Source organism: Eumetopias jubatus, unplaced genomic scaffold (genome assembly GCF_037043125.1).
Source record: "Eumetopias jubatus isolate StellerSeaLion01/CBP00866 unplaced genomic scaffold, mEumJub1_p1.0 scaffold_12, whole genome shotgun sequence".
Classification (NCBI taxonomy): domain Eukaryota; kingdom Metazoa; phylum Chordata; class Mammalia; order Carnivora; family Otariidae; genus Eumetopias; species Eumetopias jubatus.
In genome coordinates, this window is record NW_028274818.1 from 103468318 (window position 1) to 103604860 (window position 136543).

At 53.6% G+C, this 136543-nt stretch overlaps 10 protein-coding genes and 1 pseudogene across 22 annotated transcripts; 7 read left to right on the forward strand and 4 right to left on the reverse strand.

The window, feature by feature from the left end:
* Positions 1-16404: 16404 nt before the first annotated feature.
* Positions 16405-23370, forward strand: FIS1 (fission, mitochondrial 1). 3 transcript variants are annotated; one of them, XM_028109948.2, is made up of 5 exons: positions 16405-16795; positions 20500-20632; positions 22051-22127; positions 22619-22724; positions 23065-23370. In XM_028109948.2, exons 1-5 carry the CDS (start codon positions 16706-16708, stop codon positions 23160-23162), a joined length of 504 nt encoding a protein of 167 aa, XP_027965749.1. In that variant the 5' UTR covers positions 16405-16705; the 3' UTR covers positions 23163-23370. The 3 variants fall into 3 exon arrangements, with proteins under 3 accessions (XP_027965749.1, XP_027965748.1, XP_027965747.1); XM_028109947.2 differs by lacking the exon at positions 16405-16795 and adding an exon at positions 19427-19567 and having other exon boundaries at positions 22661-22724; XM_028109946.2 differs by lacking the exon at positions 16405-16795 and adding an exon at positions 19428-19567.
* Positions 23371-23474: 104 nt separating this feature from the next.
* CLDN15 (claudin 15) lies at positions 23475-30236 on the forward strand. Of its 8 annotated transcripts, none has more exons than XM_028109938.2 (7): positions 23873-23935; positions 24799-24910; positions 25309-25631; positions 28355-28519; positions 29451-29532; positions 29619-29735; positions 29820-30236. In XM_028109938.2, exons 1-7 carry the CDS (start codon positions 23929-23931, stop codon positions 29935-29937), a joined length of 924 nt encoding a protein of 307 aa, XP_027965739.1. In that variant the 5' UTR covers positions 23873-23928; the 3' UTR covers positions 29938-30236. The 8 variants fall into 8 exon arrangements, with proteins under 8 accessions (XP_027965742.1, XP_027965745.1, XP_027965739.1 ...); XM_028109940.2 differs by having other exon boundaries at positions 23874-23935; positions 24814-24910; XM_028109945.2 differs by lacking the exon at positions 23873-23935 and adding an exon at positions 24693-24710 and having other exon boundaries at positions 24814-24910.
* A 5136-nt stretch (positions 30237-35372) lies between these two features.
* Positions 35373-40586, reverse strand: ZNHIT1 (zinc finger HIT-type containing 1). Its single transcript, XM_028110136.2, has 5 exons — positions 40541-40586; positions 37109-37279; positions 36046-36125; positions 35739-35908; positions 35373-35657 (listed from the first exon to the last, which is right to left on the reverse strand). Exons 1-5 carry the CDS (start codon positions 40560-40562, stop codon positions 35636-35638), a joined length of 465 nt encoding a protein of 154 aa, XP_027965937.1. The 5' UTR covers positions 40563-40586; the 3' UTR covers positions 35373-35635.
* A 621-nt stretch (positions 40587-41207) lies between these two features.
* PLOD3 (procollagen-lysine,2-oxoglutarate 5-dioxygenase 3) lies at positions 41208-48594 on the forward strand. Its single transcript, XM_028110134.1, has 19 exons — positions 41208-41686; positions 42057-42148; positions 42278-42414; positions 42525-42688; positions 42836-42948; positions 43078-43141; positions 43502-43599; positions 43845-43946; positions 44153-44278; positions 44469-44590; positions 44926-45030; positions 45144-45269; positions 45549-45690; positions 45774-45887; positions 46094-46162; positions 46626-46730; positions 47264-47410; positions 47655-47780; positions 48147-48594. The coding sequence occupies exons 1-19, from the start codon at positions 41572-41574 to the stop codon at positions 48300-48302; spliced, it is 2223 nt and encodes a 740-aa protein (XP_027965935.1). The 5' UTR covers positions 41208-41571; the 3' UTR covers positions 48303-48594.
* Positions 48595-52519: 3925 nt separating this feature from the next.
* Positions 52520-56110, forward strand: MOGAT3 (monoacylglycerol O-acyltransferase 3). Its single transcript, XM_028109782.2, has 8 exons — positions 52520-52544; positions 52795-52872; positions 53109-53216; positions 53303-53373; positions 53653-53857; positions 54163-54337; positions 55658-55860; positions 55956-56110. The coding sequence occupies exons 2-8, from the start codon at positions 52800-52802 to the stop codon at positions 56108-56110; spliced, it is 990 nt and encodes a 329-aa protein (XP_027965583.1). The 5' UTR covers positions 52520-52544; positions 52795-52799.
* A 13233-nt stretch (positions 56111-69343) lies between these two features.
* On the forward strand, positions 69344-71822 carry NAT16 (N-acetyltransferase 16 (putative)). The gene is given in 5 exon segments (XM_028110009.1): positions 69344-69445; positions 69527-69599; positions 69602-69738; positions 70502-70690; positions 71259-71822. Coding segments are annotated over 5 exon segments (1065 nt in total).
* Positions 71823-73356: 1534 nt separating this feature from the next.
* On the forward strand, positions 73357-78686 carry LOC148162872 (uncharacterized; annotated as a pseudogene).
* VGF (VGF nerve growth factor inducible) lies at positions 78504-81570 on the forward strand. The gene is made up of 2 exons (XM_028110105.2): positions 78504-78682; positions 79190-81570. The coding sequence occupies exon 2, from the start codon at positions 79210-79212 to the stop codon at positions 81061-81063; it is 1854 nt and encodes a 617-aa protein (XP_027965906.1). The 5' UTR covers positions 78504-78682; positions 79190-79209; the 3' UTR covers positions 81064-81570.
* Positions 81571-82471: 901 nt separating this feature from the next.
* AP1S1 (adaptor related protein complex 1 subunit sigma 1) lies at positions 82472-88471 on the reverse strand. Its single transcript, XM_028110106.2, has 5 exons — positions 88379-88471; positions 86372-86550; positions 85632-85740; positions 84491-84628; positions 82472-83240 (listed from the first exon to the last, which is right to left on the reverse strand). The coding sequence occupies exons 1-5, from the start codon at positions 88379-88381 to the stop codon at positions 83193-83195; spliced, it is 477 nt and encodes a 158-aa protein (XP_027965907.1). The 5' UTR covers positions 88382-88471; the 3' UTR covers positions 82472-83192.
* Positions 88472-98212: 9741 nt separating this feature from the next.
* On the reverse strand, positions 98213-103837 carry SERPINE1 (serpin family E member 1). Its single transcript, XM_028110115.2, has 9 exons — positions 103739-103837; positions 102878-103149; positions 102037-102270; positions 101309-101503; positions 100505-100703; positions 99454-99554; positions 99250-99336; positions 98922-99005; positions 98213-98584 (listed from the first exon to the last, which is right to left on the reverse strand). Exons 2-9 carry the CDS (start codon positions 103146-103148, stop codon positions 98547-98549), a joined length of 1209 nt encoding a protein of 402 aa, XP_027965916.2. The 5' UTR covers position 103149; positions 103739-103837; the 3' UTR covers positions 98213-98546.
* Positions 103838-125653: 21816 nt separating this feature from the next.
* Positions 125654-129193, reverse strand: TRIM56 (tripartite motif containing 56). Of its 4 annotated transcripts, none has more exons than XM_028109961.2 (3): positions 129083-129193; positions 128117-128188; positions 125654-127992 (listed from the first exon to the last, which is right to left on the reverse strand). In XM_028109961.2, exon 3 carries the CDS (start codon positions 127989-127991, stop codon positions 125676-125678), a length of 2316 nt encoding a protein of 771 aa, XP_027965762.2. In that variant the 5' UTR covers position 127992; positions 128117-128188; positions 129083-129193; the 3' UTR covers positions 125654-125675. The 4 variants fall into 4 exon arrangements, with proteins under 4 accessions (XP_027965762.2, XP_027965760.2, XP_027965761.2 ...); XM_028109959.2 differs by having other exon boundaries at positions 128117-128244; XM_028109960.2 differs by having other exon boundaries at positions 128117-128244; positions 129098-129190.
* Positions 129194-136543: the final 7350 nt, after the last annotated feature.

Sequence of the window (136543 nt, forward strand, 5' to 3'; positions counted from 1 at the left end):
CGAGGGAGGCAGCTTCTCAGCTCCCTGCAGCAAAACACTGAAATGGGTTTTCGGAATGGCAAGGGGCCAGCAGAGCACTGTTCAGAGCCTCAGTGATCACAGGAGATGGACAAAGACCTTTGTCTTAGTGCCTCTTGGAGTTAAGCGCCAGTATCTGAAAAACCATCTCTGCATTCCGCACTCGTGGTGAACAGCAGAAGCAGAGAGGCCCGGGATACACAAGGCTTGTGGTGGTGGGGGGGGGGGGGATCAGATCCAGAAAGCTCTGGAATAGCGAAACTGAACCAAGGGAGAAGCGTATCGTGCACTCACCAAGACTTTGTGAAGAACGTCTCCACAGAAGTATAAAAAGAAATGAGTTTTCTCATGCAAAATGACATTTGCATGTTGTATTAGCTTGCTAGGGCTGCTATAACAAAACACCACAAACTGGGTAGCTTCAAAAACAGAGATTTGTTTTCTCTGTTTGCTGGACTCTCTGGAAGTCCAAGATCAAGTTGACAGGGTTGGCTTATGTAGATGGACTACTTCTCCCTGTGTCCCCGAAGGGTCTTCCCTGTGTGTGTGTGTGTGTGTGTGTGTGTGTGTGTGTCCTAATTTCTTCTTCTAAGGGCCCCAATCATATTGGATTATGGGCTACCTTGATGGCCTCATTTTAACTTTATTATCTCGATAAAGACCCCATCTCCAAGGACAGCCATTCTGAGATACTGAAGATGACACACGAAGTGGGACGGGGCCACAGTCCAGTCTCAGACAATTGCCATGGAACAAAAACCTTCCGGGTACAGAAAAAGTTAGCTAAGTTACACGTTTCTTCAGGCTTTTTCTACCCCTTTCATCCCATCTCGGCTGTCAAATCAATAAAATCTCAACGTTTTAAAAATAGCTGAACCATTTTGACATTCAGGAAGGTTCGGTGCCTTCTTGAGCTCTTAGATTTGCCCAGCTTGATATGACCTCATGTTTCAAAGGAAGCTGCCTCTATTCAGCGCTTAGTCACAGCTGGCCTTCTGGAACATCCTTCTTAGCATCTGAAGTGGTGGGAGGGGATGTTTTTTAGCCTGGAACATTTTAAGCAATCCAACTCACGCAAATGTTGTTCTGAACTACGGAGCTACCTGCCTTTTTACCAGAAACAGATGATTTTGCATCAGAATTCCTTTTTTTTTTTTTTAAGATTTTATTTATTTGACAGAGACAGAGCAAGAGAGGGAACACAAGCAGGGGGAGTGGGAGAGGGAGAAGCAGGCTTCCCACTGAGCAGGGAGCCTGACATGGGGCTCGATCCCAGGACCCTGGGATCATGACCTGAGCCGAAGGCAGATGCTTAATGACTGAGCCACCCAGATGCCCCCAGAATTCCTTTTTTAAAATAGTTGCTCTAGGGCGCCTGGGTGGCTCAGATGGTTAAGCGTCTGCCTTCGGCTCAGGTCATGATCCCAGGGTCCTGGGATCGAGTCCCGCATTGGGCTCCCTGCTCCTTGGGAGCCTGCTTCTCCCTCTGCTTCTCTCTCTCTCTCCCCACCTCTGTCGCTCATGGATAAATAAATAAAATCTTTAAAAAAATAAAAATTAAAAAGTTGCTCTACCACGTATTGGAAGAGACAATGGTGCATAGAAAAACTGCCGTGGACTGAGAGCCAGGAGACCTAGGGATTTTGAGAAAGTCACTTCACCTCCCTAATCCTGTTTTTTCACGTGAAACATGAGTGGGTGAATCAGACACCTTCCTGTCCTTTCTGCTATAAAATTCTAGAAGTTCAATATAACACAAACATGCAGCCTTTGTCACACTGGAATCCTCCTAATTCTTGCTTAAAATACAGTTTATTTCATTAAATTTAGACCTTATGCCTAAATAACCCAGTTATTACCCATCTCATATACTCCATAGCAATGCAAAGATGGAGGCCATGGGGGTGAGCAGCCTGAAGGGCTCAACCGCGAACATGGTGTAGTGATATTAGCCAGATTTCTGCCACCGGACCCCCCATCTCATTCAAACAGATTCTTTAGATCGGCCCTCATGTTCTCTCAATGTCTCATGGGGTCCCACCCCATGACTTAGACAGGTCCTTGCTTTCCTGTATTTATGACTTTAAAGATCTGATCAAAACTATGGGCCCCCTTCTTCCCCCAAATGTAAATGCTACACCAAAAAAAGGTGAAGCTCCTTTTATTTTCCCTACAGCCCTGTGGCCTGGTGGCTATTGCTGGTCAAGTTCAAGAGAATAGAAATGTGGGCTCAGTGATTCAAATGTTGAAAACATTTTCAATCCCATAAGGTGCCATGATGTCCTTGCTGTTCAGATAATCCTGGCAAACTATACAGAAAAGGCATTTCAGGGATGCCTGGGTGGCTCAGTCGGTTAAGTGTCCGACTTTTGGTTTTGGCTCATTGAGCACAGAGTCTGCTTGAGATTCTTCCCCTCCTCTCTCCCACCCCCTCTGCCCCTTCCCACACTCACATTCTCTCTCTCTGTCTCTCTCTTTCTCTTTGTCAATAAATAAATAAATAAATAAATAAATAAATAAATAAATAAATAAAATCTTAAAGAAAGAAAGAAAAGGCATTTCAGCAGCAGTGAGTTTGGAAATAGACCAACAAAGCCTTGGGATTGTCATAAAGGGCCCTGTTAATGAGATCCTATGGATGGTGTACCTTCCAGTGTTTCACATGGTGTAAAGTATCTCCACATCAACATCCTGCAAAAATCAGAAGGCCTCATTTGTGGAGGATGTAAAAGTCCAGCAATTTTCACAATTATCTGCTATAAATCAGGATTCTGCAGTAACAGTCTCCTTCAAATCAGATTGGTATACACCAGTTAGGGTTCAGTCAGAACATGGAGCAACACTGAGTTGCATGGAAAATGCTCTAGAGCCTTGAGAACCAAAAAAAAAACAAAAACAAAAAACCAAACCCCCAAAAAACAAAAAAACCAAACCAAAACAACAATAAACAACAACAACAACAACAAGAACCGGTCCCCAGATGCATCAGCACCACTTGGAACTTATTTAGAAATACAGATTCTTGGACCCTACCCCAGACCTATGGAATCAGAAACTTGAGGTATGGTCTAGGACTCTGTTTTAATAAGCTCTCCAGGTGATTCTGATGCATCTCAGATTTGAAGACCACTGTTCTAGAACTCGGGTAAAACCCTGAGGCTCCGTGTCAGCTGAAATCAAGTCTAAATAGTGAAGCTAACAGCAGCATCTGTGTGAAATTGTGATGTAGGGTTCAGGAAAGGGGTCATGACATAAGGAGCCCTTCCCAAGCTAGTCCTATATGACTAGGGTGACCAGATAGCCAGTTTGCCAAGATGTCTCAGTCTACTCTTACTGTTTTCATGCAACGATTGATACCATCCCTGTCTCACCCTCAAACATGTCCCTTTTGGATAATAAATTATATAGCCACCACCATGATGCTTCATTTTAGTAGACATGTGGGAAGGAGAACATCACTGAGAAGACCTGTCTACCCCTTATTAGCAAGCCCAACAACCAAGTCCTTAGGACTTACAATTATTTCTTATTTCTTTCCCATCTGCTGTGTCCTGTTCCCTTCACTTACCTGTGATGGACCCTCTCATGTCCCCTTTGTGCTCCTATTCTGGCTCTAGCTGGGAGATCAGAGCAGATTGTTAACTGGAACTCCTAATGTTGGCAAAGGAAGTGGGAAGATGTGTTTTGTAATGGAAAAATGCAGCTGGGGCCATCCAAGGTCGGTCTTAGCTCTTGAAATTTTTGGAGCAGAAAAGGAAATGACCAGAAGGGTGACCAGGAGTTGGCCAAAGAGGACTCAGAGATGACGCTTCTCAGGAAGTTCCTTTAAGAAGGTAGATAAAATAGGGGTACCTGGGTGGCATCTACCTTTGGGTCAGGTCATGATCTTGGTCCTGGGATCAAGCCCCGCATAGGGCTCCCTGCTCAGCGGGGAGTCCCGCTTCTCCCTCTCCCTCTGCCCCTCCCCCCAACTCATCCCGCCGCCAAATGAATAAATAAAATCTTTTTTAAAAATGTACAAAAAGAAGGTAGATAAAATAATCTGGACTACAAGGACAATTAACCCATTAGTTCTCAAGTAAGTATATCCAAATTAAAATGCTGAGAAAAAGGAAAAGCACTTTCCATGGAGATTTTTAAAGCTTAAAATGTAATGTAAAGCTTAAGGAAGCTCCTATTGTTGCCATAGCCAAGACAGGTATATTTTATTATTGGTTTGTGTTGATGGTTGATTTATATTTATAGGATAAGTCTCACTGCTTTTAAGTAAGATAGTTGACCAGATTAGGAAAATGTTCAGATGGAAAATTTTGGAAGTTTTGTACTTCAGTAGAAAAATAGGCCCCTTCAGGATTAACATAATTAAGTAAATTCATAAACAAAATCTGACTTTCACAACATAAATATTTGATCAATAAGAGACATTTTCTTCTCAGAAATAACACTGGGTAACAATCACCGATAACATGAAGATTTTCAAAAAAATTTAACAGATGTGACTCTACCGTTATCCAGGGTTTCAATTTAATTCAGAACCCAGAGAGAATTACTATGATAACTTCTGCTTCTGGTAAAAGTAGGTTAGGTGATTCAGCCCATCTCTCCTCCTGAGGAGACTAAAAAAAACCAGTCAGAATATAAAAAACATCCACTTGACGGCACCAGAGAGCTAACAAAAGAGTGAAGAATTACCAGCCCCAATTCCAAGAAAGGACAGAGGTTCTGCCTTGGGAGCCTGGTTGGGAGGGCTGCCTTTCTCCTGGGGATGTCCCCCAATTCCAGAGCCATTGTTGGCTGGGATGTCCATCAGCTTTTTATTTTTTTTTAACATTATATCGTAGTGAATTATACATCTGGCAAGGTGCACAGATCATAACTTTACAGCTCAATTAATTTTTTAAATTGAAGTATAATTAACATACAGTGTTATATTAGTTTCAGGCATACAATATAGTGATTCCACAATCCTATACGTTATTCAGTGCTCATCGCAGTAAGAGCAGTCACCATCTGTCACCAAACGTTATTGCCATCTCATTGACCACATTCCCTATGCTATACTCTTCTCCTCCATGATTTATTTATTTTTGTAATTGGAAGTTTGTACTTCTTAATTCCCTTCTATTTCACCCATCCTCCCACCCACCTCCCCTCTGGCAACCACCAGATTGTTCTCTGTATTTAAGTGTCTTTGTTTGTTTGTTTCGTTTCTTAAATTCCACATATGAGTGAAATCATATGTATTTGTCTTTGTCTGACTTGTTTCACTTAACATCATCACCGTCTAGGTCCATCCATGTTGTTGCAAATGGCAAGATCTCATTCTTTCTATGATTAATATTCCATTGTGTATATATAAGACATTTTCCTTATCCATTCATCTACTGATGGACACTTGGGCTGTTTCCATAGCTTGGCTATTATAAATAATGCTGCAATTAACATAGGGATGCATCTATCTTTTTGAATTAGTGTTTTCATTTTCTTTGGGTAAATACTCAGTAGTGGAATTACTGGATCATATAGTATCTCTATCTTTAATTTTTTTAGGAACCTCCATACTGTTTTGCGCAGTGGCTGCCCCACTGTGCGCTCCCACCAACGGTGCATAAGGGTTCCTTTTTCTCCACATCCTCCCCAACACTTGCGTTCCTTATATTTTTTTATTCTAGCCATCTCACAAGTGTCAGGAGATATCTCATGGTTTTGGTTTGCATTTCCCTGATGATGAGGGATGTTGAGTATCTTTTCATATATGTTAGCCATGGGTGTGTCTTCTTTAGAAAAATGTCTATTCAGGTCCTCTGTCCATTTTAATCAGATTGTTTCATTGGTGTTGAGTTGTATGAGTTCTTTATATATTTTGGACATTAATCCTTTATTGGATATATTATTTGCAAATATCTTCTCCCATTCAGCAGGTTACCTTGCCCTTTTGTTGATGATGTCCTTCACTGTGTGAAAGCTTTTTGTTTGGGTGTAGTCTCAATAGTTGATTCTTGCTTTTGTTTCCCTTGCCGGAGGAGACATCTCTAGAAAAATGTTTTCTACAGCCAATGTCAAAGAAATTACTGCCTATGTTTTCTTCTAGGAATTTTATGGCTTCAGGTCTCACATATAGGTCTTAAATCCATTTTGAGTTTATTTTTGTTTATGGTGTAAGAAAGTGATCCAGTTTCATTTTCCTGCATGTAGCTGTCCAGTTTTCCCAGCACCATTTGTTCAAGAGACTGTCTTTTCCCCATTGCATACTCTTGCCTCCTTTGTCAAGGATTAATTGGCCAGATAAGTATGGGTTTATTTTTGGGCTCCCTATTCTATTACATTGACCTACATGTCTATTTTTATGCCACTACTATACTGTTTTTGTTACTGCAGCTTTGAAATCTGGGACTGTGAAACCTCCAGCTTTGTTCTTCTTTCTCAAGATTGTTTTAGCTATTCACGGGCTTTTGTGGTTCCATCCAAATTTCAGTATTATTCTAGTTCTGTGAAAAAATGCTCTTTGTATTTTGATTCAGGTTGCATTAAATCTCTAGGTTGCTTTGGATCATATGGACATTTTAACCATGTTGCTTCTTGGGGCGCCTGGGTGGCTCAGATGGTTAAGTGTCTGCCTTCAACACTTCTCTGAAGAAGACACACAAATGGCTAACAGACACATGAAAAAATGTTCATCATCATTAGCCATCAGGGAAATTCAGATCAAAACCACATTGAGATACCACCTTACACCAGTTAGAATGGCAAAAATGGACAGGGAAAGAAACAACAAATGTTGGAGAGGTTGTAGAGAAAGGGGAACCCTCTTACATGGGTGATGGGAATGCAAGTTGGTACAGGCACTTTAGAAAACAGTGTGGAGGTGCCTCAAAAATTTAAAAATAGGGCGCCTGGGTGGCTCAGTTGGTTGGGCGACTGCCTTCGGCTCGGGCCATGGTCCTGGAGTCCCGGGATCGAGTCTCATGTCGGGCTCCCTGCTCAGCGGGGAGTCTGCTTCTCCCTCTGACCCTCTCCCCTCTCGTGCTCTCTATCTCTCATTCTCTCTCTCTCAAATAAATAAATAAAATCTTTAAAAAAAATTTAAAAATAGAGCTACCCTATGACCCAGCAATTGCACTACTGGGTATTTACCCCAAAGACACAGATGTAGTGAAAAGAAGGGCCATATGCACCTCAATGTTCATAGCAGCAATGTCCACAATAGCCAAACTGTGGAAAGAGCCGAGATGCCCTTTAACAGACAAATGGTTAAAGAACATGTGGTCCATATATACAATGGAATATTACTCAGCCATCAGAAGGGATGAATACCCAACTTTCACATCCACATGGATGGGACTGGAGGAGATTATGCTAAGTGAAGTAAGTCAAGCAGAGAACGTCAATTATCATATGGTTTCACTTATTTGTGGAACATAAGGAATAGCGTGGAGGACATTAGGAGAAGGAAGGGGAAAATGGGGGGGGGAGATCAGAGGGAGAGATGAACCATGAGAGACTGTGGACTCTGAGAAACAAACAGGGTTTTAGAGGGGAGGGGGGATGGGTTAACCTGGTGATGGGTATTAAGGAGGGCACGTACTGCATGGAGCGCTGGGTGTTATACAAAAACAATGGGTCGTGGATCACCACATCAAAAATTAATGATGTATTGTATGGTGACTAACATAACATAATAAAATAAAAAAAAAAAAAGTGTCTGCCTTCAGCTCAGGTCATGATCCCGGGGTCCTGGGATCGAGTCCCTCATTGGGTTCCCTGCTCAGTGGGGAGTCTGCTTCTCCCTCTCCCTCTGCCATTCCCTCCACTTGTGCTCTCTGGCTCTACGTGTCTGTCAAATAAATAAATAAAATCTTTAAAAAGTTTCTTCCAATCCATGAGCATGGAATATCTTTCCGTTTGTTTATTCCTTCTTCAGTTTCTTTCATCCATACTTTATAGTTTTTGGAGTACAGGTCTTTCACCTCCTTGGGTAAGTTTATTTCTAGGTATTTTATTCTTTTTGGTGGGATTGTTTTCTTAATTTGCCTTTCTCCTACTTCATTATTAGCATATGGAAATGCAACAGATTTCTGCATATTAATTTTGTATCCTGTGACTTTACTGAATTCATTTACCACAGCTCAATTGAACATGGGCACCCCCAACAGAGACTAGAACAGCATCCCAGAAGCCCCATCACTGTCCTTTCCAATCTCCACCTGCCCCCACAAAGAAGGACAACTAACAGAATTTCTAAAATAGAGATGCCTTTTGTCTGGTTTTGCATTCTATTTAAGTGCACTTGTGCAACATATAGTTGCTTCGGTACATCCATACAATGGAAAAATCTGCAGCAATGAAAAATGAACAAACTGAAGTTATATATGTCAACATGGACGAATCTCACAAACATGACATTCGGTGAGAGAAGCCAGACACTGAAAAGTAGAGGTTTCAAAGAAAACCAGACAAAAGTAAACTGTAGCATTACAGATGCATGCTTAGATGGGGGGTGGAGAATGGGGGATGTGGCCATAAAAATCAGGATATTGGTCACTATTAGAGAAGTAGGGGGTTAGGGGCACCTGGGGGACTCAGTCGTTAAGCATCTGCCTTCGGCTCAGGTCATGATCCCAGGGTCCTGGGATTGAGCCCCGCATCAGGCTCCCTGCTCCGTGGGAAGCCTGCTTCTCCCTCTCCCACTCGCCCTGCTTGTGTTCCCTTTCTTGCTCTATTTCTGTCTGTCAAATAAATAAATAAAATCTTTTTTAAAAAAAAGAAAGAGAAGTAGGGGGTTATAATTTTGGTAGTGAGTCCAAGTTGGGGAGGGGGGTTTTTGGAAGATTGGCAATGTCCTATTTCTTGACTGGGTGGTGGTTACATAGTGGTTCATTCTATAAAGTCATTGAGCTGTACATTTTTCTGTGTGCACTTTTGCATGCGTATGTTATGCTTCAAAACAAAAAGGTTTTAAAACTGCTTAGCTAAGTGGTATGACTATAATCCATAATAGAGCTTATTTGGTTACCCTGGGAATTCATAACATTGCCTAAAAATGTGAAAACCTGTGATTGGTACCAGCTAGCTCTGTATCTGGGGTCTAGCTGAGAACATTCCAAGTCAGCTGTCAGGCTCAGTGCTAGGCTTTATTTTGTAATTTTCCACTGTGGGGATCAGAAAGAAACTCCACTACCTCCCTACATTATATATGTGTAGCAAATAATAGATACCAACGTGAGTTAGCTTAAGAAAAAAGGAGTATGAACCTTTTCCCAGAATCTACCCAGAAGATTGTAGTTGCTTTCAGGAGGGACTAAAACCAGAATCCAAAAAGACACCAGCCCACGAAGGCACCTCAGGATCTTTCTTGTTAGGTCCTCAGGTTCTCTAGTCCCTGCTTTTCTCTGAAAATCCATTTCATTCTTGTCTCTTTGTAGAGAGATGGTCTCTGTCAGCTTCTCTGTTGCTCTGTTCACAGAGCAGAATAAGGGCTCCCCGCAGTTGCTGAGTTTATATATACTTCAGGCCCAGCCACAGGCAGAGGCTTGTCCCAAGACTAACTATGGTTAAGTCCCAAGACAGAGTGTGGTTGGCTCCTCCTCACCCAAAAACGGTGGGCCATCCAAGTATATGGTGCCATTTTTCAAAGAAAAGACATAATGATGAACTGGGCAGATGGTCCAAAAAAGAGTCTGCTACAGAGATCAGTCATCTCCCAAATGGTGATAGAATTGCACACACCACACACTCAGATGTTTTTTAAAAAGTAATTGTCCTTATATTTCAGAGAGTCGGGGAAAGAAAATGTCTGGCCTCTAAACTAAGGGTTGCTTCTGCCCACCTGCCACGGTCGATTCCGGCCACCCACCCCGATAGGTTTCTTATTTAAATTAAGGAATTACTTAAGATTTTAAAATTAAATCGCTGTCAGAGGAGAAATCCACAAAGAGAGACTGTACTTCTCAGTAAATTAGGGATAATTAGCATGTATAAAACCAATTCACAAGGAGCAGAGGTCAAATTCAACAGACCAACCTGGCCTTAGACCTGTTTTGTTGGGCTTACCATGGTGTTAGCCTAAAATTTGAGTGCCAAACACAGAGGCTGCCCACGTGCCCTCCAGATCCCCATGAGCTGCCCTGCTCCTCCCTTATTAACCGCGACCCGACCCTACGGATGAACAATTGTTAAAAAATAATTAAAGGAGACAATTGAGGTGATACAGACTTCATTTAACGCTTGAAGACGTAAACTGCAAAATGGAGTGGATGACAGAAAGCTTTGATAAGATAAAGAGTAAAGAATGAGGAAGAGAAAGAAAATATTTGATTGGCTGGGGCCATCTAGTCAGCCTGGCTTGGGGTGAGTTGGCGTGGCATTTGGGGATTGGCTGATTGCATCGACTGTGTTCCTGAGCATTTACAGGGACGTAGAAGCTATATAAGTTTCAATGTGCTTCAGGAACAGCATGAGCAGGAAGGGCTCCATCTTGGGCCTAGAAAGTTATCTCAATGCAATCTTTTTTTTTTTTTTTTAAGATTTTATCTATTTATTTGAGAGAGAGAGAGAGAGCATGAGCTGGGGGTGTGGAACAGAAGGAAAGGGAGAAGCAAGCTCTTCATTGATCAGGGAGCCCAAAACAGGGCTCAATCCCAGGATCCTGAGATCATGACCTGACGCTTAACTGATTTAGCCACCCAGGCGCCCCTCGATGCAATCTTATTACCAATAGATTCTAAAAGCATTGGTGTTTGTGACTTCTGATCAATTTACATAATTAAATGGTCAATGATTCGATCTCTCTTAATCTATTAAGTAACTAAATCTACTGAAATGCAACACAGTCTAAGTAATTCTAGGCCAATTAGCTTAAAATCAGTTGCCTAAAGATAATTCACTTAAAGCCAATGGTTTAGTCAATCTATTAATACATCTACTTATAATCAATCATCTAACATCTTATTTTCCCCAGCTTTATGGAGATATAATCGACATATACCATCTTGTAAGCTTAAGGTGTACAACGTGATGATTCAGGACAAGTATATATTGTGAAATGATCACAGTGAGGTTAGTTAATATGTCCATCACCTCACATAATTACCAATTTGTGTGTATATGTGGTGAGAGCACTTAAGCTTTCCTCTTTGAGTAACTTTAAGCATATCACACTGTGTTGTGAACTATAGTCAGCATATTTTACAGTAGATTCCCAGAATTTATTCATCTTATACCCGGAAGTTTGTACCCTTTGACCAACATTTCCCCATGTCCCCTACCTCCAGCCCTGGCAACCACCATTCTGCTGTTTCTATGAATTCAGCTTTTTTAGATCCCACATATAAGTGAAATCATACAACATTTCCTTTGTCTGCTTATTTCACTTAGCATAATGCCCTCAAGTTCCATCCATGTTGTCCCCAGATGGCAGGATTTCCTTCTTTTTAAGGCTGAATAATTAATATTCCATTGTGTGTGTGTATCACATTTTATCTACTCATCCACCGAGGGACGCTTAGGTCATTTCCATGTCGTGGCTGTTGGAAATAATGCTAGAAGCACATGGGACTGCAGATATGTCTTCGAGGTAGTGATTTCATTTCCTTTGGATATATACCCAGAATTGGGATTGCCAGGTAATCTGGTAGTTCTATTTTTAATATTTTGAGGAATTTTCATACTTTTTCCATAGCTGCTGCCCCACGTTACATTCCACCAACAGTGCACAGGGGCTCCCTTTCCTCCACATCTTGGCTGGCACTTGTTATTGCTTGTCTTTTGAATAATAGCCATTTTAATAGGTGCAAGACGAGATCTTGTGATTTCGATTTTCATTTCCCTGATGATTAGCGATGCCGAGCACCTTTTCGTGTACCTATTGGCCATTTGCATGTCTTCTTTAGAAAAATGTCTATTCAGGTCCTTGGCCATTTTTAAATCGAATCACTTGTGTTTTTGCTCTTGAGTTATAAGAGTTCTTTATATATTTTGGAGATTAACCCCTTCTCAGATACATGATTTGCAAATATTTTCTTTCCCATTCCATCAATTGCCTTTTCATTTTGTGGATTGTTTCTTTTGTGGCTCAAAAGCCTTTTGGTTTGATGTTGGCCCACTTGTTTATTTTTGTTTTGTTGCTTGTGCTTTTGGTGTCATATCCAAAAAATCATTGCCAAGGCAATGTCAAGAAGCTTTCTCCCATCATTTGTCTTAAATAAAATGATTCCTCCTCATTTGAGAATGTTTATGTTTTTACATGCATTTTTTTCTCTTTCCCCTAGTTTTGAGTGTTTCATGGGGTTTTCAGCCAATTCATTAAGTGTATTTCCACCTTAAATTTATATTTTAAGGAGGCACTTATTAGACTAAATGTATTTCATATAGGATATATGGAATTAATTATGCTTTTAGGAATCTTTTTTAGTTTTGCCTACATTTGAATAGCCAAGGATTTTTTTTTCTCAGTTCTATGCGTGAAATCTTTAACAAAGTAAAAAAATAAACAAAACAAAGAGGGGCGCCTGGGTGGCTCAGTCGTTAAGCATCTGCCTTTGGCTCAGGTCCTGGGATCAAGCCCCGCATCGGGCTCCCTGACCAGCGGGAAGCCTGCTTCTCCCTCTCCCACTTCCCCTGCTTGTGTTCCCTCTCTCGCTGTGTCTCTCTCTGTCAAATCAATAAAATCTTTAAAAACAAAACAAAACAAACAGCAGCCACCAAAATACAAAGACATCTAAAAACACAGCAAAGCCAAAAAATCATAACAACAACAAAAACAACAAATCATTTACAAACTCTATCGCAAAATAAATATTTTACATTGGACTAAAATTAAAAGGTCAATATGTTACTGTTTGGCTTGATTGTTAGTCAGGAGATCCTTAGGCAGACTGACCTGCTCCTCTCCAAATCTACTCAATTAATGAAAACATTACTTGTTGGGGCAAATTTTTGGTCACTCACAACCTCCCCTTTTCCTTTGCAGCCCAGTACATGCTCCATTATCTCCTCAACTGACATCAACAAAATGGAACTTAAGCAAATCATAGCTAAATTAAGAGCTGTGGTTGTTGAAGCAATGAATTTTAATTACAACAAAAACTGAAAAGCTGGGGCACCAGGGTGGCTCAGTCGGTTAGGCATCTGACTCTTGATTTCATGATCTCAGAGTTGTGAGATCGAGCCCCGTGTCGGGCTCCACACCCAAGATTCTCTTTCTCCCTCTCCCCCTGCTCTTTCCCCTGCTTGTGTGCTCTCGTTCTCTCTCTCAAAAAACCCAAAAACCAAAAAGCAAAAACAACAACAAAAAACCTTCAAAAACTTCCTGTCTATATGGCAGAATCTTTACCCAGTAAACCCATGTTCCTGTAATTCTTCAGCATGACATTCTGGAAAAAGGGGCCCTGACCCTGGTCCAAGCAACTCCGTTCATCGTTGATGATGTATACAGCCACATTCTGAAAGGTCACTGAGTCCTGAAAGAATTCCTAAAGTCAGTAATCCAGTAGCTCAGAGCTGGACCAGGGCAATGTATAAGGTTGGGGTGAAAGATGCTCTGGTTCTTCTTTTTTTTTTTTTAAAGATTTTATTTATTTATTTGACAGAGAGGGAACACAAGCAGGGGGAGTGGGAGAGGGAGAAGCAGGCTTCCCAGCGAGCAGGGAGCCCGATGCAGGGCTCCTTGCAGGGCTCGATCCCAGGACCCTGGGATCATGACCTGAGCTGAAGGCAGACGCTTAACGACTGAGCCACCCAGGCGCCCCGCTCTGGTTCTTCTTTTGGCAGCTTGAATTCAGTGCTGAATGAAATGAATGAAAACTCACTGACCTGGGAAATTCTCTTGCCCCTTTGTGATTTGTCCTTCTTCTTCTCTTTACCAGATTCTAACACCAAAGTGGCAAATGGCAAAGGTGATGTTGTTCCCAGAATAGACAAGCAGGAAAACCACACCTAAATAGTTTAATTTAAGGTTCATCTGTTGTTTGAAAAACAGAAATAAAAACAATCCTCTTTGTCTGTGTCACTGCTCTCCAAAATTCAGTCATTTGCAAGAGGTACCTCAAATAAATGAAATTATTCATCACCCCAAATGAATGATTTTGCAGATAATCACCATCATTGAGAGGTAATATTGTTGGGGTCACTACCATTGAAGCCCTGTCTTTTCCACTTTGGTGGACCAGAAAAATAGTTTAAAGTTATTTTCCATATGCTTACTCCCCCTGCCCCTGCCTATGCCTCATCCTTTAAAAAAATCTCTTCCCATCCTTATTTCACTAGTGAAATTACTCTCTCTAAGCTCACCACAAATAACCAACCTGTGTTGAATCTAGTGGTCTATTTTCGGTCCTTGTCCTATTTAATCTCTTTGCAACTTTTAAAATAATTGCCCACTGGTATCGACTGAAATCTCTCTTGGCTCTCAGGACACCAGCCTTCCTGGACTTCCTTTTAGCAGCTCCTAGGTCCATTTCTCATGCTCCTTGTCTCTTTTTTCTTCTGCCTACTTCTGAAAGGTTTTCTGGTCCCTGGAGTTCTGGCTTCTATTTGTACAATCTCTATCTACATGCTCTTCCTTCTACGTATTTAGAAGAAGTAGAGAATGGTTCACCCCCACCTTTTTTTTTTTTTTAAGATTTTATTTATTTGACAGAGAAAGAGAATACACAAGTAGGCAGAGCAGCAGGCAGAGGGAGAGGGAGAAGCAGGCTCTCCCACTGCACAGGGAGCTGGATGTGGGGCTCGATCCCAGGGCCCAGGGATCACGACCTGAGCCGAAGGCAGACGCTTAATGACTGAGCCACCCAGGCGCCCCAGAGTGGTTCACCCTTACACCGAGCTGGAAACCTGGATGCAGTCATGGAGTCCTCTCGCTCCCTCATTTTCCATATCCATTTTGGCCACCAAGTTCTGTCCATTTTATCAGAGAAAACTTTCCTCCTCCTATTATTTTCCCGTTACTTTCAGGGCCAGTGTCTTAGCCTAAATCTTTGCTGATTCTAGCCTGACCTATCACCATGTCTTTTACACCGGCCTCTCTGCCCCTCGGAACAGCCTCCACGCTACAGTCACAAGATTTGCAGTTATGATACATACAGCAGATCCTGCCCTTCTTTTAAAGGCATTTTCTCTGCCTAAAAAATGAAGTGTAAGCATCACTGCGTGGCTTGCAGGGTCTCTATGATTTATTCTGCAGCCACCTGTCCTCTATCCTCCCACAACACTTTCCCTCCCACCCCTGGCCCTTTCTTGAGACTACCTAGGGTGCTCCCTGTTCCTGGAATGCCTTTTCTCACCTTCACCTGGCATTCCTATTCTTCAAGATTCTGGTTCAAAGGTCAACTCACGTTTCTTCCCTGAAGACTTTTCTAGCACTCACTTCAGGCCAGGGGAGTTACCCCTTCTCGAACTGCCCTTTGGCAATCCATTTGAATGGTAATGACAGCTTAACTTTTCTAGAATGTTTATTAGGTGCGCCAAGTTCTTTACTTTCATCATCTCACATTTCCCTCATTATAAGAGATTCACTAGGAAGGCATTAGTATTTTTATCCTGATTTTTCAGCTGAAGTTTAGCTAGATTAAGGCAAACTGACCATGATCACAAATCTATAGACAGTCCGGGCTGTTTTGACTTTTCCATTATCCACTGGTTCCCAAATTCCAGCGTGCATCAGAATTACCCATTGGGCTTGTAGAAACACGTTCTGCCTGCATCCTCCCCCCACCCCACTCCGCAGACTTTCTGATTCAGCAGGTTTAGGAGTGGGGGTCCAGTAATCTGCACTTCCGAACAATTCCCAGGGGCTGCCTATGCTGCCGGTTCTGGGACTGCACTTTCACACCTTTGCTCCTGAAAGCGTCTTAGAGAACGCACAGCATCAGCATCCTCTGGGAGCTTCTTAGAAATGAAACCTCTCCGGCTTCACCCTAGCCCTACTGAATCAGACTCTGCATTTTTAACGATTCCGGGTGATTCGTGTGCACCTTGTTTGTGTGTACCCATCACCCACTTTTGTACCGAGACAGACTCTAAAGGGGACAACGCGTAATTTTAAATTTTAATTTACAGTGAGCGTCTCTGGGGCAAGAGTGACCAGGGAGCACTTCCGTCACCCTAGAGTTACAGAGGCGGGGAGGAGGGGCGGGGAGATGAAGTTGGAGACTCCCAGGCCTCGGCGCCGCCCGCTCCGCCTCCAAGTCGCGCCCTGACCGCCCGCCGCGCCCCGCCCCGGTTTCCGCTCGGCCCCGCCTCCCCGAGGAGGTGGCTGCCGCGCGACACCCACGCGGCGCTCTCCTCCTCCGCACCGCGCCGGCGGCTCCCCGGGTCCTCCGGACCACCGAGCCCTCTTCCTAGAGCAGCCCGGGAGGAGACCCCCCCCCCCCCGACCCCTCGCTTCCTCCGGTGCCAACGTAACCGGCACCCGGAAGTGCAGGCGTCTCCGCAGTTCTTAGAGTCTTCTGTACAGCTCCCGTCGTTACTCTTTCATTCGCGCCGCAGACGATGCTTGGACTCCTGGCCTTTGGCAGAGAGATGAATGAGACCCAGTCCCTGTCCACGTCAAGGACTGCAGGACTGGGTGATCAACTCGGTAGCGCCGAGGAGCTGGAGGCGCGGGGGCCGGATCGAAGGAGTCTGTCCCGGAGGGGGAACGGCCCCCGGGGCTGGCAGTCGCCTGCCCTGTAGGCGCTCCGGTGTTTGGTGAATGGAGAGCATTCCGGGTGGAAGAGAGGCGGCTGCCAGGAAAACGTCTCGCCGTGCAGGATTGAGGGTGCCTGAAGATGAAGCTGGGAAGGTAAGCAGGGGCGACCCTGAAGGGCTTCGTGGGCGTGAGAAGACGTTTAAACAATGTTCTGCGTAGCCCAGACGGTATTTTTAAGCAGGACACTGGAGCTCCGATTTGCACCTTTAAAATACAACTGGCAGCCAGGCTGGGTTTGGAAGAGGGGGAAAAAATCTGACGTATGTATGAAGTATGGTGACAGAATGGAGACAGGGGTGGCCTGACATTCACTTATTCGTTAGCAGTCTTGTCTCTTCCATTGAGGTAACTTGCATGAGAGAAGGACTGTGTCTGTTTAGTTCATTTCGCTTGCTCAGCACTCCGAAGAGCGCCTGGCACACAGTAGGCCCAGAACTAATGTTTGTTGGGTGGCTGAATGAGTCAGTTTGCGGTGGATAGGACTTCCTGATTGGATAGCAAATGAAAGTGGGAGGTAGAGGTGAGCATCGCCAAAGACTAGAACACGAATAGTGGAACCCTGTTTAGGGGGTGTTTGCTGAGCTCTTCTCCCGGGCTGCCCACCAACAAGGTGCTGTAGGGCAAAAGACCAGAGCAGGCTTGCAACTAACCGTGCAGTCAAGGGAGGGGCCCAGGGCCCAGAATGTGCTAACAAGTGGCAGTTCTAGTTCTCAGTCCCACCAACCAAAAATGTCAGTTTCCTTTCTGCCCATTTACAGAACCAAATTTGAGAAGTGCCTGCTTTTTTGTTTTGTTTTGAATATTACAATCCACATGCAAAGAATCCATATGACTGTGACTTTAAGGTTGTTTGTTATTTCATTATATTCATGTATCATCATTTAATAAAACCATTCCCTGGCGCTTTTGTTGTTTGTTTACCTCCACAGATAATGCAGGAATGAATGTCTTCATGTCTTGCTTCAAATTTTTTTTTTTTGCTTTTGTTGAATACTTCCACAGGAGATTACTAGTCAGATAATATTACGTCTTTTAGCTCTTAACTCATTTTCCCTCACTGCTTTCCAAAAAGTTAATAATAGCAACAACAATATCTCTTTAGGCAACACTTATAAATTATATGAGTATCTACTGGTGGTAGGTCCTGAGCTGGGCTCTAGGGGCATAATATGAGCAATATAGCACAGACCCTGCTCTCACGTAGCTTCCAGTCTCGTATGAGAGGGTGGCATTCATCAAGTTATCACACAAGTGTATAATTACAAACCGACAAATGGCGTGAATTAAAAATACTGGCTGCTAGCTAAGATGGTGAAACCAGTATTACAATTTCAGCAGCACTGGTGGTAGTTTGTGGGGTTTCATTTTTAATTTTCCTCTGTACTACCTTCGTTTTAAATTTTCCTGCTGCACTTGAAACAAATGGTTTCCCAGGATTGCTTTGCCTTCTAGCCTTTAAATTAACCTGAGTCGTTCCTCCCTAGTTCATCCTGCTGCTTATGGGAAGTCCTCTATTGTAAACCAGCAAAAAATTACAAATTTAGGCCTGAATTGTTTCAAGATGAATAGCTAGAATGTACTTAGGAACTTGTCCTATCCGCTCCTCTTTATTCTTTAACAGACTCCCCCTATCAAAGTCATTTCAGCTGTTGGAGCTAAGTAGAGAAGACTATCTCTTGCCTACCTGACTCACAAGGCTATTCTGAGAATTAAAAAAAATCAAAAAGGAGCTTTGCAAACATGAAAGGTTTTTGGATGATAATCCCTGCATTTGCACTGCCCTCTTTACTATTGTTCGCTTTATTTCATGTCTATTCAACAAATATTTATTGGACATTGATCTTGTGCCAGGTGCTAGGGATGCAAAGAGACACAAGATCCAGGTTCTACCCTCATGGAACTTACATTGTAATGTGCACTGGAGCACTGTGGGTCAAGGTGAAGAGAATTTGAAAGTCACTACCTACCCAGTCCCATCACTGCACAGCCCAGGTGCCAGAGGACTGAACATTTACGGTCTCCCATGTTTTGACTGCTCCTCGCTGCCCACGACCCACGGCAGATCTTCCCCCTCAGGCACAGAGGAGGCTTTATCTAAGCATTAAAAGATTGGACCTTCTTTGCAAGTAATGGGGTAACAGCTTTTCTTTAAATTCCCATTTAAAGATTTCCACAGTATCCCCTATTCGTATGTACCCCAGTCTCTGGGTGTATGGTTGAGGTCCTGTTGTCAATCCTCTTGTAAGTCAGCAGAGGCCCTAAAAACCTTGGTACCAGTTATGATTTTGTTACAGGCACCGAAAGGTAATGTAGCCTCCGGTTTCCTAGACTTAGAGGGGGGTGGGGCCAGAGGGGAGGTAGGTTTAGACTGGTCCCCCCCCAATTTTAAGATCATGCCGGGTCCTCCACCACCCTCTTTTCTTCAGTTTTTCAGCCCAAGGGCTAATCACCAAGACATAGGCCCAAACTCTGTTAAGTTAGCCTCGGTGGAGGAAGGCACACGCGGGGCACTCGCGAGGACGAACACGGGACATCAAATTGTACTGTAAAGAGGTCCGCAGGTGGGTGGTGAGAGAGGGACCTTTCGGAGCGTGCGCATTAGAGCCCCAATGTGTGCGCTGGCGGCGCAGGGGGGAAGGGGCGGGGCGCCACGGCGGAGAGGGGCGGGCTCGGCATCAGCTGCGTAAGGTGATTGGCTCTGCTATGGGGAAGGGGCCCGCTTCCGCCGGACGACGGAAGTGGCTCTCCAGCCCTGCCCGTAGGCCATGGAGACGGTGGCACAGTAGCGACCTAGGTGTGAGGATTGCAGGGGCGGCGGCCATGGAGGCCGTACTGAACGAGCTGGTGTCTGTGGAAGACCTGCGGGTGAGGCCTGGCCTCGAGGGAGGGAAAGGGAATATTCGGACGGGCGGGTCCCGAGGAGAGTCCGGTTGGGGCCAGACCCTCTACCCAGCATCAGTTTTGCCTAGGGAAGCGGAACTACGGCTCCCGGCATCCTCTGCAGCGTCCGGCCCCTGCCCAGAGGTTCTACTTTGTCCGGTAGCCTAATGGGAATTGTAGTTTTCTGGGCCGCCACGCCCCAGACCCCGGGCCTGCAGTCTGGCGTGGAAAAACTGACAGGTTCTGGGCGCGTGCAGGAGTTAGGAGGTCAGGGTGCGGACATCTTTTTTTTTTTTTCCTTTTTGTTAATGTTCCTTCAGTGGGGGGGGGGGGGGGGATATAGCAACTACCATAAAGATTCTTTCATATATTACTCACAGAATCCGGAACGGTGCTAAGTGTATTGCAGGCCATATCTCAATCTTTGTAGCTCTGTGGGCTACTGTGCGCACTGTGAGGACTGTTTTTATTCCCAATTTGCAGATAAGAAAAGGTCCAGGCCCGACAGGGTGGGGCTGGTTGGGGGAAGCAGCCACCGAAGAGGGACTGCGTGGGTGGTTGTTGAGCAGTTCTGACAGCGTGTTTACTGTTTAGCCACTCGGGGTCAGCTGCCTCGGGAGCAGTGCCTGGAGCCGCCACGAGGCGGCATCTCCGCTCGGTACCACTAGGGGGAGGGAAGCGGACGGGGGTTACCGTCCAAGGAGACAGCCCGTCGCTAAGGAGCAGAATCCCTGGGTCTGGGTCCCAGGGATGAAGCTAGCGGAACCTGGGGTGCCAGATGCCAAGAGCCGCGAGGGAAACGTGGCAGAGACTGGGGCAGATGAGGTGTAACTGGGAATTGGACACGCAGGTCCTGCTAGAGAATGGCGGGCCCCTTCATTTCTAAATGACTCCTCTCCTCTCCTCTCCTATGGCAGAAGTTTGAAAAGAAGTTTCAGTCTGAGAAGGCAGCAGGCTCCGTGTCTAAGAGCACGCAGTTTGAGTATGCCTGGTGCCTGGTGCGAAGCAAGTACAACGATGACATCCGGAAAGGCATCGCCCTGCTGGAGGGTGAGGTGCTAGGCTACCCCGCTCTCCCCTTCCCAGCTGCCAGCCGGATCTGCCCTCTACTGCCATAGCCTCGTTCACTCCCTCCATCTCAAGTGCTGCGATCCTTTTTCTTTTTTTTTTTTTTCTTTCTTTCTTTTTTTAATAATCTTTTAAGTGCTGGGATCCTTTTTCAACACGGGAGCCTGTAATAGTCACCTCGCAGTTATGTCCCTGTAAAGAGCTGCGACAAAGGGCTGCCCCTTAGCCTGGCTTCTCCCAGGGTGCTTTTGGCTAATTACCACCTCTTCCTTGTTCAGCCAGACAGAGTCAGAGCACGGCAGTCCCCGCAGGACTCTGGCAATCTGGCAGCCTGACCATGAGGAGAGTGACTCGTCTGGGGTCACACAGCTAATGAATTCGTGGCCAAATTAGGACCAGAAGCTCCTGTCCTGTGTGTTCTAGACCCTTGCTCTTTGGCCCCACCATGTTGCTTATTCAGCAGCTGTTGAAAACCTTCCATGCGGATGGTGTGGAAGAAATACAGAAGACAGGCCCCCAAACCTGGGAGCAGATGGCGCTGCTTTGATTGGAATCCTATTTCCTATTGGTTTTGGATGGGTCACCATTTGTCAGAGGCCACAATACCTGACCTTTAAATTTCTCTGCCTCCTGGACCCTTTCTCTTGGTCCAGTAATCATGTGTACGCAAAAGCGTACTAGCGAAGGACGGCCATTGTAAATCTATAAAAATAAGAATCTTTTCTAATGCAAATAACTTCACCCTGCATTTGCCCATTTGGCTCATTCAGATTTTTCGGGTTTCCGCTACAGCTGGGCACAGCCATAGATGGGGTCTCTAAGCATTGCCAGTTCTAGTTGAGGAGACAGAACAGACACTTGGGAAGATTGATAAACACCCATGAAACTACCAAATTCTGCATAGCATACAACCGAGCACATAAGCCTCTGGGAAGTCACTGAATTAAGAAAGAATCAGGTCATGTCACTCGGGATGGCTCACAGAAGATGAGCTTTGAGCTGATTTTTTTTTTTTAAGGGGGAGGGAGGGCACACTCACTTGAACACTAGTCTGGGCAGCAAGTGACCGCAGTGAGAACGCGCAGCAGGTGCTAGAAGCGAGGAGAGCTGTCTTTGGCTTCTCCAGCGCCTTGATTTCCTGTCGGTTCACTTAGATGAGCCGGAGCTGACTGCAGTATGGAGACCAGGGTGTTGATCACCGGGTGTCTGGCAGCCTGGGTCCGTGGTGCCCCGGAGGTCTGACAGGGAAGCCACGAGTGGCCGGAGCTGGAAGGGAAGCACAGGACAGTGACTTTCTCCCAGGATCATACAGGGGTTCAGAGAATGGACGGGGTCTCTGGGACACAAGCACCAGGAAAGAAGAGAAGCGGTTTTCACCCTCTTTCCTCCACCCTCCCCAGAGCTGCTGCCCAAAGGGAGCAAAGAGGAGCAGCGGGATTATGTCTTCTACCTGGCTGTGGGGAACTACCGGCTCAAGGTAAGGCAGCGGTGCCACAGCACCCTCTCGTGTCTCTGCCACGGGACAGCCCTGGGCCTCAGGAAGGCCAAGGCGGGTGGTGTTGGGGACAGAGGTGCAAGGATATAGCAGGCTGAGGGAATGTGAGAGAGATTCCAGCTGCCGAGGGTGTGGGGAGCAAGGTGACCTCAGGTTGGGGTGCAGTCCCAAGCCTTGCGTTGTTATCTCCTCCAGCTTATCACCCCCACACAGATGGGGTGGTTTGTGGACTCTACTCCATTGGGTGGGGCTGGAGTCAGGGAGGAGGAGGGGTGGTGGAGGCAGAGGGAGGATCCCCCAGGGCCAGTGAAGGGAAGGCCCTCTGATGGGCAGGAGGAGGGACAGAATACTGAGGGTGTGTGTGTGTGTGTGTGTGTGTGTGTGTGTGTGCGCGCGTGTGCGTGTGTGTATGGGTGTGTGGGTGTATGGGTGTGTGGGTGTATGGGTGTGTGGGATGTTTTCCCCGAGTGCAGGAATATGAGAAGGCATTAAAGTATGTGCGGGGCCTGCTGCAGACTGAGCCCCAGAACAACCAGGCCAAGGAACTGGAACGACTCATTGACAAGGCCATGAAGAAAGGTGAACACTTCTTCTCTGACCTTCTCCACTCCCCACTCTCCTGGGCCCCAGCCGTCCCCGGGCGCCTCTCGGCTCTTGGTTAAGTCCTCTTCCCGCCCCCCCCCCCAAGCCTGGACTGGGCTCTCTGGTCTCCCTTTAAATGACCCCCTCCCTCCGCACCCAAGCACTTCCTGCTCAGTCCCTCAGAAGCCTTCTTTCTCCAAGCCCTGGAGTCCCTCACCTCATGACTCCAGGGGAAGAGGCACATCTTTTGAGGAGCATCGGGCAGGGAGAAAGAAGGTGGTGGGCAGGGTCCCTGTCGGGGCTGGGCTCTTGACGGTCTCCCTTTTCCCTTTCCCAGATGGACTAGTGGGCATGGCCATTGTTGGAGGCATGGCCCTGGGCGTGGCAGGTCTGGCTGGACTCATCGGACTTGCTGTGTCCAAGTCCAAATCCTGAATGAGACTGCACCTCCGCCTCTGCCCAGGGATACGTGGGAGCCTATGGAGGACACTCGAAGAGGGGGGACCCATCCATCCTTGCTCTTTCTTCTACACCCCATCACTGCCCTCTGGCGTTCAGCCTCCTTTCCCCAGAGACGTGTCCAGTAGCCCCAAACCATGTGCTCCGGGATGAGTGTAAATAAAACTGGGCCTTGGCTTGGGAACTGCTGTGTCCGTGTTGAGGAAGGGGCGGGCTCCATTGGGCCCCAAGGTGGGGGTCACCCGTGGTCCTTTCCTGCTCACCTTCTTACTCCTACCCCCCGTGGCTGGTGTGGGGTTTGCCTTTGTTTGCCAAGCTGCCCAGACCCCACGCCCTTCCTTCCTCCTCCTCCCCCAAAGCTGTGTGCTTGAGCAGTGGTAGGCAGGACGGGGGACGGGACAAGGCCTTTGCGTGGCACAAGAATCCCGGGAGAAAGCAGTGACTGGAGGCGGGAAGGGCAGAGCTGAGGGGACAGAACAGGATTTATGTCTCCTGTCTCCTCTGACCCACACAGCTGCCTCTCAGCACGTGGAGTTTTCCACACCAGGGGGGCCCCCCCACTCAGTTTCCTCTAAAACCTCCACCCTTCCCTCCCGTTGTCTTCCGGCACACACACCACCACCATCACCCCGCCCACCCCGTCCTTAGAGGAGGGGCCGCTGCCCGGGGGCAGGAATGGGCATTTGGCAAGAGTTCTTGAGACGAGTTACAAACCCAGGACATCCCGGTTGTCAGCTCAGAGATGGAAGGTCAGGACGCAGTCCCCACCCAGCCTGCTTTGCCCCACACCCGCCCAGTGCCAGGCTCAGCATGGGCCTGTCTTGCTTCACTGCATACCTCTCGTTCCACAGCCAAGCCAGCCTGGCTTGGGGGGATTGGGGAGGAGGCCCCTGAGGGGAGCGCAAGGGAGCCTGACACGGGGCGGGGGGGGGGGGGTAGTGGGGGGATACACTTGGCTCAGTGATATCCTGTGAGACTGCCTGGGGGCAGCATCCAGCCCCTGTCCCCTGGAGACTGAGCCCCTGCTGCATTTGCAGGAGGAAAACCAGAGCTGGCCTGGCTGTGGCCTAGGGGCAGGAAATGGTACCACCCACACTGGGACAGGTGCTTGCCCTCGGCTTGGGGTGGGGACCTGGAGGTTTCTAATCCATAATTAATAGAGCTGGTGACAGTTCTGATGGCTGATTAGCCACAGGATCACATTCTGGGCGTGTAATTTATCCCCCTCAGTGGCCCTTGGCCGCAAGATCAAGCTTGGTGCTGAGAATCAAAGATTAATGCGACAAGGGGGGAAATTCAAGTTTAGGAAGTTGCAGTTTGGAGGAAAGCAACTGGTGGCCTCACCCCAGCCTGTGGTGTCCAGACCCAGGGTGGTCATCAAGGAGGGAGCAGTTCACACTCGCGGGGAGCTTTTGATCTGGGGTCACGGGTCTTAATACAACCCATGAGGTGAGGAAGCTAGTTCTAGTTCACAGAAACGGAAACAAGCTCATGGGGCTCAAACTTCATGCCTGGATCGCTCTGGTAAATACTGGGTCTGGTTTGAATCCGGGTTGGTTGGACTCCAGAGCAGTGGGTTTCTCCCAAATACCCTGTTCCCTTATTCAACCAGAATTTTCCTTGGAAGATTTGGCCCAAATCCTAGGTCTTCTGCGTCTCTTAAGTTTTGTTCTCACCAACATCCAGGAGAGTGGGTCTGCTCCCCGGACCCTGCCACGCCAAAGGTCTGTCTGTGGGCACTTTCTCGGTTACCTTGTCTCTCCTTGTCGTCGTCTTCCATTCTCTGGCCCCCGATGAAGGCTGAGTCAGAGACGCTTCCCCTTGGCTCCCACTGCCTCCCATGGGGGCCCCTCCTTGGCTGTATCCGTTTGTTCGTCACTCCCATAAGTCCTCTCCGCCCCCCTCCTGGGGCGGGGAGCCCAGAGGCTGGGGGAGGGGGTGGACTTTTGGCCGGTTTCTTTTATTCCCTCCATCTCTTCGTCAACAGCTGCCCGGTGCTCTAGGCTCATTCCTCTGCCCGGACCTTCCGGGAAGCTGAGACCCAGAGAGAGGGCTGACGACAGAAACCGGGAGACAGACGTGAGGTCCACACTGCAGCTGGCCCCCCTTTCTCTCTCCCCAGCCTGCCTTTACGCCCCAACTTAGCCAAAGCCCCTCAAGTCCTTGTGGGGCTCAGCCCCTCCCCTTCTCTGGGGCCCCCAGCGCCCCTCGGGGCCCTGCATCCCACCATGTCAGTGGCCGTGGAGACCTTCGGTTTCTTCATGGCAGCGCTGGGGCTGCTGATGCTGGGGGTGACCCTGCCACATAGCTACTGGCGAGTGTCCACCGTGCACGGGAGCGTCATCACCACCAATACCATCTTCGAGAACCTCTGGTTTAGCTGTGCCACCGACTCCATGGGAGTCTACAACTGCCGGGAGTTCCCGTCCTTGCTGGCCCTCTCTGGTATGGGATGGGGAGAGCTCCAGGGGGCAGAGGGTGGCAGGAGGCCGGAGGAGGGAGAGACCCCCAGGGAGGGTGGGTGCTGCCCGTGGTCGGGCCTTGGGTGCCAGACTGTCAAGGGAGGCCTGGATCAAGCTGGGGGGTGGGGGCAGCGCCCTTTCTGGAACTGCGGTAGAGACCTCATTCCACGTGTCCCCCTGCCCTAATGTGACACCCCTAGTGGTTACAACTGCAGGCACCAGGGTCTGCCTGCTGGGCTCTGTTTACTAGCTCTGTGCCCCAGGCAGGTGATACGTGAGCTTCATTGACCCCATCTGTAGGCTCAGGGTAATAATAGCCCTGGCTCATGGGATGGCTGTGTTGGGATAAAGCACACAGAATGTTAGCGTGGTATGTTAGCATATGTATGCACACAGCCATTTTCAGCATCTTAGCTCTGGCATGGGAGGGCTGGGGTTTGTGGGGTGAGGAGGATGCCCCGTCTTGGGTTCTTGGGGTTGAGACACGTAAGAGCCTCAGGCTCCCGCTGGGGCATCAGTCCCACTGCCATGGCGAGTTCTAAAGGACCCTTTGAAAGGGAGTCTCCCTGAAGCTCTGAGGGTCTGGAAGCAGGTAGGGGATGTATGTGCACGCGTGCGCGCGCGCGCGCGCGTGTGTGTGTGCTCGGCGTTCTCGGGCAGTGTATTTTTTGAAGTTCTTTGCGGGCTGGAACTACAGCTCTTTTGGCCCAGAAAGGTTCTCCCTGGTGGCTGTCGCATCTTCCTGCTTCCTGTTCACCCTATGAGTAGCCCCCCGGGACTTCCCAGGGGAGTGTCCCTTCAGTCGGCCCCATGCCAGAGACCAAGAGGGGAGGATCAGGTGCCCTATTCAGTGTTGCTCCCACGCCCTCCTTGGAGCCATCGTGCTCTTTCCAGTCCCCTACTGCAGGTGCAGGGTAGTGGACAGAACTGAAGCCAACGCTGGGTTTGGAACAGGGCTCCACGAAATCCCCCAGGAATGCCAAAGATTCTCTGAGAAATTAGGGGATCTGGGTGGGTCTCCGTGCCCCCACCATTCCCAGAATCTTCTGAGACAGCGGTAGGGGCTTCATGCTTTCATCCCTCTCCCCAGGACTTACTGTGTGCAAGGCAGGTGCCCCCCCCAACCCGCAAAGCTCCCTATAAAAGCTGAGTACCCTCTGGGCCAGAAGCCCAGAATGCTGGGTGGCCTGAAGAGAGGTTGGAGGCAGCCGACGCAGCAGCCGTGGCCATTCCCACCTCCCCCACCCCAACCACGCCGTGGCTTGAGGAGGGGCCTTTGCTGTGAGCCCGTCCGCCCGAGAAGGGCCCTGCTTGGAACTGCTGACAGGGGGGCAAGAGCATGCTGGCGGGGAAGGGCAGGGGGCCACTGCCCAGTGCTGGGGGTCATCCGGGCCCCAGACGTGGTTTCTAGGCTCTTCAGCTGTTCCCTCTCAGCGCTGTCTCCGTGCAGCCTGTTAGTGGTCTCATCGTACCAAAGCTGGGAAGCAGCCCCAAGGACGGGCCTTAACCTGCCCAGAATCCCACAGGTGGTAGGGGGGCTGGAACCCAGGCTGGCGGGTCCTGAGGGGGGTGGGGTGGGTGGGTCCTGTCACTTAATCCCGCCCAGCCCGTGCTCCCTCGGGGCCCACCAGTAATCTCCCCCTTGTTCTACCACGGCCACCTGGGGACCCAGGGCCAGGCAAGTCCCAGGTAGAGAAGCGTGGATGAATGCGTGCGTGGAGGATATGGGGCAGGGGAGAGGGTGGGAACTCCAGAGGGCGTGGCTGGGAGTGAGAACTTTGTCCCTCCTCCCTACCCGCCAACCCCGGGCCACGCCACACCCTCCTGGCAGAGACCCAGCCTTGCCTTCAGCACCAGAGGCACTGCCCCGCCCAGGGAAAGGGGAGCAAGGTCCTTGGAGTGCTTGACAACCATCACAGAGAAGGGGGGCGGGGGGACCAGGAAGGAAGGGGGCCGTTTCCTTCGGCTTTGAGAAAGGGGAAACTGAGGCACGAAACACACCTGAGCTAGACGGGCTTGGATGGGTCCTGGCCCAGGTGTCCCACTTTCCCCGGCGGAAAAGGCCCTCGCCCAGTGACCTGTAGGCCGCCGCTGCCCCCTACCGGTCGCTTCGGGAGAAAGCTCAGTTCCGGACGACTAGGGCTGTGCCAGGCACCAGGTGGGGCCTAGAGAGAAGCAGACGGCGGGGAAGGGGCTGGAGTGCTCCAGTGCAATTTCTGTAATTCACAACAGAGCGTGGTGGGGACCTAACAGACCAGTGGTTCTCAGCTGGGGGTGATTTTGTCCCTCAGGGATCATTTGATAGTGTCTAGACATGTTGATTGCTCCTCTTGGGACGGATTGCTACTGACATCTAATGAGTAGAGGCCAGCGATGCCGCCGAACATCCCACAATGCACAGGGCGGCCCCCAGAACAGAGCACTAACTAGCCAGTGTCAGTAGTGCCAGGAGCGAGCCTGTCTCGGAGCGCACCGAGGCCGGGTGGGGGACGGGGAGCAGACGCTAAGACTCCTTGGGGCTGAGGTGAGCTCCTGGGAAGGAGACCGTGTGGACCCTTCGGTTGAATAGGGCCTGACGGGGAAGGAGAGGCCTTGAGGGTCTTTATGGGCTGAGACCCGAGCAGGGGCTGGCTGTAAGGGGCTGGCTCGGTCGTGGAGGGGGAAGGGGCCAGCTGAGGGACCCATGGCTGCGCCCCACCTCCCCAGGGTACATCCAGGCCTGCCGGGCGCTCATGATCACCGCCATCTTCCTGGGCTTCCTGGGCCTCTTCCTAGGCATGGTGGGGCTGCGCTGCGTAAACATTGGGAGCATGGACCTCTCCCGGAAGGCCAAGCTGGCGGCCACTGCGGGGGCCCTACACATATTGGCTGGTAATTGCGGGAAGGTGGTGGGTGTGCCCTGCGTTGTGGTCGGGGGTTGAGAGTGGTGGCAGTGGACCCGGGGTTCCCTGTCCTCTCCAGCTCTTCACGACCAGTGTGTGTCTCACCTTCCCCATTGCACTGACACGCGCCCTCCTTGCTCAGCAATTCCTCTCCCCCGGCTCACCCAGCCTCATGCTCACCCAAATCCCTCAGCTACAAATCAGTCCATCAGCAATGTTTCTTGAGCCCGCACTAGGAGCCAGGCATGAGCCAGGTGTGAGAGGGACCCCAAAGGTGAGTGAGCGTCTACCCCCCCCCCGCCCCCGCAGAGCTTACAGCCCGGCCAGGAAGACCAGAGTCAGGGGGACACATGCAAACCCACTGCACACACTAACAACACCAGGCGACAGGCCATCTCTTTTCAGTCTGTGAGGTAGGGTGGGTCTTGCCCTCTTCCCTAGATGTGGAAACAGGCTCAGAAAACTCCGGTGACTTAACTGGAGGAGCCCCCAGAGAGGGGTGAGGCTGGTCCTGTAGTCCAGGGGTCTCCCTGGCCTCAGGCCTTCACTGCACTGAGTGCCAAAGGCATGTCACAGGCTCTGGGGGCTTTGGGAGGCCGAAGAAACGGGCGTTAAGGGCAGGCTGCGCCTGACCGTTGCTGGGGCAGCTGGATTTCCCAGGACGGGTAGGATTTGACTGGGGCAGATTCCGAGTGAGGCAGCTAGGTGATCAAGATGCGGGGCGGGTCGCGATAAAGAACGGGCCAAGGGCAGAACGTGGGAGACTAGACATGAAAGAGGGGCTGCGCTTGGGATCCTAGGAGGCAGAAAAGTCAGGAGCTAGGGAGGGAGTGCAACTTGCTCGTGGACTTGCGCCACCCCCTCCTCCTGCCCCTCTGCCGGGCCTGGGGCTCGAGCGTGACCCTCCTCTCCATCCCCAGGTTTCTGCGGGATGGTGGCCATCTCCTGGTACGCCTTCAACATCACCCAGGAATTTTTCGACCCCGTGTATGCAGGGACCAAGTGAGTGTGGGAGCCCCGCCCTGGGGGGCTGTGGGTGGGACTCGGCCGGCCGAGCTAGCGCTGCCCCGCCCGGTTCCTGTTCCCAGGTACGAGCTGGGCCCCGCCCTCTACCTGGGCTGGAGCGCCTCCCTGCTCGCCATCCTGGGCGGCCTCTGCCTCGGCTCCGGCTGCTGCCGCTCTCCCGACGCGGCCCCGGCTCCCAGGTAAGGGCGGCGTGCGGCGGCGGCGGCGGCGGCGGCGGCGGGTTGGGGGGCTCCCCTCCGCTGACCCAGGTCTCTCTGAACCAGGCTCCCCTACGAGGCCTCCGCGGTGCGGTCCCCCGGCCTCACTGACCACCTGCGCCCCGCGGCCTCGGACGAAGGCGACAGCACCTTTGGCAAGTACGGGAAGAACGCTTACGTGTAGGACGCCAGTGGACCCCCATTCCCCTCCCAGTGCCCCGGGCGGAGAGCGGTCTTCCAACCCCGGGGTGCAGGCCACGCCCCGACTCCGCCCCGTGGTCGGAAGCTACGCCCAGCTCTGACCGCGCCTCCGGCCCCGCCTCCTCCGTCTGGCCGAGAAACCGCCTCCTGAGAACTCACCTCGGACTCCTGGGGCAGGACCTTCTCGGTCTGGGCGCTGGTTGGTTAAGGGGGCGTAGGCGTCCCCGACCGTTTGTATTCTGTATAAATACGTGCATAAATAAATTTGTACTATAAACTGTTCAGGGATGGAGGGTGTCATGAAGTGGCTGGCCAAGAAACGGGTGGCTGGGGTTGGCCCCCAGGGCCATCTCAGTTTTTGGACCCCAGGCTGTCACCCGTCCCTCTCTTTTATCACCTTTGGACTGTCTTCCGAAAAAAAGAGGAGGGGTTGCAAGTGATTTCAAGAGTGTGGCACTCATAATTACTGACAAGAGTCATCAAGGAGTGCGTACGGGAAGACCCACCTCTGGGAAACTGAAAGGGGCAGAGATATCTCCCCGGCCAGCCTGAGCTAACAAGTCTTTCTTGGCGCTCGAACTTTCTCAAGGAGACAGCTGACCGTGAGCAGAGTTCCTTCAGCTGTGCCTAAGAGTGGACATCACAAATTGACAGCCCTTTGAAATTGTGTGTCAAATCAACCAGCTCTCCTGCAGGCAGATTTTTCTGGGGAAAGAGTCAACGACTTCCAGAAAAGTCTCTGAACAGCTCTTCCCAGAGGCTTGCATACCGGTGGTGTGTGTGTGTGCGTGTGTGTGTGCGTGTGCGTGCGCGCGTGTGTGTGTGCATGTGTGTGTGTGCGTGCGTGTGACTCAGTGGTGTCCAACTCAGAGCACTGACTGGGTTGTGGGCTGGCTTGGAACAGGCCCAGTGGGAGACAGGAACGTGAAGCCATAAGAGAGGCCTGGCATCCAATGAAAGGAGAGCGACAAGGGCCCTAACCCGGGAGCCAGCCTCGGCAGCGCTGACCTGCTGACCGGGTTAGTCACTGGGGGTGGCCTGGGGTCTGATCTTAGCCCTTCTCCTTTCCCTTTCATCCTACCCACTCCCCTGCACTGACAGTCCCCCGGGGGTGGAGAGACACCCACATCTGCATTCTAACTGCGCCCTCTCTCCCGAGCCTCAGAAGTACACGCACCCCCTGTGTGTTTTCCCCAGGCTGGCGAATTCGCCAACTTCATCGCTCTCCCCCCAGCCGGTTCCTGTCATTCCTGTGACCAGCACAGTCGACCCCTGAGTCACACAGCTCCACAGTGTCGATCATCTCAGGCTCTCCCTTCACTTCCCCTCCGCCACCTGCCCCAGATCCCGTGGATTCCCCCCCCTCAGTGTTCTTCACGTCCACTTACCTCGCTCCTTTCACTGCCTTCGCCAGGTCAGGCCCTCATTCTCTCCTGCTCAGGATAGGGACCCCCAATCGAGCTTCTCATCCGTCTTCCGAATCCTGTCCACATTCCTCTCGTGGAGCGTCAAGCGTTGTGCTGCCTTAGCAGGTCCCTGGCGCCTCAGGAGAAAAGCCCAGGACCATTAAGGCCTCGATACCCTGCCCTAGCCCACCTTTCTGTGCCTGGTCCCTCCTCTTCCTCCGTACAACTGTGCTCTCCTAGCAAACTGGGGCGGCTCACTGGCCTTAGGAGCACACTGGCACGGGGGCGTCCCGCGGGTCTCCCCAGAAGCTGTTAAGGGGGTTCCTGCTCAAGAAGTTTGCTGAAGTCTTTTCCCCCTCACTCTCTGCTCCCATAAAGTTTATGGATGTCCTGCTGGCCAAGCCAGTTACGTGGCCAAGTGGAGAGTCAACGTGGGAGGGACTGCACGAGAGCATGGGTGCTAGTGTCGCGGTCTACCCATCTACAGTGCCAAGGATTGGCCCATGGGGTTTGCTTTGTTAGCAAACCCATAGTGGGTTTCTCTCTCAAAAATGGGACCCACCCCTTAAGAAGGGTCTTACAACTCTGAGAGGCCATCAGAGTTCCTCAGGGATGCCTGTATGCTGCATGCCCCCCCCCCCCAACTGCTGTGAAGAACAAAATCACAATTACATCTCCTGACACCACCCAGGGCACTTCTGACCCTAACTTCCACTCTGCCCCCCGCCCCACAGCTGCTACCTCCTTTCCCAGAGCCCAGCCTGCCTCTTCTCACCCCTTCCCCGCTCTCAGGAAAGCTAACCCGAGCCAGCCTCCACACTTGAGCATCTAACACGGGCACTAGGTTAAGTTTTGACATCTTCCGTCCCTCCTGCACAGTCATTTGGCTATTAGGACCCATCAACACACTTACCCTTTTAAACAATACTTATTTCCTTCTTTGCTATAAGCTAGTGTGGCACCAAGACACGGCTCCTGCCCTCAGAGAACTCACAAGCTAGGAGCCGAGAGAAATGTAAACGGCAGGTTGCCGTGTTAGGGGCTAGGGCTACTGCGAGGAATGTCCAGTCTTTGGAGGAACAGGCTGTCACAAGGCTCGACAACAAACTGCTGGAGGTCTTAGGCAGTCATGTCAACGGCTACCACTGACTGAGAACTTTCCAAATGCCAGGCACTGGGCTGGGTGCACCGTCCCGTTTAATCCTCCCACTATCAGGGCGGGGGCTGTAAGAAAGAGTGACCTGTAAGTGACCTGTCTGAGCCATGCAGTTCGGAAACAGTAGGGCCAGTAAGACCAGTAAGACCAGTAAGACCAAGATTTGCCCAAGACTGAAGACACACCTGGACTGCTTCGCAGAATCCTGGCCTTTCCAAACTAATTCAGTCAACTAAATTCAACTCTCATTGAGGGCTGTAGGAGTGAGCCCCCAGGCTCTAGAATCAACCTCTTCTGCCCCCCCGTGCGCCCAGGAGGCTGTGCTGCTCCCTCACTGGACACCGGGGCCACCCTCTACACACTCTTGGCACCCTGTTGATTTCCCAGAGACCTGGGTGTCTCCCAGGGTAGAGACCAATCTCCCCAGCACCTAGGAAGCTGGCGAAAACTGTTCAAGGCTTTCCTTGTTTTAAGTGGGGGTCCAGAGACCCTTCCTAGAGAATGTCAACGGAGGACTCATGGAGCCCCCTGGTGTCAGAGCAACGAGGAGCCCGTGGGTCTGGCTCTGTCCTATCAAGGTCAGCTGGCAAGCCTGAATGTGTCACCGAGGAGGCAAATCTTACACCAGGCAGAATCTACGTGATTCTTTTTATAACAGCAAAGTATGGAACAAAGCCAGCGGATTTAGGAAATAAACCAAAGAGATCGTGCTCAGTGCAAATCGGACAGGAAGTCCAATGCAGGTGATCACAGCGAAGTGCTGATGGCGTTTCTCAGCCAAGACATAGTCTTTTATTCCCCTTCCTTCTTTCCTTTTTTTTTTTTTGGTTTTTGTTTGTTTGTTTGTTTGTTTTCTTGCTTGCATGTACTTCTTGATGGAGAGGAAAACTGAAAGTTTAGGACCTTGGAAAAGTTTCCCTTCATGGGAGAGATAATAAATTTAGGCCAGAAGTCAGAAGCCAGCAAACTGGACTCCTGGTGTCCCAGTTACTACTGCTGCGTAACAAGCATCCCAAGACTCAGTGGCATAAACCATTTGATTATACACATGGATGCTGTAGGTCAGGCATCTGGGGTGTAGCAGAGATGGCTTATGTCTGCTCTGTGATGTTGAGGACACGGCCAGGAAGCCTCAGAACAGCTGAGCTGAGGGTGATTTGATGCCTGGCGGCCGGAATCATCTGGAGGGGTCTTCACTCCCATGAGGGAAGCCTGGGCTGGGGTGGCATGAAGGCTTGACTCAGCTGGATCTGACAGCGGGGGCACCTGCCTGTGGCTTCCCCGTGCAGTCTGGGTGCCTCGTAGCACAGCAGCTTCAGGATGGCTGGATTTCTCATATGGTGATGGAGGGATCCAGAAGAACAATTTTCCTAGTTGACAAGGCAGAAGCTTCCCTGCCTTTTACTACCCATCCTTGAATGTCACATGGTCTCAATTCTGCCACCCTGTATTGGTTGAAGCAGTCATAATTCTGCCCCAATCCCAGGAGAAGGGGACAAAGACCCTACCTTTTGATGAAAGGACAGTCAGAAAATGTACAGCTGTCTTTTAAAACCACCAATTTGGGACGGTCCCCAAACTGTGTCCTCACCATCAGACTTGGAGCTGTCCCCAACACCACTGACCCAACCTCAAGTCTCCAGAGAAAGGGCAAGGAAGACACTGGGAACGTTTGGGCCAGCTGTTGTAAAGCCCCAAAAGGGGAGAGAAGAGCCTGTGCAGGTGCCTAACATGGAATTTGCTGGATCCCATTTTAATATCTTATTGAGGTCATTTGTTCAACAAGTACAACAAATACGTCCTAAGCATCTGCTTTGCTATGTTCGAGCGGGGTACAGGGCCTTAAGACAGCAACTCCAAGGAGCTTTATGAGCTCATAGTTTGCAGTCCACTTAGAGGAGGCACGGGTGTAAGAAACTTTAATACCACATAAGAATTACAGCATCCGGAGCCCCCTGGGTGGTTCAGTCGGTTAAGTGTCCGACTTCCACTAAGTCATGATCTCAGGGTCCTGAGATCGAGCCCTATGTCGGGCTCTAAGCTCAGCAGGGAGTCTGCTTCTCCCTCTGCCCCTTCCCATGCTCATTCTCTCTCTCTCAAATAAATAAATAAATAAATAAATAAATAAATAAATAAATAAATAAAAGAATTACAGCATCCAGGGCCACCAAGAACAGAGGCCTCGATATCGTCAATTCCCCCATGCTTCCCAGAATGGGTTTTCTCTGATACTAATAATTTCACATGCTGCAGTCCCTGGTAACAACAGCCTCCTTGGGACAACTGCTCCTCAGACCGGCGGCACCAAGGACAAGGGTCGCTCTCTCCATTGGGTTAAAGACCAGAGGACGGGGCGCCTGGGTGGCTCAGTTGGTTAAGCGACTGCCTTCGGCTCAGGTCATGATCCTGGAGTCCCGGGATCGAGTCCCGCATCGGGCTCCCTGCTCTGCGAGGAGCCTGCTTCTCCCTCTGACCCTCCCCCGTCTCATGTGCTCTCTCTTTCTCATTCTCACTCTCTCAAATAAATAAATAAATCTTAAAAAAAAAAAAAAAAAAAAAGACCAGAGGACGAAGCCAGGGCTGGCTCCTTCCACAGTATCATTCTGCCCCCGTCCCCAAAGCTCACTCTACTTGCCTGTCACCCAGTCCTGGCAGCACTCAAGTGATACTCAGAAGAACTAGAGAAACAAAAAGCAAAAGCAAACGCACTCAATAAATCACCAAAAAATGACAACAAGCGGCAGCCAACAAATGCAGAGACGGGCATTGCAGGAGAATGGGATAAAATCTTCCACGGTCAGACAGGCAGACCGTGGGAGGGGTGACTGACAAGTAGAAGGAAAAGCCGCAGAGCAGTGAGTAGGACAGGAGACCTGTGACCAAACAGGTTCTTCCTGGCATGAAACCTTTTATTACATCAGCACGCTGAGGGCCCAGCCCACTTCCCTGCACACAGTCCCTGGGAGTAAGACTGCTCTTCCCTGGCAGGCTGGACACAGCTCTGCTGAACTAGCGAACGGCTCCTCTCTAGGTCCAGAAGAGCACCTCTCCCTTTGGCCAAGCCCTCTCCGAGGCTGGGGTGGTGCACGGAAGGCCCTCTCCTCCGGGGATGCCCAGGCTCACACAGTCCACTTCAAGCACCTGCAGGCAGAGGAAGCCCAGGATGAGGAGAGGATCTGGGGCCCTGGGGGCAGGGGAGAGGAGGGGCTGTTCCGAGCTCACCTGGTCTCCTGGTGGGTCCCCAGACAGCGCACGGTGCAGTATCGGGCACCGCAGCTGACACACGTATAGGGGGAGGGGAAGCCGCAGACGGCACAGAAGGGGCGCTGGGGCCGAGACGGGGGTCCTGCACAGGCTGTCAGGTAGTTGGGGCCCTCGGCCACACTCAGGTTCTGCCGAGACAAGGGGAAGGGTCCACAACTCCTTGCCCACCCATGTAGCAAACACCCACCCAGGACCAGACCTCTATGGGCTCATTTCTTCCCTGCAGGGCCCTCCCAGCCCCTGGGCCAGCCCCTCCCCCACTCACCTGCTCCTCCAGCAAGGCCTGAAAGTTCTTTCGGAAGCGAAGTTTAAAATGATCGCCTCGAGTTTTCTTCTTTTTCTTTCCTACAGAGGAAGGGCAATTAGAGTTTACCCCTTGAACGACGAGGGGGTTAGGGGTGCCAACCTCCTCCACACAGTTAGAAATCTGTAATTTTCAGCTGCCCCAAAACAACTCCAAATAGTCTACTGTTGGCCAGAAGCCTTACTGATAACAATAAATAATAAACAATAAACACAAATTGTATATGTTATATGTATTATACACTGTATTCTTACAACGAAGCTGGAGAAAACAAAATATTAAGAAAATCATAAGGTTAGGGGCGCCTGGGTGGCTCGGTAGTTAGGCGTCTGCCTTCGGCTCAGGTCATGGTCCCAGGGTCCTGGGATCGAGCCCCGCGTCGGGCTCCCTGCTCCGCGGGGAGCCTGCTTCTCCCTCTCCCACTCCCCCTGCTTGTGTTCCCTCTCTCGCTGTCAGATAAAATCTTTAAAAAAAAAGAAAAAGAAAATCATAAGGGAGAGAAAAGACATTTACAGGACAGGACTATAAAAAAGCCCACGTACAAGCGGACCTGCAGAGTTCAAACCCGTGCCGTTCAAAGGTCAACTGCAGTTACCTGGCACGTGCCAAGAAAAGCCCCCTCTTTTTCTGCACCCTCATTCCCGACACCCATGAGTCCGCTTCCTGCCCACGTGCTCCCCTGGGTTCCGAGTCGGCCTCTCCTTCCCATGTGTGTCCCTCCCCTCGCTTCTCCAACCAGCACCTACACACATCTCACGCTCCCCTAAGGCTTTGTGTCAGAGCTGGGAGGGCTCTGGGAGCTCAGCTCCTCCATGTTCTGTATTCTCCATCTGCTAGAGGAAGCAGAGGCAGAGAGGGGAGAGCGGCTGGCTCACCGCCGCAGGAGCCAGTCCCGGGCAGAGCAGAAGAGCTCCCCTGTCACCTACCCACCCCCCAGCCCGATGTCCTTCTACAGTCCTGAGCCAGGCAGACCCTCCCACTTCCTCCCACCCTTCCTCCTCCTCCACCCGCCTCACCGCCTCACCGGTGTCCGCATCATCATCAAACTGAGGCAGCCTTTTGCCGAGCTGGGGGAGTCCTGCATGGGGGTCGTCCTGGAAGTTGTCGTTCTCCAAGGCCTCGAGCTGCCTGTTGATGCGGCGCTGTCGGGCCGCCCGGTCTAGCACCCGCCGCTGTCCAGGGTCCTGGGAGCGAACTGGATGGGGCAGAGCCAGAATCATGGGGGCACAGGAGGAGAGAAGCTAGGGTGGCCTCAGCCTTTCCTCCCACTCCCCAGACCCAACCAACGAAACGCCTCCTGGAGACCTCTCACTGCTGGCAGAAATCACACAACCATGCAGACGGGGGCCACGATACACTCTGGGGCCCCCCGCCTCCACTGGGACTTTAATGCATCCTGCCTTCATCCTCAGCAACCCCATTTCCTGCCACAAAGGACACGGGCCACATGTAGAGAAGCTCATCTTTCAGCCCACCCTCACATATAAATGTATGGGCACCCACCTTCCCTCTGTTCCAAGTGGATGCACCCCCCACACACCAAGTCCCACTGCTAAACCCGACCCTTCACCTCCAACTCGAGTCCTTCCCTCCCTCCTGCATCTTCAACCCCTCTTCCCCCACAGGTATTTTCCTCTCACTGGAAAAACCTGCCAAACTCTCACATGTCAACCCAACATCACACAGTGACTCATCTTTGAGAGAATGATCCATGGGATGTTTCATTTCTTCATCTCCCATCCACTCCTCAACCCCCAGCAAACTGACTCCCATTCAGTGGAAACAATTCACATTCAGGACCCCGGTGACCTCATAGGGCCAAATCCAGTGTGTGTTTCTACAATCCTCCTTTTAAGACACCTTGAGACTGTACCGATTATCTCCCTTGGGCGGAAAGAATGCCCTCATTTGCTTCCTTGACATGACTTCAGGTTTTCCTTATGGTTATAGACACTCAATGAATATGCGTTTTTTTAAAAGATCATATTTATTTATTTGACAGAGAGAGAGACACAACGAGAGAGGGAATGCAAGCACGGGCAGTGGGCAGGGAGAGTGGGAGAGGAGAAGCAGGCTTCCCGTGGAGCAGGGAGCCGGATGCAGGGCTTGATCCCAGAACGCTGGGATCATGACCTGAGCTGAAGGCAGACACTTAACAACTGAGCCACCCAGGCGCCCCTGAATATGCGTTTTAATAAAGAGATATTTTGTGCAGAATTAACAGACCCAGTGAACTGGAATGGTAATAAGAGAGAGGTTTAAAACGGTGAAGTCAGCAGGTGATTTCCTGCAGCTGACTGAACAGCCAACAGCTGTGGGGCTCAGGAGAAAGTTGAGAATTGACAGCACCACTTTTGGTGTCATTCACTTTTGGGTGAGAGTTAGAGCCCCAAGTTTGGGGTTGAAATCCCAGGAAGAGTAAAAAGATTGAGAAAGAGATGGGGACAGCCCTCTTCTTAGCAGGGAGAGAGTAGGCCACATGAGAGGCTTAGAAGAGTAGCCAGAGATGGCCCCACTGACGCTGTAGCTCAAAATTTAAAATCTTCCCATCCAAGTCTGCTTCTCCTCCGTACACTCTTTAAGTAAATGGAACCATCTACACAGACATCCTAAGCAAGAAACCCAGGAGTTATTTTAAACCTCCCTCTTTAGCTCTCTTTATCAGGGTCTGATAGTTCTACACAAAATATCTCTTTATTCAGTCAACAAATATTTACTGAGTGCCTCTAATCCTAATAATAGCATCTACACTAAGCTCTTTGTGTAAGAGCTTTAACCCTTTATCAACCTTATGAGAGAAGTATCATTATCATCCCCAGCTTAATGAAGTTCAAAGGTTAAGAAGCATGTCCAAAGCTCACATAGCTAGTAAGTGGTGGGTCAGAATTCTGATCCAGAACTGCCCAGCTCTGGATCCCTGCATATTGCCTCCCCTCCAAGTGCCCGGCGGTGCGCTAGGCCCTGGGAATACATGAGCTTACAGTCAGGTGGGGAATACAAATGATCAAATAACCATGCAGAGTACCGCATAGTATATGCTCGCACAAGGAAGTACAAAGTGCTATAGAGCACAGGCCAGAAACACCTAACTTGGCCTTGGTGTAGTCAGAAGATTTTCCAGAGGAAAGTCTAGGTTGAGATCTGACTGAGGAATAGAAGTTAGCTTGGTTGGGGGAGAGGGAAGAGTGTGTCAGGCCTTTGTACCAGCATGACAGAAAGCTTGGATGGGAGACCATGGTGCCTTCAATAAATTATAAAAAGCTCAGTAGGGCTGCTATATAAAGTATGCCGGGGGGGTGGGGGAAGACTGTGGATATAAAGTCAGGCAGACCATTAAAAGTCTTACCTTTAAGTATCTAAAGGAATTTGGATTTGAGGATTTACAGTGAGAAAAACGGAGATCCAGCAAAGGGTGGTTTTAAGAAAGGACTGACATGATTGGATTGATTAAAGTCAATCTGGCTGAGTGTTCCACCCACATCTCTTCTTACCGGGACTAAACTACTCCAACCTTCCCTAACTGGCCTTCCAGCCTCTACACCTGTGCTGTACAATAAGGTTGCCACTGCTCCAACGTGGTCATTCAAATTCGACGTAGATTAAGTAAGATTAAATAAGATGTAAAATTCAGTTCCTCGGTGGCACTAGCCACATTTCACGTGCTCAAAAGCCACATGTGGCTAAAGCCTGCCATGCTAAACAGTGCTGATTAAGACCGTTCCTACCATTCTAGAAAGTTCCACCGTACAGTGCTGCTCCGTACTGAAGCCAGAACTGCCTTTCTAAAAGATGTATCTGTCTCGGCTGTGCCCCTGCCTTAAAAGAGCCGTTGGTGGTTCTCCACAGAACTGACACTCTCCAGCGGTGTACAGAATGCTTTTCAAGTGCACCCCTCCCCAGCCCTCCAGACTCTCTTACTGTTCCTCCACAAGCCCCGAACTGTGAACGTGGCTTCCTAAGCGACTTGCTTTTTCTCGCTTTCCTGCCTTTGCACGCGCGGTTCACGCTGCCGGGAATGAGCCTCGGCGCACCTGCACTGAGCGAAACCGTGACTCGACTTTCAAGACCCAATCAGAGCATTTTTTTCTCCCTCCAAGCCTTCCCTGTCCCCTCGGTCCCAGAAGCCAAGTTAGGTGCCACTCCTCCCCGCGCCCAGGAGCTATGCACCCCTCTGCCGTCGCACGTATCACTCTGAAATGCAACGGCAGGTCTGCGTGTCTGTCCCCCTCCCAGAGAGCCAGCTTCTGGATGATGGGGACCTTTTTCCTCTCTCCATCCCCAGCGCAGGCATGGAGCGGGCATCAATACAAAATGAATGGATGGTCTGAGGGGCTACCCCGACGCCAGGACCCCAGGGCGGGGGAAGGGATTTAAGACTAATAACTGGGTGAGAGCCTCCTAGGCCAGGGTCGGGTCTGGGAGGAGGTAGGGGGCCAACCTCCGGGGGCTCACATACCCGAAGTTTTCTTCTCCACCATTTCCACAACACAGCTGACGGAAGAGCCTACTGCGCACGCGCGCTAAGCCACCCGCTGCGGAAGGGGGGGGTGACACCACTTCCGGCAGCGCGCGCGCAGAGTAATCCCAATGGAATTCCTATGCGTCCGCATTTTACGTGGTGTTGCCCAGGAGACGAGAAAGCTTTCCGCCATGTTTTATAGGGGCAAAACCACTTCCGGCCTGAGTGTAGTTGTGTATTTTGTGGGACCCCCGAAATGGATCACTTTAAAGAGGTGGTGCCAGTGGTCTTTTGAGAAATGTCATTTTCCTTTAGTGCTTCTGAAGATGCCATCATCACAAAGGCAACCCCTGGAGTTTCTCCCGGGGGACGTAGAGATGATGGGCTGGACTACCAAAGTGGGCAGGCTTGAGTGGGCAATCCGAGAGGCCCCCGGAGACCCTCTGCCGAAACCTCAACCCCCAGCGCCCCTGGGGCCGCAGACTCCTCGACCTTCTCTCTCCTTGCCGCCCGCTCCTCCACTCGTCCCCGCTCCGCGCGCCCCCACCGCCGCGCTCTCCCAGCCTTCCGTCCCGCAGCTCCCGGCAGGGCTGTGGCAAAGACCCGCCTCCGCATCCCGCCCGACCCGCAGGGGGTCACTTCCCCTCTCCGGGTTTCAGTTTCCTCATGTGTCAGGAGGCGCTGCGCCGGGCTGGCCCTCACCAAAGTCCTCGGCTCCGGATCGCTGGCCCGAGCCCCCGCCCCTCCCCCGCTTCCCGGCCGGGCGCCCCCTCCGCTGGCTCCGCGCAGCCCGCGCGCTGACGCCCGGGGACAATCCTCGCCTTGTCTGCGGCGCCCGCTTCTCGAGTTTTCAGTAGCCTCGGGCTACGCCTTTTTTCCAGGGCGGCGCCCTATCCCTGCTCCTCCTCGCGGCTGGCCGCGGGGCAGCCCCGGTCCCTCTTCCCAGGGCCCCTCCCCGGAGTTGGGATCCAGGCGCACGAGCCCCAGAGCCCTGCGGGCCTGTGTGCAGTCTCCGCCCGCTCCCCGCCATGGCCTCCTCCGGCCCGGGACTCCGGCTCCTGCTGGGGCTCGTGCTGCTGCTGCCGCCGCCGCCTGCGACCTCGGCCTCCGACCGTTCCCGGGGCAGCGACCCGGTCAACCCAGGTGAGAGCCCCGGGAGCGCCGACTGGGTGCGGGGTTTGCGTGCCTGCCCGCGGGGCCGGGGAACGGGTCGCGGCCTGGAGGGGGTGGCCGTGCGCCCTCCACAGGGCGAATCACGCGGCCCCTCCCCACCCTGGGCTGGGATTTCCAGCCTCCCACGTGAACTGACCCCGAATTCCTTGGTGTTACTCCCGTCCAGCTCTCCACTGGGACCAAAGTTCCCCTGGTTGGGAAGAGTTTAAGAGAGAATCGGAAACAAAAGAGGACAGGAGCAGAGTCGGAGGGAGGGCAAGGGGGTCTGCGGGGAGCGGAGCGCGGGGGGCGGTGAGCTGGGTTGAGTGGGTCCCGAGCGCCAATTCCCGGCTGGTGACAGAAAAGCTGCTGGTGATCACGGTGGCCACAGCCGAGACGGAAGGATACCGGCGTTTCCTGCGGTCCGCGGAGTTCTTCAACTACACAGTGCGGGTGAGGAGAGGAGGGGCGGGAGGAGAGGAGGGGCGGGAGGAGTGGGCTGAGGGCTGGATGCCTGGGGCCCCACGGTGAGCCTGGTGGGGAGGGCCCATCCCGCCGACTGATGGCGGGTCTCCCCGACAGACCCTGGGCCTGGGAGAGGAGTGGCGAGGGGGTGATGTGGCCCGAACGGTTGGTGGAGGACAGAAGGTCAGGTGGCTGAAGAAAGAGATGGGGAAATACGCAGACCGGGAGGATATGGTCATCATGTTTGTGGACAGGTAAAGGGGTTGCGGATGGGGAGCCGGGGGAGGGGCAAGCAGGAGGAAGGGGTGAGGAGCCCGAGGTTCCTCGTGGCGCGTCCCGTTCACGCCCCCTCTTTCTCACCCAGCTACGACGTGATTCTGGCTGGCAGCCCCTCGGAGCTGCTGAAGAAGTTCGTCCAGAGTGGCAGCCGCCTGCTCTTCTCTGCGGAGGGCTTCTGCTGGCCCGAGTGGGGGCTGGCAGAGCAGTACCCTGAGGTGGGCACGGGGAAGCGCTTCCTCAACTCTGGTGGTGAGTGGCAGAGTGCCCAAGGCGGGGGGTGGGGGGCAAGAGTGATGGGGCATGGAGCATTCCAGGGGCGCGAGGGCTAGAGAGGGAGTGGGGACGGGTCCCTGCGACTCCGAGAGTCTTGGAGTCAGCACCCACCCACCCCCACAGGATTCATTGGCTTTGCCCCCACCGTCCACCAAGTCGTCCGCCAGTGGAAGTACAAGGATGACGATGATGACCAGCTGTTCTATACGCGACTCTACCTGGACCCGGGGCTTAGGGTAGGGAGCAGCGGCGGAGGGGGTCACTTGCAGCCCATGCGGGCTGAAGGGCAGAGGAGGGGGATAGGGCTTTAGGGAGGCTGTAGAAAGAGTGGGAAATGATGGCCCACCCCATCTCATCCCATCCAGGAGAAACTCAGCCTCAATCTGGATCATAAATCCCGGATCTTTCAGAACCTCAATGGGGCTTTAGGTGAGGAGAAAGGGCTCTACTTCTGTGATTTTATTTAACACAACAATCCTACAAAGGGAGGGCCTATGGTTATCACCTGTTCCGGGGCGGGGGGGGAGTGGGGGGGAGGAAAAATGCCTCCCTGAGGGACTGGTGACTTGCCCAGGTCACCCGGGTAGTAGGGTGGAGCTCCCCAGGGTGGCCGGAGTCTGGTCAGTACCCTCAGGAGAGAGACACTGGCTGCTCCCCGCCCCCCCTGGAGCCACAGTCCTTCATCCTCTAGAGAAGCACGGGTTCCCCACCCCCCTCCATATTTAGAAGCATCTGTTGCTTGGCAGCTTTGAGAGGAAAAGAGTCTAAAGCTGGGCTTTTCTTCCCCAGATGAGGTGGTTTTAAAGTTCGATCGGAATCGTGTGCGCATCCGGAATGTGGCCTATGACACGCTTCCCGTCGTGGTCCATGGGAATGGTCCCACTAAGGTGCTCCAATGGTTTATACCCTCAGCCCCCTCACCCCTGCCCCAGTCAGACCTGGCCCCCGCCCCTGCGTACCTCCAGCCCTTCCAAGCAGCCAGTCCTCCCCAGCCCCAGCTGCAGAGGTGCCGGGAGAGGTTCTAAGTGTCCATCTCTCCCCTCCCTGCCCTGTCCCCTGCCTGTCCACCTGACCCTCCTCACCTCTGCTGCTGGACTCCTTTGCTTCCTCCTCTCACTGCCTCTCCCAACAGCTCCAGCTGAATTACCTGGGAAACTATGTCCCTAATGGCTGGACTCCCCAGGGAGGCTGTGGGTTCTGCGGCCGGGACCGGAGGACACTCCCGGGGGGGCAGGTGAGGAGGGGTGCTGGAGGGGCGGCCGGAGGGGGGGGCGGCGTGGGCAGGACCAGGCATTGAGGCAGAGGGTGCAGGGAGAGCATGCTGGGCAGCAGCACACGGGCCAGAGCTCCTGGGGACTTCCAACCTGGCAGGGTGGCGGAGGACACACCAATTTGGGGGCCTGGGCTGTCCTCTGAGCCCCATCGTGTCGTATCTTCCAGCCTCCCCCCCGGGTGCTTCTGGCTGTGTTTGTACAACAACCTACCCCGTTCCTGCCCCGCTTCCTGCAGCGGCTGTTCCTCCTGGACTACCCCCCCGACAGGGTCACCCTCTTCCTGCATAACAGTGTGAGACACCCCAGCAGCCTCTCCCTTGTGCACCCTCCCGAGGCACTCTGCCCCTGCCCCGATTGGAACTGCCACCCACCCAGACTCCTTCCTACACCCTTTCTGCTCACCACCTTCCCCCTCCTGTGCCTCGGGCACCATTTTTTCTGCCCTCTCCACCCCCCTCCCTCTCCCCCGCCCCCGTCTCCAGGAGGTGTACCATGAGCCCCACATTGCAGACTCCTGGCCGCAGCTCCAGGACCACTTCTCAGGCGTGAAGCTGGTGGGGCCAGAGGAGGCCCTGACGCCAGGCGAGGCCAGGGACATGGCCATGTGAGTGAGCACTGGGCGGGGAGGACGGGTGAGGGCCGAGGGGTGCTGCCAGCCACTGCACCCACCCCCTTCCCTCTCCATGTGCCGTGCAGCCTGGGTCAGCCTCCACGGGGACACCCCCCAGCCAGGAGAACCTCAGGGTCCGGGGGAAGCAAGCACACCACCCGCCACCCCCGTAGTCTTCCTCCTGTCCCCCTGGTGCTTCTACCCGCTTTCTTCTTCCCCTCCTCTGTGGGGGGGCGGGGAGGGGGTGTTATCCTACCTGCCACACAGTCCCTTCCTCCCCCCGCCTGCTCCTGTTTTAGCTCCTCTGTTCATTGATCTCTCACCTCCAGGGACACTTGTCGGCAGGACCCAGAGTGCGACTTCTACTTCAGCCTGGATGCTGATGCTGTCATCACCAACCAGCAGACCCTGCGCATCCTCATCGAAGAGAACAGGTCGCTTGCCCGGCTCAGCCAGAGGGTCCCCAGATAGTCTCGGGGGAGTCCCCGCCTCCTTCCCGGGGCCCAGGGCTCACCTCTGCCCGGCCCTCACCTCCACCTGTCCACAGGAAGGTGATAGCGCCCATGCTGTCCCGCCTTGGGAAGCTGTGGTCCAACTTCTGGGGAGCCCTGAGCCCCGACGAGTACTATGCCCGCTCGGAGGACTACGTGGAGCTGGTGCAGCGGAAGCGAGTGTGAGTCCTGCGGGGGGCCGCAGCCCCTCTCCTCCAGCCCGGGCCCGCAGACGCCTGCGCGCCGCCGCCACCCCCCTCCCCCCGCCCCGAGGCCCCGCCGGTCGCAAGGGCCACAGCTGTGGGGACAGTGCAGCCAGCCTGAGGTGTTGTGACAGGGAAGCCGGTGGACCTTCTGGCTTGGAGAGTGGGGGTGCCCTGAGGGAAGGGGCTCCTGGGTTGAATGGGGCAGCCTTGGGGGAGGGTCACCCACCTAGCTGACGCCAGTGTGGGTGCCTCCAGGGGCGTGTGGAATGTGCCCTATATAGCCCAGGCATACGTGATCCGCGGTGAGACCCTGAGGACAGAGCTGCCCCAGAGGGAGGTGTTCTCGGGCAGTGACACTGACCCAGACATGGCCTTCTGTAAGAGCCTGCGGGACAAGGTGAGTGGGGCCTGGGCGCCCAAAGCCAGGGTGCTGGGAAGCAGCCACCCATGTCTCCTCACACCCCTCCCCACCCCCGCCAGGGCATCTTCCTCCACCTCAGCAATCAGCACGAATTTGGCCGCCTCCTGGCCACTTCCCAGTATGACACCGACCACCTGCACCCTGACCTCTGGCAGATCTTCGACAACCCCCTGGTGAGTGCCTGACGTCTTGCTCAGAGAATGGGACATGCCCTTCACTATAGGAGGGCGCACGCACGCATGTCCCCGCTCCCAGGCTCTGCTTCTGCCTGGGGAGAGGCGGAAGTCTCTGGGGAGAGGCGCTGGAGCTTCCTGGGTGGGCCCGGAGGGAGTGAAGAGGGCACACATCAAGGTGCTCACCCCTCCCCCTCCTCCCCCAGGACTGGAAGGAGCAGTACATTCATGAGAACTACAGCCGGGCCCTTGAAGGGGAGGGACTTGTGGAGCAGGTGAGCCCCGAGCAGGACCCCTGACCGCCCTGGTGGGCACCGCCCCTGAGTCCGCTGCCTGGATTAGTGGTTCCCAGACTGACTTCCCTCAGACAGATAAAGGCGAAGGCCGAACAGATAGGCCTTCGGCTCCCCGCCCTGCCACTAATCAGAGTGATCCTTTCTTGTCTCTTGGGCCTATTGGTGTTATGGGTGAAATGACAGTTTTGTAAAGAAGCCCCAAACCTGGGGTTCTGGCACCTTCCTGCCTTCTGTGCCGGGTCCCCTGCACTGCTCCCACCTTCTCTGGCCCTGCCTTTCCTGGCCCATCCGCATGCTCAGATTCCCGTTCCTCCAGCTTCTCCCATCTCCCGGCTTCCCTTTCTGCTCCCTGCTTTCTCTCCCCTGGGTTGGCTGCCTGTCTCCTCCAGAGAGGTCTGCAAGCATCCCCCAGCCCTGTTGTTCTTCCTCTGCCCATCCTCAGCCGTGCCCAGACGTGTACTGGTTCCCGCTGCTGTCTGACCAGATGTGCGACGAGCTGGTGGAGGAAATGGAGCATTACGGCCAGTGGTCAGGAGGCCGGCATGAGGTGAGAGGGGCCGGGCCAGGGGAGGAGGCGGAGGCCACCGGGCGAGGGAGGTGCGGCTGTGATGGAGGGGAATGGAATCAAGAGAGTGGGAGCAGAGAAGGGGACCCCGGGGGGGTACCCACAGGGGGCACAATCGCATGTGTGTGCGTGAGCATTCGTTCAGGAACTCCTTCCTGGGGCACGCAGGTCCCAGGCACCAGCTACTGACCTAGGCGGTGTGTCCCATTGAGCTGTGCTGGTCGAGCCCTGCCCTCCAGCACCTCACCTGCTAGAGTCAGTAACAGTAGCCCAGCTCCTGAAGGCTGTGACAGGCAGCCCAGAGGCTGTGGGAGTCACAGGAGGGGCCTTGGCCCGGACACGGGGGGACCGAGGGGCTTCACAGGAGAGGTGACATCTTCAGGGCCAGGAGGAGTGAGGGTCAGGCTAAGTGGTCGAGGCTGCCAGACCCGGGTCACACAAGCTTTCAGGCCTGAGAGCGAGAGGAGGGGGAAGCTGGCGCGGCCCTGTTGGGGCTCAGTGCCCACCGCTCACAGGACTCGAGGCTGGCCGGAGGCTACGAGAATGTGCCCACCGTGGACATCCACATGAAGCAGGTGGGCTATGAGGACCAGTGGCTGCAGCTGCTGAGGACGTACGTGGGACCCATGACAGAGAGCCTGTTCCCAGGCTACCACACCAAGGTGGGCCGCCGCCCCGGCTACCCCCTGCCTCTACCGTCCCACACCCCCGTCCTGGCTGGAAGTCTCCACATGGCGCCATTTCAGCGCCCGTAGCATCCGGAGCCTTGTGGAAAGGGCTTCCACAGCAGGGCAGCCAGGAGGAGTTAGCGGTGAGACCCCCGTGGCCCTCCGCCTACCACCCTCCTCAGAAGGCCCCCGGGACCTCACGGCCATCCCTCCAGTGTCTTCTGTCACGTCCCCACAGACCCGGGCAGTGATGAACTTCGTGGTCCGCTACCGGCCAGACGAGCAGCCTGCTCTGCGGCCCCATCACGACTCATCTACCTTCACTCTCAACGTGGCCCTCAACCACAAGGGCCTGGATTATGAGGTGAGCCCCAGGTGCCCTCCCGCGTCAGGGCACCAGCAGGGCCCCTCCACACGTGCACGCGTGCACACGTGCACACACTTGAGCCCCCGGGACTTTGCTCTCCTGCCCCCTGACGACCCCTACACACCCTTCAGTCGCCCGCCCTGCCCGATGGCACGTCGTGTTCATGTTTCTAGTTACTTTGAAGGCGCCATCTCCTGGACCTCTTCCAGGCTGTGTGCCTCGCCGCCCCCCACCCCCACCCCCGTGCCTCCCTTGTGTGCCGACACCCCCAAAACCCCGTGCCTGCCTCTCTCCCCACCGTGGCGGCCAGCCCTCCAGCCCCCTGTCTGCTCACTGTCCACTTCCGTTCCCCTGTTCCTCCAGGGAGGTGGCTGTCGCTTCTTGCGCTATGACTGCATAGTCTCGTCCCCGCGGAAGGGCTGGGGGCTCCTGCACCCCGGCCGCCTCACCCACTACCACGAGGGGCTGCCCACTACTCGGGGCACTCGCTACATCATGGTGTCCTTTGTCGACCCCTGACACTCAACCACTCTGCCAAACCTTCCCCGCCGTTGTGCCTTCCCGCGCCCCCCTCCTTGGAGATGGGGGTCTGTCTGGCGCCTCCCTTCCTGAGTGGATGTTCGGCGTGCCTGGGACTGAATGTGTCGCCTCCCCACCCAACACACGGCCCTCTCAGGAAGCTCCTGGAGCCCCACTGCCCCTCCCCACAGCCCCCAAAGATTCATGGGGAGAAGGCTTCTGGGGGCTCCCCATACAATAAATTATTGTTTCTCAGCCTCCCTCCCAATAAAGGAGGATTTGTAACTCGTGAGTCTGCGTCCGTCTTTCCCTTCCCCGCTGACCCTGTATCCCTCCTGCCCCCAGAGCGGAGGGGGAGACCTGGAGCTACCCCAAAGAAAAAGAGCAGAGAGGAAAAGGCAGAAAGCAGATGGTAGAGCAGCGTGGGAACCGAGAAGCTTCCCTGGATCCTATTTGTCACTCTGCTGTTTTGCCTAGGGGTTGGGGGGGAGGGGAGCCTGAGAAGGGCCAGGCACCGAGGACTTCACTTAGATTCAGGTGAAAGCCCACCCCGGCCTCCCCCAGCCTCTCCTCCCTGACACTCTCATCCCTTGAGGGCATCTTCTTCCTTGCATGAAGCGAGGGGGTGGCAGAGCCCTGAGCTGGCCTCTGGGGACAGTGCTAAGGGAAGGGAGGCCCCCTGGAAGCATGTGTTCCAAAGGAAGACACAGGAGGCTTCTGGGACCCAAGCTTTTAGTCAGAGGAGGATCAGGAAAAGGGAAGCCTTGGAGGGTCAGCCCAAGAAAGCTTCCTGGAAGAGGGGAATGGAAAGTAGCCTTGAAAAAGAGGCGAGACCTCCTGAGAGCTGATGTCTTCCAGCCTCTGGGGGGGCCATCAAGCCCTTGCTAAGCCAGCGAAACCCCTGGAGGCACCCTGAGGACCTCAGGCCGTGTTCCTTTAGCTTGATCCTTCGCAGGTCCTAGCACCAGCCTACCTTCCTGAAAGTCTCTCCCAGCTGGTCCCCTGCAGAAGGCTTTTGAAAACCAAACGGGCCCATTAACTGGTCCTTGGGCGTTTCTTGCCTCCAACACCTCACATGCAATCCACCCCTTTCTTGCTATTGCCCGGACTCCCAGGAAAACCTCCTCTGTGAAGTCTTCCTTCCTGACAGGTGGGGCTGGTCCCCCTTCCGTGTGGACTGAGCACCTCTCTGGCCAGACTTTTCAGTGCATCTCACCCGGTCTCCCTGCGGATGGAAGTGAGCTGAGTAGGGACAGGAGACATTACTTCCTGGGGTGGGGCGAGGGGCAACCCACACGAGAGTGAAGCAGGGGGCAGGACAGAAAGGGTGAGCCAGCCTGAGTGGCATTGGATGCTGGCTCATCCTGTCTCCTACCATGCTCATTTACTGAGCATCCCTCACCTGCTGGGCACCTGTCACAGGGTTAGGATTGATGAGAACAACAGCTGTCTTCTTGTGGCTCACAGCTGGGGGTAGACCTTAGCCAGAAAATCGCCACGAAGGAGGGAACGTGGGAAAGTATTTTATGCCAGGAGAGAATGGGACAGAGGATGTATGTCGGACTTGCCTAAAGAAGTGACATTCTCTGACCGGGAGAGGGTCCACAGCTCTGGCCCGTGTTGGGGAGGGCCCCAGCCATGTGAGGACTGGTCCCGCATACTTGGAGGGTGTGTCCTTTTGGGCTGGCCAATTGCTGGCCTTTCTGGCCATTCCTGCCGGAATGTCTCCCCACAGCAGCCTAAGCTACTCCTTAGGGGCCAGACCAGGGCAATTAAAGGGGTTTCTAGCTGCTTTCACTTGTGTGGGGAGCCCATACCACTCTGGCAACACCCCATTTTCCCAGACCTCTGCCAGCCAGCTCCTCAGAGGCCCCTCAGAGGCCCAAGGTCCTGAACTCTGCAAGGTCCGCACACCCTCCCTCCCAGGCTCCCTGGCCACACCCCTGGGCATTTCTGTTTGGTCCTATTGATCACAACCCTGTGAGCTCGTGTAGTCGTTAACCCTTTCTTGCTGGGGCTCACAAGGGTACAGGGTTCAGGTCAGCAAAGGGGGTGGACACAGGAGCCAAACCAGGGCCAAGGGTCAGGGCCAGCAGGTTGGACCACAGGGAGTGTACTTAAGAGCCCACGGTGGCCCCTATGGGATGTGCCTCCACAGTATGCCAGCTTCCTCCAGCCACCCTGCCGGGGTCTTCAAGGGGTTGCTGTCCTGCAATGGGTCTTCTCCTACTTGGGGCTCGGTGAGGCTCAGCACCTGGCACTCTGCTTCCCTGTTACCAGGAGGGAGGCAGGACAGGGCTTTCTGGGCGCCGCTGAAGGAATAAGAAGGAATTAGCTGGGCAGGAGGGCCTCCAACAGGGACGAGAGGGCAGAGGTGGGTACCTGGGGACTTAAATGTCTGGGTCCTTAATGTCCCCCACTCCATCCTCCCGCCCAGGTGTGCCTGGCCATGGTGCTCCTTGCTCTTCTAAGCCGAGCAGGGACACACGGAGGGCAGGAGGCCGCCGATCTGCCTGGGTCCGCAGCTGGGCCATCTGGAGACATTTCCGAGATTACGTCCCTGTCTTCGGTGAGGCCATCCAGGAGTGGTGTGCTGGGTGGGGGCAAGGCTTTGGAATAGACTCTTCTCTGGTTACCCCCCAAAGTCTAATCTCACGGTCAGAGTGGGGTATGTTGCCCCTGCCCCCAGCTGGTTAAAACCGCAGAACTGGATCCCTCCGGCAACTACCTCTTCGGCTTCCACCCTCACGGGGTCCTGGTCACCGGGGCCTTCAGCAACTTCTGCACGGAGGCCACCGGCTTCTCCAGCCTCTTCCCCTGCCTCCTGCCATACCTCCTCATGCTGCCTTGTTGGTTCTACCTCCCTCTCTTCCGGGACTACATCATGTGTCGTGGTGAGAAGTGGGGCGATCCCCCAGTCCATGCTGTGTCACCCCCCACCTCCCTGGGGTGGCGGGGGAGCTCCTGGTCCCAGCTCTACCTTCCTGGCGCCCTCCTCCCCCTTTTCTCAAAGACCCAGGCATCCGGGCCCCCTCTCCCCTCCCCCCAGGTTTGGTGTCCTCTGACAAGGCCAGCGGCTGCCTATCTGTTGTCCCGGCCTGGGGGGCGGCCAGGTGGCGGTCCTGGCCGTGGGAGGGCCCCTGGAAGCGCTGGAAGCAAAAGCCGGCGAGCTGATTTTGTGGATCCGGAATCAGAAGGGCTTTGTCCCGTTGGCGCGGGAACAAGGGTGAGGAAGCCGCAGTGGCCGGGCGGGACGCTCGCGGGCTACCCTGTCGCGGAGGAGCGTGGCGCGCCGGGGAAACCCGGAGTCGGGCGCGCCTCTGCTCTCCCCCAGGGCCTCCCTGGCCCTGCTTTCTCTTTCGGGCACAACGAGCTCTTCCAGCAGTTCCCAAACCCTCCCGGCTCGCGGTTGCGGAGCGCGCAGGAGGCGCTGCCGCCGCTGCTGAGCGTGGCCCTGCCGCTGTTTCAAGGCCCCTTGGGCCTCCTCCTGCCTTTCCGCACGCCCATCCACACCGTCGGTGAGCCCCGGCCTCTGCCCGCTCCGCTCCCCGCCGGCGCACCGGCTTCCGCGGAGCTCCGGCCCCGCGCCCTCCCCGCGCCAGGAGGTGAAGGTCCCCGCCTGCTGGCCACACCTTGGCCGCGCCGGCCTCACCCTTCGGCAACCGGCCAGGCCCTGAACACTGTCCCGGACGGTCGCGCGGCTGGGCGGGAAGGGCACGGGCTGGGGATTCCAACCACCGCCCCTCTGGCGTCCCGTTCTGCCCGCAGTGGGGGCCCCGATCCCGGTGCAGCGAAGCCCGCGGCCCAGCCGGGAGCAGGTGGACGCGCTGCACGCGCTGTCGGTGGAGCGGCTCGCGCAGCGGTTCGACGAGCGCAAGGCGCGCCACGGCCTCGCCGCCCACCCGCACCTCCTCCTCGCCCGGCGCCCGCGGCGGCGGTGCGACCGGAGGGAAATTAAACGTGGCAACAGAGCTGCGGTGTGTGCGGGTCTGTGCGGGGCCGTGCCCCCGGGTGATCTTGATTCTCCCGGAGGCCTGCACCCAGATCCGGGGCGCGCAGCGGGGGCGTGCCCGGCCGCCCTGCAGCTCCCACGGTCTCAGCGGAGCTTCTGGCCCCTGCCGGCGGCTGGGACCCGGGGAGGGGGGCGGGCTCCCCAAGCTCCTTGTGAGCCTCCTCCCCACATCAGTTCCCGGACAGCTGACACACTCACTATATCCCTCACCGATTCCCTGCAGCCTCCCAGCTCCGCCCAGCGACCAGCCCAAACCGACTAACGCTTGCAGTTCAAAGATCATTCTGGAGACATCTGGGGCTCCGGATCCACACACGCGCAACACACCCGCAGTCCCGGGAGAGCCCGAGGGGTTGGGCCCCTCCGGCAAGAAAGCCTTCCATCCGCCAGCCAACCTTCTTCGTTTGGGCTCCGGGCCCTGGACCCTCGCTGGCAGAGGGCAGCGACTGGGACAGGAGTCTCCACAGCCCCGCCGCGACCCCACCATGGAATCCGTGCAGAAACAGTGGCCAGAAGTAATGAGCGCCTACCAATACGTGCTCACTTTCCTCTTCATGGGTGAGAGGCCTGGTGCCCTGGGGTCCCCAAAGGGGGCAGGGACCTGGGGGAGAAAGGCTGGGGCCCCATTTGCCTGCGTGCCTGAGGGCAAAGGGAGCAGGAGAGGGCCAGAGTTCAGGCTGGGAGATGGTTGGGTGCACACCCACCATCTGTGAGGGGGGAGGAGAGAGCCGCTGCATGGAATGACCCATCTTCCAAAGCTAATGCACTCTTCTTCTTTGTCATCTTTCCCCCAGGCCCTTTCTTCTCCCTTCTTGTCCTCTCCCTCCTCTTCACGTCATTCTGGTCCGTCTCTGTTCTCTACTTGGTGTGGCTCCTCCTGGACTGGGACACGCCTAACCAAGGTGAGCGCTGCTGGGCATGTGCCCAAGGAGCGGAGATGGTGGCCAGGGGCCTCCAGAAATTCTTCAAAGCATCTCTCTGCCCCAAGGTGGAAGGCGCTTTGAGTGGACCAGGAACTGGGCCATGTGGAAACACGCCAGGGATTATTATCCTATCAAGGTGACAGGTTACCCTCCGCAGAGACACTCTTCCTCCTACCTCTCCTCACCCCTCCTCACCCCTGCCTAGGCACCCTGGGCTCCCTAAACTCAGACAGTGGGGCACGGGGCGGGGGCTGCCGAGTGGTGTTCCAGAGTAGGCTCTCTGTGCTGCCCACCCCATTCAAGGACCCTGAACTCTGAAGTCGGTTAGGGTGGAGGGCAACTCTTTTCAGCTGGTGTCCTGCCTTCCACGCCTCTTTCCGCTCATCCTACCTAATCCCCCCCCCCCCGCCCCAAGCTGGTGAAAACAGCCGAGCTGCCCCCTGACCGGAACTATGTGCTGGGTGCCCACCCACACGGGATCATGTGCATTGGAACCTTCTGCAATTTCTCCACCGAGGCCAACAACTTCTCCAAGCAGTTCCCGGGGATTCAGCTCTCATCGGCAGTGCTGGCCTCCCTCTTCCACTTCCCAATCTATCGTGACTACATCATGTCCTTTGGTGAGCCTCGAGCTGAGTGGGAGGAGGCACCCGTTCCTTCCGCCCACCCTTGACTGCCTCCCACGCACCTAACACAGGGACCTGGCCTGAACACTGGCCTGGCTCACGGTGAGCATCAGTGAATAGCTCTGGTTGCAGCAAGTATCCTGCATCCTTGCTGGGAGAGGCACTGTAGGTCACACTGACATGGGCGTGGAGATGGCAGGTTCGGAGGGAATGGGGTGTGGGGCTCACTAAAGGGCGGGTGAGGGGCTAGGCAGCCCAGGAGGGCGTGGTGACCGTTCCCCACCTCCTCACACACGCAGGAATATGTTCTGTGAACCGGTGGAGCCTGGACTTTGTTCTGTCACGGCGCCGGCTTGGGCAGGCTGTAATCATCATGGTTGGGGGTGCCCAGGAGTCCCTGTATGCCATCCCAGGAAAGCACTGCCTCGTTCTCCGGAATCGCAAAGGCTTCGTGCGCCTGGCACTGAGGCACGGGTGAGTGGGGGTGCAGGTGCCCAGCCCGGGGCTGCTGTTGATGGTCAGAACTTCACATTGTGTCTGCGGGTCTACACTCTTTTGTCCCTACCCATCCAGGTCCCTGTAGCCTGGACTCTGTGTCCCCAGAGCCCACACTGCGCTCTCTGGCACATGTCAACACTTGAGCACTTTCTCTGTGCCAAGCACCATGCCCACTTTTGCCAGGCTTCTGCCCTCTCTGAAAGAGGCAGGATCATAGTGCAAGTAGCAGGACCTTGGGCTCAGAAGTCCTGGATTCAAAGCCCTTTCTGACACTACCTCAAAGGCAAGACCTTGGACATGTTTCTTTACCTGTGAGATAGGACTAATAATTACTTTGCTACAATGTTGTAGTTGCAAAGACTCGATGAGAAAATGTATACAGTTGACCCTTGAACAGCGTGGGTTTGAACCTCACAGGTCCCTTATACATGGATTTTTTTTTTTACAATATAGTACTGTAAATGTATTTTCTCTTCCTGATGATTTTCTTTTTTTTAAGATTTGATTCATTTATTTATTTGAGAGAGAAAGCACATGCGTGAGGGGAGGGAGGAGCTGAGGGAGAGGCAGAGAACCTCAAGCAGACTGCACACTGAGTGCAGAGTCCAACTTGGGTTTCGGTTCCACGACCCTGAGATCATCACCTGAGCTGAAACCAAGAGTTAGGCGCTCAGCCAACTGAGCCACCCTGGCACCCCCTGATGATTTCTTTTCTTTTCCTTTCTTTTTTAGATTTTATTTATTTATTTGAAAGAGAGAGAGAGAGAGGGAGAAAGAGCATGAGCTGGGGGAGGGGCAGAAGGAGAGAGAATCTTAAGAAGACACCCTGCTGAGTGCAGAGCCTGACATGGGGCTGGATCCCAGGACCCTGGGATCATGACCTGAGCTGAAGGCAGGCGCTTAACGACTGAGCCACCCAGGCGCCCCTAACTTACTTTATTATAAGAATACATTATGTAGTACATATACAAAATATTGTTAATCGACTATTTATGTTATTGGCCATGTTATTAGTAGTTAAGTTTTGGGGGAGTGTTAAGTTATATGAGGATTTTTGGGGTGGGGGTCAGTGCCCCTTACCGCATGTTGTTCAAAGGTGAACATATGAAGGCCCAGGACACAATCATTTCTCAAGAATTCTGAGTCCCTTCGTCTGGATCTTTCTTTGTCATTTGCTTGAAACGGACTTGGGCAGTGGAATCCAGAGGCATAGGGAGGGATTTGCGGTTCTGTCTTGGGATGCTCCGAAAGCCACTGGCCTGACCACCCTTCTTCTCTCTCCTTGTCCCTTCCCAGGGCCTCCCTGGTACCTGTGTACTCCTTTGGCGAGAATGATGTCTTTAATTTTAAGTTTTTTGCCACAAACTCCTGGCAATATATGTGCCAGGTCACCTTCAAGAAAATCATGGGCTTTGTTCCTTGCATCTTCTGGGGCCGCGGGCTCTTCTCGGCCAACTCCTGGGGCCTGGTGCCCTTCGCCAGGCCCATCACCACTGTGGGTGAGTGCCCACCTCCAGGCAAGAAAGCTGCTGTCGGCTGTGTGGGCAGCAGAGCTCCCCCCACCCCACATCCTCTGTCTCTCCTCTTCCTGCAGTGGGCCGCCCCATCCCAGTGCCCCAGCGCCTGGACCCCACCGAGGAGGAGGTTGACCACTATCACATGCTCTATATGGAGGCTCTGGAGCAACTCTTCGAGGACCACAAGGAAAGCTGCGGTGTCCCAGCTTCTACTCACCTCACCTTTATCTAGCCCTTGCCATCCCCCCGCCCCCGACCCTGAGCCCCTCAGCCCAGGGCACTGAGACCCTCCTCCTACTGCTTCTCTGTACTGGTCCTTCTCTCCCACCACTATGTTGTAGAATCGGATGCCTGCGGAGCTCGCACCCTGGCTCTGGGGGTAAGGGGGCCCAGGCATGATCCACCCTCATTCTCCTCTACTGCGAAGCTGCTGCTTTGGATTGGGGATCGGAATTCCCCTCCCAGCAAGCCTTAATTCTGCTGCATGACCTTGCCTACGTATCTTTCCTTTGCTGAGCCCTTTCTCCCTCTGTGAATGAAGGCGTCTGCTTCCCGGAGAGCTGTAGGGCCTCGGGATTGAGTTGGGGCGGGTGGCTCTAGGGAGAGGTTGGCTTTGCAGGGTGAGCTGGAGAAGATAGGATGGATGGTGGAATAGTCAGCCTGAGCAAAAGCTGAGCTTGGTTAAGGGTTCCTGGCCATATGGCAAGTGGAATGATCTCCGATGGTAGAAAAGGTAGTGTTGGTCCATAGCTGCACCCCTCTCCATCCTTTATGTTTCCTTGTGGCCAGGAGATGAATGAAGCAGGGACCTGTTTGAGCAGCACAAAGCCCAGCTGCTAGCCCAGTGTTAGGTCAACATTAACCCAGTCGCTCAGTGAGCACAGGACTCTTGTGATGATCAAAGAATTAAGATGTAAGGGGCTTAGAACGGAGATTGGCAAAATATCATCATTCCTCATCACAGACACGGCGTCAGTCCAAGGAGAGGGTAAGACCGGACAGTCTAAGGGTCCTCATGCGGTCATAGCATTCCCTGACAACATCAGTCCTGTTTGCTGACCAGCTTTGCGTCGGTATCCAGGACTTCAGAAAAACTTGCTGAAATGTAATTGGGATGCAACTGTATTAGTCTCCCACTGTCCTATAAAATACATTCAGTGGAAGAATTTTGTTTTTTTTTTTTGTTGTTCCTGGAGGAAAATCTGAGCAGCCCCGGGATTTATCAGGGTCACAAGTGATAAGTTCTTCATTCACCTTAAGTTGGTACATAGACATGTAGCTTGAGTAGGAATCCACACTTGGATCTTCATCCAAGGGTAGGAACCTTCCATCTCCAGCAAGGGCAGCAAGCGGGATACCTGCTTGACCAGAAGGGGCAGCTGGGGAAGGTGGAGTACAAAGGGGATGGAGTTGACCTCTTTCTTCCCCCACCTCCCCCTCCCTTTCTAGTCTCTGTTACTGAACCCTAGGGACTGGAGTATGGGGCAGAGGAAGAGAAAGAGGATCCCAAACATTCTTGACAACACTGTCCTAAGCTTCATGTTCTCTGGGCCTCCAGACCTTCCAAGCTGATTCCTTTTCCTCAGGGGGGGCTCTCCTGGATTCTCCAGAGTATTCTCTTTTAGATTCCTCTGCCTCATCATCTGTCCCTGGTTTTCTGCCCATGGCACTCGACATAGGATTTCTCCTTAGGAAGCCCATTGCTTTTCTAGGCTGGGAAGTAGAGAGAGGGATGGAAAATAAACAGCTCCAGGTTGGAACACGCTTAGCTTGGATACCGTTAGAACACAGGCTGGGCTCAATGCAGCCACTTGTCCTTCCTTCTTTCCTGGATGGGAACATCCAGTCAGCTACCATCTAGCCATTAGACTTCTCTGGTGGACATGTCCCCCAAACCATGGGGCATCCTAAACTCTTTGAGTCTTGCAACCTTTGTCACTGATCCTGTGGAGGCAAGCCTTGCCCTCCACGGGTAAGGCTTGCAGAGCTCAGAAGTCCTTCCCCCACACCTCTCTCCTTTGTGTCCAAATTCCAATCTTTGTCATGGGTCAGGGACTCAAGAGTATCTTCTCAATCATTTACTTGGAATATGTGGTCTTGCTTGTTGCATGTTGCCTGGTCTGGACACCTCTGGAATGCATTGCCTACTTGTTTGAACTTCGTGCCTCAGCCCAAACTTTCAGGATAGCATCATATGTTTTTCTCTGGATTCTTCCCCAGAGGGACAAAGGCACCAACTTCTAGTGAGAACCTACCCCCAAGAGCTGGTGGTGTGAGGATTAGATGGCTGTGGGCTTTCCTCCAAGAACCCCCCTGCCCTTCTCCCCTGTGAGTGGTAGATGCCTATCTCTGGGGAGGGGAGGTTGGGCTGGGTGGTAGGTGAGGAATGGGGCCTTTGAGGACTGGGGGAGAGGGAGGAGGGGTCTTCACTCCCCATCATTCATTTCTCCTGTCTGTAATCCAAGACCAATAGTCAGGGGATGGGAGGGATTGGCCAGAGGCTGGAGAGAAACAGGAGAGGCCAAGAAGCGCAGTAAGGAGTGGGTTGGCCCTAGAGTAAAAAGGAGTAAAGTGCTCCCAGTGCTTGTGAAAACAACTGGGCAAGTTTCTCAAGAAAGTGGTCATGTCTGATCCCCGTGGAGAGAGGAATTGAGAGGGAACATTATGCTTCATGTGGAGACATCTGGGTGAGAGGAGAGGTCACAACACAAACCAGAGAGATACAGGAAGTTCCAGATCAGGCTTCCGTCCCTGGGAGAGAGACTTGGCGCCCATATCCATACGTACGTTTTGGGGGTGGGGTGCAGCAAGCAGAATGCATCATCAGTCTGAGGGTTTGGCAAGACTATGCGGAGCAGAGGGAGTTGGAAGTGACACCCCTGGGGCGCCTGGGTGGCTCAGGTCATGATCCCGGGGTCCTGGGATCGAGCCCCACCTGGGGCTCCCTGCTCAGCGGGGAGTCTGCTTCTCCCTCTGCCTCTGCCCCTCCTCCTGCTTGTGCTCTCTCTCTCAAATAAATAAAATCTTTTAAAAAAGAAAGAAAATGACACCCCTGGACAATGACAAGTGTCCCCTGCTGGATTGAGATACCAGGTGAGACGCTCAGAATGGCCTTTTGCACATCAGTCCCCTGTTTCCCAGAAGCCGCTATCATATGGGATTGCGCCTCAGCAATCAGAGAGGTCTTGCCCCTTCTCTCCCATCCCCCCCCTCCTCCTGCTGTCAAGATGCTCTTTGTAAAACACTGCTTTCTTCATGTAATTCTCCCTGCTGGATCCTCACTGTCGCTGGATTCTCATTGCTAGAAGGTGAGAAATCCTCAGCCCAGCATTCGAGGTAGCCTTCAAACAGAGCCCAGCCCGGCTTCCCAGCCGTCCCTGACTCGGCCCTCCTTCCTAAGTGGAGAATGGATGGAACCCCTACCAAGGAGTCACAGCTCAGCTCCCAGGGTTCAGCCCTCACTATGTGCGGGCCTTCAGGTTCACTCACTGCCTCTAATCTTCCCATCTACACCACAGTGTCCCCGCTGAGCTCGAAATGAGGTATGCACGGAAAGGCTTAGCGTGGCACCTGGCAGGGTGCTCAGCAAATATTAGTTATTGTCACTCTTATCTCGCCCACCTCTTTCCACACAATCTTTTCCTAGCCATGGCCACATCCCAAGCCTTACACTATGGGATCCGCATTATGTACACCATCACATTATGTGGACTGGTGTTCTGTTACCCCAAACATAGGGCTCATCCACGATCTTTTATCTCATATTATTAAATGCGGATGTTAAGGGCGGGAAGTGTGTCTTGTTTGTGTTTGCATTCTGACCGTGTTCTGGTGATGGCCATGCACCAGGCATGAACAAATGAAGCATGTCCAAGAGACCTGTGCAGAGGGAACCAGCTGCGTCGTTCATAGATTGTGCCCAGCACCAGGAAGCCCAGCTTGGGGGGCGGGCAGGGGTGCATAGGAATTCCCTTCACAGAGCCAGAAATGGGGGTGGGGGTGGGGTTGCATCCATTGCGGGAAGGGAGAAAGATATACTAGTTTCCTAACAAAGCACCACTCACTTGATGATTTGTTTTTTTTTTTTCTAGATTTTATTTATTTATTTGACAGAGACAGAGAGAGTGAGCACAAGCAGGGGGAGTGGCAGGCAGAGGGAGAGGGAGAAGTAGGCACCCTGCAGAGCAGGGAGCCTGATGCGGGGCTCGATCCCACGACCCTGAGATCATGACCTGAACCAAAGGCAGACACTTAACCGACTGAGCCACCCAGGCGCCCCGCACTTGGTGATTTAAAACAACAAAAATTGATTGTCTCACAATTCTGGAGACCAGAATCAAGTGTCGGCAGGGTCTGTTCCCTCTGAAGCCTGTAGAGGAGAAACCCTCCCTCCCTCCTTCCAGCCCCGGGTGGTGCCATCAATCCTTGGCCCGCACCTACGTCACCCAGTCTCTGTCTCTGCTGTCCCATGGCCTTCTCCCTCTGTGTCGCGTCCCAATCTCCCTCTCCTATAGAAGGCCAGTTCTAGATTCGATTAGGGCCCACCGTTATTCAGTATGACCTCATCTTTTTTTTTTTTAAGATTTTATTTATTTATTTGACAGAGAGAGACACAGCAAGAAAGGGAACGGAAGCAGCGGGAGTGGGAGAGGGAGAAGCAGGCTTCCCACTGAACAGGGAACCCGATGCGGGGCTCGATCCCAGGACCCTGGGACCACGACCTGAGCCGAAGGCAGACGCTTAGCGACTGAGCCACCCAGGCGCCCCTGGAAGAGTCTAACATAAATATATGAACTGAGGAAACCTTATGAGTAACTTGATGCCTCCTCTCGTTTTTTTCCTTCCCTGTCATTCTCCATGTGGCCACCAGAGGGCCGTCTCTACTCACAAGGCAGATGTGTCACTTCTGCTTAAAACCTTCCCCCCGCTGACCCGTCCCTGCCCACAAGATGGGTACAACCCAGAACTACTTCTTCTTGTGAAGCAGGCTGTTGCTCTGGGCTTTGCTCAGGCTGTCCCCTCCTCCTTGGCGGGACCTTGCCTTTCTTTATCCTTCTGGAGGATTTGTTTGTTTTTTTTTTTAAGATTGTATTTTTAAGTAATCTCTATACCCAACGTGGGGCTCGAACTCACAATCCCGACATCAAGAGTCTCAAGCTATAAGGACTGATCCAGCCCGGCGCTCCTGGAGGGGAATTTTTAATACCCAGTTAAGGTGGCATTTCCAGGACACCTCCCTTAACCTATCAGTCTGCCAGGCTGGTTCAGGGCATCCCACCTCTGCATCCCTAAGAGCTCCATCACGACCTTTCTGTGTCACTGTGACGCACCAGTTTATCCAAAAAGTTGGATAACTTGAGCATCTGGAAGGGACAGTAACTGTAACTGTATCACATTAAACATGCTTAAAACCCATGAGTTCATAGTGGTTCTAAAAATAATAATTGATCCCCATTGGAAGTTGTTGAGGCATCAACTTGTTATTTTGAAGACCAGCAAATAAAAGGAAAAATTTTATTTTTTTTAAGATTTTATTTATTTATTTATTTGAGAGAGCGAGAATGAGAGATGGAGAGAGAGCACATGAGAGGGGGGCAGGTCAGAGGGAGAAGCAGACTCCCCGCCGAGCAGGGAGCCCGATGCGGGACTTGATCCCAGGACTCCAGGATCATGACCTGAGCCGAAGGCAGTCGCTTAACCAACTGAGCCACCCAGGCGCCCCAAAAGGAAAAACTTTAAAGCATTTAAATGTCCATGGAGCCGGACGTGGGGCTCGATCTCACGACCCTGAGATCATGACCTGAACTGAAATCAAGAGTCGATTGCTTGACAGACTGAGCCACCCAGGCGCCCCCAGACGTTTATTTCTCATGGGTCTGGAGGCTACAAGTCCATGATCAAGGTGCTGGTAGATTCAGTTTCTGGTAAGAGAGCTCTTCCTGGCCCGTAGACAGTCACCTTCTTTCTGCCTCCTCACAAGGCCTTTTTCTGCAAATTCGAAGGTAGAGAAGGATCTCTGGTGTCTCTTCCTCTTCTAATCCTATTGGATTTGGGCCCCACCCTTATGATCTCAGTTAGCCTTACGTACCTGTGTAAAGGCCCCTGTCTCGGGGCTCCCTGCTCAGCAGAAAGCCTGCTTCTCCCTCTCCCACTCCCCCTGCTTGTGTTCCCTCTCTCGCTGTGTCTCTCTCTGTGTCAGATAAATAAATAAATAAATAAATAAATAAATAAATAAATAAAATCTTAAAAAAAATTTTTTTTAAAAAGGCCCCTGTCTCCAAATACAGTCACATTGGGGGTCAGGGCTTCAACATATGAATTGGGGGTGGACACAATTCCATCCCTATCACCGTGATAAAGATTTACTGAAATACCAGAAATGATATGATGTCTGAAACTTATTTCAAAATATCGGCGTGTTTGCGGAGCCCAACGATATCAGCTCTGAGCTGATAATTGTTGAAGCTGATGATAGGCTAGTGAGGCTTCATTATACTGTTCTATTTTTTGGGTGTGTTAGATAGTCTCCAGAATAAAAGTGGTGGGGTTTTTTTGATGGCTAGCTCAATTGAGCTCTTCGAGGGCAGAAATGGACCCATCGAAGCGACGTTAATGTTTGCAAATAAATGACAGACATTACAACCAACGTTGGTTCATGTGGACCAGAGAGAGGAACCTGGTGATGGGTGGGGAGAGAAGATGTGGAATTTCAGGGACTTCTAGGCACAAGCCCTCATACTGAACCTTTAGAAATGCAGCATGAGGCTGGGTTGTGCATTGGCTTGGGGTTAAGGTGCCAGGAGTCTGGTTTTACCTCTACCCAGTGGATGACTTTTGATAAATGATCAAAGGTGGTTTCACCTTCCCCCACTCTAGAACTAAGTTGAAGTCATTCCTTCTTTCATAATATACTTATTAAGCACTTACTGTGTGCCAAGATCTGAATGAAATGCCAGAGGTATAAAGACAGCTTTAACATCAGGGCGCCTGGGTGGCTCAGTTGGTTAAGCGTCTGCCTTAACCCCAAACCCCAAAATCTGAAGGAGGAAGTCCTGGTCATCAGAATCCCAGGAAGTGGGGGTGTTCAGAGGCCAGGGAAGAAGACCCAAGGTGGGCTGTTGAAGGGGAGGGGTGAAAGACCATGTTGAGGATTGGAGGGCCCTGCAGCTGAGGATGGGCCTAAGTAAAAGGACAGGAAGCAACGATACTACCCAACTGACAGTAAGGCACACCCGTCCAGAGAGAAGACACACAGTAGGCACTTCCAAATATAAAAGACCCAAATAAACAAGCCCAGCAAGAGGGTCAAAGCCAGTATGGATCCCAAAGTCCGAGACAGTGTTTACCAAATTCAGAGCAACTAAGGGAAATCTCCAGCATTAATAGCACTGACATTGATTTCGTGCTTTGCCGTTTGCAAAGCATTTTCACAAAGTACATCTGACCTCTGAGGGGTGAGTGGGCGGTGGGTTCTGCATTTGCAGCCAGAGGCCCTCATAGTGTCCCTTGCCAGCTATGGGATCTAGCCCACATCGTGGGACTTCTCAGAACCCACTTTCTTCATCTGTAAAGTGACTAAACAGCCTCACCCATCCTACAGTGTTGTGAAAATTAAACCGAAGTGCTGTGCAAACATTCTGGGTGGTTCTGTGGCTCACCATCAGAAGGGGGTGGGGGTGGGGGGCTGGAACCCAGACATGTGAAGCTAGGACTCTCACGTCTCTACCAGCAAGCAGATCACTCCACTCTTGAGCCCCACTGGTCTTAACCTTGGCGGATTTTAAAGCCCAATAGCACAAGGTGAAGGCCCCCCCTCCCTGCCTCCTCAGAGCACTTAAGGATGCTGAAAGCCTCTTGTTCTCTCTTGCTGGGAGGGGTAGCCAGAAGATTAGTCATCTTCCAACCTCTTACCACCACCACCACCACCCCCTGACTTCCCAGGGGAGTCGGGACAGAAGCAGTCTGAGCGTGGTGATTTTGGAACCACATGGTTTTTGATTGGACCAATGAGTGGTGACTTCTTCATTCTGCGTGACTGGGACATGAAGTGTCAGCAACTTCAGGAAACTTTCTATTCTCATTGGCTGAGGGAACAGAGTGGTGAACGTTTGGACCAATTCCAGAATTTCTGGTGGCAGAAGGCGAGGCTTCTAGAGAAAAGGGAGGGATTAGAGCATGGTTGCATCTCCCTCCTGCCACTCCGGACTTTTTCCTCCAACACTCATAACTTTTTGAGGAGCTATCCCACAATTGAGCATATTCTACCTTAACTGCAGCTTTGTGAGATGTGCAGTGTGTTAGCAGTTTTAAAAATCAGAAACAGGGGGAAGTCCTATTAAGAAAAAAAAAAAAAGGAAGAGGGGTCTCTGGCTGGCTCAGCCGGTGGAGCATGTGACTCTTGATCTCGGGGGTTGTGAGTTCAAGCCCCACATTGGGTGTAGAGATTACATAAATAAAAACTTTTTAAAAAAGAGAAGAAAAAGAAGGTTAAGTGACTTGTCAGTTACTTATTGGCCTACCTGGGCCTAGAATTCCAGGGATGACTCTCATCAGTTTAACCCTTGGTGTGGCCATGTGTATGGGAGCCCAGGAACGGGACATGAACCTCCACCTGATCACATTAGCACAGTCCACTGGATCCATTTAGCAGGTAATGGGGTTATCACCTTGGAAAGTATTTTTTAAAAAGTGGGAAAAGTTAGGTGGGAAATCAGCTTTGGTGGGGAGGGGGAGTGGGAGAGCTGGTCAGACCCTGGAGGGAGGGCAAGGGAGAGGGGCCTCCATGCCAAGCAGACCTTAATATTCCCTGCAGCACTTTATAGTTACTGTAGGACTTTTACATCCTTCACTTACCTGGTTCTTTACAGGGTAGAACTGCAGGTGGTTTCTATCTCCAGCGGGAGGGGGCATGCTCAGGAGTTAAGAGCCTGGACCACCAGCTCCTTGGAGTGGGGGCAGTGCTCCAAGTCCACACTTGGCTGTCCCTCACACCCTTCCTCCACCCACCCGGTTTAGCCCTGGGTGCAGAGCCATGTATACAGATCCTCAGGACATGCGTGGGTGCAGAGGTCTGTGTTCATGTGCTGAGGAGGGTGGGTTCGTGGGTGTACCTGGAGTCTTTCTGTGTGCTGCCCTGCGGGGGGCCTTGTTGCCTGCCGGCCAGCGGTTGAGCGTGAGCTGAGCCCACCCGTACACCCGCGGGAGGAGGCTACTTTCTGCCCCCGGGGAGTGGTGGCCCTTCTGACCGGTCTTGGCCTGGCTCCACTCCCTTTAGCCTCTCTGCTTCTGTCTCCCGGTGTCTCCTTGCACGCCCAACTGCAAGGGTTTCCAATTTCCTCCATCAGTTTCTCCGACCTGGTCCCCAGGGCTCTGCGTGCCCTTTCCAGTAGCTCTGACTTATCTGGCAGCGGGAGGTCGGGGGAACGGGATTAGTTCGAGGGGGTGGCCCCTGGGGGAGAGAGGTCTGCGAAAGCGGGGGAAGGAGAGGAGGCACCGGGACAGAGCGTAGAGGTGCCAGGGGCGTGGGGCGATAACTAAGCCAGCAGTCACCCCCTCCGCCAAAACCCAAGGCACCTCCCAGCCTTAGTCCCGCTGCCCAGCCGGGACAAGGGGCGGAGTTTCGTCGGCGGGACTTGAGGCCACCCAGCTGCGCCCGCCCCGGGGCCCGCACGCGCCCCCCCCCCGCACCTGCTCTCCGCCCCCCCCCCCGCCCCCCCGCTCACAGGCCGCCCGGAGTCCACTCCAGATCCGGGCCGGGTTTCCTCCGCGCCGCTAGGGTCTCCGCCCCTCGGAGCCGCCGCCAGTGCCCAGCAGAGCGTCGCTGCGGGAGGCAGCACCCGAAACCCGAACCTCCCCGCACGCGCGCCCGCGTGCGGGACTGAGCCGCGACGCAGACCCCACACCCGCACTCCAACTCCGAGATGGGACTGCTCCGGTCCCCGCGCGTCACCCGAACTCGACCCTCGGGGCTCCGAAGTGACCCCTCTCCCCGCACCGTTCGCTGTCTGCGTGGCCGGCCCCGCTCCGTGTCTCAGCATCCCGGCCCGGGCTCCCGCTCCGGCGAGGTAGGGGGCCGCGGGCCTGGGGGCTGGGGGCTGGCGTGCTCCTCCTCCACGGAATGAGGGCAGCAGGAGGCCACCGCCCCCCCAGGGCAAGACAGCCGCTGCGCCCCCTACAGCCCTACCCCTCCCGGTCCGGTGACCTAGATAACCGGGACCGGGACTTTGCCTAGATGTTCAAAGGCACTTTCCCGTCCGTCATCCCCCCCCCCCCCCCGTCGCCATTGCGCTCCCACCTGTCCCCAGAGCCTGGCGCCCACGGCAACTCCTGCCAAGTAGACAGCTTCCTTCGGAAGCTCTCCCGCCTGCGGCCCCCACTCCCCACTCCTGGAAAGGGGCAGAGGAAAGACTGGGGAAGACCCTCCAGGACAACCCCCTAATCCATGGCTGTGGCCCTGGGGCATCCCCCAGCGCTCATTGGTCTATCTTCCTCATCCCCTGCATCTGCCCCACTTCATCTTGACTCCCCTGCCTCTGTTCCCGAGGTCTCTATTCTCTTCCAGACTCTTTTTCTGGCTTTCTCCTCCCCTTGACCCCTTCCGCCATCGCCCACCGTGGGCAGCAGGAGGTGCGTCGCTGCTTCCTATTTACGGTCTCCCTGGGGGGGGGGTGCAGTGCTAGGACTTTCCTGGCATCCGCGGGGCCCCAAGTCACGAGGTGTCATGTCTGCGTCTGGTGCCCGTGCCTCCTCCCACTCCCCTCTCCCACCCTCTCCTGCCCCGCACCTCCCTGTCCGCCTTTGTCTCCTTCCTGCCTCCCTTCCTGGCCTTTTGCTCCCTTCTTTGGGCGCTTTGTGTAGCTTTGTCTTTGTCTCCGCCTCTCCGCTCTCTGCCCCCTCTGCTCCCTCTCCCCCCTCTTCCAGCTCCGAGAAGCTGTCGACCTCAAGGGCATCAACATTTCAGGTGTGTGGGGTGCGGTGGAGGTGGGGTGGGGGCCTCCCAGCATGCCCAGCGAGGACTGTAATCATCCCCTCCCGGAGTGATCATTCATATTTATAAGACTGAAAGAATGGATCCAAGGATGCAGGGATATGGAGGGCAAGGGAAACGCTGCCCCTCTTCCTGGAGCTGCGTCCAGGAGATGCCTGAACTACATCTCCCACAGTGCCCCGGAAGCACAGGGCTGCCTCTGTCTAGACACCTTATGGGAATGATAGTTCAAGGAGCCAGGCTGGAGGGTGCTGTTCTGAGGGAAGAGGTGTAGAGGAGTGCCCGGAAAGAAAATGAGAGAGATGAATTTGCAAGCTCTTCCTTCTTTCCTGTGACCCCCTTACGAACAACCTTATCCAAGATGTAGGTAGATGCACCCTTTGGAAAGAATCTCCCCCATCTTGAAAGCGAAGGAGGGTAATGGAAGCCTAATGTCTTGAATTAGTTGGCTGTGTCCCTGTCTACAAGTTTCTCACATTCTGTCCCTTTTGGGGGCAATGGGGAGTTGCTGAGCTCAGCAGAGAATTACCAGCTAGTATTTTTCAGGGACCCTTGAACAGCTGGTGAGTTTGCCTGGAAATGTAGATGGAAGCCACAAGCTAACTTGTTCATTTTCTGAGACCCATCATCCCCAGAGCCTGCCACAAGGAATCTGATGCTTGAGCTGGCCCCAGGCTTGTTGTTGGCATGGAAGTGCCGACGTGACAGTGGTGGTGGTGGGGAGGGGGGCACTGGAGTTTCCTCCCAGGATCCCATTTCGGGTTCTTAGCCTTTAGTACTTCAGACCTTTGACTCCTGCCAAGGAACGACCCAGTAATTCCTATCCTTGCTCTTCAACCTGGGCTTGGAGATCCAAATACACCAAAAAGAGGTCTCCCCCACTGGCCGAGGAGCCAGGAAAACTTAACCTTTAGCCTGGCTTGATCCAAGCTGAGTCACCTTAGGCCAGATCTTGGCCTCCTTGGGTGTCCGTTTCCTCATCGTGAAAGAAGTGGGTTGAACCTGAAGGTCTCTGGTGGCTCTAGCAGGGGCTCTAAGATCCTCTGAGTCTGGCTTCCCCTGCTCTCTGATGATATTGGCCTGATGCTGTCTTACCTCATCCAGCTAAGGATTACCTGGGAGGGCCTTAGACAACAGCATCAGGCTGAAAAGAAAGGGAAATGGGGCTCTTGTTTTGAAGCTTTAACTGTATAGCAAGCATGCTGTGTTTATGTAAGCTATGTTTGTGACATGGAAGCTAAGACCATCCCTAACTCCTTGGTATCATTGTTTGTCCCCTCTCCCAAACCTAGGTCACGTTCTTGTTAACAACAACAAAACAACCAAACCAACATAATCCCCCACAAAGTAGCTGGTATATGTGTCTCCTGGGATGTTGGTTAATGAGGCTTAAGGTAGGTTATATGAAGGGACTGTTATAACTGGCTGAAAGAGAGTAAGCGGATTTAATTGGTTGATCTGGTTTGTCTGGAGGAGACAGGTCTGGAAATGAAGAGTCATTAGGACTTGGGGAGGGGGCTTTCTCTTGGCCCTGGCTCTGGCAGGGAAAACAGAAGAGCTGGAGGCCAAACGGTGACAGATCCAGAGGAGTTAACCCAAAAATGAGAATTGGAAAGACACAGAAAATCTTGAGTAGGATGTAGGGTAAGAGTTATAGGAAGAATTTAGAAAGAAGAACAGAGGGAGAGAGAAAATCAGAAGAGACTCTCTGGAGGGAAGGTAAATGGAAGAGGGGCATAGGTGATCTAGGTGACATTCTGTTTGCAGGAGCTCCAACGGAGCCCTTTCCCAAATGATCATCTAGCCCTAGAGTGGAGCCAGGTCTCCCTATGGAGAAGGAGGAAGGAGGAAGGGAAAGGCGGGTTTGATAAGGCTGGGAGGAATGACTTGAAATTTTCTAATGGAGCTCTCCATCTGTCCACTCTGGTTTATGTTTGAATATATGTGTCAGAGGTGGGAGTGGAGGGTACTGGAGTGGCAATAGGGGGAAGATCTGGAGTCTTACACCCCCCCCTTTTGCCCTGGGATTGTGACTGGCAGGGGTAGGAAGGAGGGGATTGAACCCTCTGTTTTTCCCAGGGACCCCTTTTGTGGGGGGAGTGGAGATGGTGGTGGTTTCTCATGTTCTTGCAGAGGTCTTGGAGAGGTGGGGGGGACCCTTTCAATTTTTTACCCCTCCAAGTGCCTTCTGCCCCTTGTCTGAGTCCCTGGGAGCAACTGGGGGTGAAGGAGATCTCAGGACAGTGTCTGGAGGAGCTCATGGGGTCCCTGATTTGTGACTGCCCTGGTCCCAACCCTTCCAGGGTTGGGAGCTCTGGGAGCTGGTCAGAGCTGGAGGCCCTGTATTCCCAGGGTCTGTGTGGAGAGCAGAAGAGGTATTTGTGGAGGAAAGGGCTGTGGGGACTGGGTGTGTAGGGGGCCACATGTGGAAACAGGAGCTCTGACCACAATACTGGGTTGTCTTTTTTCTGCAGGGTAATGAAGCTGGAAGCCAGTTGTGCCGCCAGCTCAGAGGTCCCTAAGCCCGAAAAGGAGGCCGAGCCAGATGCGGAGCCACATTCAGACACCCGGCCACAGGAGGCGGCGGCCAAGTCCAGATCTAGATCCCGGCCTGAGGCTGAGACCAAGACCCTGGGGGCTGAATCGGGGCCTGAGGCCAAGGCCAAGTCCTTGGGGGCCAACCCCAGGTCCGGATGGGGGCCTGAGGATAAGGCCGAGCCGTTGGACTTCGTGGTGGCACAGAACGGGAGTTTGAGGAGGTGCTGGCCATCTCTGGGGGCGTCTACGGTGGCCTCGACTACCTTCCCAGCCGCTACCACAGCCGGCTCCGGGATCCCGACGGCACCGTGGTGCTGGCCCAGCATAACGGAGTGGTGAGAGCCGGGGCCCTGCTGAAAAGGGGGTGAAGCTACATTTGGGTGACTGGGATCTTAGGAAGGAGAGGAGGCGAGGCTCTCGTCTGGATGCTGAGGAGTGGGTCTGCTTTGGAACCAAAGAGTAGGGCGTGCGGATCCAGGGGCCCAGCCAATGAGCGTAGAATGGAGGACTTGCAGTCCTTGGAATAGCGGAGGAACCGGAGGGAGGGACTGGGGACATCTTCGGTCTTTGAAGATTCGTTTGAGGAGTTTCTGGGGGCACAAACATAAACAGAAAAGAGCAGGCAAGAGAGGGTAGACTGGAGGCGAGAGCAAGAGTGGGGTCAAGACCCCCTAGTGGACTGAACTCTCGCACAAAGAGCACCTGGAAGCGGGACAGGCTCCGAGAGGGGGTCGGGGCGGAGCTAAGAAGAAGCGGGGGCGTGGCAGGGGCTAGGGGGCGTAGCAAGCTCCTGGGGGTAGAGCCAGGGAAAGGGGGTGTGGCGATCCTCAGGGACCTGGTGCAAGTCGAGCTGGAGCATCTCAGGAAGTGGACGGAAAAAAAAAAAAAAAGAGGTGGACGAGACCCGGACGAATCTGGCGTTCTGCCAGCTCTGGAATTCGAGACCCGAGTGCTGAGGAGATCTCCCTGGGCAGGCCCGGGTCTGGCCTGGCGCCCGGGGTGGTGACGACGGAGTGCTCAGCGTGTGGGAAGAGGCGAGTCCTGTGAGCCGAGAACCCCGGCAGGGGCGGAGGGCCCCCTAACCGCGTCAGTCCGCAGATCGCGCTGGAGTCGGTGCACGTGATCGACGCCCAGGAGACAGTGCTGGTGCGGGGGCTGCGCGTGGCGTCCTGGGAGCGCGGCAAGGGCGTGGCGCGACAGCACCCGGGGGTCAAGGTGGCACAGGTCACCCGGGACGACCAGCTGGGCCCCCGGGAGCTGAAGAAATACCGCCTAATCACCAAGCAGGTGAGAAGGACTCGGGAGGTCAGCTAGCCAGGCGTCCTCCCCCCTCGCCCGGTCACCGGCTTGCTTTCTCTGCAGGCTCTGCCGAGGGGGGGCGCGCGTGAGCCCAGCCCCGGACTCCCAGTCCCGACTCAGACCCTTTTGCCCAGGGGCAGTCAAAAAGCTCCCGACTCCCAGCCATCAAACCCTCAGTCCTTACTCCAGATGGCTGCGGAGCCCAGGAGTACGGAGTTCCGTGACCCTTCTCCTCTATTGATTCTGCCTCCCTTCAGGGACCCAAAGATCCTAATCTGAGGCTTTGTCCTTTCCCTCCGCTTCCCCTATCCTACTGACTGATCTGTTTCCCACCCTTCCCCTCCCCTCGGAGACCCAAGGCCCCACACTGAACCTGCCCCTCCTTGGGGATCCAGGCACATACTCCGAAGCCTCGTCCCTGGTTCCTCCATGCTACCTTCGGGGGGCCGGGGGCAGGCTTTCACATACCCCACGCCACCTCGCCCGGCACGGTTGGTCCTCCCGAGGGGCCCTACTGGGATCCCGTGAGTGTGCATGTGGGAGTGAAGATGCCAAGAGGCGCTGGGCTCTCCAGGCCTCCGCGCCCACCCTGCGCTCACCCTTGAACCCCGCGGCGCTGCGAGTCTCCGGCACCTCGCGGCTGCCCACCGAGGTCGAGTCGGAGGCTGGTGGCGACGTGGCACGCCTCCTGCTGTCGCCCTCCGTGCAGCGCGACGAGCTTCCGGGCGGGACCATCATCCAGGACTGGCAGCCCTACCGGCCGAGGGAGAGCAACCCGCGCCTGCTGGCGGCCAAGGGCCTGGAGTGGCGCGTGGACAGCCGCGCGTGCCCGCGCGTGCTCACTCTGTGCACGCGCCTCTTCCCCATCCTGTCGGGCGGTGACTGCACGTGGCGCTACCTCAACATCAACGCCTTCGGCAGCGATGGCGTGCAGGTGCAGAGCCAGCTTCTGTGGCACCTGCAGCGCTAGGCCCCGCGCCTCGCCGGCCTCATCGTCCTGTGCCAGCTTTTCCTAGAGCCCCAGTTATGGTCACAGCTGGCTGACTTCTGCCAGGCCGGCTTGGGGCTCGAGCAGGCCAAGGGTTATACAGAGCAGTACCTGCTGGAGGCCGACAGCTAGGGCCTCTCCTGTCGGAGGGGAGAGAAGAAGCACTTCAAGATCGGCCCTCTGGCGCTATCTCCAGAAAGCCCTGCCCGCCGCCGTTTGCAAGCTCCGCCCCCTCCCCCTGCGCTCAGCGGCGGGCTCTGAAGCCCGACCTTCCTCGGAGCGCCCTCCCGAACCTTTTTACCCTTACTTCTCGGTCGGCCATCCTGCCTCTAGCGCTCCCAAAAGCTGTTGCCCACGCCTTGATCCGAACCGCCGGGTTTGGCGGAGGCCCTTGCGCTGCTATTGTCCGCCCTTCCCCCCTTTACTGGCCAAAGAATGGGTTCCTTCCCAGGCTTCAGAGCCTTGCCTTCTCCGTCGCCCTGGCCTGACAGTGAACTCTGCCCTTCCTGGCTTCTCCCTTCTGCCCCCTCGCGGGTGGAAGCGGGCAGAAGGCTATGCCATGCCCAGCTGCCCAACACGCATTACTTTTCTTCCTCCCGCCCTTTCTCAAGCTCTCAGGGCCTGCCCGGCACTGCCCTCCTTGCCTCCCTCCCAGCCTTCTGTGCTTCTGCATCAGGGGCCTCTCCCTCCTCCTCCCTGGGCCTCCCAGACACTTAGCTCCTCTCATGGTCCATTTGTCTGCTCCTCCATTCCTCTTCCCGGTGACCTTTTCATCACCCACCCTGTGTGCAATACGGAGAGAGAGCCTGTCAATGTACTAGCATTATAATGCCCCGCTGACCCTCCGGTGGCGCATCTTTCCAAGCCTGCCCCCTCTGACGGGTTTCCTCCGACTTTGCACCATGTTGCTATTTCAGAGGCCCCCTTCCCATGCCCCCAACCAGTGGCCTGAACCAGGCCGTGGACCAGGGGGTTTGGGCTGGAGAGTTTGGTGTGGGGAGGGCAGATCCCTCAGCCCAGTATGGGGCTGTCTTCTGGTTCTAACCAGGCTGCCTTCTGGCGCCCCTGGAACCCCCACCTCCAGATATTTCTGGACATCCCTCCCTTCCTCGGGTTTCTTTATGCTTTTTGGACTTTGGCAGTTTCCTATTTGAATGCAAGTAGTAACAGCTGCAGTTGCTCAGCGGTGGATCCTCACATCTACCACAGCGGGAGGAAACAGAGGCTCGCAGAGACCAAAAAAGTGCCTTCCAAGTCACTCAAAGTAACTGGGAGCCTGGCAGGGACTAGAATTCAGGTGTCCCACGCCCCGAGCATGCCTCAGAACCGCACTCCGTGTGACCGTGAGTGCTTGAACTTGTCGTTGGTCGACGGACAGTCGGTGGGGATTTGTTGACAGCAAGCACAGGGGTCGCTGGGAATGGAGTCAAAGACGTGGGCAGAGGAGGGCGCCTGGAGGTGAAAGAAGGTGGGCAAAGAGGGCAGCGGCTGCTTCATCACCTCCCCCCAGTTCCGGTTCTGCGGCTGTGCGGCACTGCCTTGCTTGGCTGCCTTGGGCGCCTGGCCACGCTGCCACCCTCCCTGTCACTTCAACCGCGGCTGTATTGCAATAAAACGGACCCTTAGCCCACCCTCTGTGTCTGTTTCACTTCTCGGTGGGGGAGGGATGAGACGCATTATCCTCCCCCCCTCCCTTCCCCAGCAGCCTGTATTAGAGAGGATCTCTAAGCCCTGTGGCAATGGGGCTAATGACTTCCTGGAGCTGGAGAGGGCTGCTGGCCGCGGCGTGCCCCCACCCCCACCCCAGCCAAGCGGCAGAAAGAAGCGGTTGCTCAGGAGCGAGGAGGGCAGCTGCGCGGCACCCTGGCAAGCCCGGGTCGCTCTTTCCCCTGGACCTGGGAGTCCGCTGCTATCCCAATTCTATGGGCTTCTCTCCCAAGTTCCCTTTGGCATCCAGGACCGGCCTCCCTGAGCCCCACAATCCAGGCGTCTAACTCCCGGCTCTCGGCTCTCTTGGCCAGAGCGCCCGCTTTCCGGATTCCTGGGTGGGCACCGCGCGGAAGGGGGAGGAGGTGGAGGGAGCTTGGGCGCCGCCCCCCGGGAGCCGAGCTCCGGAGCGCCGGAGACTGCGATTCCGAAAAGTAACACGCGGGGGCGCCAGGACGCGCGGACGCAGGCGAGGCAGCGCAAGGTGGTTTCCGTCCGTGTGAGTGTGTCCATGGGCGTCTTTGTGTGTCTGCGTTTCTGTACATGTGTGTACCAGTCACAGGGTGTCCGGGTGGGATGTATTCGGGACAACGTGCCTGGTGTACCCCAGAATCAGGTACTCCAAGTGGCTTTTTGATGAGGAGAATGCTTGCTTGATATGTTACTATGTATGTGTGGATGGGGAGGTAGGCAACTGTGTATCGTCGTGTGTGCAAGGCGTAGCCTATGAGTCCCTGAAACCGCATCTTGGATTTTTGAAGTCACATTCCTTCAGGATCCCTCCCACCATTCCATGTAAAAGGAACGAGGGCTCTCAACGCAAATCTCCATTACCCTGGTCCCATCTTCAGCATGTGTCTGAGTGACACTGCCAGGCTAGGTGTGATACTGTGTTTGTGTAAGTGGGTGTGTCTCAGAATATGTGTAACTCTGAATAACAACAGTATGTTTGTGTGTGACAGGTGGATGTTGGAGGAGGCTGGGTCAGAATTATGAAAGTACACAATTTGCTTTCTCTGGTTAGTTTGTGGATATCACCTTCATGGCGTGTGTGTTTTCCCTTCTCAGTCTCTCCAGAAGCTGTCTCTCTTTGTGTCTCCCCTCATCTCTGTCTCTTTCTCTCTCTCTCATTCTCTTGGTGACTCATCTCTGCGGCTTTGCCCTCCCCCGGCTTGCTGGGTCTCCCATCCCCCACTCAGGAGTGGGTGGGGGTATGAGAGAATGGGACCCTGGAACTGAAAATCAGGGTAAGCACCCCCTTCCTATTACTCATCATTCCCAGACCCACCAGTGGCCCCCAGCCCCCTCTCAGTCCCCTCCCCAGGACTCCCCACTCTACTGAACAGGGCTGGTAAGGGGATAGGGCAATGATGCTTTTTAATGGGGCCATTTTCAGGGGGACCTTCAGCACCTTCTTTCAGTCCAAAGTGGAGACCCCTGCTTCTCTCATAAAGTGCCCCCTCCCTGCCTGTCCCCCCATCGCTGACGCAATGAAAGGCTGCAGAGGTGAGTCACCAGTTGGGGGGAAGGGAGAGTTGGGGGGATGGTGAGCTGCAGGGTCCCCAAGCCCCTGCCCTCTTTTTCTCTTCCAAACCTCCTCAGGGAAAAGACACAGTACTCTGTCCACCCCCTCCCCTGGCTTTCCAAATCTTCAGTTTGGATCACTATTCCATTGGACCCCATCTTCTCCTGCTGCCCTCTTGGAGAGTATGAGAGATTCAGAAACAAAGACAGAGAAGGATTTATACAAACAACTCAGAGCAAACACCAGGCATCCCCTCCAGGTCGCCATCTCAGCACTGCCTTTTTCTAGCTCTGTCTCTCCATTCTCTATCTTTCCTGCCATCTCCTTCCTCTACCGGTTCCAGGCAACTGCCCCCAGTCCAGCTCTTTTCCAGAAGCCCCTAGAGGCAGCAGGGTATGAAGGACACAGCACATCTCTAAGAGGTGGGGTGTGTGTGAATGAGCAGACCCAGGTAGGGAACTGAGATGAAGACAGGCAGAAACAGACCCAGAGATTCAGAGTCCATGTAGACACGATCCAGATTGTGTTATCACCAAGCCTATTGCTGTGGATGCCCTGGCTTGGTGCCCACCCCCTACCTTGCTGCCCCCCTCCCCCACCCCATGCTGACTGAGATTCTTGGGATGTCAGGGTCTGAGAAGCTCCCCTGGGCTTCTGGGCTGAGTGGAGGAAGGAAAGGGTGAAGAGTTGGGGAAGAATGGAAGAATAGAGGAACAATCTGAAAACAAGGGGGCAAGGACCCGAACTTGGGGGCAGCAGATGAGTGGATTTACTGTACAGAAATCTAGAGATGGTGAATGTGGGGGAGGGGCAGGCAAGATCAAAGACACAGAGACATCTACATAACTTGTAACATAAATCAAAAAGCAGAGAAGGATTCAGAGAAATGCACAAAGACGCATGTGTACGCACACACACACATGCGCGCGCACACACTATTGACACACCAAGCCAGGCTCACTTTTCAGACACCAGCAGATGCCCAGACTGGATGCACTCAAAGTCTCCCAACCACACAGGTATACAGACACTCAGAAGGATCAGAACCCACACGCACTCATACTTATACAATGACATCTGGAAACAGGCAAAAACATGGCCACACAGATCGCAAGAGAAGATTTCATATTTAAAGTGGAACACTATCATGCCCATCCACTCTATCTGATTAAATACACAATTGGTCTTCTAATTCCCTTTCTCCCCCCCCATATGTTTCATTAAACTCTGTACACACACAAACACACATGCACACATATGTACATGCACACATAGGTGCGTGTGCACATATACAAGCCCACAGAAACACAAACCGTTTCTCTAGGTGCCTGTCTCCCCTCATCTCACACTTAGTTGTTAGCCCCATCAACCTCTCAGTCTGCCCCCCTTGGCTCCTTCCCTCCCCTCTTCCTTCTCTCTTGGATGGCTTCCCCTCCCCCCTCCAGATGTCTGAGCCATCTCTCTGATTCATCCTCCTCGGGAAGGTAACGTGACCCCCTCCCCATTCCACTGCTCACAGTAACCAGGCTGGGAAGATAAAGGGGAGAAGAAGAGGAGGAGAAAGAGGAATGAGGGGAGCCCCCAGTTTAGGCAGTGGTCCTAGATAGTAGTGTGGGTTAGGGGTGGGGGGGCGAGGCACAGCCTTGGGGTCTGCTGCCCCCTCCTCTCTCTGCTTTCTTTGGTATTTCCACAGTCACCTTGGTTCTCAGTGCTGTGTTGGTGGTTTTTTTTTTTTTTTTTTTCTCCTTTAGCCTGTTCCTTCTACCTGTTCCAGATTCCTTCCTTCCTCCCTCCCTCTCCTGCTCCCATCTCTTCTCTCTTTCCTCTCTCTACTCCTCCCCACCTCTTTCCCTGCAGAGCTGATGGGCTTTCTTCTGGGAAAGTCGAGCCACTGATGGAACCGAGAAGCCACTGCTGCCTATAGAGGAAAGCACGTGAGTGAGTGAGTGAGTGTGTGTGTGTGTGTGTGACAGTGTGTCAGAGAGAGAGAGAGAGAGAGAAGGAGGGTCAGTGCTAGGAAGAGATGAGGAGGGGGTTGAGGACTGTCTCTGAAAAGAGTCTCTGAGCCCCTGACAGACAGCCCTGATCTCGGTTTCCAGAGTCTTAGGGTGCGGGTGCCCTGCGTGTGCCCACAGGCACCCCTTGTGTCCGCAGTTCTTGTGTGTCTGGCATGTGTCATTGTCACTCCCCCCTTTCCCTGCCCACGCCCCCGCACAGCTCTCTGCCTGCACCGCAGCCCCCTCCAGCCTCCCTCCTCCCCTTCATTCCTGCAGTGGCTGCTCCCCTTGCCTTCCTCCCTTCTCCCCTGCCCCCTCCCCATTTCCGTCCTCCCCCCACCCCCGCCCACGGGCTGGTCTCCCTTCACTGGACCCGGCTCGCTGATGGATTCTCTTTGCGCAATCTGTGCGTCATCGCCCCCCCCAACCTCTAGCTTTCCAAGCCCCCAACCCCAACGCCTCTGGCAGGAGATACGGACGAGGGGTCTAGTGGTAGAGAGGGGCTATGTCTGACGTTGCACACCCACCCCCACCCGTCTGCAACGCGTTCAAACCTTTCCTTTAAGCAGTGTAGAGAGCTGGAGTTGAGTCACCCCCCCAACCTGCGCAACCCCCTCCCCACCTGGTCTGCTCTCGCCCTCCAAACGTCCTTTGGGGGGAAGCAGAGGGAGGGAAAGAAGCAGGAGGAGGGTCGGGGGAGGGGGAGAGGTGGGCTGAGAAGGGGCAAGCCCGGCCGCCAACATACGCTACAGAGTGAGCTGGGCAGAAGGACAGACACACCTTTTTCTCCAAACACGCACCGACTGTGAACAGACACGACATAGAGGCACACACATCCTCAGTCTTTCCCCTTTCTTCCGACTCGGACCCTTTCCAACGGGATTACCAAAACCGCAAGATCCACCCATCTGCCCCGGCCCGGGCCCGGCACCCCGCACCGCAGATCCGCGAACAGCGCCCGCAGGCGCGCAGATCCGTCCCTCCTCTCTCGGGTTCACGCCGTCCTTGGGTGTGTTCCCCGTGGACCCTGCGTGCGGTCGGGAGATGGGGAGTCCGGCCCCTTCCTCGGCTTTGGAATCCTTATCCTCCCCTCCCCAGTATGGATCTCCTACTGATGCCCAGTCAGACTCTGGGAGTGCCCCCATCCTATTCGGCTCAGCGACGCGGGCTCCCGCAGCTGCAAGTTGCTCTGTAACCCACCCTCCCGCCTTGCAGCGTCTCTGCATCCACCCTTCCATTCATTCTCCCATTCATTCATTCATCCTTTTCTCCTCGTCCCTCCTTCATTCATTCATAGCCCCCTGCCCCGCCCGCCCCGGCGATTTCATTCATTCATTCATTCATTCATTTCCCGGGTGCTCGGCTAGCGCACGCCCCTCCAGCCGAGGCTCCCGGCGCGCAGGCGCGGGCCGGGAGAAGAACACCTTCTCCAATCACTGGGCTGCCCCCCACCTCGAGGCGCCCGCCCGCTTCCCCATGAATGAACATTGACGTCAATGGGGCGGGGCGAACCCACGTGACCCCGCGCTCTCCCCTTTATAAGGCGGCGGCGGCGCGGGCGCTGTCCAGCGTGCTGAAGCCGGAGCGAGCGAGTCGCCCAGAGCCGCGCGGACCCAGCTGAGCCCAACCCACTGGACGCCAGAACTCGACCGTCGCTCCTATTCCAGCCACTGCTCGGAGCCGAGGCGGACGCGTCCCGATCTTCCCCTGTCCCCACCCCGCCCAGACCCTCCTCTCCACCTCCCGCATCGTGACACCAGCTGGTAAATACTCCGCTGTCCATCCCTCAAACCCTCGGCAGCCGTGGGCGTGAGGGAGGGTTCTCTCTCCTCCCGGATGGGGGTATTAAAAACACAGCGGGGAGCCCCCGGTAAGGGTCCCTGGTAAATGGGGGAGTCGCCGCTTTTCTCTTGCTGCTAAAGTCGCCCACGCACCATCCGGGGAGTCCTGTGGGGAGGGAGCAGAGATTTTTTTCCCCTTATCTTAGCTGCTTAGTACGTGGGCGCTGGCAGTGAGATGGCTTAGGCAAGGGGGCGAGGAGGCACTGGGGGGAGCGAGGGTTGCGGGCGTTTTCCCATTTACACGACTCCAGAGATCGGCACAACATCTTTCTCCTTTGCTCCTAAACGTTCCTCTTCTGGGTAAGGTTATTAGGGGGATGAGGGAAGCCCTGGATTTCCCGATTAAAGATGGGGGAAGGGGATATAGAATCAGAGAGCGAAAAATTCTTACAGAAACCCTCTTTCTTTGGTCCCTTCTATTTTTCACAGTCTCCGGCAGTCCTTTGGTCATGAAATCGCTCAGGTTGCCGGCTTCCACCCTCTTCTGCTTTCTTCTACTGATCAAGGGGTTGGGAGCAGCGCCCCCGGGGCACCCTGAGGCGCAGCCACCTCCCCTCAGCTCTGAACATAAAGAGCCGGTAGCTGGGGACGCAGTGCCCGGGCCGAAGGATGTTAGCGCCCCAGAGGTCCGAGCCGCTCGAAATTCCGAGCCTCAGGAGGAGGGAGAGCTTTTCCAGGGCGTGGATCCCCGGGCGCTGGCCGCGGTGCTGCTGCAGGCTCTTGACCGCCCGGGCTCGCCTCCGGCGCCCGGCGGCTCCCAGCAGGGGCCAAAGGAAGAAGCAGCAGAAGCTCTGCTGACCGAGACCGTGCGCAGCCAGACCCACAGCCTCCCGGCGCCAGAGACCCAGGCACCTGCGGCCCCGCCTCGCCCTCAGACTCAGGAGAATGGTCCCGAGGCTGGCGACCCCTCCGAAGAGCTCGAGGCGCTAGCTTCCCTGCTCCAGGAACTGCGAGATTTCAGTCCGAGCAACGCCAAGCGCCAGCAAGAGACAGCGGCAGCAGAGACGGAAACTCGCACACACACGCTGACCCGAGTCAACCTGGAGAGCCCCGGGCCGGAGCGCGTGTGGCGCGCTTCCTGGGGAGAGTTCCAGGCGCGCGTCCCGGAGCGCGCGCCCCTGCCACCCCCTGCTCCCCCGCAATTCCAGGCGCGTATACCCGAGAGTGGGCCCCTTCCTGAAGCCCACCAGTTCGGGGAAGGAGTGTCCTCCCCCAAAACACATCTAGGTGAGGCATTGGCACCCCTATCCAAGGCGTACCAAAGCCTGGGTGCCCCTTTCCCCAAGGCGCGCCGTCCGGAGAGCTCACTCCTGGGCGGCTCTGAGGCGGGGGAGCGCCTTCTACAGCAAGGGCTGGCGCAGGTAGAGGCCGGGCGGCGCCAGGCAGAGGCCACACGGCAGGCCGCGGCGCAGGAAGAGCGGCTGGCCGACCTCGCCTCCGACCTGCTGCTCCAGTATTTGCTGCAGGGCGGGGCCCGGCAGCGCGGCCTTGGGGGTCGGGGGCTGCAGGAGAAGGAGGAGGAGCGAGAGAGCGAGAGGGAGGATGCGGAGGCGGAGCAGGAGAGACGCGGCGGGGCGGAGAGGGTGGGGGAAGAGGATGAGGAGGCGGCGGAGGCGGAGGCAGAGGCGGAGGAGGCGGAGAGGGCGCGGCAGAACGCGCTGCTGTTCGCAGAGGAGGAGGACGGGGAAGCCGGAGCCGAGGACAAGCGCTCCCAGGAAGAGATGCCCGGCCACCGTCGGAAGGAGGCTGAGGGGGCAGAGGAGGGCGGGGAGGAGGAAGACGACGACGAAGAGATGGACCCTCAGACGATCGACAGCCTCATTGAGCTGTCCACCAAACTCCACCTGCCAGCGGACGACGTGGTCAGCATCATCGAGGAGGTGGAGGAGAAGCGGAAGCGGAAGAAGAACGCCCCTCCGGAGCCGGTGCCGCACCCCCGGGCCGCCCCCGCCCCCGCCCACGTCCGTTCCCCGCAGCCCCCGCCCCCTGCCCCCGCCCCCGCCCGAGATGAGTTGCCCGACTGGAACGAGGTGCTCCCGCCCTGGGATCGCGAGGAGGACGAGTTGTTTCCCCCCGGGCCCTACCACCCTTTTCCCAACTACATCCGGCCGCGGACACTGCAGCCGCCCGCTGCCTCGCGCCGCCGCCACTACCACCACACCCTGCCGCCTTCGCACCACTATCCTGGCCGGGAGGCCCAGGCGCTGCGCGCGCAGGAGGAGGCAGAGGCGGAGGAGCGCCGGATGCAGGAGCAGGAGGAGCTGGAGAATTACATCGAGCACGTGCTGCTCCGGCGCCCGTGACCTGCCCTGGTTTCGCCCCCGTGCGCCGCCGCCGCGCGCTCGGCCACCCCCCTCCGTGTTGCTCCTCTCCCTTCTCGGTGTTTGCATGCACCCCAGCCCCGCCCCTGGCCGCCTCCAGGCCCCGCCCCCGCCCTCGGGTCGCCCCGCCCCCGGGCTGCGCCGGGACCTGTCAGACCGCTTCCCGGATTTGAAGCCCGAACTCCCCAAACTCACTCAAGGAGGTCCCCCGGGGCCACCCCAGGCGGGCGGGTGGTTTGTGCGAATCCCCTCCCCCCACGGGCCTCTGTCCCCACCTAGTCCCTCTCGGGACGTCCCCGTCCAAAACCGGAAAAAGCTGTTCCAGTTAATTGTGTGAAGTGTCTGTCTCCTGCCCTTTGGGCCTCCCAGGAGCCTCTCCACCCTCTCCAGATCGCTGTGAATTTACCTATTCTTTCCCTTCTCTGTTGTAAATACCCCTCACGGAGGAAATAGTTTTGCTAAGAAATAAAAGTGACTATTTTATTAGGACTTTGTTCTCCGTTATTCACCCGTCCCCTTGGGCCTGCGTGGTCCTTCCCAAGGGGCGGTGAGGGAAGCGCCAGCCACAACACCCATCTCCTCCTGTTCAAAAGCCAGGGTGGTGGAACCACTTTCAGCCGTATTTCAGAGTAGAATATGGCCCGTATCTATGAAGAAAGCCTAAATTCCACTTGCAGCCTAGGGGTGGAGGTGGTGGTGGTGGTGGTGGTGGTGGTGGTTAAAGTCATTGGTCCCCAGGGTGGGGCAGCTCCAGTCCACTTAGAAGGCTCTTCTATCCATGATCCTCCAGCCACTTAGGTGGCTCCTCACAGCCTCTGTTCCAACCTCACCTACCCGCCTCCCTTACCTGCCCCCTAAATTCCCTGGTCCTGTGTACTTCACAACAAACAGGGAGGAGGGGCCTTCAGCTACAGAAACACGCTGCTTTTAGCCACTCCTCAACCCTTTGGTAAGCATACCGGGTTGGTTATACCCCTGAACCCCTGATTCCTCTCTCCAAATAAAACTAAACCAGCTGAATGAAATCTTCCACAAAGAAACCTCTCAGGAGTGAAACCATGTCCCCAGGAGTTGCTCCTCCCTGGCCGAAGGCAGCTCGGGGAACTGGAGGCACCATGTTCAGAGAGGCATTGAGCTCACAAATCCATCTGGAATAGGGGTGCCAGACAAAGTACAGGACACTCAGTTCAATTTTCACTATGGATAAACAACAAGTGTATTTGCATAGGACATGCTTATCCTAAAAATATTCATTATCATTCAAATGGAACCGGGTGTCCTCTATTTGTTTGTTTGTTTGTTTGTTTTTTCCCTTTAACTCTGGCATCTGAGTCCCCGCCTGACTGATCCCAGGAGCCTTTCCTTCCTTCACAGAGCCTAAGCAGCAAAGTCCAGAAATGATTTTCCTTTTATTTCAGAGGAAAGGAGATAAAGTCAGACACTTCCCACACCCCACCCTTTAGCTCTTGCCTCACCCAGAACATGGAGTGAAGGAGGGACAGTCTCCCATAAAGCCTGCCCTTCCCCCAGCCCTCACTTCCCTCAAAGTGGCAAGGTTAGAAAAAAATTAACTATGTTGTTCCTGCCCTGGCAGGGCAGAGTCCCCACTGCAGCCAAGGAGGAGGAGGGTAGATGAGGGGAAAGGCCTTCCCTCTCAATACTCAGAAATCCCCCCACCCCTACCCCAGGTAGAGAAGCTGCCCTGGCTGGCTACTGGGGCAGGGTGGAGGTAGGTTATGTGGCAAGGGAGAAGAGAAGAGCCCTGAAAACCTTTTCCCTTTAACCTGACATATTTATATATTTACAGTTATAAGGAAGGGGAGCGAGTCTGGGGTAACATTAGTTCTTCAAAGGCAGGGAATGAAAGCCAAATAGCACCCCCCTTGTGGTCACATTTTCCTACCTCCTAGCTCCTAAAACCTTCGTTGGGGAAAGGGGAAACAGGAGATAGAGGTGAGGGAAGGAATGTTTGAGGGTCCTGAGCCCACAGCTCACTCCAGGAGAAGGTGAGGCAGCAGAGGAGGGGCAGCTGGGTTCCACCAAGAAAAGGGGTACTCATGCCCTGCCTCTCCGCCAGCTCCCCACATCTCCACGAGGCCCAGGCGGGGGGGCTATGCCAGACCCATCTCCTCCAGCACACTGCGAGGCGACTCATCCTCCTGAGCCAGAGACACCAGGAGAGGCAGACAGGGAATGAGGGAGGGGAGGGTGGGCAAGACGAGGACAATCACGAGTGGGCAGAACACAGAGAGACACGGGGAAGGGGGAGAGAAAAGCCACTGTGAGCTCAAAGCTGGAAAAGTCTCCAGTCCCCAGTCTCCAGGGACCACCCCCCAGAGCCAACTGTGGCAAGGAGGGGGTCCAGGTTGAGTCCGCCACCACCCAGAGAACCCAAAACCAGAGCTTGGGGAGCAGGGGGCTCAGTCTCTGAGGGGGAAGGGAGTGAAGCTGGGACTGGGGGGGTGGGAAACCTGCTTGCTGGAGGCTGGGGGTGCCAGATGGTTGGGTCCTTTGATTCAGAGTGGGGGCAGGGAGGAATAAGTTGGCATCAGGTCCCTGAGGGAAGGTGAACCAGACTGCAGAGAAATGAGTCATTAGGGTCTGAGCAGAGCACTAGTAACAGGGGTGGGTGTGTGTGCCAGGGCACGTGTGTGTGTGTGTGTGTGTGTGTGTGTGTGTGTGTGTGTGTGTGTGAGTGTGAAGGGGAAGTTGGATCAGTGAGGTGGCAAGTTCAATTCTGCCCTTTCTCCTACTGCAGCGATGAACCCCCATCTTTCCCCCTCCTCAGAGCCAGCTCAGGCCAGCTTGCTTGTCATTGCAGATTCTGGTGACTCATCTTCCTGCACCAAGTCTCAGCAGTGGCACAGCAGAGAGGGGGCAGGCAGTAATGGGGTGAGGGCGGGGGCGTCGGATAGCAGGAGAACCAACAGCCAGGCACCCTCTACCCCAACCCCCAAATCCCCACAGCCCTTTGCTTCTGAGGAGCAGAGGCTTTTGAGTGTGTGTGTCTGTGTGTGTTAAAAAAAAAAAAGGGGGTGGGGGGACACACCAGGGAAAAAAGAATTATCTATCATGTGCCCCTCTCCAATTCCCCGAACAACCCTAAATGCCAAGAAAGGTATGGGACCGAGGAGATCTGGCTGCGACGAGACACCTTGGGTCTTGGGAGAAGGAGGGAGAATGGGCACAGGCGGGCTGCCTGCCACCCTGACCTCCCACCCTGAGCCCTCAGTCAGTGCTTGAGGGCAAGCTGGCCAACTGGGCGCCGTGAGGGCCAGACACCACAGGGAGGGGGGCCCCCTTGGTGGCCGGAAGGGGACAGCTGTGGCTGGCAGGCAAAGTGTCCAGGGAAGGACGGGCCCCCTCTGCCATGGTACTCTTCCTCCTCCTCACTGCCCTGGGCCCGTACCTCCTGCAGCAGGTCGGCCTGCTCGATGGCCTTCAGCACACTCTTCTTGGAGGTGTCCTGGACATCACCACCCATCAAAAACTCATCCAAGATGAAGTAGGCCTTCTCAAAGTTGAAGATGATGTCCAGCTCACACACCTGGGAGAACGGGGAGAAGGCAGAGTTGAATGTCAAGGTGCATTCCCACCCGACCTGCACCCCAGCCGCCCACCTCTTTTCTTCTCATGGCTCCATGGTCTTCTTCCTGACCACTGCTCCCACCTCAGGCTCCTGCCCCAGGCCTATGAACTCCTGAACCCCGAGGCCTTAGTACTCAGTTTGACTTTTCCTTCTTCTTCTCTTGCCTCTTTCTCTGTGAACATGAAATATGTATAATCTACCCTTGGCTGTGGTTCCTGCTGCCTTTCCCCCAAAATCTGTGCCACTGTTCTCACCAGGGGCCAGGCTAGCCTCCCTCCCTGGGCGCTATGGGGCAGGGAAGGAGGAGATTCTGGATCACGGGTGGAAAGACTGGGTTGCCAAGCACGGCTCTGCCACTATGCAGCTAGATGGACGTGACATTTCATTTCTGAGTCTGGTTTCTCCTCTGAAAATTGAGATAACAACACCTACTCACAGGATAAAATGAGGAGCAGGCACAAAAGCCTGAAAGCACTTTGTAAACTGTTAAGTGGAATATCAATGATGGAATTATTACTTTTCCCCGTCTTAAGATCTGAGCTGACTGTCCATGCCCGGGCTATACCCCTAATCAGTTAATCCAGGCTTGCTGGGCATGGGACCTAGGCATCACTAATTAAAAAAAAAAAAAAAAAAATCAACTCTCTAGAAGATTCCAATGCAAAGTCAAGGTCAGAAGCCACTGAGAAAATCTGAATGTAGTCTCCATCCTTCTGTGGGACATCCAAACTGAGCTCTAGACGGACTGATGGGAGTGGCCGATTCCAGTGCGTACTCCCTCCCCGGGGCCGATTAACGGATATGGTTAATAGGCTTAAGGCTTAAAGAGGGGAATTAATTACTGTTCTCACTGCTCCAACTTCGCCTCTCCCAAACCTTCCCGGCAGCGACTGGAAGGGTCCCAGGGTTTGGTAGAAAGAGGGGACTGCTGAGTACGGACAGGGTGGGTGGGGAGACTTACGCTGCCGAAGTACTTGTCCAGGAGTTCCACATACCGGTGGATCAGCTCCAGCGTGATGAGCTCATTGTCTTGGCCCTCGATGGCGCAGCAGAAGTAGAGGCTGGCATATCTGAGGGCAGGGGCACACATGGGGTTGCTGGAGGGGCTGCCGGGCCTGCTTCAGGACCCAGGTGTTGTGCACCCAAACCTCCCATTTCTCCTCATTCCCAGTGCAGGCAGGGTAGCCCGGGGGTATGCAAATAGTAAACACTTCGCTCTGCCTCTTGGCGGTTCTCACAAGACAGAGGCAAACACACAAACTCTTTGCCTCTTGCCCTCTGACCTGTTCAGTTTGACTCAGCAAAAACCGGAGCCAACTAATCCACCTGCTCAGAGAAGGAAATGGCCAGGGTGTGTGTGTTTGTATGTGCGCGCGCACGCGCGCGCGTGCTTATTTGGGGAGAGGTGGTGCCGGATCTGTTACTGTTGAATGAGGCTGCAAGAGACACGTGTGATGGACAGGATAAGGCCTTGGCAACAAAAGTATGTGCGTCAAGTAGGTGTCAGGCATGAGCGAAACAAGTGGGGAACCAGAATTTCTTCCAAGTAATTTTGGAAAGTAAAGGAAGCTGGAGTTATCACTGCCCTCCAGATGTCCTTTGCTCCCAGTTCTCCCTGACCTTATTGCTCAGCCATTTGAACCCACTGCCAGAACCCCATCCAGCAGGATCCAGACAGCGTGAAAGTAGGTGGCGAGTCACCTCTTATAGACGACTTTGAGATCCCTCCACTCCAGGAAGCTGCACATCTTGGGCTTGCGAGCCAGAACAACCTGCATAAGCTCCCGGACCATTTTCTTTCGCTCCTTGTCTGATGTGGCCAGGTACCATTTCTGCAGCCGCAGCTTCCCCTGCCGGCTGAACAGCAGCATGAATCGCATCTAGGGGCAGGGGGCAGAGCTGAGGGTCAGAGATATGGTTCTCTGGGTTTGTTTACTCCAGAAACACAGCCACGGAGCATCCCACAAATGCATCTAATGCTTCTCTATTCACAGATCCCACTAGCTTCAAAAATCAGCCCTTGCTGTCAACTGTGGGTATTCCCACCAGTAGGTGCCTTTCCTTCTGGGGCAGGTCAGAGCTTTGGAGTCTGTCATTTGGGCTCAAATCCTGGCTCTGGTAGTTGAGAAATTTGCCTTGGGCGATTATTTTATGTCTCAGGGCCTCAGTTTCCTGGTCTGTAAGATGGATGTAATAAAAGTACCTACCTGTTTGGAGGGATTAAATGAGTAGATATATGTGATTGTGCCTGTCACATGGTAAGCGCTATATAACACATTAAGTGTCACTATTATTATTCCTTCACCTCCTGTTTCCTACCTCTGTCTTCCAAAGGTCAATAAAATGCCTAGTACAGTGGCAAGCAGCTCAGCTGAAGTCAAAGAGATGTCTGCTTTCTTCTGTAGTCCTTCTATCCACCACCATGGTGAAATGGGGTATTTTGTCTCTCCAGAAGCTATCTCAAATCTCCACCGCATCCTAGCCATACACCCTTGCCGATGTCCCCAGTGCACTGCCCTCCAGTGCCAGGCATATGCCCAGGGGTAAATTCTACCCTCTTCTCTCCTCAGCCATGCAGGCCTCTGGCCACCAGCAGTCCTCTCTTTTTTTTTTCCTTTTAGGGTGCCTCCTGCTATGCACCCACTCCCCTCCAGATACCAGGTGCCCAATTTCCCTTTCAGTTCCTCGGTTAGGACACCGCCGTCCTGGATGGTTCCTGGAGCTTTGTGAAACAAAGTGAATGCTGAGTAGAGTGGGGAGGAGTGCAGAGCCCTCAGTACCCCGTGCACACCCAGTTTCCCAGTTCCAGGGAGTCCAGTCTACACCCTGGAGTTAGCTCCTTCTCCCTGCAGTTCTCCTCTCCCTGGGCATTACCAAGGGCTGGAATCCGTGGGTGTTTGGAACAGTACATGTTTAGTAGGCTAAATCAGAAATCAAGGGGGTTTGGTGGTGGGGAAAGGGACACGCTGCTTAGCGTGGCGGGAGGGCAACAGAGGGGCACAAGGGAGCACTGCGCCTCTGAGATTGGGGGGCGGGGGAGCGGGAAGCCAGCAGGAAGACGGAAGGCCTGGGCTCCGGAAAGAGAATGGGATGGGGGGCGGAGAGCCAAGAGCACGGGAGCCGGGGATCCGAAGCCTGGGTCCTGGAGAGCAAGACCTCGAGCCCACTTGGCTTTCCCACCTCACCCCAGCCTGTAGGCGAGCAAGGTGATAAACCGAGGCAGGACGGCCACTCCTCGGACCCGGAAACTCTCCCCTCCCACACACCGCTCTCCCCGCGGGCCGCCGTTCCTCTGGGCTGTACGGGAACAGAGGGTCTTGGTGACCCGCCAACCCCGCCGCCTTCCTTCGCCGGCAGGCCCCCGCGCCCCCTCTTCCTCGGGCGACTTCCCTGCGGCAGTGACCGGGACCCCCTGGACCGCCATCCGCGCGCTCCCCCCGGCTGGCCCACCCGCCCGGGACGGTCCCGCCGCCCCCTAGTCAGCTCCCTCTCGCCCCACATATGCGCCCCCTCCCCTCCCCTTCTCCCTAAAGCCATTTCCAGCTGCTCTTCCTTGCGAGGCCGGCTGGCCCACCCGCCCGGGTAAGTGGGGCCTCTGAGGACCGGAGGAAGAGAGGGCGGCCCTCACAGAGGGCGGCCCCCAAGGACCCCCGCAGGTGCAGCCCACGCCCCTCGGTTCCCCCTCCCCTCCCTCTCCGCACAGCCTACCATCCTGCAGCCTCCGGCTCGGCGCGTCCCTCTTCGGCCACCGTACGCGCCAGTTCCACTCCCTTTCTTATCCTATCTCTTCCTTCCCTCCCTCTCGTTTGAAGCCCCGCCCCGTCCCGCCCCGGCTCGGAGGCCCTTCGAGTGGCGTACCGCGCAGGCGCCAGCGCTGCGGGGCGCGCGGGCGGGGCTGGAGGCGGAGAAGCGGAAGCCATGGCAACCAGGTCCTCGACTTCAGCTTCGAGTAGCTCTGTCGTCATGGTAACAAGGCCGTCTGGTGGGCCTGTTGGAGGATGGGGGAGGAGGACAATGAGGTCCTCGCGCTTCGGAAAATTGGGGGAAAAAGGCGGGAAAAGGGGTGAGAGGTGGAGGGGACGACTATTGGAAGCAGGGAGGACTGATGGAGGGGCGGGGGCGAGGGAGAGGGCGCAGGGTGGGAACTGGATGTGGGGAAGGAGTCCTGACTTGAGGACTTGAGGAAGACTAGACAAAGCGTTGGGGGGGGGGGGGACTGACATGAGATAAGTATGGAGCCCAAAATAGATATGTACTGAGAACCTGCTAGATGCGGCACCCGCCAGAAGTAAGGGAAATGTGTAGGTAATGAGGGAGATATGAAATAAAAGAGAAAAGGAGGAGCTGATATGAAAGTGATGTGAGGAAAAGGGGGAGGTGCATGAATGAAGGTGAAAAGAGAAGAAATAAAGAGCATCTTAAAAAGGTAGCATGGGTCGAAACTGAAAAGGGACAGATGTAACCTGGACACAAGTGTAAAGATGAGGCTGTGAATTAGAATACGGGCTTTTCCAACCACCGCGTGCGTGTGTGAGCATGCGCGCCTGTGCCTGTGTGTTTCCTCGCGGTCAAGTGACGCAATTGGCACGTTGCGATAAGAGAAAATCTTCCGTTTTGTCATGTTGAAAATGATGTTATTATTTTTGAATAACACTTGGAGCGATTGTTGGTAAGGCTCCACCTGTCTTCATTTTATGTTCTTTTTTTCTTACTCTTGGATATGGAAGTAATATGCTGTCGTTGCAAGACAGGGGGCCTAATCTACCTGGGATAGGGTCTCGTCTCTGACCCTTACTAGATGTGTGGCTTCAGGTGAGTCATTTAGCCCTCAGTTTCCTTATTGGAAAACTGAGGATGAGCATACCTGCCTTGCAGGGTTGTTTTGAGGATGTACAGAAAGTATCCGGTACATGGCCAACACAGTCAACACTCGATATCACTGCTCACTTTCTCCCTTTCTCAGCTTCTTTCTTCTACTTTTTCTTTTTCCTCTTTGTCAATCCCCTTTTTCCTCCGTGTACACCTTCAGCTTGCCAATGACGCAGACGTTGGTTTAACTATCTTGGTATTTTTTTTTTTTTTTTTAGGTCAAGAATAAGATCAATAAAGCCAGCTGTTGGAGTTAGGAAGGGTAAATCATTACGGAGTGAAAAGAAGGAAAGGAGATGTGTAGGAGGGGCAGAACGCAAAAACGAATGAAAAGAAAGATGCTCCTGGGGTGGGGGGAGGTTGTAGATAAGGAAGTAATGAGCCGTGAGGCAGAGAGGTAAAGCAGAGAGCTGAGCAACGGCGGGTGGAAATCTGGAAGCTCTAGAGATGTGAACTCCTACACTCCTTGGAAAGCTGATACTTTCTAGAATTCCTTGTCTCAAAGTGGTATGCCTCACTGAAGAAAAGAGAAGATTCATGAGAGAATTGTTAGAAATACGGATTTTGCTCATGCCGAGTCCTAGACTTCAGGTGGTTCAAACTAGTTTGAAGCCGGTGGAGTGGATCTCTTCACTGTTAGCAAACGACGATTGTAGCGAATCTCTGAGTTAGTGATCCAATTTGGCTTGTGCCTGCAGAGGAGTTCAGATTTGATGCAGTGGGCAGTTGAGAGGCATTATGGTCGCCTGAGCTGGTGGATAACTTGGTGAGAACGGTTTTAAGAAAGTTAACCTTATAGTAATACGGGGGACAATTTGAAAGGATAAATGGAAGGCTGGAGGATCATCTTTGGGAATCCAGGCACAAAGATGAAATGGAGAGAGACAAATTGGAGAGATGCCTGTAATGGGCCCATCAACTGACGTTGAGAATTCATCCAAGTAAAGGAAAAGGAGGAAGAGTCAAAGATAAGTCAGGAGGGCTAGAGGGGAGATTCACCTTCATAGGTGCAGATGGCGTTTGTATTGTCACCCTACAAACCATGCTGAAACCTCCCCAAGCCTTTCCTCTTCTGCTTGTAGGCGGTGGTTCCTGCGGTGGTTGGAGCGGTGGCCTGAAGTCTTTCATCTCTGAGTTTATGCTCTGTGTTTCTCCCTCTTGTGATGCCCTCTGCACCCATTTTTTTAAAAAAGATTTTATTTATTTGAGAGAGAGAGAGAGAGAGCAAGCAGGGGGAGGAGCAGAGGGAGAGGAACAAGCAGACGCTGTGCTAAGCGCAGAGCCCAATGTGGGGCTCGATCCCATGACCCTGAGATCATGACTGGAGCCGAAATCAAGAGTTGGACGCTTAACCAACTGAGCCACCCAGGTGCCTCCGCACCCATTTTTTGCACATTCTTTTAAATAGTCCATGGTTCCCTAATGATGTTATTTGTAGCCATCTTTGTTTTTTGTTTTTGTTTTTTACTGAGCAGTTGCGACCTTACCATGTACTGTTCCTAACAGTCTGGACACTTAGAATACCTTCTGTGGTAGGTGTTTGCCATTGTCTTTCACCTCCCAGGCTCTAACCCCACTTCCTAGGGCTTAGGAATCCCACCTTATGAATCTAGGGAGAGATGGAACAACCTCCCAGTGAAGCATGTGAAGTTTCCTGACATTCGCTTTTGCAGCCTTCTTTGGGACCACAGCATCGCCATGTCGGCTGGACTCGGCCAGTCCGCACATGTGCCCTGACTTTGGTCCGGGAAGAAATGAGATGATGGAGGGGAGGTAAGACTCTGGCAGAGGGTCACAGGGTCGAAATTTAGGCGCCAATGCAGCCGCACCAATGGCGGTGTCCTGTGCCCGGTGAAGGTGCGGGTGGGGGCACCGGTGTGATATGGGGACACTATCTCTAGTATGAGACCTTCCTCTGGTTCTCTGGCTCTCCTGGCAATTCCCTGAGCTCCCCAGTTTCCTTTGATGCTTCCCTTAGCTAGAGTTGGTTTCTGTTCCTAGTAACTAAGAAGTCTGGTAATTTTGGTTAGCATGCCATATTGTCCCCTGGCTGCACATGTAAGCCGCCTTGTCTCTTCCGCTGGATTGGAAGCTCCTTCAAGGATGGTATCTTTCTCATCTTTTGTTTCTTCACAGCACCCTCCATCATAGTGCTTGCTGATTGGCATCAATTATGATTGGTATCCATGGTTATCAAATCTAGATGTTTAAGTCTTCTAATCCAAAATATGCTACATTGTAATTTTGTATATAGCGGTAGCATGTCCGATGTCTATTATTTCTGCTAGAGGATAAACTGTCTTCTTTTGCTGTTTCCGCTGTGCCCAGCACGTTCCTGATATACAGCAGCAGATACCCAACATTGGTTGAATAAGTGTACACTGGATCCTCCATTTGAAAATTCCACTGTTGGGGTGCCTGGGTGGCTCAGTTGGTTGAACATCTGTCTTCGGTTCAGGTCATGATCCCAGGGCCCTGGGTCGAGCCCCATGTCGGGCTCCCTGCCTAGCAGGAAGCCTGCTTCCCCCTGTCCCTCTGCAGCTCCCCCTGCTTGTGCTCTCTCGATCACTCTCTTGCTTTCTCCCTCAAATAAGTAAATAAAATCTTTTCTCAAAAAAGAAAATTCCATTGTCATCTCAAGCTTCACTGAGGTACCTTCCTCCGCCCTCCCCTGAAACCATCCCATCTTTTGGTTTCCCATTGTGGTAAATGTCACCACCTTTTCTTGGCTTGCAGACTATAATCCTGGACATGAAGGATAACAAGAAAGCATGGCTGATTCAAGCGACATAAGCCAGACTTGCCTGACTAGATCAGGAGAGGGTGTTCCGAAGAGGGGGAGAGTTGACTGGCTGGGTTATCAGAGGAGAGAGACAGCAGTCTAAAGACCAACCTTCTCCTCAGATATGTGCCTTGAACATGACTTGCTAATATTGTTCCTTTGTCATTTTGTCCACACTGTTTTCTGAAATGCCCTACCATGCCTGCCCCACAGACCCAAATCCACCTTATCCATCCTGTAAGTTTCCATCAAGGGCCCAGTCCTGATGAGCCTTACACTCTAGTGTAGACCGTGGCGATCATTTTGACAGTGTTCCCTTCAACCATCTTTGGGCAGTGACTCATGTAGCATTTCAGCTTTTTGGCGTCTACTCTCCTTAGGTACTTGATAGTAAGAAAGATCACTTATGCTTTTTAAAAGGGCTTCACAGTACCCAGTATCAAGTTAAGCTTTTAAATAAATACTTGTTAAATCGTATGGGGCTCAAACTTGGCCAGATTTTGGCAGAAGCTACAGCTGCTTTGCTTCAAAAAGAGCTTTCCACTGGAGTCAAAGCGACATCTGGTGGCTAGGAAATAAAGGAAAAGGCTATGTGGTGGTAGGAGGCAGGTGTGCAGGCTGAAGGCGGAGGTATAAGGGCATGCTGGTGCCTGGCACGTGGGGGCAGGGAGACCTATATTCACAAATGCCACAGAGAGGGGTGGCACAGTGTAACAAAGAGCACAGAGGCATCTGGGCTGTTATAATAATAATAATAATAATAATAATAATAATAATAATAGTGACAAGTTTCTCAACCCCTCTCTGCCTGGTTTCCTCATCTCGACATAAGTATTTGCTACTAGTACAACAAAACTTACTTGAGGAACCACCTAAAAAAAAAGAGTGGCTTGGAAAACAGATGGTGTCTCCTTGACAAGTTTCATTCTGATGGAATATTTTTACCATGGAGGGATTTACAGAATGAGTCATACTCATTGCCCACACGTGGGCAGATAAATAATTCCACTGTGTGAGGTTTATAAGAAATGTGCTGCAATGATGGCTGGAAGCAAATCTTGTTGGCCTTTCATTTCTAAAGAGATGGAGGAAGAGAGATTTGGAAGGGTGGAGGAGGCGGGCCAGGGCGAAGCCAGGCAGGGCTGGGCAGGCTTTGTACTGTGAGGCCACATCATCATCTCTGTCCCCAAAATATCTGAGAAAAGCAGAGGGCACAGTTAAATAGGGCACCTCCCGGAGCAAACTCTCTCTGCGGGGGTGAGGCCTTCTGATGAACCCTTCTCTTCTGAGATTTCTCAGCAGGGATGGATGGTTTTTTGAACTGTACACTGTTGCACCAGGCTAACTTGCTCTGCTTTTTGAGACTCTTTCAGTTTCTAAGCAAATCTGTCACCGATGGGTAAATCCTCAACAGCTAACCCAGTTCATGGAATTGGTCATCTTTTCAGGGGTAAGGAGGACAGATCTGTCTGAGTCCCTGTATCCCTGAATTCTTGGACCGTTACCTTCATGACTCCAGCTCCCCACTATAAGCCCAAAGGGAAAGCTGTACAAGAGGAAGGAAGTATTCTTGCAGAAAGAGGAATACTTTAGTACCAGCTGAAGTTTTGGCTACCAGTCTCAGTGATCTTGTGAACTGGATCAGGCCACGTCTAGTTTGGGCATCTCTGGTCTGAGCCAGCTAGAAGCAGGCCAAGTGGCCTCTATGGCCCCTTTTCTCTAGTTCTGTGACAAGTTTCTAGTTCCATCTTGGTCCCACAGAGCTTGCCAGAGAATTGGAAAGGAAAGAAGGAGCATTCACTGAGGTTGAGATCATCTTTCAAAAGCTCAGAGTAGCTTCAGTGGGCTATACATACTGGCCTTCTTTCCTTACCCCCATCTCCCTCCCTCCCACCCTCTCCCTCCCTCCCTCCCTCCCTTCCTTCCCTTCTATCTTCCTTCCTTCTTTCCCTTCCACCTTCCTTCCTTCCTTCCTTCCTTCCAAAATTTACATTTTAATTCCAGTACAGTTAATCCATTGGCTTTCTAAGGAGAGAGGAGACCTTCCTTTCAGGTTTGATTGGGCTTCGGGGTTCCTCTTACTATATGGACCCTTAGGGGAGAAGAGAAAGCCTAAAAAAAAGACAAATCCAAAGAGAGGAATCCATAAGGAGAAGGTGCCAAACAACCGCATCCCCTTTGAACATCTTAGTGTACCACGTTGGAGGCATCCAAGAAGGTCTCTAACTGTCCCTCTAGAGGGAAACAGGAATGACAATTTAGCAAATGTTGAATGACTGGGGAGTGAGTAGGTTGAATGAACGCCCTTTCTGGATTTACATCATAATCTAAACTTGCTCCAAGGAAGTCTAACACAATTTAGAGAAAATTATAATGTGAAGGTTCCTTTAGTTCAAGGCCTAAAATCTATCTTTATTCACAGCAGTGGGCTTATTTAGGAAAGTTGTGAAGGCTTATTTAAGCTTGAGAAGAAGTAAAATTCTAACCAGGCAGAATGATCACTTTTGACTGCTTTGTGCCTTTTGAAAATGTTTGTATTACCAGACTCACATGACTGCAGGGTTGAGAGGTTCTTGAAAGATCCTTAGTCCTGCTGCTAGGAAGTTACCCTATGGACACACAAGCACACATGTACTGGGATGAATGTGCAAAGATGTCCATCTCAGCCTTGTTGGTAACAAAAATGGCAATAAAAGGGGCGCCTGGGTGGCTCAGTCGTTAAGCGCGTGCCTTCGGCTCAGGTCATGATCCCAGGGTCCTGGGATTGAGCCCTGCATCGGGCTCCTTGCTTGGCAGGAAGCCTGCTTCTCCCTCTCCTACTCCCCCTGCTTGTGTTCCATCTCTCGCTGTATCTCTCTCTGTCAAATAAATAAATAAAATCTAAAAAAAAAAAAAGGCCATAAAAAAAGGCCATGGAACCACCCAAATCCATCAACAGTGGTTAAGGAATTATAGTGCGTCTATACATGCAACTGGTAAAGAGAATGAGGGACAGGTGTGTAGGATGTATCATTAGGTAAATAAAGCAAGTTGCCAAACACTGTGTGTGTGTGTGTGTGTGTGTGTGTGTGTATAATGATCTTATTTGTGTGAAAGTGAAGAATGTTTTATTTTATTTTTTAAAGATTTTATTTATTTATTTGAGAGAGAGAGAATGAGAGAGAGAGCATGGGAGGGGGGAGGGTCAGAGGGAGAAGCAGACTCCCCGCCGAGCAGGGAGCCCGATGGGGGACTCGATCCCCGGACTCCAGGATCATGACCTGAGGCGAAGGCAGTCAACCAACCAACTGAGCCACCCAGGCGCCCTGAAGAATATTTTAAATATGCTTATAAATGCTTAGCGAAGTTCTAAAAGAACACTGAAGAAACTGGGGACCAATTAAGTTCCCATTTTTACCTTTCAAACTATCTTACTATAAGCTTATGTTTGGTATCACTTAAACAAGTCACCTGACATTTAAAATTAAATTTAGATTAAAATATACATTTTAAAAAAGTATACCCTGACTACAGAAGCATCGCCACCAAGAGGTCATCCTGGCTGTCCTGAAACACTTCCAGTGATGGAGAACTCACTACCTATTAACTGTCAACATTTTGCAAGAGCCCCCAGATGGTAATTAGTTCCTATTAAGACAAGAACTAGGGACTGGCTCAGTCTGAACTCACTCTTGATCATGAGTTCATGAGTTCGAGCCCCACGTTGTGCTTAGAGATTCCTTAAAAGAAATAAAAATTAAAGAGAGAGAGAGAAGACTTAGGTTTCCAGGGGGCTGGATCTATCAGTCCTATCTTTAGGGTTCTGGAGCTGGACAGCATATAGTTTCGACAAATAGTTCTTGGTATTTTTTTCAGTTTAAAAGATGATTTTTTTGAAGATATGAACAGAAACTAATTGGGGGAGGTATGTCCCCTGGCAAGAGCCTTCATGAGACTAGAGGAAGAGAATAAAAGACTTTCCAGGGTGTCGTTTTCAGGAGGATATTAAGAGAGTCTATATCACAAAAGAGCCTTGTTTTCAAAGGAACCTGATCTGTACATGGGGATGGTGAGGGTAACACACACTCAAAGTTAAAGAGCACACATGAATATGAGCACTGTTACACACCCGGAAAAAGAAATCTTGTTAAATGCCAAGTAGAGAGTGATGGTGTGGACCGGACCCATGGGGAACGCCAGGTTGAGGAGCCGGACTTGGTCTGGATTTTGAGAAGTGGGGAGTGGGGTAGGCGCAGGGATGGAGGCATTTGACAGGGAAGGCAATGGCGTGAACAGAGATGGGAACCCACAGGGACAGTGCGCATGAGCAGGTGTCAGGGTAGGTGGAAGGTGTTTGGGGGACCCCTCTTTCCTTTTTTAGGGTAACACCCAGGGGGAGAATTTCGCCCTGAACAACATGTCCCATGGGCCTTCTTGCAGAGGCCCCATGGCCAGCCCCGGGGACTTGCCCGGGGCAAGTCTTCGTGCCTTGGGCTTGTGGGCGTAAATATCCCCTTTACTGGAGAAGTCTACGGACTGATGGAATTCTGATTTTGTACTGTGTGAAATGTGGAAAGTAAAGACAGAGACTCTTTGGGAATATTTTAATTAATTTATTTTATGATTTTTAAAAAATATTTTACTCGTTTATATATCAAAAGTGAAAAATCATATGATTCAACACAACTTCAAGAATGTTAGACCCCACATTTGGGTATCCTTATGGGTACTGTGTGTAGCTATGTCCAGTGCATTATGAGAAACAAACAAACAAAGAACAAAGATTTTTCACTGAAGAGCACGGGGGTGGGGGAGGGAGGTTATCAGGGTCCTATTTGGATTACATTCATTCATTCGACATCTATGTGCAATTCTTCAACAAATTGGTCTTCATACCATGCCCTCTAGCTCGTTGGTTTTCAGAAAGATTATCTAGCTAGGGTAGTTAAGTCCGAGCTCATGGTCTCTCTCATTCTCCTCTCTCTCTCTCAATCTCTCTCCCCCTCTCTCACGTGTCCACTGCTCGCACACAGCAGCCGGAAATGACACATCGAAGTGAGTCACCAATGCGGCTGTGAATCACCCTGTAATTGGGGAAAGTTCTGTCCTGCTAGGTCGTGCAGCCCCTTGCTCTCCTGTTCCTAAATATATTGGAAAATTTTGAAACCACTCTGTTCTCGCTGTAATCTCTCTGACCCACCACATCGTTTTGGTCCCTAAATGTGGATAATCTTGGCGGGGGTCTTAGCCATCAAGTGGAAGGGCCAGGAAGGGAGAGGAGCCAGGGGCTCGGGAAGCCACAAGGTGGCAGTGTGGGCCCCACCACACTTGCCGCCCAGAGGGGCAGCTAGTCAAGGGGCCAGACTCCTGAGATGCAAGACACAGACCACCAGGGAACATTACAAGCAAGTTCATATAATACGTTTTTCTTGAGCATCCTCTTTCTCACAAGCACACAAGGACAAGGGTGTAATAAATACTGAAGCACACCCCTGGCATCCCATCCTCCCCACCAGGAGTTGAGAGCCAAGAGCCAGGCACACATCTCACTTTTGTTCCTCCATTCCTGCAAAATAAAGTTAGTGGGAAGCAGAAACCCGCTCCTATGAGTAAACAAGTCACCTACACTCCAAAAGAACATATGCACACTGTTTCTGGGGAGGGAGACGGCCAGGTCAGGGCGGGTCTCCACACGGTGTGGGCAGGGGTGCTGCCCATCCGCGTGACCTCTGAGCTGGGGCAGCACAGACCTCGAGCTGAAAGGGCGCCTCTCCCACTGGCCTTTGGCTCGCCGCCAGCCTCCTTAGCAGTGGAAGACAGTGTGAGAGTGACGGCAACGTGACTGGAACACAAATCGTTTCTACCAAGCACACAAAAGCTCCCATAAGCCTTGGGGTGCCATCCTGCCAGGGTCTCAGCGGGGTCCAGGTCCGAAGACCCGGAGGGGCAGAGCGCTGGGCAGAAGCAGCAGTGCTGGTGGGTTGTACAGAGTTTTACAGTCTGGTGTGGAGACCCAGCTGTGCTTCAGAGTCTCTCCTGGGGGCTCCACAAGACAGTTTTACTGAAAGGTCCTCTTCCCCACTCCTGGCAGAGGCTGAGGTCTGGGAGGCAGATTCGAAAGATTTACCTTTTTTTTTTTCCTCCAGAAAAATTAATTAAAAAATATATATATTTTCCCCTTTGGAGTTCCTTCTTTCTCGGATACATCTCCAGTTCTGTCCCAGATAAGGGCTGCTTTTCTCACGGTCAGGGTTCCATCACTTGGCCCATGAAAAGGACCGTTCCTGAGGACGGAAGAAGCGTGGGAGATGAGAACGGGATGAAAGGGCACAGCTCACCCAGCCCCATGTTTATGGATGAACTGAGATGTGAGAACGTGAGTGAGCTGTCTGGAGTCCCAGCTGCTGTTGTGACTAAGCTAGGGCTGGGGTCCTGGCACAGTGCTCTGCTGGTGACAGAGCATCGTCCCTGAATGGAAGAGGTGGAGCAGAGCTATGGATTCTTTGTCTGGAGTCCTACTGGGGTAGGAGGGAGCGTCTACACCTGTCTAGACTGGTGCCTGAGGTGAGCAAATGGGGCAGGGTGGGGGGAGGGCAGTGGAGCATCATGGCCCCGGCTCACCTGTGGGGTTGTGCCGCACCACAAAGAGGAAGGGTCTGTCCATGATGATCTCCTCGGGGGCCATTCGGGCTGAGACGATGATGGCTAAGAGAGAAGGAACAATGATCTAGAACAGAGGGACTGGGCTCCCAGGCCAAGTGGGCCCACCTTCTAGGCTGAGAAACCCTGGTGGGGTCAGGGCGATGCCCTTTGCACCGGGGGGAGGGGGGGTGCTACTCCATGGGGAGAGGCGAGAGGCTGGTAGACCTGGGTAGGTCCATCCCAGATGTGGGCCCCTCCTGGAAGTCCTGGGCTGAGACCCACCAGGCCTCACCTGAACCTGACTCACCTGTAGAGGAGGACGCCACCGTGCCACTCTCATTCACCTCGATCTTCACTTTTTGCAGTGCCTGCGACACATACAGTCCCTCTTGATCTGAAACACAAGTGGATCCGAGGGTAGATCGCCTGGGGTTCTCAGGGACACACTCTTTTGTCCTCTTAGGGGCCCCACAGTCCACCAGCAGTAGAAAGTGAAAGGAAAATCTCCTACCTGAAAGACTCGAGAAGTCCGCCTGGTTTGGCCTAAACATGTCGGTCATCCCCAAGCTCTCCAGGGGCCCCCGGAGGTTGACTTTGCTCTCCAGGGAGAACCTGGGAACAGGAGCAGGAAACAACCCAAGCTTAGGCCACCCCTTGCGGCCTCTCCCAGTCCCTGACATCGTACCCCCTCCCTGGGCTGGCTGGCTGGCCCGACAGGATGGGGACAGATGTGAAAGTGGAGGGAGGCTCCTTTTTTCAAATCTGTGTGTAAGGCCTAATAGAAATGAACATTCCCTGCCATCTCCCCACCCCCTGGAACCTGGTCTGTAGATTGTGTTTCTGAGAGCTAATTCTGAAGAGGACTCCAGCAGAGAGGCTTTGGGCTCCCCCTGCTTCCCATCGGGGCTCTCATTACCTCGGGTTTCACTTTCTAGGGCTGGGGGCCAGGGAGGGGCAAGGGCACGAGACCCAGCTAAATTCTCCCCTTTCCCCAGGCCTGGCATTAAAGCATCTGGAAATTGGGGTAAGTGTGGTGGGAGGCTTCCTATAATTCTGGAATGACCCAGCCTCAGCCTTCTCCACCCTCTGTGCTTCTGCAGAAGGATTTTTAAAATCTGCTTGGTTGGAAGCCAGCTAGAAAGAAGCTGCTCAGGCTCCTTTTGTCTCCATTGTTTGGACGTTGATTTGAGCCGATGGCGGTGGGAGAGGGTCTTTCAAAGGCCCATTTATCCGCCCCCCCCCCCACCTCCACCATTTCTCTGGCTCTTCCTTTGGCTGGCTTTGGCCGGGTATTCTGAGGGTGGTAAGTGTGGGGGCATGGTCTAGAAAAATTCCCCGCCGCCCTCCAGTGGAAACAGGAGGAGGGAGGATGAGCGGAATCTTAATCAAACCCAGGCCGGAGTGTTTCCCATCAGCTTCCCACATGTCCCTGCCCTGCAAATGTCACATTTGGGAAACTCGATGAGGGGGCGGTCCTTTCAGGGAGCCCTGCGGGATGGGAAGGGGGCAGGTAGAGGGGGTTGGGTCCTTGGCAAGGGTGGTGAGAGCGAAGGATGACTTACTTGGGCAGAACCAGGAGGCGGAGGTGCCTGGTCATATTCCCTTTCCACTGGCTGATGAGCTGGGCATCCAGGATGTCGGTGAGGGCAGAGAGAGGCACCTCTTTCTCATAAGGAGCGGCAATGAACATGCTGAGAGTGTCCCCGTGGTAGGGCAATTCCAGGATGTCGTAGTAATGGCCGTCAGGGGTAGAAAACTCGGCTGCGAAGACACCAGATTGGCACAGTGAAAATGACTCCTCTTGTTGGTTCTCACCCAGCACTGGGTTTTCAATGAGTTCTATCTCCTCTGTCTGGAAGCCAGCTTTCTACCCGGGCTTTGGAGGCTCCCCCAGTCAGAGTTTTTTAATCCGCATTTCCCTTCTCTTCTGCCAATTCAGTGTCTTCTGGTAACTCTGTCTCCTTTGGGCCTTCTTGGCCTTCACCCCCCTCTCCCCCACACCCAGCCACTAACTCATTCCGAGTCTTCTCTCCTTCAGCTCAACTTCCACACAGGCCTTCCCCCAGCAGGATTTGTGAGCCACCCTCCCCCACCCCGCCCTTGTAGTCACGCTAGAAACACTCAGGGACCAGAGACCGGGGTCACGTGGTCATAGGCAGGCTGGAGGGACTTTCTGGGTGTCAGCTTTGTCTCGCATGAGCTAAAGCTACTTTCGGCTGCTCCCATTATCCCAACAGCTCCTGCCTGGGCAGTCTTTGGCAAAGCTGGGCTACATTCGGGGTTTTCTCCTCCCCCGGGGAAGGGAACCCCCCAGGGGGATGAGGTATAGTAGTGGTGGGACTTTTGGAAGGAGGCCTTGAACTTACTGTAGTTGAACTTGTTGGTCTGAGCCATCATGGGCACAGAGACAGTGCTGCCGTCGGATTTGTGGAAGAGGCGGTGGTGGGTGCCCGACTCGGGGAAGGGTGTCTTCCACTGGCCATTGAAGTAGAGGGCATTCACCAGCATCAGGCGCGTCAGCTGGTCCACGGCCCCTCTGCCCAGTAAGTTACCAATCATGCCTATGAGAAAGCCAGGTGAGCCGTGAGGGGGCTAGATAGGCTTTAATCCTCTTAGCAGGTTCCCTTCGGTCCTCAGGCGGGATGTGTGTGTCTCTGAGGGGATCTGGTCAGGAGGCAGACTGGGGGCGTAAGTGAGCCAGTCTAGCTGTGTTCAATCTGTTCCATCTTCCCAGGAGTCTCGGGAGGGTTTCCCGCTCAGCACACACTCTGGCCCTAGGATCCTGCCCAGGATCAGACGCAGAGAGTGAGTCTTCCCTTACTTTGCTCCCTAAGCTGGAGTCTGAGAGCTGTGTATCCTTCTTGTGGTCCTAACCATTCTTATGACAACTCACAGCACTTTTTAGGGCTGCCCTTAGAGGTGGTTCGTGAGATGGCCTACTTATGAAAACAAAGATGCTCTGATTCTTAAAGCACCTGACCCGTCTACAGAGAAGAGCACGCTGCTGGGGAGAGGTTGGGATGCTGGAGATTTGTTTCCAGATCCCTTTCCTCTGTAGGCCCTCGGGCCCAGCCTCCTCTCCCTGCCGGCTCACCTTTTGTGTGTCTCTTCACCCAGTCGTTGACGATGAACCTGGCTCTCTCCACCTCGGAGAAGTCCACCTGCTTGACCGTGGTCTGGAACAGGCTGAAGAAGTGGGGCATGAAGCCTCGGACCAGCTTCAGATCCCGCTGCACGAAGATGGCATCGGCAGTGCTGATCTCATCCTTGTTCCACGGCCCCATGAGTTCCTTGTACAGCTGGCGGAGGGCAGGCGCCATGCCCTCCTCTGTGCCCGGACAGGACAGAAAGGACACATCAGCTTACGTTGAGCCAAGGGACCCCCAGTTGGGCCAACTTCCCCTGTGGGAGGCCCAATCCTGCCCATCCGGATGGGGCTCTTCTGCTCCCCCGGGGGTCTCTGGAGAGAGATTTCTTTCCAAACCTTAATCTCTTCTGCATCTCCCTCTTTTCCTCAAAAATCTCAGGTCCTGACCCTTTTGTGGGTTAGAATATTTTTCTCTGCTTTTAAGTTCTGAACCCTACATTTTTTTTCTTATCAGAATAATAGCGATGAGAAGCATTTCACCTGCATAATTCAATTGAATTCCTACAGCAGCTCTGTGTGGGAGATAATTTTATTGTCCCCATTTTGCAGATGAGGAAACAGGTCCATGGGGCATGAAGGTCATGCAGTTAATAAGTGGTAAGGCACATCTGCTTTACGCCACGTCCCCTGGCCTGTACCCCCGGTGACGGACCCAGGGCCCAGTGACGCAGGGTGTGCTGGGGAGATGTGGCGCAGGAACTGGCTTTCCCCCTGCTTCTGGCTGGTGACGCCCCTGTCCCGAGGAGACGGGGTGAGCGCCCGACCCCAGCTCTGTCCCATCTCTCACCATTAATCTGGAACTTCATGGCCTCTTGGATCTGCTGCCGGGTCTCTCCTGCTGTTGTCAGCTGCAACATGGCCAGGACTGAGGCCACCCCATAGGGGGAGAAAACCATGTTGCGGTCCTTGGAGGCCCGTGCCACCTGCTGAAACACCTTTACTCCGAAGTCTGTAGCCAGTTGCACCGCCCCAGTCTGGCGGGGGTGGGAGGCCGACGCTTCACCAAAGACGAGGGCCAGGCCCAGGGCTAGGCAGGCAAAGACTGGATACATCCGCATCCTAGAGCAAGCAGAAAGGATCTGGTGAGGGGAGAGTTCTGGAAGACGGGCGGGTGGGGTGATGTGTGAACACGGGGCCGAGAGTCCTTAAGGAACCCTGATGGCCCCGTTTCTGAGCCTGCCCCCTCCATCTCAGCCCCAGGGAGTCTTAAGCACAGTTCCACCTGTGGGACTCTCCCAAACCCCTGGCAGCACCCTACAGTGTCTCTCCCCTGGGCGGGGTTGGGGGGGGGGAAACAAAAGGCTAAATTATACCAATGCCTTTGATTTGCATAATGCTTTTAATTCTCTTCTAATGTTTTCACAACCCTTCATTCATTCCAATTAGCAAGCATGAAAAGCCCCTTTCCAGAGGTGGGCGGGGTGTCCTGATGCAGAAGGACCGAGAATCCAGGCCCTTGTTTCTGGGTGGTGGGGTTGTTGGTGGGGCCCCCGCCACCTTCCGTCACCTCAGGTCTGCAGGTCTCCAGCAGGGGGAGAAAAGAGGAAAAGCGGGGATCGTGGACGGAGGGCATTTTCGCGGAGGGGCGTTCTTCGCCTTAACCCGAGGAAGAGACAGAGAGTTGTTTTTTCTTTTCTTTCTCTCTTACCTGAAGTTCTCAGAGGTGCCTTGTGACAGAGGTCTGTCCTGTTGCTGCTGTTGATGGTGGCGATTCTGCTGCCCCAGAGGGGGTGTGGCTCTCCTGACAGTGCTCTTGGCCCCGCAGCCAGACGCAGCTGTGTTCCTCGGGAGCCGGCTACCACCCTTTATACCGCTGTGGGCAGGAAATAGATGAACTCATGGCTCAGCCCCACCCACTTTCTGGCTCTGGAAGTCCGGCCAGGCCCCCTCCGCACCTCCCTCTGCCACACTGGCTGAGGCATGTGCGTGCGTGCTGCTGTGTGTGTGTACGTGTGTGAGAGGGGTCAGGAACAACGGGGCAAACCCCGCTTGCCTTGGCCCAAGGACCTCCCTGGACTTGCTGCCCTCTGCCCATGTCCCTCTCTCTTGGGATGATCTGCCACGTTGACCCCGGGCAGGGCCAGCCCAAATACCCGGTGTTTGTGATGACCTTCCCCTGTTTACATTCTTCCTTTTCTTTTGGAGAAACAGGTCGCCTCCCTCCTCTTGGCCTCATCCCAGCGGCCAGAGGGCACAGAGGGTGCCATGTGATTGTCTGGGATTTGACTGTCTAGGACATGAGCACACAGAGGACTCCCTTCCGTTTCTCCCTCTTCCCTGCCGAGGGCCTGCCAGCCCGTTGATGATACACAGCTGAGTGTCCCACGTGTCCAGACTCTCGCGGTGCCTCTGGGGCTCTCTTGTGTGCCAACAGCCGTGTCTGGAGGGGGTTTGAGTGTGCTGGGTGGGGTGATGGAGGGTGAAAGGAGCCAGGGGTTAACGGGGTAAAGCCTTGGCAAGGAATTAGGAGCCTGGGGAGAAGTACACTTTATCCTTTCCTCGAGACGCAGACACCCGCAGGGCTGGAGCACCAGGGAGAGAGTCAATTTGTGGCGGGTTTGTGGGGTGTGCCTCTAGGCCATTGGGCTTGGAGGTGGAGGAGTGATCCTAGATCCAACGATCCTAGAGAGGTGGGAGTTGGTGTGTGGGACTGGACTCGGGCATCTGGGGGCTCGACGGGGTCAGGCCACGTGCCCAGGCTGTTGTGGGCAGAGGGGGTAGCTGGGTGGGGAGATGAAGCCCTTGACCTGCTGGTCCACACACTGTCTTGCTTGGTGTAGGTGGTGGGGTTCGACTGGGAGTATCCATGGAGACAGCCGGTAGCAGAATCACAGGAAGTTTAAGTGGGTGGAAGCGTCGGGATATTTGTTTTGGATTTTTCAGTAAGCAGATGCCAAGGGCAACCACAGCTGGCCGGCTTTTCCCACTTGTACTCTGTCTCCACCTCCGTTTGTTTTCTCTGTTGTCCCTGGGAGTCAGGTGGGGAGGGGGCAGTAGGAAAAGAAGAGCAAACCTCAGTCGGAAAGTTAGGATCACCCACCCTTTTCCAGTACAGGACCGTTCCCATGTAACTTCTTGTTTATGTCCTTTTCTTCTGCTGGTCTGGTTTGGAGTCCCCGAGAGAGTGGTTAAGCATGAGGAGGTGGTTACCCCTGACCTCTCTCAAGTGGAGACAGAAGTGCAGCCCTCAATCCATCTCCTACCCCCGGAAACGCCCCCAGTGCCCTGCCCTCCACCCCTGGGGGCTCAAGGGGGACGAGGGGTTGGGAGAGCCAAGCCCCAAGCTAGCAGGGCAGTGGGTGAAGACATGGCTGAAAGGGGGTCCCTGGAGGCACCCCGCTGCCCATCCTCTGCAGCTGCTGGAGCTGAGGTTCCTTTCCTTCTTCTGTTGGCCATACTGGGAGCCATTGTCCCTCACCCCGCCAGGCCTTAGCCATAAAAGCCCCTGCTGTTTTCTGTGGACAGCCTGGGTCCTGCCAGTGCAGTGACTGGTTCCATCCCTGCTCCTGGACCTGATGGGTGACCCTGACACCATTCCAGAAAAGACTCTGTTCCCAGGTATGGAAGGGAGCAGCTCTGTGTCTTGTTGGGGAGAGTAGGGACACAATTTACGTTGGAAACACAAAGGGCCGACTTAATAAAGGGCTTTTTTCTAAACTGGAGGGAACTCACAGGTATCTGGAGGGTGTGAATTAGAAACTGAGGCAAGGCCCAGTGTCACTGGGTCCCATGCTGGGGTTTCTGACTCTTCCCTTGACTTTTCTAAAGAGCTAGGGCCGCTAGGTGATCTAAACCCAGACTTGACCGTGGTCCCTGTCACTCCTCTGTGTGGTCAGGGCTTGCTTCCACCCTGTCTGCCCTCTGGAGACCTTCCACACATCACGGTACAGCCGGATCTCCCGCTGCCCCTGGATGGACTTCCATGCGACGCCCTTCTCAGAATCCATCCTGACTCAAGGAGCCATCACTTTCCCTCCTTTTCCTGAACCCCGAGTGAATAGCCTTGATCCAATCACCTTGCTCAAGCGGTAGCTCTTTTGTAAGGGGTCAAACAGACAGAAAGAGAAAAGTCCCTGCTTTTGAAATTGCTCCATCTCTGATTCCCAGAGGGTCAGAGATAAGAGGGTGAGTTATAAGAGTGTGGATTTCTGGGGAAGTTTCAGTTCCTGCCAATTGGGAAAGATATTGCTATCTGTCCACCAGCAGGTGGTTCGTGACTAGACCAGAGTCACACTTTACATGACTGTCCCCCATCCCACGCCCACAGACCCCAGCAGCCCTGGTTCGCTTCTGGCCTCAGAGCAGCGGGTCTTCCCCGAAACCCTTCACCTCCTGGCTTCCAGCTGCCCTCTGCCCTGCTCGCCTCTCTATTCCTCTTTGCTTTCCCAACACCACCACCCACTGGCCTTTTCACTTTCCCTTTCTCTCCCTGGGACTCCCTCTTCTTGACTTCCCTGTTCAACCCCTGGTCAACAGATTTCCGCCCCTACTCTCGGCCAGGGGAGATCTCTCCTACTTTCCCTCTCTCTCTCTTCCGCTCTCCCTGACTCAGTCCCCTTTCCTTGGCTTCTCCTCTTGCAGAAGCCCTTTTACAGTCAAATGCTGTGCTCCAAGTCTTCCTGTGGGGAGGAAAGCGCTGCCCCCTATCAGTTACACAGGCTCCCTGGAATGTTGGAGCCGGCCTCCCGATCTCGGTGATTTCACTGGGAGAGCCGGGGGTGGGAGCGAGACAGGGTCCTACTAACTCACAGCACTATTTCTGGCCTGGTTGCTCTCCAAACAACACAACACCAAAAATAGCCTGTGTTTGGGCTGGCCTGGCTCGGCCCCTCTCCCCGGAGTGAAGCTGGGGTGAGTGCCCTGTCTCCCGGCCTCTGCTCGCTTAAGATCATGCCCCTGGGACCCCGACAGAGACGGGCCACCTTGGCGTGTCCAGGGTCCCTTCTCATACTGGTGTCATGCCCGATGTCCCCTCCTCCTTCACAACCCCCTCTCCCTTCTCCAGCCACTGCTGGCCTTCTTTTCTTAAACTCCTATAAACCTATAGACTGAAGAAGGCAGAAGGGCAAGCCCCCAACCCATCTCCTAGCCCCAGCCCTGCTTGTCCGCGGCTGCTTCTTTTCTGCAGTTGTATCCGAGTGTTTCAGAGCAGGGGGCGCTGAGAACCATTTAGTCCGGCCCTCCAAATTCACGGGCACGGGCCCTGAGGTCCACAGAGGGGTCATGAGGTGTGTGAGGCCACACGGCGCCGTCCGGTGGGGGAGAAGAGCGGTCACTGCGGTGGACAGACCCGCCCGGGGAACGCGGATCTGAAACCTTGCTGGTTATGTGACCTTAGGCAAAACTTAACCTTCGGATGCCTCGGTTTTCTTCTTTGTAGATAGGCATGTAGATGACAGTTTATAGAGTGGTTGAGCATGAGCCCCATCTTTCGAGGTTGTCGGGATTCGATGGAATGTTGTCTGTGAGCGCGTGGCATGTTCTAGGCTCTCGCGACGTGGCAGCCAGCCACGCTTGGTTGTGACAGAGCCAGAACAGAAACCCAGACGGCTCGAGCTTTTATTTTTTTTTTTTAAGATTTTATTTATTTATTTCAGAGAGAGAGAGAATGAGAGATAGAAAGCACGAGAGGGAAGAGGGTCAGAGGGAGAAGCAGACTCCCTGCTAAGCAGGGAGCCCGATGCGGGACTCGATCCCGGGACTCCAGGATCATAAGCTTTTAATCTTAATACAATGCGAGCTTCTTGATGTTAGATGTTCTTGTTCACTTCCCTTGGCCTGGGGTGAGTGTTGGCATCAAATGCCAGCCCCCCTTGTCCGCTCCGGACCAGATCTTCCCACTTCCGCCCCCGGCCTGATGGGCAAACCCTGGCTGATTTTGCAGATTTTTAGATTGTAGGAAGATCTTGCTGTCTGGGCTGTGGAGTCACACGTAGACCTCCCCGACATTCGACACTTGTCCTGATCCCCCGAACACACTGGGAAGGAGGGGAGCTTGTTTTAGTAAAAGGTAAAAACCAGACTGCGCTTGATCGACGCTTCTAGTCCTCCTGGTCCTCCTGACCCATTCTCTGCCACCCACGCCCCCGATCCCTTGTTGAGTCCCCATACGCTTCACCCCTTGCACACAACTTCCCCTGTCTCACGGTCATGTCTCTACCTGGCTAGCTTACTGTGCTGTCACCATGTCTCACTGATTTTTCTGCCCTGGGGGGCCCGAGGGGCAGTATCCCCTTGGGGGCTCTCTCATAATGTCGCTGTTCAATGAGCACCAAAACCCCTACACCCCCCAGGCAAGAATGAGCCTCCTCTCTTGGGGGAAAGAGGCAGAGGGAGCGAAAGGGGCCCAGTGTGGCCATAAGGGGAAGTCTGATGAGCAGGGAAGGGTGGGGTGTGCAATTTCTGGGGTAGCTGTGACCACAGAGTCTGCTGGTGTCAGCCAGAACGAGGCAGTGCAGGCCTGTGGGGCACCCCAGGGCCACCTTCCATTTCTCTTTACTCATGTATGTGGATTGTCCAGCTCTGATTCACGTCTTTCTTCCTTACCAGAACTTGTTCCTCGTTCTCTGAATTCCTGAAACTCCCTTTGTAACTTTCTCTGGACACATCTTGTTTTATTTTACCCTGGCTGTTGTGTGACTCTTGCTTCTCCAAGATGGCCAAAAATTTATTGACAACGAATGCTCGTCGGTGTGATTTAGAGAAATAAACATTGCTCCCTCCCTGAAGGAACAGACACATTTACCGGAGCAGAAGATTTAATGTGCACGCGATCATTAGATTAAAATGTAAAACTGTCTCTATGCCAAGTTGTGGGCCAGCCTGTCAGGTGCAGGCTCGAATGGGGTTGAGGGGGGAGGCTCCCCAGAGGCAGAGGGACTGGTGCTGGGGTATGAGGGAGAGAGGCAGGATGGCCTTGGCGGAGAAGCAGGGAGGTCCGTAGGGATGGGGTGGGCCCGGGGGGCACAGAGCTGCATGGGGGGGGGAAGGGAAGAAAACGCGCCCACCGTCTCTCCATGCTTTCCTCTCCAGGGAGCAATTTTTTCTCTTCTGGCTGAGGCTTCTTGTCTCTGTCTTGCCCTCCCAGTGATGAGCAGGCCTCTGCTCTTTCTGTACCTGACTTCTGGCTCCTTGAAATAGATGTTCTAGTCTGGTTCCTGGCTCTGGACACCACTGTTTTACTGAGCAAGTGCCCAGAGAGACAGTGACCCCGGGTCAGTGGGGGACCTGTGGGTGGCAGGGGTCCCAGGGATGAGGCAGTCTGTGTGATACAGCACAGATGGAATTTGCCACCGGAGAGTCAGGGGCCTCTCGAGTCACTGACCATTCCTCACCCTCACTTCCTTGCCATATGGAAGCAGGCTCCCTCTGCATGTCTTTCCTTCTGAGTCACCCTGGGCTACTCGGTAAGCAGCTGCCTTGATGAGCAGTAAGGCATTTGGGCTGCTGGTGTGCTTGGATATACCAGGGCCCGCAACCCTTCCCATCACCTTCCCAGGATTTGCAGCTTGGTCTGGGGGAATGGGTGCAGTGTGCTTGCTCTCGACACAGAATTCTCTGATGGTCATTGGTGTGACCAGACAGTCTTGGCTCTGGTTATCACACTTCCTTCCTAGAGCTGCCATCTCCCTAAGACAGACACCATGGCTCGGAACAAGATGCTTTGTGTAGGAAGGGGCAGACGTGGCCCGAGGACTAGCAGGAGCCTCTGGGCAGCCTCCTTTGTTCCTCTGAGCCTCCATTTTCTCTTCGGCAAAGTGGGGAGGATGATGCCAGTTTTGTGATGGTGTCGTTAGGATTTCAAAGGATGGCGTGGGCGAAGTGATCCAGTGTGTCTGTCCATACAGAGTGGCCTGTAGGTTTCAGCTGACTTTAAAATGTGCATTTCTGGGGCGCCTGGGGTGGCTCAGTGAGTTAAGCGTCCGACTCTTGACCTCAGCTCAGGTCTTGAGCGCAGGGTCATGAGTTCAACCCCCCGCATTGGGCTCCACTGGGCATGGAACCTACTTGAAAATAAATGAATAAAAATAAAAACTTGTATTCTCCATTTTTCTTCCTGTGTGTCCTCCCTTGAGCCCCTTGGTTCCCAAGGGGAGACTGGGACTCCTGTGCTAGAGGGGGGGTCAGCTTGTCGGGCCCTCAGGCAAGGAACCAGGAGCTCGGCAGGTAGGGTTGGACAAGACCCCGACTGGGGCAAGGAAGGCCGCCAAGGGTTCTGGCCCGTGCCTGGCACTGGCAGGAGAGGACCCGGCTTCCCGTGGATGCCTGATGAAAGTATGATCACCGTGTTAAGAACTTGGCTCTGAAGCAGGTGCATAAGGCTGGCAGTGCCTGCCGTCTCTCCTCGTCCAGGACCCAGAATTATACCATGCCCTCCTCCTGAGTCCCTTGCCTAGGTGGCCTTGCTGTGCTCCCCCCCCCCCCCCCACCAAGTGTGTCAGGAAATAGCAGGACTGGGAGTAAAGTCTGATGCAGGCAGAGTGAGTAACTTATTCACATCACAGCTCTGCCTTGGGGGTGGGGGTGCTAGGGGGAGGAGCCGGGGCTGCAGGGGTGAGGGGAGCCGAGGTGGCAAGGTGAAGCAGTTCAGACCCGACAAGGGCTCCGGGGCTGGCAGGGCAGGCTGACTTGGGGTGCATTTAACACCCCAGGAATCGGACTTGGGCTTTTTCCTGGAGCCACCGTGTGGGCCAGCGTCTAGGGCAACAAAGAGGAGGCAGGAACCACCCCCATCCACCCCTGCCCCTTCTCCCGACCTTGTGCAACCCCACGGGAAGTGCCATGGGCTGGGGAGTTGGCACAGGCTGGACAGTCTTGCCTATCGCCTCTACCCCCACCCCCTGCCCTGCGACCCCACTGGAGACTGGCCTCAGCCTTGGCCTATCTAGCAGGCCTCCTTGACTCCCTTAGAGCCAGGGGGTGTCTTGCACCAAATCTCAGGGGAAACCAGTTGGGGATTATGAAGTCCCAGGTTGCAGGTGTGTCCCCATCTGTGTGAAACCTCCTCATGTGTCCCCCCTGCCAGGCTTGCTCCCTGGGCTCACACGGCCCACTGCAGGGGAGGAGGGCTCGCCCACCCACAGCGGACACACTGCAGGCCCCACAGAAGAGGCCTGAGGCCCTGACCAAGGAGGACGGTCAGCTTCCCACTTCCTGCTTCCCCCTTTGCTGTCCTCAACCCCTGTCCTCACCACGAATGGTCGAGGTCCTGGCCGGCGGCCAGCACTGTCTGGACAGGAGGAAACCGGGATGTGAGGCCTGGTGGTGGCGGTAGCCGCGGAGTAGTAACACAGAACACTGAGTCCTCAAAAGCAAAATTCCACCGGAAAGAAAACAATACACGGGAGACCGAGTCACCCTCCAGAGAGCAAGGGGGTAAGGAAAGGGACAGGGCCTTCCTGCCTCAAGCAGGTAAACAACCCCCAGTCTGGGGAAGCCTCATCATGAACTGTCTTCCAGATAGGGATGCTGGCGCGGAAAGCTAGAGGTCTGGGTCCTGCTTTGGGACAACTGGGAGAAATGGTCCCCTGCCCCCTTTCTGGCCTCCTAAGGCAGATGAGCTCTTATAGGGGAAAAACAGGATCTCCTGTCAAGGTCAGGAAGATCAGAGGGAGGCCAAAGGCAGAACTGAAGGGGTATTTGCAAAGAAGACCAGCCATGCCGAGGCTGGGATAGCCCCAGCCCCAAATGGCCAGTGGGCTGCCAGAAACCAAGTAAAACAACTCTAGGTTCTAGGGCAGGATTTGTGGAGATCGGAGCCTGTGGGAGCTCCATGTGGGATGAAGGAGGCCAGGCCAGTGTGGAGGCCAGCTTAGGGTCCCCCACTGTGTGCACTGTCAGAGGGCGAGTTTCCTTCCTCGTTCAGAGCCCAGAAGAAGCTTACATCTGGAAGAAATGGAAAGAGACATCCCAAGAGCACCGCAGTGCCCCTGGAAGGCATCCCAGCGTCCCACGCTGGTGAGGCTGGGGTAAGGAGGATGTTGAGCGTCTGAAAACCCCTGCCAGGCTGTCTGGATATGTGCGTGCCCCTGTTGATGGGTTCAGGCAGTTTCTGACCTGCACATCCATTCATTCCTACGGCGCTGGGGTCTGTATGCCTCTTCTTTAGAGGTTCGGGGAAAATGTCCCTTCCCCATACTGCAGCGGGACCGATAGCTAAGTTGTGCAGAAGGGTGGCTGTCTGCCAGGGCCTGTTTTACGCTCAGTACCTGCATTCATTCTCATCCAGCTCAGAGACCAGGGGTGGCACCGTCCCAATCCACAGAAGACCCACACACAGGGGCGCTGGATCTCTTGCTTGAGGTCACTCAGCTAATGGGAGGAGCTGGTTCCAGCACCCCTAGCTCTTAACCTGCCTCCATACTGTTTTTCAGTGCTTCAGCTGTCCCCCTGGGGTCCCCTGCACATCTGTTTCCCTAAGCCTCCAACCCAGGATGGGCCCAGGCTTCTCCCTTGCTATGTCCCACGGCTCCCCTTCCCACCCCTGGCTCCTTCCTTCCCCCCAGAGCAGCTGCTGAGCAAGGAACTTGTTCCCACTCAAGCCGTGATGGTTTCACACACACCCCAGCCACACTTGCTCAGGAATGGTGACTTTCTGGTCTTGGTCCAGTGGCTCTCCGCCCCAGCTTCACCTCAGGCTTACCCAGGAGTGTTTGAAAAGTCCTGAGAGCCAGGCCCACCACTGATGATTTGAATCTTGAATCAGAATCCTGGGATGCTGGTTTGGTTTGGTTTTGTCTTTACTGGCTCCTCCCTGGGATCGAGATTACAACCTTAGACCACCCCAGTGAATGGTGTGCAATTTCAGACCCTTGTGGCTCCGAGGTGGCTTTTGGAGGCAAGGGATCTAGAAAGAATCTGCCTGACTCTTCCCTGAGGCCTTGAACCTGGGTCGCCTGGTGACAGGGAGCCGTAGCTCCTGGAGGGGGCTGGGGGGGAGACGTGCCACACTGCCCTTTGACCCATCTGCTCCACTAGCAGTTTCTGGGCACCATTCATGTTTGTGCGCTGGTTATCTGTTGACCCTGGACTTCAGGCTCGACTTTGAGATGGGTGGAGAAGGCCGAGAGGAAATGAAAAGCTGGTTCCGGGCACAGAAGGACTGTCTTCAACTTCAGGGCCAGAGAAGGCAGAACGGGCCTTGAATGCCTTAGAAAAGGGACACATGATTTGTGTGTTTGTGGCAGTTTTAAGTTACTAGTTTTTAAAATCAGTACTTTTTAATGGAAACAACTTGACCAAAAATCTGTCACAGAATTTTGAGACCCATTAAAACAAAAGTTTAATGAGAAAAAAAAAAGAAGAAGAAGAAGAAGAGGGACACATGAAATGCTCAGGAAGGCCCCTGTGAGAGCCAATCTGCGAGCTGGATCTGCGAGATGTCACTATCCTGTCATCAGCAAGCTCTCAGGGAGAGCTGCTTTTATTGCCCTTTCTGCCCGTGGGGCAGGTAAATGTGCTCGGGCTGGAGATAGGGCTCTGGCCCCGGAGGGATTTAGGGCCCTACTCTGGAGAAAGGCACTTATAAAGACCAGGAGTTCAGAGAAAGGGTGTACCAAATGCCTCTTGAGTCATACAGGAGATCAGGCATCCCGCTAAGGGAGATCTGAGGCCTGGGGCAGGGTCCAGGGGCCCGACCTTTGAGAAAAGGCAGAGGGGCCCGGTGGAGAGGACCGGAGGTCGTGTCAGCCTGGAGAAGCAGAGTCATGTGGGGAGAAGGGCCTGGGAAGGGAGAACACCAGAGAGCAGGCCGAAGGATTTGCCCTGTGTGTAGGTTCCTGGCGGAGCCTCCCTGCTCCCTGCCCATCACCCTCCCGCCCAGACCTGCTGTCTTAGTCAGTCCCTGTGCCGGGTACTCCTGCCCCTGCAGCTCTGGGGTAGTGATGAGGCCCCCGTTATTCACAGCCTGAACCGACAACTGGCTCCCTGAGGCACACTCCCTCTTTCCCAGAGTGCAACCCAACCTGCCAGCTCACCACCCTGGAGGGCTGGCCCCAGACCCAGACGGCTTCTGTGGGTCATGCCAGGGTCGGCAGGAGCTCGGGGCCCTGAGGCTGGAGACGTCTCCCTCCTCCTGAGCCCTCCGCCCTGCCCCAGCCACCTCTGTCAAAGGATCACGCGCTTTGGGGAAGCAGAAAGGCAAGTGTCTCATTTCCAAGATCTAGCTCCTTCAGAGGGGACACCAGTGGAATTACAGAGAGACCAACAGGAGAGCTTTGGGGTCTAGGAAATTTGGGGCGCTTCTCATTCTGAGCTCCTGCTTTAGACTCGTTCTGAGGAACCCATTCTGCTCTGGATGTATCAAGTAGACTAAACTCTCAGGACAGGCTCAGGGGACCTACGTCCTCAAGTGTTTATCCTTTCAGGAAGTGGCACGCCATGCACTCCGTGGCAGTGGCCGAGGTGGGAGGCGGCAGCAGATCCCGGATGGAAAGCCCCTAACACGGAAACTCCCTGTTATCACTTCTGCGAACCCCAAGGGGCTGTAGGTGAGGGGAGGAGGTCTTGTTGTGTCTGGCACACTGAGCTGGTTTCCGGGCTGAATCAGGCCCACGGTTGGAGCAGCAGGTGGAAGGCTGTCGCCTCTGGTCTGGGGCAAGGGCTCCCCTGCCCTCCCTCTGTGACAGGGCTTTCCTGCTAGTGGATGTTTTCGCTGCAGCTGGACGGCTGGACCGGGCGGGCGTGTGTGCGAGGGTGTGTGTGTTGGGGGGGGTGGCGGTGCACTTGGGGGGATGGGCACCTGCCAGGTCTGTGTTAATTGCAGGGTCTCCCTAGGCCTGCTGGGCTTCTCCACAAACCCAGTGCCTGTTTGGGGAAGATCAGCAGGAACAGTGGGTGAAAGAAGGAAAGTGGGAAGGCATTCGTGATGGGGACAGGACCGTCTTCTGCCATGTCTGTCCCCTCCATCCACACCATCGGATTTCCCATTGTCCCACCCATCTCCCCTGCTGTTCTTATGTAAACCAGCCCTTCACAGAGCCTCCCAAGGAAGCTTGGATCCTACCTTACCCCCAAAGGCTTTCCAGCCTCCTCCAGGCCACCCGAAGCTGTCTCTCCTGTGAACTTGAACGCTCTCACCATCAGACCCACACAGTCAGACACACCGCTCAGCACTGGATCGTTCTTCAACTGTACCACATGTTGATTTTGTTTTCCCTACTGGGTTTTGCGCCATTTAGAGGGAGGAACTATTTGGATCTACGCTTTCCTCCTCTGTGCCTTAATACTGGCCCACGTGGGCGGGACTTGGGCCTGACAGCCAAGTACCTTGAAGTTAACATTGCCTTCTGAGAATTCAATTAGGAAGAAACACGGTTTAGGAGAGGATATTAGCCCTCTGTAGAAATTACCTAGGAGACTGTCTGTCTGTAAATATCCCAAATCCAATTAAGGAGACCTGGGTGAAATCTCAGAAGGACAGATAAGATTGCAAATGCATGTTAGGGACCTAACTGCATTGTCTTCTGCCCGGGTGGGGCAGGGGGGAATGCCAACAGAGGGGAGACTTCTCCCTCATTATGAATGGGGCTTCCAGGGAGACCCAGCTTGGGGCCGGGTCTCTAGGCTGTGCAGGACAGTTTGGTGCTCTGTCCCAGAACCCTCACGGGTCAGGCCATGGGGCTGGGTTGTCCCGAGGTGGCATGGATGCCTCAGCCTATCATCCAGCTGTTGAAATCATCCAATGCCCTGGCCTTGTTCTGATCCCATACTTGGCCATTTGATTCTGAAGCCGCCAGGAGAGATGTGTCCAGGTGCCTGGGGACTGTGGCTCTGTCAGTAAATTGATAAGCCAACATTTGGTTCCTAGTACTAGTCTTTGTGCACCCAGTTGCCATCAGTTGGCCCCAAGCTGGGTTTTTCCATGGCATGCGTGCATTAGTAGGGAACCGGGCGGGGAGGCTGTGATGGGCGTCCACAATAAAGTCACTTCTTTTGGTGACGCACCGCTTTCCCCGGGTGGCCATGTCTTCCCTTCACATTTTTGCACTTGCTGTTTGCATTGGTCCCTTAGAGGCAGGGCCCAGAAATGCCTTCTGTACAGTGGACTGATTGATTGGTGCCTGGGGGGTGGGAGGAAAGCAGCTCAGCCCAGGGCCTTTGTCTCCAGAAGGTGTGGGGAGAAGGCAAACGGTCCCAAGGGGTGAGGGGAGGAAGGAGCGATGAGCTTTGACTGGATATCTCCTATGTCCCAGGCACTGGCTAGGTGCATTTACATTCTGTATCTCATTTCTTCTTGTGGGGGCCCCACGATATCTCACTGCATCCATTATACAGATGAGGAAACAGGATCCAGAGAGGTTAAGAAACCTATGCCGGGATGGGGGTGGGGGTGGTGGCGCCTGGCTAGCTCAGTCGGTTAAGGGTGAGCTCAGGTCATGATCTCGGGATCCTGGGATTGAGTCCCATGTTGGGCTCCCTGCTTAATGGAGAATCTGCTTCTCCCTCTCCTTCTGCCCTTCCCGCGGCTCGTGTTTTTTTTCTCTCTCTCAAATGAATGAATGGAATCTTAAAAAAGAAAGAAAGAAAGAAAGAAAGAAAGAAAGAAAGAAAGAAAGAAAGAAAGAAAGAAAGAAAGAAAGAAAGAAAGAAAAGAAAAGAAAGAGAAAGAAAGAAAATGTGGGGGGGGTCACCCATTAGTGAGTGCTGGAGCTGGGGTAAAATGTGGCTCTCCTCATCCTGAATCCCATTCTTGGAGGAAAGGAGGAAGGACCCCAGAGGGAAGGCATATGACCTTCCGTGATAGGAGAGGGGTTTCTGGGTGGAGCTCAGAGGCACTCCTGGAGGGCTCTGCTCCTTGCCCCCCCCCCGCCGCACTTGCTCTTGGGGGGCAGACTTGGCAACTGTTGTCCTCAACTGAGGATTAAATGATAGGAAATGAGCTTCAGGGAAATTCCAGTCTTGATTCTTTGATGAGGTGCAAGCTGGCACGGCGCCCTGCCTGGGAACACCCTACCAGCATGCCTCCCCACTGTGTGTTTACAACCCCCTCTCTCCTGCAAACACCAGCGAGGATGCTTGGCTCCAGCCACATGCAGAAACCCATATGTGAGGTGTGGTCCTGCTTCTCCAACATCTGGACTCAGATGCTCCCTGACAACTTCCGATCCAGCTTCTGCCTCCCCTGATGACCCACTTCCAGATGTTGCTCAGACATCCCAGCCTCCTTCCTTTCCTCTCCCGCTGCCTCCCCGAGCCCTTAGATGGTGACATAGGCGCTGTGTCTTCCTGAGCATGGACATTTGTGTCCTCAGGTCTCTGCAGGCTTCCTGCCGCTCCTGATGTTCCTGGGTCTCCATTCTTTTCTCCAGGGATCACTTGGGAGCAAGGGGCTGGGCAGAGGCCAGCACCAGCTGTGGCCTCCTGCGGTCAGTTCTCCATCACTCCCCCGGGGAGGTGTTGGCCACAGGGCCTTCCAGAGAAGCCCGTCCCGCTTCCCCCATCGCTTCTGGTTGATGTTTTTTGTTTAATCACTCTTCTACCAACTTCCCCCATCACCCCGTCCCACCCCCAAAAGATATCTCTGCCTTGAAGCACAGCATCTCCTCGGCTTCCAGACTCTTCCTGGTGGGAGAACCACAGAGGCTTGGGGGCAGAGAAGGGGACTGGGGGGTGAGGCAGGGGGTGAGGGGCCTGGATCCCCCTGCCTGGGACCTGCAGAGTCGCCCCGGTGAAGAGACAGTGTCTGGGAGCGCGGGTGCCCTGGGGTAGGCAGGGGCCTCCCTGCGTTCTAGTTCAGTTCCCAGCAGTAGGAAACCCATAGAAAAGCGGTTCTGCCTCCCCTGAGCTTGGGGCTGGGAGCCTCCCACACAGTCTCGGGGAGAGCAGGAAGGGAAGTGTTAGGGAGTGGGCTACGGGAACAGGCCTGTCCCAGCTCTGCAGGGCCCGGGCTCCCTAGTCCCCTTCACGGCCCTCAGGAGGTCTCTGTGGTTCTGCCAGGAAAAGTCTGGAAGTTGGGGTGCTGCGTTCCAGGGCAGAAGAAATATCTTTTGCGTGTGGGACAGGGTGATGGGGGAAGTCGGTAGGAAGAGTGATAAAGAAAAACATCAACCAGAAGGGTTGGATGAGCCGGGTGTGGCTTCCCTGGAAGGCCTCATGGGCAGCTCCCCCCCCACCCCCGGCCTCAGGGGGTGGATGATGGAGAGCTGGCCCCAGACAAGCTACAGCTGGTGTTGGCCTCTACCCAGGCCCTTGCCCAGCTCCCGTAGATTTTGTCCATGTGACATCATCTCCAACCTCAACTTCCCCATCTTTAAACCAGGGATGATAGTAATCGCTACCTCCCAGAACCATTGAGGGCACTAAATGAGATATGTGTAAAGTGCAAAGCAGGTAGGAAAGGACCTGGCTCAGAGTAAATGCTCAACAGATAGCGTTCATTCATTCATCCATCCATCCCTCCCTCCCTCCCTCCCTCCATCCATTCATTCATTCAGTACCTACTATATCCCAGGCACTATTCTACTGGCATAGGATACATCCGCACACAAAACGGGCAAAATGCCCCGTCCTTCTGGGGCTTGCGTCCTTCCCAGGGTGGCAAATGGAGAGGAAACAATCAACAGTAAATAAACAGATAAACAATGAAATGAAACAGTACCGTAGAGGGTTGAAGGACTGGGAGGTTGGGGGCTGGAGAAAAAGGAGAGCAGAGTGGTTACTTTTCTCTCCAGAATTTGGATAACTTCGCTCTTATTCATGCCTCCCTTCTAAGGAGGAGGGATAAACCTCTTTTGCCCCAGGGCCAGCCCGGCCAGGGGCTTCACCTACTCCTCCCACCACTGCATCCCAAGTGAGGGACAGTGACTGGGTTCCAGCACCAATTCGCTCCTTTGTTCCTTCAGCCAACAAATATTTACTGAACACTGATCTCGGAAGGCTGCGTGTGAATCAGAACCTCTTGTCCAGGGGCGGCTGGGTGGCTCAGTCGTTAAGCATCTGCCTCCGGCTCAGGTCATGATCCCAGGGTCCCGGGATCGAGCCCCGCATCGAGCCCCGCATCGGGCTCCCTGCTCCGCGGGAAGCCTGCTTCTCCCTCTCCCGCTCCCCCTGCTTGTGTTCCCTCTCTCGCTGTGTCTCTCTCTGTCAAATAAATAAAATCTTAAAAAAAAAAAAAGAACCTCTTGTCCTGGGGAGGAAGGGGCTGTGTGTGAATAATCTAGGTGAGAAAGTGACCCGGGTCGCTGGCAGGGACGACTATCTGTGTGCCCTGCATGGTGCCCTACAACCTCTGTGTCCCACCCCACCCCCCACTGGATTCGGGGGCTGTTCCCTCTCGCCTTGCTTTGGCTGTTTTCTGCAGGAAGTTGATGGACTGTCCCTAACTCAGTGTTAAGGGGAGACAGTTCTCTATGTCTGAGGCGGAGGAGACATTTTCTGTGTTGACCCTTGAGCAAAGTCAAGGCCAGAGAGCCCCATTCCCCTGCCCTCAGCAGCGAAGAGGGATGCTGTGACCATCTGTCCAGTCATGTGCCCAGCCTGGGACACGTGCCCGTCTCCCTGCCCCTACAGTGAGGCCTCGGCTGCCCTTACAGGGAGGCTGGCCTCACCCCGGCAGCGCAGTGCAGGGGAGAGAGGCCCCTCACGGCTGTGACCACGGCAGACCCCAAGGCCGTGGGGGAAAAGGAGCAGCTCCACCATCGCTGGGTCAGCCTTCTCAACCGTGGAGGAGGAGAGACCCAGGTCTGAGGGAGGAGGCTTGGCCACATGGCTAGGAACCCCAGGTCGTGTGTGTGTCTGACCACAGAGGCAGACGCTCCGCCTTGGGGTCTGGAGCTGGGAACAGGCCGTTCTCCCCACAATCACCGCTCACATGGACCTGCGCCTGGCCCCCTCAGCTGCTGAGTCATGCTCCCCGGGGTTCAGGGAGGCGCCAGTCCAAAGCCGGGCTGAGTCACTCGATGATGAATTGTGGAATTCTTATTCAGGCTGTCACCGCAGCAGTGGTGGGCCCTGACCCGCACCCCCTGCTTCCCCACCAAGCCACTCAAAACATTCTCTCCTCAGCTCTCTTTTCTTCTCCATCTTGCTCCCCGACCCCTGCCAGTGAGCACCAGATGGTGGGATGCTCAGAAGTATCTCTGAGTTTCCCTTCCTGTGTCTAGATTCCAGACCTATTATAAGGACAAGGGCCTGGTCTGTGAGCTTAGGAAAGAACCTCCAATCTCATTCCACTCAGCTGTCATTGATGAATGCAGGAAGAGGGACACAGTTTCCGGAGTCAGGGCTGGTTGGAGTCAGAATCCAAATCTACTTATAACAAGCAAGGCTCACCATCTTCAGTGTCCCTGTCTGTCAAATCATGTTAACGATTCCTACTTAGTAGGAGTTGAGGCTTCTGGAAGCTGATGGGTAGGAAGCACAGGTAGGCGGGTGCTCTGTAACTGCTATTCTATCTGTATTCAATGGGGAGGCCAGAGGTTGTGCGGGTTAAGCTCCTTCCCCTTCTGGCTCAGCAGAGCTGGTGGCAAGGGGGCAGGAGTTCCTCGAGGGGCTCTGGACACTAGGTCAGAGTGGGTGGGGTTGGCTAGTAAGCAGACAATCCTAGAGCCCCGATATCTCCCAGCCCTGCAGGGCCCACTGTGCATGCTGGAAGGTGCCCACAGATGCCTGTTTGGTTCCTCCAAACCAGAAAATAAGCAGAGACCGGTGATGGGCACAGCCACCCTGACCTGGGTCCCTCGCCCACCTCCCCCCACCCCACCCTTTCATGCAATCATACCCCACCTGAGTGTGCCCACATGCAGGTCGGCCAAGCCAGGTCACCTGCTGGCTCCCACCAAGGGTTAGCCTGGAAGATCCACATCTCTGCCCAGAGGCCCCCTCTGTCCACAGGCAGGAGTTGAGAGGGAACTAGGGGGGGACAACAGATGGTGACTGTGGGTCACCCTGCTCCTGTAGTGTCCCCCAAGGACAGCAGGGGAAGTCATGATATCTGGGCCCTTTGCTCTCTGGTGTTGACTGTTCCCCACAGCCACGAATCCATCTAAGAGAAGGTTCACGTTTTTTCAAGAGAATTTATTAAGAAACAGGAGAAAGGAAGTACATGAAGGAATGAAAGCTTCCCGCGCATATTCTTCAGCCCAAGGCAACTAAGAAAACTTTGCTGGGCTGACACCATGGGTACCGAGGTCCCGATTCTGTTTTCAACCCCGTCTCTCTTGGCTACTAAGCCAACCAGTTCAGACTTTCTCCGGAGACAAGTCAGGTTGTCTTCCCAAATCTCCCCAAAACTCCTTCCTAATCGCCTCTTTATATACAGGCCCTTCTCTACCTGGTCCTGAAGGCTCCTCACTTGGGGCTTCAGGTGAGGTCCTGCCTCTACCCCACTGTACCTACTCCACTCTCCTATCAAAGGCCATCCGTGGTCCCTGGAAAACCTATTTTTGCTCCTGTCCTGACCCATTTAATTAAACTATATTCACGAACAAGTTGGGCAGGTTGGTTCTGCTATCTTTAGTCAAGTTACCTATTTTCCTAAGCCTGCAACTGAACTTGATTTTTCTCCTGCTAGGAACATCTTCTTGAACGCACCCTGGCAGCTCTCTACCCCAGCTAGTCCAAAACCACTCCCCCCACCTTCCCCCCCCGCCCGAAGTGGACCTCTGTGCCCTGTCCAATCTCCCATTTCATTTGCAAGATAACTGTAGTTGCCAGCTGCCCTGTCACAGACAGATGGTCAAACACCTTGCTCTTGGCACCCACCTATCAAATCCTGCCCAGCCCAGATCACCAACCTCACCCATTTCCTCAGAAGATTTCCGAATTCCCTCTCAGACCTCTACCCTTCTGGAATTCTACCTCTGTAGCATGTATTAGAATGACATGGCTTTATAGATACAGTAATAACAAGATTACAATGACAGGAGAGCTAGTCCCTCCCAAATTATATTTCCTCTAAATTATCAAAAGATCGGGCCATGCTTGCCATTTTGAACTTTTCTTAAGTGTCTATGCTTATCAGTCCTTCATTGGCACAGGCTGGTTCTCACCTGGCTTTCAGAACAGCACTGAGTCTTAGCAAGCTGGCCTTTGGTCCCTTCTGCTCCTACAGTTACACATATGGCTTCTTCAAATAACTGCTACAAAGCAAAACAAAACACCTCCTCCAAAGGAGAAACAGGTAACAACGCTACCCGGACCTTCTTAAGCTTAACCTCACAGTATGTGCGTATAACCCCCACGCAGGCTTAAGCCAGTGGAAGAGTCTGTGTTAGGTCAGCACAGGTCAGCTAAGCTTGTTCCTAACCCATACCTCGGATTTGAGCACTTCTCCGTGCTTCTCACCCAGTACTCACAAACAACCCCGAGAGGTGGGCATGGTGCCTACTGTGATCCCCGTATTACTGATGTACCAACTGAGGTTCAGAGAAGTTAGGAAGCTAGCCAAGATCACACAGCTGTTTCATGGAGGAGCTGGAGATCAACCCAGGACTCTGCTACCTCATTCCCTTCCCTTTATTAGACACAAAGACTGTGGAAGAGGTTTTCTACTCCCTCTCTCTCTACCCGAATGGCATGCTTCTTTCACCAGTATATGCACAACCTGGAAAGTTCCAAACACGAAATGGAATGATTGATCAAGTTAACTGTCATAGTCAAATGTGGGTGTGAGTGTGTGTGTGGGGGGGTTATATCTTTCAGGATGTTCCTGATTTCTTAACATCTGTAGTTTAACCAAGAACTTTCTCGTCGTGCTGTGAAGGATTCCTAGATCACGGTTAAGGTGCTAGGGATTTTACCCCCAAATTATGCTCAATGCTGGTACTTTCCTTCCGTTTCACCTTTTGCCAGTGTTCTGTGCCTTGCTACCCCTGCCCCTTAATGAGGAAAAGTTAGTACTTCCGTCAATCTTCCAATGCCCGGCCTCCCAGGATCCCTACAGCTTCCTGGAAAGTGGTCCCTATAGCTCTGAAGCATCTATGGGATTCTCTTCTTGCAGCCAGGGGACATTCCCATGGTTCCCATGCAGCTCTGCAAAACTGTTTTTCTAACCCAAAGGTATAGGATCCCCTAGAGCCTATGACTCACCAGGTCCCCCTTCACACACAAGCAAGACACCCCAGTCTCATCTCTTTTGTGACTCAGCTGGGCCACCCCCTGGGAGGTATATGGTGGCCTGTGTCCACAGTGCCCCCTACCAGAGATTTCCCACAAGCCAAGGTTTTGGACAACTTGATTGGCTGGGGTTTGGACATCTGAGGTGGGAAACCTCTGGAAAGAGTCTTATTGCTGTCTTGTGCTTTTTCTAGATACAAATTCTTTTCACAGACGTTCATTGAGCACCTACTATGAGCCATCACTGTGCTCTCTGCAAATAGAGCTGCAAAGAAGAGAAGACATTGTCCCCACCCCCATACAACTCACCCGGTACTAGTTGGTTTCCTAGAAACACCACTTGGTCTGAATTAGTTGGTGAACTCAGCAAGACCTTCCCTTGTCTTTTGGACACTCCATAATGATCTGATCACCCCGGAGGACTCCCCGACCTCTGCATACCTCCCCAGGGCAGGTTCCTCGGTCAGTCACCAGACAGGCCACACTCACACACCACCCCCCATCCCCGGCTCTGACGGCCCTTCCTCCCTGCCGGAGGTCCCAGCCAGCTGGGAATTCTCCAGACTCCTGCTTCTCCTTCAAACGGTCTCGTTTGCTCTAACTGACATATTCATTTGCAAATCCAATAGCTATTCTCGAATATCATTTATAGAGGTGTATGTTTTTGAAGTAAATATTCAAGCATACATGTTATTTAATGGTCAATTATAACTGAAGTAGAAATGTGCATATATGAGTAACAGCACGAAAGGACCAGAACCCAGTCTCCCAAATCACTATTTACAAATGTTGAACCTATTTCCACTCGATAACTATTCAGACATAATTTTACCTTGTGGTTATCATGATGTGGTCATAATTCCAAATTCTCTCTCTCTCTCTCTTTTTTTTGCTATGATTGCATCACATAGCATCATATCCTTCAAAATAGTTTTCATAGTTGTCATATGTGAAAGCAATAGCTCATGGTCCTTATAGACCACAATCTACTTGGCTGTCCCCCACAGCCAAGCAGTTTCCAGTCGATGACTGTGATATAGAGGTGGCCACAAATATCTCTGTGCAAATACTTTCTTTCTTTTGAATTATTTTCCCAGAATGTATTCCCCAAAGTGAGATAACTTAGTCCTATAGTCATTTCTTTCTACCTTTGTCAAGTATTGTCAAACGGCTCTCCAAAAAGCAGCGCTCCATAGCGCTGGGAGTCTGTCACCCCACGACAAAACCCTTCATTGTAGTTTTGGCGAATGCAAAGGGTTGACTTTATTTGATAGTTTCCTGGTGCTGGCCTGTGTGTGTTTCCTCCTGGGGGCCAGCCTGTTGGGTCTTTTGAACCAAGTACATCTCTTGGTCACTGTTTCTACAGGAGGCTCAGCTCTTACTCAGACCAATTCTACATAGTTCCCTCCTCCTAACTGGTTTCCCTTTCATCTTTCATTATTTTTTGCTACACAAACGTTTGAAGTTTCTATATAATTTAATTTGTCTGCTTGACATTGACGATTTCCCCTATCACTTCAACGAACAAACAATGACCTCTCTAGAAAAGGGGTTTCTTTTCCCCACTCCGAATGCCTTGCACTTTCCCTCTGGACTTGTCCAAAATCCCTCTGGTTCCCATGAACATTCCTTCGTCCACGATCCCTACATTAAATTCCCTTTGGTCCTCACGCAACTGCTCCTGGCTCAACACGTCCATGGCCCATGCAAGAGACTTGCGGTCCCGGCTCACCTCCGGCAGATTTCATTCCTCCACCCAGCCCAGCCCCACTACTGACTTCTCAGGTTTTCCAGCTGCTTTGGCCCGGGAGTCCCACACCTGGCCTCCAGGGTTCGGGCAAGGTTGTTGTCCTCAGCAATAATGGCCTACCTGAGGGCAAATCCCTTCACCCTTTAGTTCAGCCAAACGAAGGCCAGATTTTCTCTGTACTTTGCTGGGGGACACTATGAACCGAGGAGCCTCTACTTCCTGGCTGCGGCCGTGTCAAAATCCGAGGCCTCGTGCAACCTGGCCTATCTCCCTGTTCCAGTCTGAGGGGAAGCTGGGTTCTCAGCTCTCTTCCAGAAGGCACATGCCTGACATACCTGAGCCCTTCTTGGCTCCACGGATTCCTTCTGCCAAAGCTCCCCAACCCCCCTCTCCCCCCCAAAACACACTCAGACTCTCCCTGGGCCATTCCATTGGGAATGGTTTCAAAGAACACTCACGAATTTCAGAAACCTGATCTATAAAGGCAGTGGCGACGAGGCAGTTACCCACAAATAGGAGGCACGGTTAGCTCCGGCGCCTCCTCCCCTCCTCCTCTGCTTCTGAGAGCTGGGGTCACACCACCGCCCTCTGTCCCCTCCTTGCACCGCCCCCCACAAGGGGTTAGCAGTTTGGCACTTCACATTGAAAGGGTACCAGGCCCTGCCCTCTGGGAAAATTGCCCTCAGCCACTACATCCCACGGCTGCCTCGCCTCCCTCCTCTCTCCCTACAGCCCTCCCCCCTCCCCTACCCTCCCCAAGTCCCTCCCCAGTCCTAGCCCTTTAACTATCAGGAGGGCGGACCCGAAAGACGTGGATGGTCCCGTTACTGAGGGACACAACCAGGTGCCTGCCGTCCACCATGGTGGTCACCCTGGGCTTCTCCAGGCCATGATAGGCTGTCAGGAAGTCGCCAAGCAGTGACCCCTTCGGATCCAGGATCACCACCTTGTTGACCTCGCGAAGGGTCAGAAAGATGTAGCCTTTCTTATCCACAGACACAGAGCCTGGCTGGCAGCCGTGCAGGCCCGGCCCCCGGTACTCCCCGATCACCTGACCCAGCCCATCACAGACCACCACGCTATTCTGCTGCCAGTCGGACCCCACAAAATTGCCCTGGGGGCTGGCGGTCAGGAACACCAGGGCCCGCAGGCCCCTGTTGGCCTTGCCTCCCGGGATAAACCGGGTGGCCAGGCTGCCTTCCATGTTGTACACCTCCACGTGGCCCGACACGCTGACGGCCACCCGGTCCCCGCTGGGCATCGCGGCCACGGCGTGGCTGGCCTGGGAGAGGCTCAGGGCCCGGCGCCACTGCACCTCGCCGTCGGGGCTGATGAGGTAGAGCCTCGCGCCAGCCGAGAAGGCCACAGCCCCCTGCAGGGCGGCCACACTGCACGGGGAGCAGCCCTCGGGGACGGGCACCGTGCCCCTGTAGTCACCACTGAGGGAGAAGCGCTTCAGTGCCCTGTTCTGCTCATCGGCCACCAGGATCTCCCGGGGGCCGAAGGGACAGAGTCCCGTGATCCGAGGAGACCGCTTGTCTCCAGGCATCCGTGTGGGGAAACTGCAGGAAAAAATGGGCCTGGGGAGGAGGCCAGAGCCCTCCAGGTTTAGCCCAGGTGCTGGGCTGGGCTCCCGGGAAATTGACTTGAGCCTGCCTTTGAACTTTCTCTTCTTGTTGGATCTGCTGCCCCTCAGGGTCTGGGCTCCTTCGTCTTCTAGGGGTGTCTGGGCTCTGCCCTCTTTTGGGGTCTGGGCTCCATCTTCCTGGGGTGTCTGGGCTCTGTCCTCCTTTGGAGTCTGGGCTCCATCTTCCTGGGGTGTCTGGACTCTGTCCTCCTTTGGGGTGTAAGCTCCATCCCTGCTCTGGGGCTGGATTCCACCTTGTCTCTCGAACTTGGCTCCATCCTGCGTGCGGCTCTGAGCTTCATCCCCTCCCTGGCTTCCCGCTTCATCTTTCCCACTGTCCTTCTGGAGCTGGGGCTCGTCAAAGGAGAGCCGTAGCAGGGGGCAGTTCTTGTCCAGGAGCCCAGGATGGAGCTCCAGCCGGGGCAGCAGGCAGGGGGCCGGCCCAGGCATCCAGGGACAACCCTGCAGCTGCCGGAGCCTCTGGGCAATCGCCCCTTCCAGCGAGAGTATCTCCGCCTCGCGGCCCAGGCTGAGCACCCGACGGGCGAAGGCGGCTGCTGCCCTGGCCACCTGCTCCCGGCTCTCCAGCTCCCCCAGTCTCTCCCGGGCGGCCTCCTCGGCAGCCTCCACGTGGGCCCGTAGCTGCCCCAGCACCTCCTGCTTCTGGGCCAGGAGGGCCCGGAGGACCCCTTCGGTCACCTCCTCCACCTGGGTCCCCACTCTAGCCGCCTGCTCCCGCAGCCGGGCCAAGGCTTCCTTTTCCACCATCCGGGCGGCCTCGAGCTCGGCCAGGCTGTTGTCCACACCAGCCAGCAGGTCCTCCAGGCCGGGCCTCCGGGCGCGCACGGCCTCGGCCAGTGGCAGGCAGGGGTGGTCCAGGTGGGGGTCCAGGCGGCACTCACGGCACAGCAGCTGGGAGCAGGGCTGGCACAGGAAGCGCAGGGCCTCCCCAGGGTGCTGGGGGCACTGGGCCGCCTGGCGCTCCCGGGCCTCCTCGTCATACCAACCCGCTCTGTAGCCCACCAGGTCCACCACCTGGTGGGTGTGGGTCTGCCGGGTGCAGCGGTGGCCATCGGCACACGCCTGGCACAGGTCATCCGCGCAGTCCAGGCACCGGGCTGTGGCCGGGCCCCCGGTGCCCGCCCCCCCCACCAGGGGACACAGTGCACAGGCGGGTTTCCCCGCGCGCAGGTCTCCACCAGCCCGGGCCCTCACCAGATCCAGGAGCCCGTTGACGAAGAAGTTGGTCTTGAAGGCGGCCACGCCCGCGGGCGGCACGGGCACGGTCTCGCGGCACTCGGGGCAGCGGAGGAGGCCGCCGTCGGCCAGCTGGGCCAGGCAGCCTTGGCAATAGGTGTGCAGGCAGGGCAACGTTTTGGGGGCGCGGAGCTGCTCCAGGCATATTTTACAGGCCAGGAAATCGCTGCTCAGGGCTTCCAGGAGGGAGGGCGAGGATCCCTGGGAAACCATGCTGCAAGCAAGCGGTCGGGATCAGAGTGCAGAGAGGGCCTCCCCCGCGGCCCCTCCAGCCTGCCATCCTGCCTCTCCACCCCCCGCCCCCAATCCTCAAGCCCCTCCAAGTCTGGGGATCTCACCTGAATGGCCAGGAAATCTTCTTCTGGTCTCCCAGGGCCTGTGGCCGCTTGCTCTTAAACTACGTAGCCACCCTGCTCCGTGCATACATTCAGCAAATGGACAAAAAGTAACCGCCTGGTGCCTAGTACTGTGAGAAAGGACCCGACCAAGAAGCCCAGCCTTAGGGAGCGGACAGGGTAATGATTAGCACCCTGGGGTTGGCAGCCCTGTAGCAAGTATGGTTTGAGGCCTATGTGAGGAGTGCTGAGGTCCAGCTGGGGGCGGGGGGGTGAGGGGGTGGGGGGTGGGCAGGCAGAGAAGGGGCGCAGGGGAGGGTCCAGGTGGGCAGAGTCACCTTGACTCCTGGCAGCTGGGGCAGGAAAAGGGGGCCCCAGTTCCTGCAGCCCCACACACAGGTCTTCTTCTAGACCCTGGGAGCAGCATCAGGGGTGAGCGGGCTCTACTTCCTGCCCTACTTCCTGCCGGACTACCTCGGTAGGGGTTCTGGAGCAGAAGGAAGGAAGGCTGTGGGGAGGGGGCTGCCCTGCTGTCCTTCCAGCTGCTAGACCTCGGGGTCACCAGGCCCCGTGCCTCATCTCCTAGAGGCCTTTCTGCCTGTCCTGCTGCAAGGGGCCTCGCTTTCCTAGAAGCCTCTGAATTGTGTGCGTCCATCTGTGACTCCCCCCCACCGCCAGATGCCAGCACAGTGGCAAAATCCTCCAGGAAGAGACTGCCGGTGGGAGGGGGGGTCCCCCCAAACTTCTGGGGACTGGAGGGAGAGGCCACAGAGTGAGAGGGGGGGTCTTTCCTAGGTCAGGTCAGGCCTCTGGTCCCAGAGTGGGGCGAGGTGGGGTGCTCCCGCGCACCCTCCCCTCTCCTCCCGCCTTCCCGGTCCCTCCCCTCCCCCTCCCTCTTCCTCCCGCTTCCTTCCCCCCACTCCCTCCAGCTCAGCTCCTCCTTCATCTGCCCTCCCCGGCCCTCCTTACCAAGCCTAAGCCGACCTTGGGCTCCAGGACGGGGAGTGGGGGTCCCCCCCCGAGGCCTGGACGCGGCTGAGGCTGGGTGCCTGAGAGAGAAACAAAACTGAAACTAATGGTACTTCAGCAACTTCCGTCCCCAGCCCGGGACACAGACTTGCACGGCCTCAGGCCCCGCCTTCTTCCCTACCCCAGCCTGGACCTCTTCCTTGGGAGGGGGGGCCTCCACCCCTGGCTGCGGGGCCCCTCTTGCAGGCCCCGGGGCTCGGTGGGCCTCCCCGGGTTGGCCTGTCCGGATCTAGCGTCGGATCCGCTCAGCCAGCCAAGTGTGTTTGTCGTGCACACGCAGAGGAACTGCCTGAGGACACTTCCTCTGAGGGGAGAAATTAGAGACCCTCCGTGATTCAGAGCCGAGTCCTGGGGCCGGGTCTCCCGGTGAGGCAGCAGAGCTACAAAGCCATTCCTAGGTGGGGCCCTTCATGCCACAGACCTTTGCTGAGCCAGGGGAGAGGCATGGCAACCAGATGAGGAGCTTTGGAACTGGCTTAGGGAAGGCTTCCTGGAGGAGGCATTGCTTGAGATGAGTTTGAAGGGCACACAGGAGTTTGGGAGGAAGAACACAGGGAAGAACATTCTGGGAATCAGGAACAGCAAGTCCGTGGGTATAGAGGAATGAAATACCCCAACCCTTCCCAGTGGCTCCAAGTAATTTGGGATGGTTTATGGGAAGGGGACATGTATGAGGGGCAGCAGATGATGTTATAGAGGGAGGCAGTGGCCAGATCACAGAGGATCTTATGTTCTCCATGAAGGAGTCTGAGTTTTATCCAAAAAGTCAAAAGACATCAGTGAAGGATATGTCCCCCGATATCTTATGAAAAGTCTGAAGCACAGAAGTGGAAGGAATTGCCACAAACACTAATACACCTACCACTTAAGTTCTACAGTTAAGATACAATGGTTGATTTATTAGGTATCTATCCGTGTATGCACCGCTCTGTTCACAGTGACCCCAGGAGAGTTCACTGTGGCAGCAGGGTCCAGGGAGAAAGTGGAGGGGTCTGAGCTGACGCATGGCTGCAGCACAGAGAGGAGGGTGGAGGATGGGATCCTTATTTGGGAGCTATCATTGAAAGCCATGAAGCCACGGCGGCGCTGGTGACGGGCCCTAGGGTGGGAGGCGAAGGAAGGAGCGCAGGCTTTGCAGGTCTGGAGGTCAGAAGGGAGGGTGAGGCTGGCGACCCCCAGGCTTGTAACCTTTCTATACTCTTCTGTGGTTTTGATGAATCCCTCAACAGTGCCCAAAGTGAGAAGAGCAGAGTTGAGATGGCACTATGGGGGACCAGACACTTAAGGGCCATGAGGGAGGGACTGGGGCGTGAAGGAGGCTGAGCAGTAGTGGTCAGAGAAGTCGGTGAAGATCCAAGACAGAGAAGATCACAGGAGCCACGCCGGGGAATGTTGCGCTTCCAGAAGGTGGAGGTGGTCCGTGAATGTTGCAGACCAGACAGCCCAGCCAACAAAAGGACGTATTGGTACAGGTGTGTCCACAAATGTACGCACACACCTGCACATGCGTATGGCCTCCGTGTGTGCTTCTTTGTGCACACTCAGGAACCATTTGTCAGATGTCTGCTGTGGCCAGACAGCATGCCATGCGCTATGGAGCATACGGAGATAAGCAGGGTATATTGCTGGCCCAAGAGGAGTTTTCAGTCTAATAGGGGAGGTGAGAGTTTTACGTGTTGCGATAGGAGACAGCAAGGCAAATGCCAAAATGATCATCACAGTGGCTTCTTTTTATTGGGTATTTACCATGAGCTTGGCACAAGGTGTCAAAAACACAACCTGGTTTAATCCTCATGATAACCTGTTAGCATAGGTACGGTTTTGCCTCCACTTTACAGATGAGGAAGCTGAGTTACAGAGAGAAGTTCATCCGCCCAAGGTCATAGCAAGTGCTATGCCAGCACGAGAGAGGGACAGTGTGATTTCTCCCGGAAGGGTGGTGGTGGTGTGGGAATCCGGAGGGCTTCATGGAAGAGGCAGCATTATCATGGCCGTCCTACCCTGCCTTGGCAAACACTGAACAGTTGCTTAAAGTGCCTACGGTGTGCAGCCAAGAAGACAGTTTCTTCCCTGGAGAGCAGACTTTTAAGCTAAGGGATAACTCACCTCCAGCCAAGTGATAAGCGTTACCACAGAGACACACGTGGGAGTGGGGTGTGCAGATTCTCCCTGGATGCTGGGGATTCCTCAAGATAACCCCGGGGTGGGCAGGCAGAACAAAATTAAAAATTACCTGCCTCGTTTCCTAGAAGGTCTTAGGGGAACAAGTCATCATTTGTAGGATTTTCATTAAGCAAGTTTGAGCTTTGTTCTGTAGGTGCTTGGAGAGGGTGAACTGAGCAAAGGTTTTTAATCTTATTTATACAAATAATAAAGATCATCTAAAATAAACTTTATTTTTTTTAAAGATCATATTTATTTATTTGACACAGAGAGAGAGACACAGCGAGAGAGGGAACACAAGCAGGGGGAGTGGGAGAGGGAGAAGCAGGCTTCCCGCGGAGCAGGGGGCCCGATGCGGGGCTCGATCCCAGGACCCTGGGACCATGACCTGAGCCGAAGGCAGACGCTTAACGACTGAGCCACCCAGGCGCCTGTAAAGTAAATTTTAAAACACTCCTAGCATCATTGTAACAAAATAACTTTTTTCCTGTGCTTATTTCCTTTGGTCTCTGCCCCTATGAATATACTTTACCGCAATTGTATTTGTAGTGTGCTTATACTTTTTGTTTACTTACCTAACATAATGTTATGTCAACATATTCTGTTTCTTTTTTTTTAAGATTTACATATTTATTTGGGGGCGAGGGGCAGAGGACGGACGCAGGGCTCTATCCCAGGACCCTGAGATCATGACCTAAACTGAAACTGAGAGTCGGACACTTAACCTACTGAGCCACCCAGGTGCCCCAACATTTGCTGCGTTTCTATACATTCTTCATAGTTATTATTGTTAACGGCTGCATAAATTATATGCTGTAATTTACTTAACTATTTAGAAATATGCCGGTAAGCCAGCTTCCCCCTTAGCAGATTCCATGATATAAATAATGATGTAAATATTCCCCATCAGGGCTGATTTCATGCTACCAATAATTTAGCAACTGGCTGCAAAATTCCCAAAATTTAACAATGAGCTCTCAGGAGCCAGTCGTCTTTGGAAGCTTTTAGAATCTTCTCTTTGTCCCCCGTGTTCTGAATTTCACAGTGAGTACTGTCGTGCTGAGCATTTATTGGGTTCTTTCAGTCTCAAAGCACGTTTCCCTTCAGGTCTGGGAAATTCTCCTATGTTGGGGAGGATTCTCTCCCCTCTGATTTCTCTAATTTCTCCTCCTTTTTCCCCTCTGGAGCTTCTACCATTCAGATGCTAGACCTCCCAGATGGGTCATCCAATTTTATCTTTTCTTTCATTTTCCATTTCTGTCTTTTTGACTACTTTCTGGGAGATTTCTTCAACTTAAGCCTTCTAACCACTGTGTTTTTCAAATTTGCTGTCACAGTTTTAATTCATGTGTATCCTATTTTTTTTTGTATCTGATTTTTACTTCATGGATCCAGTATCTTCTCCTACCTTTCTGAGGACATGAATGTGTTGTTGTTGCGTGCGTGTACGTGTGTGTGTGTGTGTGTGTGTGTGTGTGTGTGTGTGTGTGTGTTTCCTTTGCTCTGGGTGCTTTCTGTTTACCCCCAAGTTACTGTTTCTTCTTTCCTTCCCTCCCCCACCTCTCCCTCCCTCCCTTCCTTCCTTCCTCTTTCTCAGTGACTGTACTATTTATTATTTTATATTTTAAAATTAGCATTCTGAGGTATAATTTACACACAGTAAAAATCACTTATTTAAGTGTATGGTTCAGTGAGTTTTGACAAATGTATATCGTTAATAATTACCAACACAATCATATATAGTACAATATAAAAATAAGGAAATTGACATTGAGACAAAACCGTTAACCAGACTGTAGACCTTATTCATTTTTCACTGTGTATGTATGTGTGTGTGTGTTGTATATAGTTCTATGCAGTTTTATTACAAGTGCAGATGCATGTAGCCACCAGCGTAATCAACATCCAGAACTGTCCCATCAACACAAAGAAACTCCCTTCCTCCATCCCTAACCCCTGGCAGCTGGTGAGCTGTTCCTCATCTCTATAATTTTGCCATTTCAAGAATGTTACATAAATAAAATCATAAACTATGAAACCTTTGGAGATCCACTCAAGTTTTTATACACACATCAATAGTTCATTCCTTTTATTACTGGGTAATATTCCATTGCTTGGGAGTTCCCTAGTTTGTTTGTCCATTCTCTTGTTGGAAGACATTCAGATTTTTCTAGTTTGGGTTATTACAAATATGGCTACTATAACCATTTCTCCACTGGTTTTTATGTGAACCTAACTGTGTCTCTGGAATAAATACTTAGAAGTATGAATTCTCAGTTGAGTGATAAGCATCCGTTGAATTTTACAAGAAACTGCCCAACTACTTTCCAGTGATTGTACCATTTTACCTTCCCATCAGGAATGTATGAGAGATTCCATTTCTCCACATCATTACCAGCATTTAGTATTGTCAGATTTCTTTATTTTAGTTCTAATAGGTGTGATATTTCATCATGGTTTTAGTTTGCATTTCCCTAATTGCTAGTGATGTTGACCATCTTCTCAAATGCTTATCTAACCATCCATAGATCCTCTTCAGTGAAATATGTGTTCTTTTGCCAGTTTTTTAATTGTTTTTTTTTTTTTTTTTAAGAGGGAGAGAGATGGAGGGGAGAAAGGGAGGGGCAGAGGGAGAGGGAGAGAAAGAATCTCAAGCAGGCTCCATGCCCAGCACAGAGCCTGACGTGGGGCTCAGTCTCACAACCCTGAGATCATGACCTGAGCCAAAATCAAGAGTCAGATGCTTAACTGACTCAGTAATTTCTCAGCAGATTTCTCAGCAATCTTTTCCAGTTTTCATTGTACAGGTCTTGCACTTCTTTTGCTAAATTTGCTCTTAAGTATTTTATCCTTTTTGATGCCTTGGTGAGTGGCATTGTTTTTTAAATCTCATTTTTGACTGTTTATTGTTAGTTTATGGAACTATAACTGGTTTTTATATTTTGATCTACGATTGAATGGCCTTGCTAAACTCACTTCTTAGTTCTAATACTTTTTTTTTCTTTTTATAAGTTCCTTAGGATTTTCTCCATACAAGGCCATGCCATTTATGAATAAAGACAGTTTAATTTTTTCCTAGGGTCCATTTCTTTAAAAGTAATCTGTATGCTTTCAATTTTTTTCTTTCCTTTTTGTACTGGCTAGAATCTACAGAAAATGTTGAGTAAGAGTGGTAAGAGCAGACATTCTTGTCTTTGTTCTTGTTCTTGGTCATAGGAGAAAAGTAGTCAGTCTTTCATCATTAGGTATGATGTTAGCTGTATGTTTTTAGCAGATGTTTTTTATTGGACTGAGGAAATCCCCTCTATTCCTGCTTTGTTGAGAGTTTTTTAAAATCATAATGAGAACTGAATTTTTCAAATTCTTTTTCTGCATGAGTTGAGATAATCATGCATTTTTCCTTTGTTCTATTAATGTGATACATTACTTTATTTTTAGAGTTAAAGCAATGTTGTGTTCCTAGAATAAACTCCATTTAGTCATAGTGTATAATCATGTTTATATGTTGCTGCATACAATTTGAAAATATTTCGTTAAAAATTTTTGTGTCTGGGGGCTGCTCTTCCGACTGGCTGGATCAGTCGGAAGAGCATGCAGCTCTTGATCTTGGGTCATGAGTTCGAGTCCCACATCGGGTGTAGAGATTACTAAAAATAAATAAAAACTAAAAAAAAAAATTTGTGTCTATGTTCATGGGTCATATTGGTTTATTATTTTATTTTCTTGTCATGTCTTTGTCTGGCTTTGATATCAGGGTAATATGAACCTTATTAAGACAGGTTAGGAAATGTTCCTTTCTCCTCTGTTTCCTGAAAGGGTTTATATAGAGTTGGTATTATTTCTTCCCTAAAAGTCTGATAGAAGGGTGCCTGGGTGGCTCAGTCGTTAAGCGTCTGCCTTCAGCTCAGGTCATGATCTCAGGGTCCTGGGATTGAGCCCCACATCAGGGTCCCTGCTCTGCCAGGAGTCTGCTTCTCCCTCTCCCTCTGCCCCCCCTCCACTTGTGCTCTCCCTCTCTCTCTCTCAAATAAATAAAATCTCTTTTTTTATGATTTTATTTATTTGACAGAGACACAGCGAGAGAGGGAATACAAGCAGGGGGAGTGGGAGAGGGAGAAGCAGGCTTCCCGCTGAGCAGGGAACCCGATGCGGGGCCCCATCCCAGGACCCCGGGATCGCTACCTGAGCCGAAGGCAGACGCTTAATTTGTATTTGTCTTTTCATTCAATCCCAGATATTTTCTAATTTCCCTTGTGATATCTTCTTTGACCCGCAGATTATTTAGAAGTGCATTGTTTAATTTCCAAATATTTGGGAATTCCCAGATTTCTTCCTTTTATAGATTACTAATTTAGTCCTGTTGTTGGAGAAAATACTTTGTATGATTTTAATCCCTTGACATTTACTCAGACTTGATTTATGGCCTGGCATGTGGTTTATCTCGGACCATGTTTCCTGTGTGCTTGAAAAGAATGGACACTCTGCTGTGGCTGGGTGGAGTGTTGTGTATATTTATTTGTTAGATCAAATTGGTTGGTAGTGTTGTTCAAGTCTTCTTCTTTTTTTTTCTTTAAGTTTTTTTTTTTTTTAATTCATTTGTCAGAGAGAGAGAGCACAAGCAGGGGGAACACAGGCAGAGGGAGAAGCAGACTCCCCGCTGAGCAGGGAGCCCGATGCGGGACTCGATTCCAGGACCCTGGGATCATGACCTGAGCCGAAGGCAGACACTTAACGACGGAGCCACCCAGGCACCCTACGTTTACAATTTTTATATCTTTTTCATATCGTTATGAAGTGTTCTTCTTTGTCTTTATTTTTGCTTTAATTAAAAAAATTTTAATAAGAAATTGATTTAAACAACAATATACTTGACTTAAAGAGAAAATTACCTGGGATCCTCTAAAAGTAATTTATCACTGTGATACACACACACACACACACTGGAATATTACTCGGCTATAAAACAAGAATGGGATCTTGCCATTTGCAACAACATGAAGGGACCTAGAGGGTATAATTCTAAGCGAAATAAGTCAGTCAGAGAAAGACAAATACCATATGATTTCACTCACATGTGGAATTTAAGAAACAAAACCAAAGAACAAAGGAAGAAAGAGACAAACAAACAAACAGACAAAAATCCCAGACTCTTAAATATAGAGAACAAACTGGTGGTTACCAGAAGGGAGGTACGTCGGGCCATGGGTGAGATAAATAAAGGGGATTAAGAGTACACTT

Bases quoted from the DNA above. Each gene is read 5' to 3' on its own strand.
- ZNHIT1 (XM_028110136.2), bottom strand. From the start codon at position 40,562: ATGGTGGAGAAGAAAACTTCGG. The intron at 37,280-40,540 runs GTATGTGAGCCC...TGCCCCATCCAG, and splicing joins GGTGGAGAAGAAAACTTCGG to TTCGCTCCCAGGACCCTGGA. The intron at 35,909-36,045 runs GTGAGTGGGGGA...TTGTCTCGGCAG, and splicing joins AGGCCTTGCTGGAGGAGCAG to AACCTGAGTGTGGCCGAGGG.
- SERPINE1 (XM_028110115.2), bottom strand. From the start codon at position 103,148: ATGCGGATGTATCCAGTCTTTGCCTGCCTAGCCCTGGGCCTGGCCCTC. The intron at 102,271-102,877 runs GTGAGAGATGGG...GTCCGGGCACAG, and splicing joins CATGAAGTTCCAGATTAATG to AGGAGGGCATGGCGCCTGCC. The intron at 99,555-100,504 runs GTAAGTCATCCT...TCCTGTTCCCAG, and splicing joins CGCCTCCTGGTTCTGCCCAA to GTTCTCCCTGGAGAGCAAAG.
- CLDN15 (XM_028109936.2), top strand. From the start codon at position 24,678: ATGGGGCTCAAACTTCATGCCTGGATCGCTCTGGTAAATACTGGGTCT. The intron at 29,533-29,618 runs GTGAGTGTGGGA...TCCTGTTCCCAG, and splicing joins CCCGTGTATGCAGGGACCAA to GTACGAGCTGGGCCCCGCCC. The intron at 29,736-29,819 runs GTAAGGGCGGCG...TCTCTGAACCAG, and splicing joins GACGCGGCCCCGGCTCCCAG to GCTCCCCTACGAGGCCTCCG.
- MOGAT3 (XM_028109782.2), top strand. From the start codon at position 52,800: ATGGAATCCGTGCAGAAACAGTGGCCAGAAGTAATGAGCGCCTACCAA. The intron at 52,873-53,108 runs GTGAGAGGCCTG...TCTTTCCCCCAG, and splicing joins GCTCACTTTCCTCTTCATGG to GCCCTTTCTTCTCCCTTCTT. The intron at 55,861-55,955 runs GTGAGTGCCCAC...CTCTTCCTGCAG, and splicing joins CAGGCCCATCACCACTGTGG to TGGGCCGCCCCATCCCAGTG.
- AP1S1 (XM_028110106.2), bottom strand. The intron at 85,741-86,371 runs GTGACTCGCCAC...CCCTGCCCTCAG, and splicing joins CTCAAAGTCGTCTATAAGAG to ATATGCCAGCCTCTACTTCT. The intron at 83,241-84,490 runs GTACGGGCCCAG...TCTCTGGCTCAG, and splicing joins AGGCCGACCTGCTGCAGGAG to GAGGATGAGTCGCCTCGCAG.
- PLOD3 (XM_028110134.1), top strand. From the start codon at position 41,572: ATGGCCTCCTCCGGCCCGGGACTCCGGCTCCTGCTGGGGCTCGTGCTG. The intron at 42,149-42,277 runs GTGAGGAGAGGA...TCTCCCCGACAG, and splicing joins TCTTCAACTACACAGTGCGG to ACCCTGGGCCTGGGAGAGGA. The intron at 45,888-46,093 runs GTGAGTGCCTGA...CTCCTCCCCCAG, and splicing joins AGATCTTCGACAACCCCCTG to GACTGGAAGGAGCAGTACAT.
- VGF (XM_028110105.2), top strand. From the start codon at position 79,210: ATGAAATCGCTCAGGTTGCCGGCTTCCACCCTCTTCTGCTTTCTTCTA.
- TRIM56 (XM_028109962.2), bottom strand. From the start codon at position 127,991: ATGGTTTCCCAGGGATCCTCGCCCTCCCTCCTGGAAGCCCTGAGCAGC.
- FIS1 (XM_028109948.2), top strand. From the start codon at position 16,706: ATGGAGAGCATTCCGGGTGGAAGAGAGGCGGCTGCCAGGAAAACGTCT. The intron at 16,796-20,499 runs GTAAGCAGGGGC...CTCCTATGGCAG, and splicing joins CTGAAGATGAAGCTGGGAAG to AAGTTTGAAAAGAAGTTTCA. The intron at 22,128-22,618 runs GTAAGGCAGCGG...CCCCGAGTGCAG, and splicing joins TGGGGAACTACCGGCTCAAG to GAATATGAGAAGGCATTAAA.